Source organism: Dromaius novaehollandiae, chromosome 5 (genome assembly GCF_036370855.1).
Source record: "Dromaius novaehollandiae isolate bDroNov1 chromosome 5, bDroNov1.hap1, whole genome shotgun sequence".
Lineage (NCBI taxonomy): Eukaryota > Metazoa > Chordata > Aves > Casuariiformes > Dromaiidae > Dromaius > Dromaius novaehollandiae.
In genome coordinates, this window is record NC_088102.1 from 73,262,414 (window position 1) to 73,400,016 (window position 137,603).

A 137,603-nucleotide genomic window follows, 5' to 3' on the forward strand; every position below is an offset into this window, starting at 1 on the left:
TTGTTGCTCAGTGCCTGCGAGGCCAGTGCTGGCCGTCTGGCTGGGCATTGCTGTTGGGAGCTCCCTTCTGCCTCAGTGCCTGATGCGGCAGGACTGGGCGCACGCTTGCTCTTGGTGCTTGTGAGGTCACTTGTGTGTCAGCGCCTGCTAGGGCCGCCCTGGCCATGTGCTTGCTCTTTGGGCTCGCAGTGTCTCCTTAGCCTCAGGGCCTGAGAGAGAGCAGCGCTGGGGACAGAGCTGCTGTTTGTGCTTGTGCGGGCACTTGAGCCTCCTTGTGTGCTAGAGCCCGGTTAGGCCCATGGCTCTTGGTTTGGCTTTTGAGCTCAGCTGCGCCCCACTGCCTCATTGGCCAGTGCTGCTCACCTGGCTACTCTCTGTGCTCTTGAGAACATTGGTGTGGCAGAGCCGGAGAGCCAAGTGCTGCTCATGGGGCTGCTCTTTGGGTAGCTGAGGTCACTGGTGCCTCAGTGCCTGATGGGCTGAGCTGAGCTGACTAAGCTCAAAAGCAAAAGCAGCAGCCATAGTCCTTACGCTGGTCTAGCACACCAGGAGACTGGAGTGCCTTCCCAAGCACAAAGAGCAGCTCTGTCTCCAGCAGCGGTCTCTCAGGCGTTGAGGCACAAGAGCCATTAGGAGCCCAAAGAGCAAGCACACGGCCAGGGCTGCCCTAGCAGACACTAGGACACAAGTGCCCTCACACGCACCAAGAGAAACCATGCGCCTAGCCCTGCCTTATTGGCACTGAGGCAGAAGGGAGCTCCCAACTGGAATCCCCAGCCAGATGAGCAGCACTGGCCTAGCAGGCACTGAGGCACAAGTGACCTGACAGCCACCTGAGCAGCACGGGCCTTGCAGGCACTGTGGGAGAGGAGACCTGAATGCCAGAAAGAGCAAACCTATGCTCAGCTCACCATCGTCAGGCACCGAGGCACAAGGGACCTGGCAAGCACAAAGAGAAGCCATGCTCCGCTTGCCAGGCAGCTCTTTTCAGTTTGCCTGAGGTCACTAGTGCCTTATGGCCTAAAAGGCCGGTGCTGCTGCCAGGGCTGCCCATGTGGCTGTGAGGTCACTTGTTGCTCAGTGCCTGCGAGGCCAGTGCTGGCCGTCTGGCTGGGCATTGCTGTTGGGAGCTCCCTTCTGCCTCAGTGCCTGATGCGGCAGGACTGGGCGCACGCTTGCTCTTGGTGCTTGTGAGGTCACTTGTGTGTCAGCGCCTGCTAGGGCAGCCCTGGCCATGTGCTTGCTCTTTGGGCTCGCAGTGTCTCCTTAGCCTCAGGGCCTGAGAGAGAGCAGCGCTGGGGACAGAGCTGCTGTTTGTGCTTGTGCGGGCACTTGAGCCTCCTTGTGTGCTAGAGCCCTGTTAGGCCCATGGCTCTTGGTTTGGCTTTTGAGCTCAGCTGCGCCCCACTGCCTCATTGGCCAGTGCTGCTCACCTGGCTACTCTTTGTGCTCTTGAGAACATTGGTGTGGCAGAGGCGGAGAGCCAAGTGCTGGTCATGGGGCTGCTCTTTGGGTAGCTGAGGTCACTGGTGCCTCAGTGCCTGATGGGCTGAGCTGAGCTGACTAAGCTCAAAAGCAAACACAGCAGCCATAGTCCTTACGCTGGTCTAGCACACCAGGAGACTGGAGTGCCTTCCCAAGCACAAAGAGCAGCTCTGTCTCCAGCAGCGGCCTCTCAGGCCCTGAGGCACAAGAGCCATTAGGAGCCCAAAGAGCAAGCACATGGCCAGGGCTGCCCTAGCAGACACTAGGACACAAGTGCCCTCACACGCACCAAGAGAAACCATGCGCCTAGCCCTGCCTTATCGGCACTGAGGCAGAAGGGAGCTCCCAACTGGAATCCCCAGCCAGATGAGCAGCACTGGCCTAGCAGGCACTGAGGCACAAGTGACCTGACAGCCACCTGAGCAGCACGGGCCTTGCAGGCACTGTGGGAGAGGAGACCTGAATGCCAGAAAGAGCAAACCTCTGCTCGGCTCACCTTCGTCAGGCACCGAGGCACAAGTGACGTCGCAAGCCCAAAGAGAAGCCATGCTCCGCTTGCCAGGCAGCTCTTTTCAGTTTGCCTGAGGTCACTAGTGCCTTATGGCCTAAAAGGCCGGTGCTGCTGCCAGGGCTGCCCATGTGGCTGTGAGGTCACTTGTTGCTCAGTGCCTGCGAGGCCAGTGCTGGCCGTCTGGCTGGGCATTGCTGTTGGGAGCTCCCTTCTGCCTCAGTGCCTGATGCGGCAGGACTGGGCGCACGCTTGCTCTTGGTGCTTGTGAGGTCACTTGTGTGTCAGCGCCTGCTAGGGCAGCCCTGGCCATGTGCTTGCTCTTTGGGCTCGCAGTGTCTCCTTAGCCTCAGGGCCTGAGAGAGAGCAGCGCTGGGGACAGAGCTGCTGTTTGTGCTTGTGCGGGCACTTGAGCCTCCTTGTGTGCTAGAGCCCTGTTAGGCCCATGGCTCTTGGTTTGGCTTTTGAGCTCAGCTGCGCACCACTGCCTCATTGGCCAGTGCTGCTCACCTGGCTACTCTTTGTGCTCTTGAGAACATTGGTGTGGCAGAGGCGGAGAGCCAAGTGCTGGTCCTGGGGCTGCTCTTTGGGTAGGTGAGGTCACTGGTGCCTCAGTGCCTGATGGGCTGAGCTGAGCTGACTAAGCTCAAAAGCAAACACAGCAGCCATAGTCCTTACGCTGGTCTAGCACACCAGGAGACTGGAGTGCCTTCCCAAGCACAAAGAGCAGCTCTGTCTCCAGCAGCGGCCTCTCAGGCGCTGAGGCACAAGAGCCATTAGGAGCCCAAAGAGCAAGCACATGGCCAGGGCTGCCCTAGCAGACACTAGGACACAAGTGCCCTCACACGCACCAAGAGAAACCATGCGCCTAGCCCTGCCTTATCGGCACTGAGGCAGAAGGGAGCTCCCAACTGGAATCCCCAGCCAGATGAGCAGCACTGGCCTAGCAGGCACTGAGGCACAAGTGACCTGACATCCACCTGAGCAGCACGGGCCTTGCAGGCACTGTGGGAGAGGAGACCTGAATGCCAGAAAGAGCAAACCTATGCTCAGCTCACCATCGTCAGGCACCGAGGCACAAGTGACCTGGCAAGCACAAAGAGAAGCCATGCTCCGCTTGCCAGGCAGCTCTTTTCAGTTTGCCTGAGGTCACTAGTGCCTTATGGCCTAAAAGGCCGGTGCTGCTGCCAGGGCTGCCCATGTGGCTGTGAGGTCACTTGTTGCTCAGTGCCTGCGAGGCCAGTGCTGGCCGTCTGGCTGGGCATTGCTGTTGGGAGCTCCCTTCTGCCTCAGTGCCTGATGCGGCAGGACTGGGCGCACGCTTGCTCTTGGTGCTTGTGAGGTCACTTGTGTGTCAGCGCCTGCTAGGGCAGCCCTGGCCATGTGCTTGCTCTTTGGGCTCGCAGTGTCTCCTTAGCCTCAGGGCCTGAGAGAGAGCAGCGCTGGGGACAGAGCTGCTGTTTGTGCTTGTGCGGGCACTTGAGCCTCCTTGTGTGCTAGAGCCCTGTTAGGCCCATGGCTCTTGGTTTGGCTTTTGAGCTCAGCTGCGCCCCACTGCCTCATTGGCCAGTGCTGCTCACCTGGCTACTCTTTGTGCTCTTGAGAACATTGGTGTGGCAGAGCCCGAGAGCCAAGTGCTGGTCCTGGGGCTGCTCTTTGGGTAGGTGAGGTCACTGGTGCCTCAGTGCCTGATGGGCTGAGCTGAGCTGACTAAGCTCAAAAGCAAACACAGCAGCCATAGTCCTTACGCTGGTCTAGCACACCAGGAGACTGGAGTGCCTTCCCAAGCACAAAGAGCAGCTCTGTCTCCAGCAGCGGCCTCTCAGGCCCCGAGGCACAAGAGCCATTAGGAGCCCAAAGAGCAAGCACATGGCCAGGGCTGCCCTAGCAGACACTAGGACACAAGTGCCCTCACACGCACCAAGAGAAACCATGCGCCTAGCCCTGCCTTATCGGCACTGAGGCAGAAGGGAGCTCCCAACTGGAATCCCCAGCCAGATGAGCAGCACTGGCCTAGCAGGCACTGAGGCACAAGTGACCTGACAGCCACCTGAGCAGCACGGGCCTTGCAGGCACTGTGGGAGAGGAGACCTGAATGCCAGAAAGAGCAAACCTATGCTCGGCTCACCTTCGTCAGGCACCGAGGCACAAGGGACCTGGCAAGCACAAAGAGAAGCCATGCTCCGCTTGCCAGGCAGCTCTTTTCAGTTTGCCTGAGGTCACTAGTGCCTTATGGCCTAAAAGGCCGGTGCTGCTGCCAGGGCTGCCCATGTGGCTGTGAGGTCACTTGTTGCTCAGTGCCTGCGAGGCCAGTGCTGGCCGTCTGGCTGGGCATTGCTGTTGGGAGCTCCCTTCTGCCTCAGTGCCTGATGCGGCAGGACTGGGCGCACGCTTGCTCTTGGTGCTTGTGAGGTCACTTGTGTGTCAGCGCCTGCTAGGGCAGCCCTGGCCATGTGCTTGCTCTTTGGGCTCGCAGTGTCTCCTTAGCCTCAGGGCCTGAGAGAGAGCAGCGCTGGGGACAGAGCTGCTGTTTGTGCTTGTGCGGGCACTTGAGCCTCCTTGTGTGCTAGAGCCCGGTTAGGCCCATGGCTCTTGGTTTGGCTTTTGAGCTCAGCTGCGCCCCACTGCCTCATTGGCCAGTGCTGCTCACCTGGCTACTCTTTGTGCTCTTGAGAACATTGGTGTGGCAGAGCCCGAGAGCCAAGTGCTGCTCATGGGGCTGCTCTTTGGGTAGCTGAGGTCACTGGTGCCTCAGTGCCTGATGGGCTGAGCTGAGCTGACTAAGCTCAAAAGCAAACGCAGCAGCCATAGTCCTTACGCTGGTCTAGCACACCAGGAGACTGGAGTGCCTTCCCAAGCACAAAGAGCAGCTCTGTCTCCAGCAGCGGTCTCTCAGGCCCTGAGGCACAAGAGCCATTAGGAGCCCAAAGAGCAAGCACATGGCCAGGGCTGCCCTAGCAGACACTAGGACACAAGTGCCCTCACACGCACCAAGAGAAGCCATGCGCCTAGCCCTGCCTTATCTGCACTGAGGCAGAAGGGAGCTCCCAACTGGAATCCCCAGCCAGATGAGCAGCACTGGCCTAGCAGGCACTGAGGCACAAGTGACCTGACAGCCACCTGAGCAGCACGGGCCTTGCAGGCACTGTGGGAGAGGAGACCTGAATGCCAGAAAGAGCAAACCTATGCTCGGCTCACCATCGTCAGGCACCGAGGCACAAGGGACCTGGCAAGCACAAAGAGAAGCCATGCTCCGCTTGCCAGGCAGCTCTTTTCAGTTTGCCTGAGGTCACTAGTGCCTTATGGCCTAAAAGGCCGGTGCTGCTGCCAGGGCTGCCCATGTGGCTGTGAGGTCACTTGTTGCTCAGTGCCTGCGAGGCCAGTGCTGGCCGTCTGGCTGGGCATTGCTGTTGGGAGCTCCCTTCTGCCTCAGTGCCTGATGCGGCAGGACTGGGCGCACGCTTGCTCTTGGTGCTTGTGAGGTCACTTGTGTGTCAGCGCCTGCTAGGGCAGCCCTGGCCATGTGCTTGCTCTTTGGGCTCGCAGTGTCTCCTTAGCCTCAGGGCCTGAGAGAGAGCAGCGCTGGGGACAGAGCTGCTGTTTGTGCTTGTGCGGGCACTTGAGCCTCCTTGTGTGCTAGAGCCCTGTTAGGCCCATGGCTCTTGGTTTGGCTTTTGAGCTCAGCTGCGCCCCACTGCCTCATTGGCCAGTGCTGCTCACCTGGCTACTCTTTGTGCTCTTGAGAACATTGGTGTGGCAGAGCCGGAGAGCCAAGTGCTGCTCATGGGGCTGCTCTTTGGGTAGGTGAGGTCACTGGTGCCTCAGTGCCTGATGGGCTGAGCTGAGCTGACTAAGCTCAAAAGCAAACGCAGCAGCCATAGTCCTTACGCTGGTCTAGCACACCAGGAGACTGGAGTGCCTTCCCAAGCACAAAGAGCAGCTCTGTCTCCAGCAGCGGCCTCTCAGGCGCTGAGGCACAAGAGCCATTAGGAGCCCAAAGAGCAAGCACATGGCCAGGGCTGCCCTAGCAGACACTAGGACACAAGTGCCCTCACACGCACCAAGAGAAACCATGCGCCTAGCCCTGCCTTATCGGCACTGAGGCAGAAGGGAGCTCCCAACTGGAATCCCCAGCCAGATGAGCAGCACTGGCCTCGCAGGCACTGAGGCACAAGTGACCTGACAGCCACCTGAGCAGCACGGGCCTTGCAGGCACTGTGGGAGAGGAGACCTGAATGCCAGAAAGAGCAAACCTATGCTCAGCTCACCTTCGTCAGGCACCGAGGCACAAGTGACGTCGCAACCCCAAAGAGAAGCCATGCTCCGCTTGCCAGGCAGCTCTTTTCAGTTTGCCTGAGGTCACTAGTGCCTTATGGCCTAAAAGGCCGGTGCTGCTGCCAGGGCTGCCCATGTGGCTGTGAGGTCACTTGTTGCTCAGTGCCTGCGAGGCCAGTGCTGGCCGTCTGGCTGGGCATTGCTGTTGGGAGCTCCCTTCTGCCTCAGTGCCTGATGCGGCAGGACTGGGCGCACGCTTGCTCTTGGTGCTTGTGAGGTCACTTGTGTGTCAGCGCCTGCTAGGGCAGCCCTGGCCATGTGCTTGCTCTTTGGGCTCGCAGTGTCTCCTTAGCCTCAGGGCCTGAGAGAGAGCAGCGCTGGGGACAGAGCTGCTGTTTGTGCTTGTGCGGGCACTTGAGCCTCCTTGTGTGCTAGAGCCCTGTTAGGCCCATGGCTCTTGGTTTGGCTTTTGAGCTCAGCTGCGCCCCACTGCCTCATTGGCCAGTGCTGCTCACCTGGCTACTCTTTGTGCTCTTGAGAACATTGGTGTGGCAGAGCCGGAGAGCCAAGTGCTGGTCATGGGGCTGCTCTTTGGGTAGGTGAGGCCACTGGTGCCTCAGTGCCTGATGGGCTGAGCTGAGCTGACTAAGCTCAAAAGCAAAAGCAGCAGCCATAGTCCTTACGCTGGTCTAGCACACCAGGAGACTGGAGTGCCTTCCCAAGCACAAAGAGCAGCTCTGTCTCCAGCAGCGGCCTCTCAGGCCCCGAGGCACAAGAGCCATTAGGAGCCCAAAGAGCAAGCACATGGCCAGGGCTGCCCTAGCAGACACTAGGACACAAGTGCCCTCACACGCACCAAGAGAAACCATGCGCCTAGCCCTGCCTTATCGGCACTGAGGCAGAAGGGAGCTCCCAACTGGAATCCCCAGCCAGATGAGCAGCACTGGCCTCGCAGGCACTGAGGCACAAGTGACCTGACAGCCACCTGAGCAGCACGGGCCTTGCAGGCACTGTGGGAGAGGAGACCTGAATGCCAGAAAGAGCAAACCTCTGCTCGGCTCAGCTTCGTCAGGCACCGAGGCACAAGTGACCTGGCAAGCACAAAGAGAAGCCATGCTCCGCTTGCCAGGCAGCTCTTTTCAGTTTGCCTGAGGTCACTAGTGCCTTATGGCCTAAAAGGCCGGTGCTGCTGCCAGGGCTGCCCATGTGGCTGTGAGGTCACTTGTTGCTCAGTGCCTGCGAGGCCAGTGCTGGCCGTCTGGCTGGGCATTGCTGTTGGGAGCTCCCTTCTGCCTCAGTGCCTGATGCGGCAGGACTGGGCGCACGCTTGCTCTTGGTGCTTGTGAGGTCACTTGTGTGTCAGCGCCTGCTAGGGCAGCCCTGGCCATGTGCTTGCTCTTTGGGCTCGCAGTGTCTCCTTAGCCTCAGGGCCTGAGAGAGAGCAGCGCTGGGGACAGAGCTGCTGTTTGTGCTTGTGCGGGCACTTGAGCCTCCTTGTGTGCTAGAGCCCTGTTAGGCCCATGGCTCTTGGTTTGGCTTTTGAGCTCAGCTGCGCCCCACTGCCTCATTGGCCAGTGCTGCTCACCTGGCTACTCTCTGTGCTCTTGAGAACATTGGTGTGGCAGAGCCGGAGAGCCAAGTGCTGGTCATGGGGCTGCTCTTTGGGTAGCTGAGGCCACTGGTGCCTCAGTGCCTGATGGGCTGAGCTGAGCTGACTAAGCTCAAAAGCAAAAGCAGCAGCCATAGTCCTTACGCTGGTCTAGCACACCAGGAGACTGGAGTGCCTTCCCAAGCACAAAGAGCAGCTCTGTCTCCAGCAGCGGCCTCTCAGGCGCTGAGGCACAAGAGCCATTAGGAGCCCAAAGAGCAAGCACATGGCCAGGGCTGCCCTAGCAGACACTAGGACACAAGTGCCCTCACACGCACCAAGAGAAACCATGCGCCTAGCCCTGCCTTATCGGCACTGAGGCAGAAGGGAGCTCCCAACTGGAATCCCCAGCCAGATGAGCAGCACTGGCCTCGCAGGCACTGAGGCACAAGTGACCTGACAGCCACCTGAGCAGCACGGGCCTTGCAGGCACTGTGGGAGAGGAGACCTGAATGCCAGAAAGAGCAAACCTCTGCTCGGCTCACCTTCGTCAGGCACCGAGGCACAAGTGACCTGGCAAGCACAAAGAGAAGCCATGCTCCGCTTGCCAGGCAGCTCTTTTCAGTTTGCCTGAGGTCACTAGTGCCTTATGGCCTAAAAGGCCGGTGCTGCTGCCAGGGCTGCCCATGTGGCTGTGAGGTCACTTGTTGCTCAGTGCCTGCGAGGCCAGTGCTGGCCGTCTGGCTGGGCATTGCTGTTGGGAGCTCCCTTCTGCCTCAGTGCCTGATGCGGCAGGACTGGGCGCACGCTTGCTCTTGGTGCTTGTGAGGTCACTTGTGTGTCAGCGCCTGCTAGGGCAGCCCTGGCCATGTGCTTGCTCTTTGGGCTCGCAGTGTCTCCTTAGCCTCAGGGCCTGAGAGAGAGCAGCGCTGGGGACAGAGCTGCTGTTTGTGCTTGTGCGGGCACCACTTTCTCTTGGTGCTTGTGAGGTCACTTGTGTGTCAGCGCCTGCTAGGGCAGCCCTGGCCATGTGCTTGCTCTTTGGGCTCGCAGTGTCTCCTTAGCCTCAGGGCCTGAGAGAGAGCAGCGCTGGGGACAGAGCTGCTGTTTGTGCTTGTGCGGGCACTTGAGCCTCCTTGTGTGCTAGAGCCCTGTTAGGCCCATGGCTCTTGGTTTGGCTTTTGAGCTCAGCTGCGCCCCACTGCCTCATTGGCCAGTGCTGCTCACCTGGCTACTCTTTGTGCTCTTGAGAACATTGGTGTGGCAGAGCCCGAGAGCCAAGTGCTGCTCATGGGGCTGCTCTTTGGGTAGGTGAGGTCACTGGTGCCTCAGTGCCTGATGGGCTGAGCTGAGCTGACTAAGCTCAAAAGCAAAAGCAGCAGCCATAGTCCTTACGCTGGTCTAGCACACCAGGAGACTGGAGTGCCTTCCCAAGCACAAAGAGCAGCTCTGTCTCCAGCAGCGGCCTCTCAGGCGCTGAGGCACAAGAGCCATTAGGAGCCCAAAGAGCAAGCACATGGCCAGGGCTGCCCTAGCAGACACTAGGACACAAGTGCCCTCACACGCACAAAGAGAAGCCATGCGCCTAGCCCTGCCTTATCGGCACTGAGGCAGAAGGGAGCTCCCAACTGGAATCCCCAGCCAGATGAGCAGCACTGGCCTAGCAGGCACTGAGGCACAAGTGACCTGACAGCCACCTGAGCAGCACGGGCCTTGCAGGCACTGTGGGAGAGGAGACCTGAATGCCAGAAAGAGCAAACCTATGCTCGGCTCACCATCGTCAGGCACCGAGGCACAAGTGACGTCGCAAGCACAAAGAGAAGCCATGCTCCGCTTGCCAGGCAGCTCTTTTCAGTTTGCCTGAGGTCACTAGTGCCTTATGGCCTAAAAGGCCGGTGCTGCTGCCAGGGCTGCCCATGTGGCTGTGAGGTCACTTGTTGCTCAGTGCCTGCGAGGCCAGTGCTGGCCGTCTGGCTGGGCATTGCTGTTGGGAGCTCCCTTCTGCCTCAGTGCCTGATGCGGCAGGACTGGGCGCACGCTTGCTCTTGGTGCTTGTGAGGTCACTTGTGTGTCAGCGCCTGCTAGGGCAGCCCTGGCCATGTGCTTGCTCTTTGGGCTCGCAGTGTCTCCTTAGCCTCAGGGCCTGAGAGAGAGCAGCGCTGGGGACAGAGCTGCTGTTTGTGCTTGTGCGGGCACTTGAGCCTCCTTGTGTGCTAGAGCCCTGTTAGGCCCATGGCTCTTGGTTTGGCTTTTGAGCTCAGCTGCGCCCCACTGCCTCATTGGCCAGTGCTGCTCACCTGGCTACTCTTTGTGCTCTTGAGAACATTGGTGTGGCAGAGCCGGAGAGCCGAGTGCTGCTCATGGGGCTGCTCTTTGGGTAGCTGAGGTCACTGGTGCCTCAGTGCCTGATGGGCTGAGCTGAGCTGACTAAGTTCAAAAGCAAAAGCAGCAGCCATAGTCCTTACGCTGGTCTAGCACACCAGGAGACTGGAGTGCCTTCCCAAGCACAAAGAGCAGCTCTGTCTCCAGCAGCGGCCTCTCAGGCGCTGAGGCACAAGAGCCATTAGGAGCCCAAAGAGCAAGCACATGGCCAGGGCTGCCCTAGCAGACACTAGGACACAAGTGCCCTCACACGCACCAAGAGAAGCCATGCGCCTAGCCCTGCCTTATCTGCACTGAGGCAGAAGGGAGCTCCCAACTGGAATCCCCAGCCAGATGAGCAGCACTGGCCTAGCAGGCACTGAGGCACAAGTGACCTGACAGCCACCTGAGCAGCACGGGCCTTGCAGGCACTGTGGGAGAGGAGACCTGAATGCCAGAAAGAGCAAACCTATGCTCGGCTCACCATCGTCAGGCACCGAGGCACAAGTGACGTCGCAAGCACAAAGAGAAGCCATGCTCCGCTTGCCAGGCAGCTCTTTTCAGTTTGCCTGAGGTCACTAGTGCCTTATGGCCTAAAAGGCCGGTGCTGCTGCCAGGGCTGCCCATGTGGCTGTGAGGTCACTTGTTGCTCAGTGCCTGCGAGGCCAGTGCTGGCCGTCTGGCTGGGCATTGCTGTTGGGAGCTCCCTTCTGCCTCAGTGCCTGATGCGGCAGGACTGGGCGCACGCTTGCTCTTGGTGCTTGTGAGGTCACTTGTGTGTCAGCGCCTGCTAGGGCAGCCCTGGCCATGTGCTTGCTCTTTGGGCTCGCAGTGTCTCCTTAGCCTCAGGGCCTGAGAGAGAGCAGCGCTGGGGACAGAGCTGCTGTTTGTGCTTGTGCGGGCACTTGAGCCTCCTTGTGTGCTAGAGCCCTGTTAGGCCCATGGCTCTTGGTTTGGCTTTTGAGCTCAGCTGCGCCCCACTGCCTCATTGGCCAGTGCTGCTCACCTGGCTACTCTTTGTGCTCTTGAGAACATTGGTGTGGCAGAGCCGGAGAGCCGAGTGCTGCTCATGGGGCTGCTCTTTGGGTAGCTGAGGTCACTGGTGCCTCAGTGCCTGATGGGCTGAGCTGAGCTGACTAAGTTCAAAAGCAAACGCAGCAGCCATAGTCCTTACGCTGGTCTAGCACACCAGGAGACTGGAGTGCCTTCCCAAGCACAAAGAGCAGCTCTGTCTCCAGCAGCGGCCTCTCAGGCGCTGAGGCACAAGAGCCATTAGGAGCCCAAAGAGCAAGCACATGGCCAGGGCTGCCCTAGCAGACACTAGGACACAAGTGCCCTCACACGCACCAAGAGAAACCATGCGCCTAGCCCTGCCTTATCGGCACTGAGGCAGAAGGGAGCTCCCAACTGGAATCCCCAGCCAGATGAGCAGCACTGGCCTAGCAGGCACTGAGGCACAAGTGACCTGACAGCCACCTGAGCAGCACGGGCCTTGCAGGCACTGTGGGAGAGGAGACCTGAATGCCAGAAAGAGCAAACCTATGCTCGGCTCACCTTCGTCAGGCACCGAGGCACAAGTGACCTGGCAAGCACAAAGAGAAGCCATGCTCCGCTTGCCAGGCAGCTCTTTTCAGTTTGCCTGAGGTCACTAGTGCCTTATGGCCTAAAAGGCCGGTGCTGCTGCCAGGGCTGCCCATGTGGCTGTGAGGTCACTTGTTGCTCAGTGCCTGCGAGGCCAGTGCTGGCCGTCTGGCTGGGCATTGCTGTTGGGAGCTCCCTTCTGCCTCAGTGCCTGATGCGGCAGGACTGGGCGCACGCTTGCTCTTGGTGCTTGTGAGGTCACTTGTGTGTCAGCGCCTGCTAGGGCAGCCCTGGCCATGTGCTTGCTCTTTGGGCTCGCAGTGTCTCCTTAGCCTCAGGGCCTGAGAGAGAGCAGCGCTGGGGACAGAGCTGCTGTTTGTGCTTGTGCGGGCACTTGAGCCTCCTTGTGTGCTAGAGCCCTGTTAGGCCCATGGCTCTTGGTTTGGCTTTTGAGCTCAGCTGCGCCCCACTGCCTCATTGGCCAGTGCTGCTCACCTGGCTACTCTTTGTGCTCTTGAGAACATTGGTGTGGCAGAGCCCGAGAGCCAAGTGCTGGTCATGGGGCTGCTCTTTGGGTAGCTGAGGTCACTGGTGCCTCAGTGCCTGATGGGCTGAGCTGAGCTGACTAAGCTCAAAAGCAAAAGCAGCAGCCATAGTCCTTACGCTGGTCTAGCACACCAGGAGACTGGAGTGCCTTCCCAAGCACAAAGAGCAGCTCTGTCTCCAGCAGCGGTCTCTCAGGCCCTGAGGCACAAGAGCCATTAGGAGCCCAAAGAGCAAGCACATGGCCAGGGCTGCCCTAGCAGACACTAGGACACAAGTGCCCTCACACGCACCAAGAGAAGCCATGCGCCTAGCCCTGCCTTATCTGCACTGAGGCAGAAGGGAGCTCCCAACTGGAATCCCCAGCCAGATGAGCAGCACTGGCCTAGCAGGCACTGAGGCACAAGTGACCTGACAGCCACCTGAGCAGCACGGGCCTTGCAGGCACTGTGGGAGAGGAGACCTGAATGCCAGAAAGAGCAAACCTATGCTCGGCTCACCATCGTCAGGCACCGAGGCACAAGTGACCTGGCAAGCACAAAGAGAAGCCATGCTCCGCTTGCCAGGCAGCTCTTTTCAGTTTGCCTGAGGTCACTAGTGCCTTATGGCCTAAAAGGCCGGTGCTGCTGCCAGGGCTGCCCATGTGGCTGTGAGGTCACTTGTTGCTCAGTGCCTGCGAGGCCAGTGCTGGCCGTCTGGCTGGGCATTGCTGTTGGGAGCTCCCTTCTGCCTCAGTGCCTGATGCGGCAGGACTGGGCGCACGCTTGCTCTTGGTGCTTGTGAGGTCACTTGTGTGTCAGCGCCTGCTAGGGCAGCCCTGGCCATGTGCTTGCTCTTTGGGCTCGCAGTGCCTCCTTAGCCTCAGGGCCTGAGAGAGAGCAGCGCTGGGGACAGAGCTGCTGTTTGTGCTTGTGCGGGCACTTGAGCCTCCTTGTGTGCTAGAGCCCTGTTAGGCCCATGGCTCTTGGTTTGGCTTTTGAGCTCAGCTGCGCCCCACTGCCTCATTGGCCAGTGCTGCTCACCTGGCTACTCTTTGTGCTCTTGAGAACATTGGTGTGGCAGAGCCGGAGAGCCAAGTGCTGCTCATGGGGCTGCTCTTTGGGTAGGTGAGGTCACTGGTGCCTCAGTGCCTGATGGGCTGAGCTGAGCTGACTAAGCTCAAAAGCAAACGCAGCAGCCATAGTCCTTACGCTGGTCTAGCACACCAGGAGACTGGAGTGCCTTCCCAAGCACAAAGAGCAGCTCTGTCTCCAGCAGCGGCCTCTCAGGCGCTGAGGCACAAGAGCCATTAGGAGCCCAAAGAGCAAGCACATGGCCAGGGCTGCCCTAGCAGACACTAGGACACAAGTGCCCTCACACGCACCAAGAGAAACCATGCGCCTAGCCCTGCCTTATCGGCACTGAGGCAGAAGGGAGCTCCCAACTGGAATCCCCAGCCAGATGAGCAGCACTGGCCTCGCAGGCACTGAGGCACAAGTGACCTGACAGCCACCTGAGCAGCACGGGCCTTGCAGGCACTGTGGGAGAGGAGACCTGAATGCCAGAAAGAGCAAACCTATGCTCAGCTCACCTTCGTCAGGCACCGAGGCACAAGTGACGTCGCAAGCCCAAAGAGAAGCCATGCTCCGCTTGCCAGGCAGCTCTTTTCAGTTTGCCTGAGGTCACTAGTGCCTTATGGCCTAAAAGGCCGGTGCTGCTGCCAGGGCTGCCCATGTGGCTGTGAGGTCACTTGTTGCTCAGTGCCTGCGAGGCCAGTGCTGGCCGTCTGGCTGGGCATTGCTGTTGGGAGCTCCCTTCTGCCTCAGTGCCTGATGCGGCAGGACTGGGCGCACGCTTGCTCTTGGTGCTTGTGAGGTCACTTGTGTGTCAGCGCCTGCTAGGGCAGCCCTGGCCATGTGCTTGCTCTTTGGGCTCGCAGTGTCTCCTTAGCCTCAGGGCCTGAGAGAGAGCAGCGCTGGGGACAGAGCTGCTGTTTGTGCTTGTGCGGGCACTTGAGCCTCCTTGTGTGCTAGAGCCCTGTTAGGCCCATGGCTCTTGGTTTGGCTTTTGAGCTCAGCTGCGCCCCACTGCCTCATTGGCCAGTGCTGCTCACCTGGCTACTCTCTGTGCTCTTGAGAACATTGGTGTGGCAGAGCCGGAGAGCCAAGTGCTGGTCATGGGGCTGCTCTTTGGGTAGCTGAGGCCACTGGTGCCTCAGTGCCTGATGGGCTGAGCTGAGCTGACTAAGCTCAAAAGCAAAAGCAGCAGCCATAGTCCTTACGCTGGTCTAGCACACCAGGAGACTGGAGTGCCTTCCCAAGCACAAAGAGCAGCTCTGTCTCCAGCAGCGGCCTCTCAGGCCCCGAGGCACAAGAGCCATTAGGAGCCCAAAGAGCAAGCACATGGCCAGGGCTGCCCTAGCAGACACTAGGACACAAGTGCCCTCACACGCACCAAGAGAAACCCTGCGCCTAGCCCTGCCTTATCGGCACTGAGGCAGAAGGGAGCTCCCAACTGGAATCCCCAGCCAGATGAGCAGCACTGGCCTCGCAGGCACTGAGGCACAAGTGACCTGACAGCCACCTGAGCAGCACGGGCCTTGCAGGCACTGTGGGAGAGGAGACCTGAATGCCAGAAAGAGCAAACCTATGCTCGGCTCACCTTCGTCAGGCACCGAGGCACAAGTGACCTGGCAAGCACAAAGAGAAGCCATGCTCCGCTTGCCAGGCAGCTCTTTTCAGTTTGCCTGAGGTCACTAGTGCCTTATGGCCTAAAAGGCCGGTGCTGCTGCCAGGGCTGCCCATGTGGCTGTGAGGTCACTTGTTGCTCAGTGCCTGCGAGGCCAGTGCTGGCCGTCGGGCTGGGCATTGCTGTTGGGAGCTCCCTTCTGCCTCAGTGCCTGATGCGGCAGGACTGGGCGCACGCTTGCTCTTGGTGCTTGTGAGGTCACTTGTGTGTCAGCGCCTGCTAGGGCAGCCCTGGCCATGTGCTTGCTCTTTGGGCTCGCAGTGTCTCCTTAGCCTCAGGGCCTGAGAGAGAGCAGCGCTGGGGACAGAGCTGCTGTTTGTGCTTGTGCGGGAACCACTTTCTCTTGGTGCTTGTGAGGTCACTTGTGTGTCAGCGCCTGCTAGGGCAGCCCTGGCCATGTGCTTGCTCTTTGGGCTCGCAGTGTCTCCTTAGCCTCAGGGCCTGAGAGAGAGCAGCGCTGGGGACAGAGCTGCTGTTTGTGCTTGTGCGGGCACTTGAGCCTCCTTGTGTGCTAGAGCCCTGTTAGGCCCATGGCTCTTGGTTTGGCTTTTGAGCTCAGCTGCGCCCCACTGCCTCATTGGCCAGTGCTGCTCACCTGGCTACTCTCTGTGCTCTTGAGAACATTGGTGTGGCAGAGCCGGAGAGCCAAGTGCTGCTCATGGGGCTGCTCTTTGGGTAGCTGAGGCCACTGGTGCCTCAGTGCCTGATGGGCTGAGCTGAGCTGACTAAGCTCAAAAGCAAAAGCAGCAGCCATAGTCCTTACGCTGGTCTAGCACACCAGGAGACTGGAGTGCCTTCCCAAGCACAAAGAGCAGCTCTGTCTCCAGCAGCGGCCTCTCAGGCCCCGAGGCACAAGAGCCATTAGGAGCCCAAAGAGCAAGCACATGGCCAGGGCTGCCCTAGCAGACACTAGGACACAAGTGCCCTCACACGCACCAAGAGAAACCATGCGCCTAGCCCTGCCTTATCGGCACTGAGGCAGAAGGGAGCTCCCAGCTGGAATCCCCAGCCAGATGAGCAGCACTGGCCTCGCAGGCACTGAGGCACAAGTGACCTGACAGCCACCTGAGCAGCACGGGCCTTGCAGGCACTGTGGGAGAGGAGACCTGAATGCCAGAAAGAGCAAACCTATGCTCAGCTCACCTTCGTCAGGCACCGAGGCACAAGGGACCTGGCAAGCACAAAGAGAAGCCATGCTCCGCTTGCCAGGCAGCTCTTTTCAGTTTGCCTGAGGTCACTAGTGCCTTATGGCCTAAAAGGCCGGTGCTGCTGCCAGGGCTGCCCATGTGGCTGTGAGGTCACTTGTTGCTCAGTGCCTGCGAGGCCAGTGCTGGCCGTCTGGCTGGGCATTGCTGTTGGGAGCTCCCTTCTGCCTCAGTGCCTGATGCGGCAGGACTGGGCGCACACTTGCTCTTGGTGCTTGTGAGGTCACTTGTGTGTCAGCGCTTGCTAGGGCAGCCATGGCCATGTGCTTGCTCTTTGGGCTCGCAGTGTCTCCTTAGCCTCAGGGCCTGAGAGAGAGCAGCGCTGGGGACAGAGCTGCTGTTTGTGCTTGTGCGGGCACTTGAGCCTCCTTGTGTGCTAGAGCCCGGTTAGGCCCATGGCTCTTGGTTTGGCTTTTGAGCTCAGCTGCGCCCCACTGCCTCATTGGCCAGTGCTGCTCACCTGGCTACTCTTTGTGCTCTTGAGAACATTGGTGTGGCAGAGCCGGAGAGCCAAGTGCTGCTCATGGGGCTGCTCTTTGGGTAGGTGAGGTCACTGGTGCCTCAGTGCCTGATGGGCTGAGCTGAGCTGACTAAGCTCAAAAGCAAAAGCAGCAGCCATAGTCCTTACGCTGGTCTAGCACACCAGGAGACTGGAGTGCCTTCCCAAGCACAAAGAGCAGCTCTGTCTCCAGCAGCGGCCTCTCAGGCGCTGAGGCACAAGAGCCATTAGGAGCCCAAAGAGCAAGCACATGGCCAGGGCTGCCCTAGCAGACACTAGGACACAAGTGCCCTCACACGCACCAAGAGAAACCATGCGCCTAGCCCTGCCTTATCGGCACTGAGGCAGAAGGGAGCTCCCAACTGGAATCCCCAGCCAGATGAGCAGCACTGGCCTCGCAGGCACTGAGGCACAAGTGACCTGACAGCCACCTGAGCAGCACGGGCCTTGCAGGCACTGTGGGAGAGGAGACCTGAATGCCAGAAAGAGCAAACCTCTGCTCGGCTCAGCTTCGTCAGGCACCGAGGCACAAGTGACCTGGCAAGCACAAAGAGAAGCCATGCTCCGCTTGCCAGGCAGCTCTTTTCAGTTTGCCTGAGGTCACTAGTGCCTTATGGCCTAAAAGGCCGGTGCTGCTGCCAGGGCTGCCCATGTGGCTGTGAGGTCACTTGTTGCTCAGTGCCTGCGAGGCCAGTGCTGGCCGTCTGGCTGGGCATTGCTGTTGGGAGCTCCCTTCTGCCTCAGTGCCTGATGCGGCAGGACTGGGCGCACGCTTGCTCTTGGTGCTTGTGAGGTCACTTGTGTGTCAGCGCCTGCTAGGGCAGCCCTGGCCATGTGCTTGCTCTTTGGGCTCGCAGTGTCTCCTTAGCCTCAGGGCCTGAGAGAGAGCAGCGCTGGGGACAGAGCTGCTGTTTGTGCTTGTGCGGGCACTTGAGCCTCCTTGTGTGCTAGAGCCCTGTTAGGCCCATGGCTCTTGGTTTGGCTTTTGAGCTCAGCTGCGCCCCACTGCCTCATTGGCCAGTGCTGCTCACCTGGCTACTCTCTGTGCTCTTGAGAACATTGGTGTGGCAGAGCCGGAGAGCCAAGTGCTGGTCATGGGGCTGCTCTTTGGGTAGCTGAGGCCACTGGTGCCTCAGTGCCTGATGGGCTGAGCTGAGCTGACTAAGCTCAAAAGCAAAAGCAGCAGCCATAGTCCTTACGCTGGTCTAGCACACCAGGAGACTGGAGTGCCTTCCCAAGCACAAAGAGCAGCTCTGTCTCCAGCAGCGGCCTCTCAGGCCCCGAGGCACAAGAGCCATTAGGAGCCCAAAGAGCAAGCACATGGCCAGGGCTGCCCTAGCAGACACTAGGACACAAGTGCCCTCACACGCACCAAGAGAAACCATGCGCCTAGCCCTGCCTTATCGGCACTGAGGCAGAAGGGAGCTCCCAACTGGAATCCCCAGCCAGATGAGCAGCACTGGCCTCGCAGGCACTGAGGCACAAGTGACCTGACAGCCACCTGAGCAGCACGGGCCTTGCAGGCACTGTGGGAGAGGAGACCTGAATGCCAGAAAGAGCAAACCTATGCTCGGCTCACCTTCGTCAGGCACCGAGGCACAAGTGACCTGGCAAGCACAAAGAGAAGCCATGCTCCGCTTGCCAGGCAGCTCTTTTCAGTTTGCCTGAGGTCACTAGTGCCTTATGGCCTAAAAGGCCGGTGCTGCTGCCAGGGCTGCCCATGTGGCTGTGAGGTCACTTGTTGCTCAGTGCCTGCGAGGCCAGTGCTGGCCGTCTGGCTGGGCATTGCTGTTGGGAGCTCCCTTCTGCCTCAGTGCCTGATGCCGCAGGACTGGGCGCACGCTTGCTCTTGGTGCTTGTGAGGTCACTTGTGTGTCAGCGCCTGCTAGGGCAGCCCTGGCCATGTGCTTGCTCTTTGGGCTCGCAGTGTCTCCTTAGCCTCAGGGCCTGAGAGAGAGCAGCGCTGGGGACAGAGCTGCTGTTTGTGCTTGTGCGGGCACCACTTTCTCTTGGTGCTTGTGAGGTCACTTGTGTGTCAGCGCCTGCTAGGGCAGCCCTGGCCATGTGCTTGCTCTTTGGGCTCGCAGTGTCTCCTTAGCCTCAGGGCCTGAGAGAGAGCAGCGCTGGGGACAGAGCTGCTGTTTGTGCTTGTGCGGGCACTTGAGCCTCCTTGTGTGCTAGAGCCCTGTTAGGCCCATGGCTCTTGGTTTGGCTTTTGAGCTCAGCTGCGCCCCACTGCCTCATTGGCCAGTGCTGCTCACCTGGCTACTCTCTGTGCTCTTGAGAACATTGGTGTGGCAGAGCCGGAGAGCCAAGTGCTGCTCATGGGGCTGCTCTTTGGGTAGCTGAGGCCACTGGTGCCTCAGTGCCTGATGGGCTGAGCTGAGCTGACTAAGCTCAAAAGCAAAAGCAGCAGCCATAGTCCTTACGCTGGTCTAGCACACCAGGAGACTGGAGTGCCTTCCCAAGCACAAAGAGCAGCTCTGTCTCCAGCAGCGGCCTCTCAGGCCCCGAGGCACAAGAGCCATTAGGAGCCCAAAGAGCAAGCACATGGCCAGGGCTGCCCTAGCAGACACTAGGACACAAGTGCCCTCACACGCACCAAGAGAAACCATGCGCCTAGCCCTGCCTTATCGGCACTGAGGCAGAAGGGAGCTCCCAACTGGAATCCCCAGCCAGATGAGCAGCACTGGCCTCGCAGGCACTGAGGCACAAGTGACCTGACAGCCACCTGAGCAGCACGGGCCTTGCAGGCACTGTGGGAGAGGAGACCTGAATGCCAGAAAGAGCAAACCTATGCTCAGCTCACCTTCGTCAGGCACCGAGGCACAAGGGACCTGGCAAGCACAAAGAGAAGCCATGCTCCGCTTGCCAGGCAGCTCTTTTCAGTTTGCCTGAGGTCACTAGTGCCTTATGGCCTAAAAGGCCGGTGCTGCTGCCAGGGCTGCCCATGTGGCTGTGAGGTCACTTGTTGCTCAGTGCCTGCGAGGCCAGTGCTGGCCGTCTGGCTGGGCATTGCTGTTGGGAGCTCCCTTCTGCCTCAGTGCCTGATGCGGCAGGACTGGGCGCACACTTGCTCTTGGTGCTTGTGAGGTCACTTGTGTGTCAGCGCTTGCTAGGGCAGCCATGGCCATGTGCTTGCTCTTTGGGCTCGCAGTGTCTCCTTAGCCTCAGGGCCTGAGAGAGAGCAGCGCTGGGGACAGAGCTGCTGTTTGTGCTTGTGCGGGCACTTGAGCCTCCTTGTGTGCTAGAGCCCTGTTAGGCCCATGGCTCTTGGTTTGGCTTTTGAGCTCAGCTGCGCCCCACTGCCTCATTGGCCAGTGCTGCTCACCTGGCTACTCTTTGTGCTCTTGAGAACATTGGTGTGGCAGAGCCGGAGAGCCAAGTGCTGCTCATGGGGCTGCTCTTTGGGTAGGTGAGGTCACTGGTGCCTCAGTGCCTGATGGGCTGAGCTGAGCTGACTAAGCTCAAAAGCAAAAGCAGCAGCCATAGTCCTTACGCTGGTCTAGCACACCAGGAGACTGGAGTGCCTTCCCAAGCACAAAGAGCAGCTCTGTCTCCAGCAGCGGCCTCTCAGGCGCTGAGGCACAAGAGCCATTAGGAGCCCAAAGAGCAAGCACATGGCCAGGGCTGCCCTAGCAGACACTAGGACACAAGTGCCCTCACACGCACAAAGAGAAGCCATGCGCCTAGCCCTGCCTTATCGGCACTGAGGCAGAAGGGAGCTCCCAACTGGAATCCCCAGCCAGATGAGCAGCACTGGCCTAGCAGGCACTGAGGCACAAGTGACCTGACAGCCACCTGAGCAGCACGGGCCTTGCAGGCACTGTGGGAGAGGAGACCTGAATGCCAGAAAGAGCAAACCTATGCTCGGCTCACCATCGTCAGGCACCGAGGCACAAGTGACGTCGCAAGCACAAAGAGAAGCCATGCTCCGCTTGCCAGGCAGCTCTTTTCAGTTTGCCTGAGGTCACTAGTGCCTTATGGCCTAAAAGGCCGGTGCTGCTGCCAGGGCTGCCCATGTGGCTGTGAGGTCACTTGTTGCTCAGTGCCTGCGAGGCCAGTGCTGGCCGTCTGGCTGGGCATTGCTGTTGGGAGCTCCCTTCTGCCTCAGTGCCTGATGCGGCAGGACTGGGCGCACGCTTGCTCTTGGTGCTTGTGAGGTCACTTGTGTGTCAGCGCCTGCTAGGGCAGCCCTGGCCATGTGCTTGCTCTTTGGGCTCGCAGTGTCTCCTTAGCCTCAGGGCCTGAGAGAGAGCAGCGCTGGGGACAGAGCTGCTGTTTGTGCTTGTGCGGGCACTTGAGCCTCCTTGTGTGCTAGAGCCCTGTTAGGCCCATGGCTCTTGGTTTGGCTTTTGAGCTCAGCTGCGCCCCACTGCCTCATTGGCCAGTGCTGCTCACCTGGCTACTCTTTGTGCTCTTGAGAACATTGGTGTGGCAGAGCCGGAGAGCCAAGTGCTGCTCATGGGGCTGCTCTTTGGGTAGCTGAGGCCACTGGTGCCTCAGTGCCTGATGGGCTGAGCTGAGCTGACTAAGCTCAAAAGCAAAAGCAGCAGCCATAGTCCTTACGCTGGTCTAGCACACCAGGAGACTGGAGTGCCTTCCCAAGCACAAAGAGCAGCTCTGTCTCCAGCAGCGGCCTCTCAGGCGCTGAGGCACAAGAGCCATTAGGAGCCCAAAGAGCAAGCACATGGCCAGGGCTGCCCTAGCAGACACTAGGACACAAGTGCCCTCACACGCACCAAGAGAAACCATGCGCCTAGCCCTGCCTTATCGGCACTGAGGCAGAAGGGAGCTCCCAACTGGAATCCCCAGCGAGATGAGCAGCACTGGCCTCGCAGGCACTGAGGCACAAGTGACCTGACAGCCACCTGAGCAGCACGGGCCTTGCAGGCACTGTGGGAGAGGAGACCTGAATGCCAGAAAGAGCAAACCTATGCTCGGCTCACCTTCGTCAGGCACCGAGGCACAAGTGACCTGGCAAGCACAAAGAGAAGCCATGCTCCGCTTGCCAGGCAGCTCTTTTCAGTTTGCCTGAGGTCACTAGTGCCTTATGGCCTAAAAGGCCGGTGCTGCTGCCAGGGCTGCCCATGTGGCTGTGAGGTCACTTGTTGCTCAGTGCCTGCGAGGCCAGTGCTGGCCGTCTGGCTGGGCATTGCTGTTGGGAGCTCCCTTCTGCCTCAGTGCCTGATGCGGCAGGACTGGGCGCACGCTTGCTCTTGGTGCTTGTGAGGTCACTTGTGTGTCAGCGCCTGCTAGGGCAGCCCTGGCCATGTGCTTGCTCTTTGGGCTCGCAGTGTCTCCTTAGCCTCAGGGCCTGAGAGAGAGCAGCGCTGGGGACAGAGCTGCTGTTTGTGCTTGTGCGGGCACCACTTTCTCTTGGTGCTTGTGAGGTCACTTGTGTGTCAGCGCCTGCTAGGGCAGCCCTGGCCATGTGCTTGCTCTTTGGGCTCGCAGTGTCTCCTTAGCCTCAGGGCCTGAGAGAGAGCAGCGCTGGGGACAGAGCTGCTGTTTGTGCTTGTGCGGGCACTTGAGCCTCCTTGTGTGCTAGAGCCCTGTTAGGCCCATGGCTCTTGGTTTGGCTTTTGAGCTCAGCTGCGCCCCACTGCCTCATTGGCCAGTGCTGCTCACCTGGCTACTCTCTGTGCTCTTGAGAACATTGGTGTGGCAGAGCCGGAGAGCCAAGTGCTGCTCATGGGGCTGCTCTTTGGGTAGCTGAGGCCACTGGTGCCTCAGTGCCTGATGGGCTGAGCTGAGCTGACTAAGCTCAAAAGCAAAAGCAGCAGCCATAGTCCTTACGCTGGTCTAGCACACCAGGAGACTGGAGTGCCTTCCCAAGCACAAAGAGCAGCTCTGTCTCCAGCAGCGGCCTCTCAGGCCCCGAGGCACAAGAGCCATTAGGAGCCCAAAGAGCAAGCACATGGCCAGGGCTGCCCTAGCAGACACTAGGACACAAGTGCCCTCACACGCACCAAGAGAAACCATGCGCCTAGCCCTGCCTTATCGGCACTGAGGCAGAAGGGAGCTCCCAGCTGGAATCCCCAGCCAGATGAGCAGCACTGGCCTCGCAGGCACTGAGGCACAAGTGACCTGACAGCCACCTGAGCAGCACGGGCCTTGCAGGCACTGTGGGAGAGGAGACCTGAATGCCAGAAAGAGCAAACCTATGCTCAGCTCACCTTCGTCAGGCACCGAGGCACAAGGGACCTGGCAAGCACAAAGAGAAGCCATGCTCCGCTTGCCAGGCAGCTCTTTTCAGTTTGCCTGAGGTCACTAGTGCCTTATGGCCTAAAAGGCCGGTGCTGCTGCCAGGGCTGCCCATGTGGCTGTGAGGTCACTTGTTGCTCAGTGCCTGCGAGGCCAGTGCTGGCCGTCTGGCTGGGCATTGCTGTTGGGAGCTCCCTTCTGCCTCAGTGCCTGATGCGGCAGGACTGGGCGCACACTTGCTCTTGGTGCTTGTGAGGTCACTTGTGTGTCAGCGCTTGCTAGGGCAGCCATGGCCATGTGCTTGCTCTTTGGGCTCGCAGTGTCTCCTTAGCCTCAGGGCCTGAGAGAGAGCAGCGCTGGGGACAGAGCTGCTGTTTGTGCTTGTGCGGGCACCACTTTCTCTTGGTGCTTGTGAGGTCACTTGTGTGTCAGCGCCTGCTAGGGCAGCCCTGGCCATGTGCTTGCTCTTTGGGCTCGCAGTGTCTCCTTAGCCTCAGGGCCTGAGAGAGAGCAGCGCTGGGGACAGAGCTGCTGTTTGTGCTTGTGCGGGCACTTGAGCCTCCTTGTGTGCTAGAGCCCTGTTAGGCCCATGGCTCTTGGTTTGGCTTTTGAGCTCAGCTGCGCCCCACTGCCTCATTGGCCAGTGCTGCTCACCTGGCTACTCTCTGTGCTCTTGAGAACATTGGTGTGGCAGAGCCGGAGAGCCAAGTGCTGGTCATGGGGCTGCTCTTTGGGTAGCTGAGGCCACTGGTGCCTCAGTGCCTGATGGGCTGAGCTGAGCTGACTAAGCTCAAAAGCAAAAGCAGCAGCCATAGTCCTTACGCTGGTCTAGCACACCAGGAGACTGGAGTGCCTTCCCAAGCACAAAGAGCAGCTCTGTCTCCAGCAGCGGCCTCTCAGGCCCCGAGGCACAAGAGCCATTAGGAGCCCAAAGAGCAAGCACATGGCCAGGGCTGCCCTAGCAGACACTAGGACACAAGTGCCCTCACACGCACCAAGAGAAACCATGCGCCTAGCCCTGCCTTATCGGCACTGAGGCAGAAGGGAGCTCCCAGCTGGAATCCCCAGCCAGATGAGCAGCACTGGCCTCGCAGGCACTGAGGCACAAGTGACCTGACAGCCACCTGAGCAGCACGGGCCTTGCAGGCACTGTGGGAGAGGAGACCTGAATGCCAGAAAGAGCAAACCTATGCTCAGCTCACCTTCGTCAGGCACCGAGGCACAAGGGACCTGGCAAGCACAAAGAGAAGCCATGCTCCGCTTGCCAGGCAGCTCTTTTCAGTTTGCCTGAGGTCACTAGTGCCTTATGGCCTAAAAGGCCGGTGCTGCTGCCAGGGCTGCCCATGTGGCTGTGAGGTCACTTGTTGCTCAGTGCCTGCGAGGCCAGTGCTGGCCGTCTGGCTGGGCATTGCTGTTGGGAGCTCCCTTCTGCCTCAGTGCCTGATGCGGCAGGACTGGGCGCACACTTGCTCTTGGTGCTTGTGAGGTCACTTGTGTGTCAGCGCTTGCTAGGGCAGCCATGGCCATGTGCTTGCTCTTTGGGCTCGCAGTGTCTCCTTAGCCTCAGGGCCTGAGAGAGAGCAGCGCTGGGGACAGAGCTGCTGTTTGTGCTTGTGCGGGCACTTGAGCCTCCTTGTGTGCTAGAGCCCGGTTAGGCCCATGGCTCTTGGTTTGGCTTTTGAGCTCAGCTGCGCCCCACTGCCTCATTGGCCAGTGCTGCTCACCTGGCTACTCTTTGTGCTCTTGAGAACATTGGTGTGGCAGAGCCGGAGAGCCAAGTGCTGCTCATGGGGCTGCTCTTTGGGTAGGTGAGGTCACTGGTGCCTCAGTGCCTGATGGGCTGAGCTGAGCTGACTAAGCTCAAAAGCAAAAGCAGCAGCCATAGTCCTTACGCTGGTCTAGCACACCAGGAGACTGGAGTGCCTTCCCAAGCACAAAGAGCAGCTCTGTCTCCAGCAGCGGCCTCTCAGGCGCTGAGGCACAAGAGCCATTAGGAGCCCAAAGAGCAAGCACATGGCCAGGGCTGCCCTAGCAGACACTAGGACACAAGTGCCCTCACACGCACGAAGAGAAGCCATGCGCCTAGCCCTGCCTTATCGGCACTGAGGCAGAAGGGAGCTCCCAACTGGAATCCCCAGCCAGATGAGCAGCACTGGCCTAGCAGGCACTGAGGCACAAGTGACCTGACAGCCACCTGAGCAGCACGGGCCTTGCAGGCACTGTGGGAGAGGAGACCTGAATGCCAGAAAGAGCAAACCTATGCTCGGCTCACCATCGTCAGGCACCGAGGCACAAGTGACGTCGCAAGCACAAAGAGAAGCCATGCTCCGCTTGCCAGGCAGCTCTTTTCAGTTTGCCTGAGGTCACTAGTGCCTTATGGCCTAAAAGGCCGGTGCTGCTGCCAGGGCTGCCCATGTGGCTGTGAGGTCACTTGTTGCTCAGTGCCTGCGAGGCCAGTGCTGGCCGTCTGGCTGGGCATTGCTGTTGGGAGCTCCCTTCTGCCTCAGTGCCTGATGCGGCAGGACTGGGCGCACGCTTGCTCTTGGTGCTTGTGAGGTCACTTGTGTGTCAGCGCCTGCTAGGGCAGCCCTGGCCATGTGCTTGCTCTTTGGGCTCGCAGTGTCTCCTTAGCCTCAGGGCCTGAGAGAGAGCAGCGCTGGGGACAGAGCTGCTGTTTGTGCTTGTGCGGGCACTTGAGCCTCCTTGTGTGCTAGAGCCCTGTTAGGCCCATGGCTCTTGGTTTGGCTTTTGAGCTCAGCTGCGCCCCACTGCCTCATTGGCCAGTGCTGCTCACCTGGCTACTCTTTGTGCTCTTGAGAACATTGGTGTGGCAGAGCCGGAGAGCCAAGTGCTGCTCATGGGGCTGCTCTTTGGGTAGCTGAGGTCACTGGTGCCTCAGTGCCTGATGGGCTGAGCTGAGCTGACTAAGTTCAAAAGCAAAAGCAGCAGCCATAGTCCTTACGCTGGTCTAGCACACCAGGAGACTGGAGTGCCTTCCCAAGCACAAAGAGCAGCTCTGTCTCCAGCAGCGGCCTCTCAGGCGCTGAGGCACAAGAGCCATTAGGAGCCCAAAGAGCAAGCACATGGCCAGGGCTGCCCTAGCAGACACTAGGACACAAGTGCCCTCACACGCACCAAGAGAAACCATGCGCCTAGCCCTGCCTTATCGGCACTGAGGCAGAAGGGAGCTCCCAACTGGAATCCCCAGCCAGATGAGCAGCACTGGCCTAGCAGGCACTGAGGCACAAGTGACCTGACAGCCACCTGAGCAGCACGGGCCTTGCAGGCACTGTGGGAGAGGAGACCTGAATGCCAGAAAGAGCAAACCTATGCTCGGCTCACCATCGTCAGGCACCGAGGCACAAGGGACCTGGCAAGCACAAAGAGAAGCCATGCTCCGCTTGCCAGGCAGCTCTTTTCAGTTTGCCTGAGGTCACTAGTGCCTTATGGCCTAAAAGGCCGGTGCTGCTGCCAGGGCTGCCCATGTGGCTGTGAGGTCACTTGTTGCTCAGTGCCTGCGAGGCCAGTGCTGGCCGTCTGGCTGGGCATTGCTGTTGGGAGCTCCCTTCTGCCTCAGTGCCTGATGCCGCAGGACTGGGCGCACGCTTGCTCTTGGTGCTTGTGAGGTCACTTGTGTGTCAGCGCCTGCTAGGGCAGCCCTGGCCATGTGCTTGCTCTTTGGGCTCGCAGTGTCTCCTTAGCCTCAGGGCCTGAGAGAGAGCAGCGCTGGGGACAGAGCTGCTGTTTGTGCTTGTGCGGGCACTTGAGCCTCCTTGTGTGCTAGAGCCCGGTTAGGCCCATGGCTCTTGGTTTGGCTTTTGAGCTCAGCTGCGCCCCACTGCCTCATTGGCCAGTGCTGCTCACCTGGCTACTCTTTGTGCTCTTGAGAACATTGGTGTGGCAGAGCCGGAGAGCCGAGTGCTGCTCATGGGGCTGCTCTTTGGGTAGCTCAGGCCACTGGTGCCTCAGTGCCTGATGGGCTGAGCTGAGCTGACTAAGTTCAAAAGCAAAAGCAGCAGCCATAGTCCTTACGCTGGTCTAGCACACCAGGAGACTGGAGTGCCTTCCCAAGCACAAAGAGCAGCTCTGTCTCCAGCAGCGGCCTCTCAGGCCCCGAGGCACAAGAGCCATTAGGAGCCCAAAGAGCAAGCACATGGCCAGGGCTGCCCTAGCAGACACTAGGACACAAGTGCCCTCACACGCACCAAGAGAAACCATGCGCCTAGCCCTGCCTTATCGGCACTGAGGCAGAAGGGAGCTCCCAACTGGAATCCCCAGCCAGATGAGCAGCACTGGCCTAGCAGGCACTGAGGCACAAGTGACCTGACAGCCACCTGAGCAGCATGGGCCTTGCAGGCACTGTGGGAGAGGAGACCTGAATGCCAGAAAGAGCAAACCTATGCTCAGCTCACCATCGTCAGGCACTGAGGCACAAGTGACCTGGCAAGCACAAAGAGAAGCCATGCTCCGCTTGCCAGGCAGCTCTTTTCAGTTTGCCTGAGGTCACTAGTGCCTTATGGCCTAAAAGGCCGGTGCTGCTGCCAGGGCTGCCCATGTGGCTGTGAGGTCACTTGTTGCTCAGTGCCTGCGAGGCCAGTGCTGGCCGTCTGGCTGGGCATTGCTGTTGGGAGCTCCCTTCTGCCTCAGTGCCTGATGCGGCAGGACTGGGCGCACGCTTGCTCTTGGTGCTTGTGAGGTCACTTGTGTGTCAGCGCCTGCTAGGGCAGCCCTGGCCATGTGCTTGCTCTTTGGGCTCGCAGTGTCTCCTTAGCCTCAGGGCCTGAGAGAGAGCAGCGCTGGGGACAGAGCTGCTGTTTGTGCTTGTGCGGGCACTTGAGCCTCCTTGTGTGCTAGAGCCCTGTTAGGCCCATGGCTCTTGGTTTGGCTTTTGAGCTCAGCTGCGCCCCACTGCCTCATTGGCCAGTGCTGCTCACCTGGCTACTCTTTGTGCTCTTGAGAACATTGGTGTGGCAGAGCCGGAGAGCCAAGTGCTGGTCATGGGGCTGCTCTTTGGGTAGCTGAGGTCACTGGTGCCTCAGTGCCTGATGGGCTGAGCTGAGCTGACTAAGCTCAAAAGCAAACGCAGCAGCCATAGTCCTTACGCTGGTCTAGCACACCAGGAGACTGGAGTGCCTTCCCAAGCACAAAGAGCAGCTCTGTCTCCAGCAGCGGTCTCTCAGGCGCTGAGGCACAAGAGCCATTAGGAGCCCAAAGAGCAAGCACATGGCCAGGGCTGCCCTAGCAGACACTAGGACACAAGTGCCCTCACACGCACCAAGAGAAACCATGCACCTAGCCCTGCCTTATCGGCACTGAGGCAGAAGGGAGCTCCCAACTGGAATCCCCAGCCAGATGAGCAGCACTGGCCTAGCAGGCACTGAGGCACAAGTGACCTGACATCCACCTGAGCAGCACGGGCCTTGCAGGCACTGTGGGAGAGGAGACCTGAATGCCAGAAAGAGCAAACCTATGCTCAGCTCACCATCGTCAGGCACTGAGGCACAAGTGACCTGGCAAGCACAAAGAGAAGCCATGCTCCGCTTGCCAGGCAGCTCTTTTCAGTTTGCCTGAGGTCACTAGTGCCTTATGGCCTAAAAGGCCGGTGCTGCTGCCAGGGCTGCCCATGTGGCTGTGAGGTCACTTGTTGCTCAGTGCCTGCGAGGCCAGTGCTGGCCGTCTGGCTGGGCATTGCTGTTGGGAGCTCCCTTCTGCCTCAGTGCCTGATGCGGCAGGACTGGGCGCACGCTTGCTCTTGGTGCTTGTGAGGTCACTTGTGTGTCAGCGCCTGCTAGGGCCGCCCTGGCCATGTGCTTGCTCTTTGGGCTCGCAGTGTCTCCTTAGCCTCAGGGCCTGAGAGAGAGCAGCGCTGGGGACAGAGCTGCTGTTTGTGCTTGTGCGGGCACTTGAGCCTCCTTGTGTGCTAGAGCCCGGTTAGGCCCATGGCTCTTGGTTTGGCTTTTGAGCTCAGCTGCGCCCCACTGCCTCATTGGCCAGTGCTGCTCACCTGGCTACTCTCTGTGCTCTTGAGAACATTGGTGTGGCAGAGCCGGAGAGCCAAGTGCTGCTCATGGGGCTGCTCTTTGGGTAGCTGAGGTCACTGGTGCCTCAGTGCCTGATGGGCTGAGCTGAGCTGACTAAGCTCAAAAGCAAACGCAGCAGCCATAGTCCTTACGCTGGTCTAGCACACCAGGAGACTGGAGTGCCTTCCCAAGCACAAAGAGCAGCTCTGTCTCCAGCAGCGGTCTCTCAGGCCCTGAGGCACAAGAGCCATTAGGAGCCCAAAGAGCAAGCACATGGCCAGGGCTGCCCTAGCAGACACTAGGACACAAGTGCCCTCACACGCACCAAGAGAAACCATGCGCCTAGCCCTGCCTTATCGGCACTGAGGCAGAAGGGAGCTCCCAACTGGAATCCCCAGCCAGATGAGCAGCACTGGCCTAGCAGGCACTGAGGCACAAGTGACCTGACAGCCACCTGAGCAGCACGGGCCTTGCAGGCACTGTGGGAGAGGAGACCTGAATGCCAGAAAGAGCAAACCTATGCTCGGCTCACCATCGTCAGGCACCGAGGCACAAGTGACCTGGCAAGCACAAAGAGAAGCCATGCTCCGCTTGCCAGGCAGCTCTTTTCAGTTTGCCTGAGGTCACTAGTGCCTTATGGCCTAAAAGGCCGGTGCTGCTGCCAGGGCTGCCCATGTGGCTGTGAGGTCACTTGTTGCTCAGTGCCTGCGAGGCCAGTGCTGGCCGTCTGGCTGGGCATTGCTGTTGGGAGCTCCCTTCTGCCTCAGTGCCTGATGCGGCAGGACTGGGCGCACGCTTGCTCTTGGTGCTTGTGAGGTCACTTGTGTGTCAGCGCCTGCTAGGGCAGCCCTGGCCATGTGCTTGCTCTTTGGGCTCGCAGTGTCTCCTTAGCCTCAGGGCCTGAGAGAGAGCAGCGCTGGGGACAGAGCTGCTGTTTGTGCTTGTGCGGGCACTTGAGCCTCCTTGTGTGCTAGAGCCCGGTTAGGCCCATGGCTCTTGGTTTGGCTTTTGAGCTCAGCTGCGCCCCACTGCCTCATTGGCCAGTGCTGCTCACCTGGCTACTCTCTGTGCTCTTGAGAACATTGGTGTGGCAGAGGCGGAGAGCCAAGTGCTGGTCATGGGGCTGCTCTTTGGGTAGCTGAGGTCACTGGTGCCTCAGTGCCTGATGGGCTGAGCTGAGCTGACTAAGCTCAAAAGCAAACGCAGCAGCCATAGTCCTTACGCTGGTCTAGCACACCAGGAGACTGGAGTGCCTTCCCAAGCACAAAGAGCAGCTCTGTCTCCAGCAGCGGTCTCTCAGGCGTTGAGGCACAAGAGCCATTAGGAGCCCAAAGAGCAAGCACACGGCCAGGGCTGCCCTAGCAGACACTAGGACACAAGTGCCCTCACACGCACCAAGAGAAACCATGCGCCTAGCCCTGCCTTATCGGCACTGAGGCAGAAGGGAGCTCCCAACTGGAATCCCCAGCCAGATGAGCAGCACTGGCCTAGCAGGCACTGAGGCACAAGTGACCTGACAGCCACCTGAGCAGCACGGGCCTTGCAGGCACTGTGGGAGAGGAGACCTGAATGCCAGAAAGAGCAAACCTATGCTCAGCTCACCATCGTCAGGCACCGAGGCACAAGTGACCTGGCAAGCACAAAGAGAAGCCATGCTCCGCTTGCCAGGCAGCTCTTTTCAGTTTGCCTGAGGTCACTAGTGCCTTATGGCCTAAAAGGCCGGTGCTGCTGCCAGGGCTGCCCATGTGGCTGTGAGGTCACTTGTTGCTCAGTGCCTGCGAGGCCAGTGCTGGCCGTCTGGCTGGGCATTGCTGTTGGGAGCTCCCTTCTGCCTCAGTGCCTGATGCGGCAGGACTGGGCGCACGCTTGCTCTTGGTGCTTGTGAGGTCACTTGTGTGTCAGCGCCTGCTAGGGCAGCCCTGGCCATGTGCTTGCTCTTTGGGCTCGCAGTGTCTCCTTAGCCTCAGGGCCTGAGAGAGAGCAGCGCTGGGGACAGAGCTGCTGTTTGTGCTTGTGCGGGCACTTGAGCCTCCTTGTGTGCTAGAGCCCGGTTAGGCCCATGGCTCTTGGTTTGGCTTTTGAGCTCAGCTGCGCCCCACTGCCTCATTGGCCAGTGCTGCTCACCTGGCTACTCTCTGTGCTCTTGAGAACATTGGTGTGGCAGAGCCGGAGAGCCGAGTGCTGGTCATGGGGCTGCTCTTTGGGTAGCTGAGGTCACTGGTGCCTCAGTGCCTGATGGGCTGAGCTGAGCTGACTAAGCTCAAAAGCAAAAGCAGCAGCCATAGTCCTTACGCTGGTCTAGCACACCAGGAGACTGGAGTGCCTTCCCAAGCACAAAGAGCAGCTCTGTCTCCAGCAGCGGCCTCTCAGGCGCTGAGGCACAAGAGCCATTAGGAGCCCAAAGAGCAAGCACACGGCCAGGGCTGCCCTAGCAGACACTAGGACACAAGTGCCCTCACACGCACCAAGAGAAGCCATGCGCCTAGCCCTGCCTTATCGGCACTGAGGCAGAAGGGAGCTCCCAACTGGAATCCCCAGCCAGATGAGCAGCACTGGCCTAGCAGGCACTGAGGCACAAGTGACCTGACATCCACCTGAGCAGCACGGGCCTTGCAGGCACTGTGGGAGAGGAGACCTGAATGCCAGAAAGAGCAAACCTATGCTCAGCTCACCATCGTCAGGCACCGAGGCACAAGTGACCTGGCAAGCACAAAGAGAAGCCATGCTCCGCTTGCCAGGCAGCTCTTTTCAGTTTGCCTGAGGTCACTAGTGCCTTATGGCCTAAAAGGCCGGTGCTGCTGCCAGGGCTGCCCATGTGGCTGTGAGGTCACTTGTTGCTCAGTGCCTGCGAGGCCAGTGCTGGCCGTCTGGCTGGGCATTGCTGTTGGGAGCTCCCTTCTGCCTCAGTGCCTGATGCGGCAGGACTGGGCGCACGCTTGCTCTTGGTGCTTGTGAGGTCACTTGTGTGTCAGCGCCTGCTAGGGCAGCCCTGGCCATGTGCTTGCTCTTTGGGCTCGCAGTGTCTCCTTAGCCTCAGGGCCTGAGAGAGAGCAGCGCTGGGGACAGAGCTGCTGTTTGTGCTTGTGCGGGCACTTGAGCCTCCTTGTGTGCTAGAGCCCTGTTAGGCCCATGGCTCTTGGTTTGGCTTTTGAGCTCAGCTGCGCACCACTGCCTCATTGGCCAGTGCTGCTCACCTGGCTACTCTTTGTGCTCTTGAGAACATTGGTGTGGCAGAGGCGGAGAGCCAAGTGCTGGTCCTGGGGCTGCTCTTTGGGTAGGTGAGGTCACTGGTGCCTCAGTGCCTGATGGGCTGAGCTGAGCTGACTAAGCTCAAAAGCAAACACAGCAGCCATAGTCCTTACGCTGGTCTAGCACACCAGGAGACTGGAGTGCCTTCCCAAGCACAAAGAGCAGCTCTGTCTCCAGCAGCGGCCTCTCAGGCGCTGAGGCACAAGAGCCATTAGGAGCCCAAAGAGCAAGCACATGGCCAGGGCTGCCCTAGCAGACACTAGGACACAAGTGCCCTCACACGCACCAAGAGAAACCATGCGCCTAGCCCTGCCTTATCGGCACTGAGGCAGAAGGGAGCTCCCAACTGGAATCCCCAGCCAGATGAGCAGCACTGGCCTAGCAGGCACTGAGGCACAAGTGACCTGACAGCCACCTGAGCAGCACGGGCCTTGCAGGCACTGTGGGAGAGGAGACCTGAATGCCAGAAAGAGCAAACCTCTGCTCGGCTCACCTTCGTCAGGCACCGAGGCACAAGGGACCTGGCAAGCACAAAGAGAAGCCATGCTCCGCTTGCCAGGCAGCTCTTTTCAGTTTGCCTGAGGTCACTAGTGCCTTATGGCCTAAAAGGCCGGTGCTGCTGCCAGGGCTGCCCATGTGGCTGTGAGGTCACTTGTTGCTCAGTGCCTGCGAGGCCAGTGCTGGCCGTCTGGCTGGGCATTGCTGTTGGGAGCTCCCTTCTGCCTCAGTGCCTGATGCGGCAGGACTGGGCGCACGCTTGCTCTTGGTGCTTGTGAGGTCACTTGTGTGTCAGCGCCTGCTAGGGCAGCCCTGGCCATGTGCTTGCTCTTTGGGCTCGCAGTGTCTCCTTAGCCTCAGGGCCTGAGAGAGAGCAGCGCTGGGGACAGAGCTGCTGTTTGTGCTTGTGCGGGCACTTGAGCCTCCTTGTGTGCTAGAGCCCGGTTAGGCCCATGGCTCTTGGTTTGGCTTTTGAGCTCAGCTGCGCCCCACTGCCTCATTGGCCAGTGCTGCTCACCTGGCTACTCTCTGTGCTCTTGAGAACATTGGTGTGGCAGAGCCGGAGAGCCGAGTGCTGGTCATGGGGCTGCTCTTTGGGTAGCTGAGGTCACTGGTGCCTCAGTGCCTGATGGGCTGAGCTGAGCTGACTAAGCTCAAAAGCAAAAGCAGCAGCCATAGTCCTTACGCTGGTCTAGCACACCAGGAGACTGGAGTGCCTTCCCAAGCACAAAGAGCAGCTCTGTCTCCAGCAGCGGCCTCTCAGGCGCTGAGGCACAAGAGCCATTAGGAGCCCAAAGAGCAAGCACACGGCCAGGGCTGCCCTAGCAGACACTAGGACACAAGTGCCCTCACACGCACCAAGAGAAGCCATGCGCCTAGCCCTGCCTTATCGGCACTGAGGCAGAAGGGAGCTCCCAACTGGAATCCCCAGCCAGATGAGCAGCACTGGCCTAGCAGGCACTGAGGCACAAGTGACCTGACATCCACCTGAGCAGCACGGGCCTTGCAGGCACTGTGGGAGAGGAGACCTGAATGCCAGAAAGAGCAAACCTATGCTCAGCTCACCATCGTCAGGCACCGAGGCACAAGTGACCTGGCAAGCACAAAGAGAAGCCATGCTCCGCTTGCCAGGCAGCTCTTTTCAGTTTGCCTGAGGTCACTAGTGCCTTATGGCCTAAAAGGCCGGTGCTGCTGCCAGGGCTGCCCATGTGGCTGTGAGGTCACTTGTTGCTCAGTGCCTGCGAGGCCAGTGCTGGCCGTCTGGCTGGGCATTGCTGTTGGGAGCTCCCTTCTGCCTCAGTGCCTGATGCGGCAGGACTGGGCGCACGCTTGCTCTTGGTGCTTGTGAGGTCACTTGTGTGTCAGCGCCTGCTAGGGCAGCCCTGGCCATGTGCTTGCTCTTTGGGCTCGCAGTGTCTCCTTAGCCTCAGGGCCTGAGAGAGAGCAGCGCTGGGGACAGAGCTGCTGTTTGTGCTTGTGCGGGCACTTGAGCCTCCTTGTGTGCTAGAGCCCTGTTAGGCCCATGGCTCTTGGTTTGGCTTTTGAGCTCAGCTGCGCCCCACTGCCTCATTGGCCAGTGCTGCTCACCTGGCTACTCTTTGTGCTCTTGAGAACATTGGTGTGGCAGAGGCGGAGAGCCAAGTGCTGGTCCTGGGGCTGCTCTTTGGGTAGGTGAGGTCACTGGTGCCTCAGTGCCTGATGGGCTGAGCTGAGCTGACTAAGCTCAAAAGCAAACGCAGCAGCCATAGTCCTTACGCTGGTCTAGCACACCAGGAGACTGGAGTGCCTTCCCAAGCACAAAGAGCAGCTCTGTCTCCAGCAGCGGCCTCTCAGGCGCTGAGGCACAAGAGCCATTAGGAGCCCAAAGAGCAAGCACATGGCCAGGGCTGCCCTAGCAGACACTAGGACACAAGTGCCCTCACACGCACCAAGAGAAACCATGCGCCTAGCCCTGCCTTATTGGCACTGAGGCAGAAGGGAGCTCCCAACTGGAATCCCCAGCCAGATGAGCAGCACTGGCCTAGCAGGCACTGAGGCACAAGTGACCTGACAGCCACCTGAGCAGCACGGGCCTTGCAGGCACTGTGGGAGAGGAGACCTGAATGCCAGAAAGAGCAAACCTCTGCTCGGCTCACCTTCGTCAGGCACCGAGGCACAAGGGACCTGGCAAGCACAAAGAGAAGCCATGCTCCGCTTGCCAGGCAGCTCTTTTCAGTTTGCCTGAGGTCACTAGTGCCTTATGGCCTAAAAGGCCGGTGCTGCTGCCAGGGCTGCCCATGTGGCTGTGAGGTCACTTGTTGCTCAGTGCCTGCGAGGCCAGTGCTGGCCGTCTGGCTGGGCATTGCTGTTGGGAGCTCCCTTCTGCCTCAGTGCCTGATGCGGCAGGACTGGGCGCACGCTTGCTCTTGGTGCTTGTGAGGTCACTTGTGTGTCAGCGCCTGCTAGGGCAGCCCTGGCCATGTGCTTGCTCTTTGGGCTCGCAGTGTCTCCTTAGCCTCAGGGCCTGAGAGAGAGCAGCGCTGGGGACAGAGCTGCTGTTTGTGCTTGTGCGGGCACTTGAGCCTCCTTGTGTGCTAGAGCCCTGTTAGGCCCATGGCTCTTGGTTTGGCTTTTGAGCTCAGCTGCGCCCCACTGCCTCATTGGCCAGTGCTGCTCACCTGGCTACTCTTTGTGCTCTTGAGAACATTGGTGTGGCAGAGCCGGAGAGCCAAGTGCTGGTCCTGGGGCTGCTCTTTGGGTAGGTGAGGTCACTGGTGCCTCAGTGCCTGATGGGCTGAGCTGAGCTGACTAAGCTCAAAAGCAAACACAGCAGCCATAGTCCTTACGCTGGTCTAGCACACCAGGAGACTGGAGTGCCTTCCCAAGCACAAAGAGCAGCTCTGTCTCCAGCAGCGGCCTCTCAGGCGCTGAGGCACAAGAGCCATTAGGAGCCCAAAGAGCAAGCACATGGCCAGGGCTGCCCTAGCAGACACTAGGACACAAGTGCCCTCACACGCACCAAGAGAAACCATGCGCCTAGCCCTGCCTTATTGGCACTGAGGCAGAAGGGAGCTCCCAACTGGAATCCCCAGCCAGATGAGCAGCACTGGCCTAGCAGGCACTGAGGCACAAGTGACCTGACATCCACCTGAGCAGCACGGGCCTTGCAGGCACTGTGGGAGAGGAGACCTGAATGCCAGAAAGAGCAAACCTATGCTCGGCTCACCTTCGTCAGGCACCGAGGCACAAGGGACCTGGCAAGCACAAAGAGAAGCCATGCTCCGCTTGCCAGGCAGCTCTTTTCAGTTTGCCTGAGGTCACTAGTGCCTTATGGCCTAAAAGGCCGGTGCTGCTGCCAGGGCTGCCCATGTGGCTGTGAGGTCACTTGTTGCTCAGTGCCTGCGAGGCCAGTGCTGGCCGTCTGGCTGGGCATTGCTGTTGGGAGCTCCCTTCTGCCTCAGTGCCTGATGCGGCAGGACTGGGCGCATGCTTGCTCTTGGTGCTTGTGAGGTCACTTGTGTGTCAGCGCCTGCTAGGGCAGCCCTGGCCATGTGCTTGCTCTTTGGGCTCGCAGTGTCTCCTTAGCCTCAGGGCCTGAGAGAGAGCAGCGCTGGGGACAGAGCTGCTGTTTGTGCTTGTGCGGGCACTTGAGCCTCCTTGTGTGCTAGAGCCCTGTTAGGCCCATGGCTCTTGGTTTGGCTTTTGAGCTCAGCTGCGCCCCACTGCCTCATTGGCCAGTGCTGCTCACCTGGCTACTCTTTGTGCTCTTGAGAACATTGGTGTGGCAGAGGCGGAGAGCCAAGTGCTGGTCCTGGGGCTGCTCTTTGGGTAGGTGAGGTCACTGGTGCCTCAGTGCCTGATGGGCTGAGCTGAGCTGACTAAGCTCAAAAGCAAACACAGCAGCCATAGTCCTTACGCTGGTCTAGCACACCAGGAGACTGGAGTGCCTTCCCAAGCACAAAGAGCAGCTCTGTCTCCAGCAGCGGCCTCTCAGGCGCTGAGGCACAAGAGCCATTAGGAGCCCAAAGAGCAAGCACATGGCCAGGGCTGCCCTAGCAGACACTAGGACACAAGTGCCCTCACACGCACCAAGAGAAACCATGCGCCTAGCCCTGCCTTATCGGCACTGAGGCAGAAGGGAGCTCCCAACTGGAATCCCCAGCCAGATGAGCAGCACTGGCCTAGCAGGCACTGAGGCACAAGTGACCTGACATCCACCTGAGCAGCACGGGCCTTGCAGGCACTGTGGGAGAGGAGACCTGAATGCCAGAAAGAGCAAACCTCTGCTCAGCTCACCATCGTCAGGCACCGAGGCACAAGTGACCTGGCAAGCACAAAGAGAAGCCATGCTCCGCTTGCCAGGCAGCTCTTTTCAGTTTGCCTGAGGTCACTAGTGCCTTATGGCCTAAAAGGCCGGTGCTGCTGCCAGGGCTGCCCATGTGGCTGTGAGGTCACTTGTTGCTCAGTGCCTGCGAGGCCAGTGCTGGCCGTCTGGCTGGGCATTGCTGTTGGGAGCTCCCTTCTGCCTCAGTGCCTGATGCGGCAGGACTGGGCGCACGCTTGCTCTTGGTGCTTGTGAGGTCACTTGTGTGTCAGCGCCTGCTAGGGCAGCCCTGGCCATGTGCTTGCTCTTTGGGCTCGCAGTGTCTCCTTAGCCTCAGGGCCTGAGAGAGAGCAGCGCTGGGGACAGAGCTGCTGTTTGTGCTTGTGCGGGCACTTGAGCCTCCTTGTGTGCTAGAGCCCTGTTAGGCCCATGGCTCTTGGTTTGGCTTTTGAGCTCAGCTGCGCCCCACTGCCTCATTGGCCAGTGCTGCTCACCTGGCTACTCTTTGTGCTCTTGAGAACATTGGTGTGGCAGAGGCGGAGAGCCAAGTGCTGGTCCTGGGGCTGCTCTTTGGGTAGGTGAGGTCACTGGTGCCTCAGTGCCTGATGGGCTGAGCTGAGCTGACTAAGCTCAAAAGCAAACACAGCAGCCATAGTCCTTACGCTGGTCTAGCACACCAGGAGACTGGAGTGCCTTCCCAAGCACAAAGAGCAGCTCTGTCTCCAGCAGCGGCCTCTCAGGCCCTGAGGCACAAGAGCCATTAGGAGCCCAAAGAGCAAGCACATGGCCAGGGCTGCCCTAGCAGACACTAGGACACAAGTGCCCTCACACGCACCAAGAGAAACCATGCGCCTAGCCCTGCCTTATTGGCACTGAGGCAGAAGGGAGCTCCCAACTGGAATCCCCAGCCAGATGAGCAGCACTGGCCTAGCAGGCACTGAGGCACAAGTGACCTGACAGCCACCTGAGCAGCACGGGCCTTGCAGGCACTGTGGGAGAGGAGACCTGAATGCCAGAAAGAGCAAACCTATGCTCGGCTCACCTTCGTCAGGCACCGAGGCACAAGGGACCTGGCAAGCACAAAGAGAAGCCATGCTCCGCTTGCCAGGCAGCTCTTTTCAGTTTGCCTGAGGTCACTAGTGCCTTATGGCCTAAAAGGCCGGTGCTGCTGCCAGGGCTGCCCATGTGGCTGTGAGGTCACTTCTTGCTCAGTGCCTGCGAGGCCAGTGCTGGCCGTCTGGCTGGGCATTGCTGTTGGGAGCTCCCTTCTGCCTCAGTGCCTGATGCGGCAGGACTGGGCGCACGCTTGCTCTTGGTGCTTGTGAGGTCACTTGTGTGTCAGCGCCTGCTAGGGCAGCCCTGGCCATGTGCTTGCTCTTTGGGCTCGCAGTGTCTCCTTAGCCTCAGGGCCTGAGAGAGAGCAGCGCTGGGGACAGAGCTGCTGTTTGTGCTTGTGCGGGCACTTGAGCCTCCTTGTGTGCTAGAGCCCGGTTAGGCCCATGGCTCTTGGTTTGGCTTTTGAGCTCAGCTGCGCCCCACTGCCTCATTGGCCAGTGCTGCTCACCTGGCTACTCTTTGTGCTCTTGAGAACATTGGTGTGGCAGAGCCCGAGAGCCAAGTGCTGGTCATGGGGCTGCTCTTTGGGTAGCTGAGGTCACTGGTGCCTCAGTGCCTGATGGGCTGAGCTGAGCTGACTAAGCTCAAAAGCAAAAGCAGCAGCCATAGTCCTTACGCTGGTCTAGCACACCAGGAGACTGGAGTGCCTTCCCAAGCACAAAGAGCAGCTCTGTCTCCAGCAGCGGTCTCTCAGGCCCTGAGGCACAAGAGCCATTAGGAGCCCAAAGAGCAAGCACATGGCCAGGGCTGCCCTAGCAGACACTAGGACACAAGTGCCCTCACACGCACCAAGAGAAGCCATGCGCCTAGCCCTGCCTTATCTGCACTGAGGCAGAAGGGAGCTCCCAACTGGAATCCCCAGCCAGATGAGCAGCACTGGCCTAGCAGGCACTGAGGCACAAGTGACCTGACAGCCACCTGAGCAGCACGGGCCTTGCAGGCACTGTGGGAGAGGAGACCTGAATGCCAGAAAGAGCAAACCTATGCTCGGCTCACCATCGTCAGGCACCGAGGCACAAGTGACCTGGCAAGCACAAAGAGAAGCCATGCTCCGCTTGCCAGGCAGCTCTTTTCAGTTTGCCTGAGGTCACTAGTGCCTTATGGCCTAAAAGGCCGGTGCTGCTGCCAGGGCTGCCCATGTGGCTGTGAGGTCACTTGTTGCTCAGTGCCTGCGAGGCCAGTGCTGGCCGTCTGGCTGGGCATTGCTGTTGGGAGCTCCCTTCTGCCTCAGTGCCTGATGCGGCAGGACTGGGCGCACGCTTGCTCTTGGTGCTTGTGAGGTCACTTGTGTGTCAGCGCCTGCTAGGGCAGCCCTGGCCATGTGCTTGCTCTTTGGGCTCGCAGTGTCTCCTTAGCCTCAGGGCCTGAGAGAGAGCAGCGCTGGGGACAGAGCTGCTGTTTGTGCTTGTGCGGGCACTTGAGCCTCCTTGTGTGCTAGAGCCCTGTTAGGCCCATGGCTCTTGGTTTGGCTTTTGAGCTCAGCTGCGCACCACTGCCTCATTGGCCAGTGCTGCTCACCTGGCTACTCTTTGTGCTCTTGAGAACATTGGTGTGGCAGAGGCGGAGAGCCAAGTGCTGGTCCTGGGGCTGCTCTTTGGGTAGCTGAGGTCACTGGTGCCTCAGTGCCTGATGGGCTGAGCTGAGCTGACTAAGCTCAAAAGCAAACACAGCAGCCATAGTCCTTACGCTGGTCTAGCACACCAGGAGACTGGAGTGCCTTCCCAAGCACAAAGAGCAGCTCTGTCTCCAGCAGCGGCCTCTCAGGCCCTGAGGCACAAGAGCCATTAGGAGCCCAAAGAGCAAGCACATGGCCAGGGCTGCCCTAGCAGACACTAGGACACAAGTGCCCTCACACGCACCAAGAGAAACCATGCGCCTAGCCCTGCCTTATCGGCACTGAGGCAGAAGGGAGCTCCCAACTGGAATCCCCAGCCAGATGAGCAGCACTGGCCTAGCAGGCACTGAGGCACAAGTGACCTGACAGCCACCTGAGCAGCACGGGCCTTGCAGGCACTGTGGGAGAGGAGACCTGAATGCCAGAAAGAGCAAACCTATGCTCAGCTCACCATCGTCAGGCACTGAGGCACAAGGGACCTGGCAAGCACAAAGAGAAGCCATGCTCCGCTTGCCAGGCAGCTCTTTTCAGTTTGCCTGAGGTCACTAGTGCCTTATGGCCTAAAAGGCCGGTGCTGCTGCCAGGGCTGCCCATGTGGCTGTGAGGTCACTTGTTGCTCAGTGCCTGCGAGGCCAGTGCTGGCCGTCTGGCTGGGCATTGCTGTTGGGAGCTCCCTTCTGCCTCAGTGCCTGATGCGGCAGGACTGGGCGCACGCTTGCTCTTGGTGCTTGTGAGGTCACTTGTGTGTCAGCGCCTGCTAGGGCAGCCCTGGCCATGTGCTTGCTCTTTGGGCTCGCAGTGTCTCCTTAGCCTCAGGGCCTGAGAGAGAGCAGCGCTGGGGACAGAGCTGCTGTTTGTGCTTGTGCGGGCACTTGAGCCTCCTTGTGTGCTAGAGCCCGGTTAGGCCCATGGCTCTTGGTTTGGCTTTTGAGCTCAGCTGCGCCCCACTGCCTCATTGGCCAGTGCTGCTCACCTGGCTACTCTTTGTGCTCTTGAGAACATTGGTGTGGCAGAGCCGGAGAGCCGAGTGCTGCTCATGGGGCTGCTCTTTGGGTAGCTGAGGTCACTGGTGCCTCAGTGCCTGATGGGCTGAGCTGAGCTGACTAAGCTCAAAAGCAAAAGCAGCAGCCATAGTCCTTACGCTGGTCTAGCACACCAGGAGACTGGAGTGCCTTCCCAAGCACAAAGAGCAGCTCTGTCTCCAGCAGCGGCCTCTCAGGCCCTGAGGCACAAGAGCCATTAGGAGCCCAAAGAGCAAGCACATGGCCAGGGCTGCCCTAGCAGACACTAGGACACAAGTGCCCTCACACGCACCAAGAGAAACCGTGCGCCTAGCCCTGCCTTATCGGCACTGAGGCAGAAGGGAGCTCCCAACTGGAATCCCCAGCCAGATGAGCAGCACTGGCCTAGCAGGCACTGAGGCACAAGTGACCTGACAGCCACCTGAGCAGCACGGGCCTTGCAGGCACTGTGGGAGAGGAGACCTGAATGCCAGAAAGAGCAAACCTATGCTCAGCTCACCATCGTCAGGCACTGAGGCACAAGGGACCTGGCAAGCACAAAGAGAAGCCATGCTCTGCTTGCCAGGCAGCTCTTTTCAGTTTGCCTGAGGTCACTAGTGCCTTATGGCCTAAAAGGCCGGTGCTGCTGCCAGGGCTGCCCATGTGGCTGTGAGGTCACTTGTTGCTCAGTGCCTGCGAGGCCAGTGCTGGCCGTCTGACTGGGCATTGCTGTTGGGAGCTCCCTTCTGCCTCAGTGCCTGATGCGGCAGGACTGGGCGCACGCTTGCTCTTGGTGCTTGTGAGGTCACTTGTGTGTCAGCGCCTGCTAGGGCCGCCCTGGCCATGTGCTTGCTCTTTGGGCTCGCAGTGTCTCCTTAGCCTCAGGGCCTGAGAGAGAGCAGCGCTGGGGACAGAGCTGCTGTTTGTGCTTGTGCGGGCACTTGAGCCTCCTTGTGTGCTAGAGCCCTGTTAGGCCCATGGCTCTTGGTTTGGCTTTTGAGCTCAGCTGCGCCCCACTGCCTCATTGGCCAGTGCTGCTCACCTGGCTACTCTCTGTGCTCTTGAGAACATTGGTGTGGCAGAGCCGGAGAGCCAAGTGCTGCTCATGGGGCTGCTCCTTGGGTAGCTGAGGTCACTGGTGCCTCAGTGCCTGATGGGCTGAGCTGAGCTGACTAAGCTCAAAAGCAAAAGCAGCAGCCATAGTCCTTACGCTGGTCTAGCACACCAGGAGACTGGAGTGCCTTCCCAAGCACAAAGAGCAGCTCTGTCTCCAGCAGCGGTCTCTCAGGCCCTGAGGCTCAAGAGCCATTAGGAGCCCAAAGAGCAAGCACATGGCCAGGGCTGCCCTAGCAGACACTAGGACACAAGTGCCCTCACACGCACCAAGAGAAACCGTGCGCCTAGCCCTGCCTTATCGGCACTGAGGCAGAAGGGAGCTCCCAACTGGAATCCCCAGCCACATGAGCAGCACTGGCCTAGCAGGCACTGAGGCACAAGTGACCTGACAGCCACCTGAGCAGCACGGGCCTTGCAGGCACTGTGGGAGAGGAGACCTGAATGCCAGAAAGAGCAAACCTATGCTTGGCTCACCATCGTCAGGCACCGAGGCACAAGTGACGTCGCAAGCACAAAGAGAAGCCATGCTCCGCTTGCCAGGCAGCTCTTTTCAGTTTGCCTGAGGTCACTAGTGCCTTATGGCCTAAAAGGCCGGTGCTGCTGCCAGGGCTGCCCATGTGGCTGTGAGGTCACTTGTTGTTCAGTGCCTGCGAGGCCAGTGCTGGCCGTCTGGCTGGGCATTGCTGTTGGGAGCTCCCTTCTGCCTCAGTGCCTGATGCGGCAGGACTGGGCGCACGCTTGCTCTTGGTGCTTGTGAGGTCACTTGTGTGTCAGCGCCTGCTAGGGCAGCCCTGGCCATGTGCTTGCTCTTTGGGCTCGCAGTGTCTCCTTAGCCTCAGGGCCTGAGAGAGAGCAGCGCTGGGGACAGAGCTGCTGTTTGTGCTTGTGCGGGCACTTGAGTCTCCTTGTGTGCTAGAGCCCTGTTAGGCCCATGGCTCTTGGTTTGGCTTTTGAGCTCAGCTGCGCCCCACTGCCTCATTGGCCAGTGCTGCTCACCTGGCTACTCTTTGTGCTCTTGAGAACATTGGTGTGGCAGAGCCGGAGAGCCAAGTGCTGCTCATGGGGCTGCTCTTTGGGTAGCTGAGGTCACTGGTGCCTCAGTGCCTGATGGGCTGAGCTGAGCTGACTAAGCTCAAAAGCAAAAGCAGCAGCCATAGTCCTTACGCTGGTCTAGCACACCAGGAGACTGGAGTGCCTTCCCAAGCACAAAGAGCAGCTCTGTCTCCAGCAGCGGCCTCTCAGGCGCTGAGGCACAAGAGCCATTAGGAGCCCAAAGAGCAAGCACACGGCCAGGGCTGCCCTAGCAGACACTAGGACACAAGTGCCCTCACACGCACCAAGAGAAGCCATGCGCCTAGCACTGCCTTATCGGCACTGAGGCAGAAGGGAGCTCCCAACTGGAATCCCCAGCCAGATGAGCAGCACTGGCCTAGCAGGCACTGAGGCACAAGTGACCTGACAGCCACCTGAGCAGCACGGGCCTTGCAGGCACTGTGGGAGAGGAGACCTGAATGCCAGAAAGAGCAAACCTATGCTCGGCTCACCATCGTCAGGCACCGAGGCACAAGAGACCTGGCAAGCACAAAGAGAAGCCATGCTCCGCTTGCCAGGCAGCTCTTTTCAGTTTGCCTGAGGTCACTAGTGCCTTATGGCCTAAAAGGCCGGTGCTGCTGCCAGGGCTGCCCATGTGGCTGTGAGGTCACTTGTTGCTCAGTGCCTGCGAGGCCAGTGCTGGCCGTCTGGCTGGGCATTGCTGTTGGGAGCTCCCTTCTGCCTCAGTGCCTGATGCGGCAGGACTGGGCGCACGCTTGCTCTTGGTGCTTGTGAGGTCACTTGTGTGTCAGCGCCTGCTAGGGCAGCCCTGGCCATGTGCTTGCTCTTTGGGCTCGCAGTGTCTCCTTAGCCTCAGGGCCTGAGAGAGAGCAGCGCTGGGGACAGAGCTGCTGTTTGTGCTTGTGCGGGCACTTGAGCCTCCTTGTGTGCTAGAGCCCTGTTAGGCCCATGGCTCTTGGTTTGGCTTTTGAGCTCAGCTGCGCCCCACTGCCTCATTGGCCAGTGCTGCTCACCTGGCTACTCTTTGTGCTCTTGAGAACATTGGTGTGGCAGAGCCGGAGAGCCAAGTGCTGCTCATGGGGCTGCTCTTTGGGTAGCTGAGGTCACTGGTGCCTCAGTGCCTGATGGGCTGAGCTGAGCTGACTAAGCTCAAAAGCAAAAGCAGCAGCCATAGTCCTTACGCTGGTCTAGCACACCAGGAGACTGGAGTGCCTTCCCAAGCACAAAGAGCAGCTCTGTCTCCAGCAGCGGTCTCTCAGGCCCTGAGGCACAAGAGCCATTAGGAGCCCAAAGAGCAAGCACATGGCCAGGGCTGCCCTAGCAGACACTAGGACACAAGTGCCCTCACACGCACCAAGAGAAACCATGCGCCTAGCCCTGCCTTATCGGCACTGAGGCAGAAGGGAGCTCCCAACTGGAATCCCCAGCCAGATGAGCAGCACTGGCCTCGCAGGCACTGAGGCACAAGTGACCTGACAGCCACCTGAGCAGCACGGGCCTTGCAGGCACTGTGGGAGAGGAGACCTGAATGCCAGAAAGAGCAAACCTATGCTCAGCTCACCATCGTCAGGCACTGAGGCACAAGGGACCTGGCAAGCACAAAGAGAAGCCATGCTCCGCTTGCCAGGCAGCTCTTTTCAGTTTGCCTGAGGTCACTAGTGCCTTATGGCCTAAAAGGCCGGTGCTGCTGCCAGGGCTGCCCATGTGGCTGTGAGGTCACTTGTTGCTCAGTGCCTGCGAGGCCAGTGCTGGCCGTCTGGCTGGGCATTGCTGTTGGGAGCTCCCTTCTGCCTCAGTGCCTGATGCGGCAGGACTGGGCGCACGCTTGCTCTTGGTGCTTGTGAGGTCACTTGTGTGTCAGCGCCTGCTAGGGCAGCCCTGGCCATGTGCTTGCTCTTTGGGCTCGCAGTGTCTCCTTAGCCTCAGGGCCTGAGAGAGAGCAGCGCTGGGGACAGAGCTGCTGTTTGTGCTTGTGCGGGCACTGGAGTCTCCTTGTGTGCTAGAGCCCTGTTAGGCCCATGGCTCTTGGTTTGGCTTTTGAGCTCAGCTGCGCCCCACTGCCTCATTGGCCAGTGCTGCTCACCTGGCTACTCTTTGTGCTCTTGAGAACATTGGTGTGGCAGAGCCGGAGAGCCAAGTGCTGCTCATGGGGCTGCTCTTTGGGTAGCTGAGGTCACTGGTGCCTCAGTGCCTGATGGGCTGAGCTGAGCTGACTAAGCTCAAAAGCAAAAGCAGCAGCCATAGTCCTTACGCTGGTCTAGCACACCAGGAGACTGGAGTGCCTTCCCAAGCACAAAGAGCAGCTCTGTCTCCAGCAGCGGCCTCTCAGGCCCCGAGGCACAAGAGCCATTAGGAGCCCAAAGAGCAAGCACATGGCCAGGGCTGCCCTAGCAGACACTAGGACACAAGTGCCCTCACACGCACCAAGAGAAACCATGCGCCTAGCCCTGCCTTATCGGCACTGAGGCAGAAGGGAGCTCCCAACTGGAATCCCCAGCCAGATGAGCAGCACTGGCCTCGCAGGCACTGAGGCACAAGTGACCTGACAGCCACCTGAGCAGCACGGGCCTTGCAGGCACTGTGGGAGAGGAGACCTGAATGCCAGAAAGAGCAAACCTATGCTCAGCTCACCATCGTCAGGCACTGAGGCACAAGGGACCTGGCAAGCACAAAGAGAAGCCATGCTCCGCTTGCCAGGCAGCTCTTTTCAGTTTGCCTGAGGTCACTAGTGCCTTATGGCCTAAAAGGCCGGTGCTGCTGCCAGGGCTGCCCATGTGGCTGTGAGGTCACTTGTTGCTCAGTGCCTGCGAGGCCAGTGCTGGCCGTCTGGCTGGGCATTGCTGTTGGGAGCTCCCTTCTGCCTCAGTGCCTGATGCGGCAGGACTGGGCGCACGCTTGCTCTTGGTGCTTGTGAGGTCACTTGTGTGTCAGCGCCTGCTAGGGCCGCCCTGGCCATGTGCTTGCTCTTTGGGCTCGCAGTGTCTCCTTAGCCTCAGGGCCTGAGAGAGAGCAGCGCTGGGGACAGAGCTGCTGTTTGTGCTTGTGCGGGCACTGGAGTCTCCTTGTGTGCTAGAGCCCTGTTAGGCCCATGGCTCTTGGTTTGGCTTTTGAGCTCAGCTGCGCCCCACTGCCTCATTGGCCAGTGCTGCTCACCTGGCTACTCTTTGTGCTCTTGAGAACATTGGTGTGGCAGAGGCGGAGAGCCGAGTGCTGGTCATGGGGCTGCTCTTTGGGTAGCTGAGGCCACTGGTGCCTCAGTGCCTGATGGGCTGAGCTGAGCTGACTAAGCTCAAAAGCAAAAGCAGCAGCCATAGTCCTTACGCTGGTCTAGCACACCAGGAGACTGGAGTGCCTTCCCAAGCACAAAGAGCAGCTCTGTCTCCAGCAGCGGCCTCTCAGGCCCCGAGGCACAAGAGCCATTAGGAGCCCAAAGAGCAAGCACATGGCCAGGGCTGCCCTAGCAGACACTAGGACACAAGTGCCCTCACACGCACCAAGAGAAACCATGCGCCTAGCCCTGCCTTATCGGCACTGAGGCAGAAGGGCGCTCCCAACTGGAATCCCCAGCCAGATGAGCAGCACTGGCCTAGCAGGCACTGAGGCACAAGTGACCTGACAGCCACCTGAGCAGCACGGGCCTTGCAGGCACTGTGGGAGAGGAGACCTGAATGCCAGAAAGAGCAAACCTATGCTCGGCTCACCTTCGTCAGGCACTGAGGCACAAGAGACCTGGCAAGCACAAAGAGAAGCCATGCTCCGCTTGCCAGGCAGCTCTTTTCAGTTTGCCTGAGGTCACTAGTGCCTTATGGCCTAAAAGGCCGGTGCTGCTGCCAGGGCTGCCCATGTGGCTGTGAGGTCACTTGTTGCTCAGTGCCTGCGAGGCCAGTGCTGGCCGTCTGGCTGGGCATTGCTGTTGGGAGCTCCCTTCTGCCTCAGTGCCTGATGCGGCAGGACTGGGCGCACGCTTGCTCTTGGTGCTTGTGAGGTCACTTGTGTGTCAGCGCCTGCTAGGGCCGCCCTGGCCATGTGCTTGCTCTTTGGGCTCGCAGTGTCTCCTTAGCCTCAGGGCCTGAGAGAGAGCAGCGCTGGGGACAGAGCTGCTGTTTGTGCTTGTGCGGGCACTGGAGTCTCCTTGTGTGCTAGAGCCCTGTTAGGCCCATGGCTCTTGGTTTGGCTTTTGAGCTCAGCTGCGCCCCACTGCCTCATTGGCCAGTGCTGCTCACCTGGCTACTCTTTGTGCTCTTGAGAACATTGGTGTGGCAGAGCCGGAGAGCCAAGTGCTGCTCATGGGGCTGCTCTTTGGGCAGCTGAGGTCACTGGTGCCTCAGTGCCTGATGGGCTGAGCTGAGCTGACTAAGCTCAAAAGCAAAAGCAGCAGCCATAGTCCTTACGCTGGTCTAGCACACCAGGAGACTGGAGTGCCTTCCCAAGCACAAAGAGCAGCTCTGTCTCCAGCAGCGGCCTCTCAGGCCCTGAGGCACAAGAGCCATTAGGAGCCCAAAGTGCAAGCACATGGCCAGGGCTGCCCTAGCAGACACTAGGACACAAGTGCCCTCACACGCACCAAGAGAAACCATGCGCCTAGCCCTGCCTTATCGGCACTGAGGCAGAAGGGAGCTCCCAACTGGAATCCCCAGCCAGATGAGCAGCACTGGCCTAGCAGGCACTGAGGCACAAGTGACCTGACAGCCACCTGAGCAGCACGGGCCTTGCAGGCACTGTGGGAGAGGAGACCTGAATGCCAGAAAGAGCAAACCTATGCTCGGCTCACCATCGTCAGGCACTGAGGCACAAGAGACCTGGCAAGCACAAAGAGAAGCCATGCTCCGCTTGCCAGGCAGCTCTTTTCAGTTTGCCTGAGGTCACTAGTGCCTTATGGCCTAAAAGGCCGGTGCTGCTGCCAGGGCTGCCCATGTGGCTGTGAGGTCACTTGTTGCTCAGTGCCTGCGAGGCCAGTGCTGGCCGTCTGGCTGGGCATTGCTGTTGGGAGCTCCCTTCTGCCTCAGTGCCTGATGCGGCAGGACTGGGCGCACGCTTGCTCTTGGTGCTTGTGAGGTCACTTGTGTGTCAGCGCCTGCTAGGGCAGCCCTGGCCATGTGCTTGCTCTTTGGGCTCGCAGTGTCTCCTTAGCCTCAGGGCCTGAGAGAGAGCAGCGCTGGGGACAGAGCTGCTGTTTGTGCTTGTGCGGGCACTGGAGTCTCCTTGTGTGCTAGAGCCCTGTTAGGCCCATGGCTCTTGGTTTGGCTTTTGAGCTCAGCTGCGCCCCACTGCCTCATTGGCCAGTGCTGCTCACCTGGCTACTCTTTGTGCTCTTGAGAACATTGGTGTGGCAGAGCCGGAGAGCCAAGTGCTGCTCATGGGGCTGCTCTTTGGGTAGCTGAGGTCACTGGTGCCTCAGTGCCTGATGGGCTGAGCTGAGCTGACTAAGCTCAAAAGCAAAAGCAGCAGCCATAGTCCTTACGCTGGTCTAGCACACCAGGAGACTGGAGTGCCTTCCCAAGCACAAAGAGCAGCTCTGTCTCCAGCAGCGGCCTCTCAGGCGCTGAGGCACAAGAGCCATTAGGAGCCCAAAGAGCAAGCACATGGCCAGGGCTGCCCTAGCAGACACTAGGACACAAGTGCCCTCACACGCACCAAGAGAAACCATGCGCCTAGCCCTGCCTTATTGGCACTGAGGCAGAAGGGAGCTCCCAACTGGAATCCCCAGCCAGATGAGCAGCACTGGCCTAGCAACACTGAGGCACAAGTGACCTGACAGCCACCTGAGCAGCACGGGCCTTGCAGGCACTGTGCGAGAGGAGACCTGAATGCCAGAAAGAGCAAACCTATGCTCAGCTCACCATCGTCAGGCACTGAGGCACAAGTGACCTGGCAAGCACAAAGAGAAGCCATGCTCCGCTTGCCAGGCAGCTCTTTTCAGTTTGCCTGAGGTCACTAGTGCCTTATGGCCTAAAAGGCCGGTGCTGCTGCCAGGGCTGCCCATGTGGCTGTGAGGTCACTTGTTGCTCAGTGCCTGCGAGGCCAGTGCTGGCCGTCTGGCTGGGCATTGCTGTTGGGAGCTCCCTTCTGCCTCAGTGCCTGATGCGGCAGGACTGGGCGCACGCTTGCTCTTGGTGCTTGTGAGGTCACTTGTGTGTCAGCGCCTGCTAGGGCCGCCCTGGCCATGTGCTTGCTCTTTGGGCTCGCAGTGTCTCCTTAGCCTCAGGGCCTGAGAGAGAGCAGCGCTGGGGACAGAGCTGCTGTTTGTGCTTGTGAGGGCACTTGAGCCTCCTTGTGTGCTAGAGCCCTGTTAGGCCCATGGCTCTTGGTTTGGCTTTTGAGCTCAGCTGCGCCCCACTGCCTCATTGGCCAGTGCTGCTCACCTGGCTACTCTTTGTGCTCTTGAGAACATTGGTGTGGCAGAGGCGGAGAGCCAAGTGCTGCTCATGGGGCTGCTCTTTGGGTAGCTGAGGCCACTGGTGCCTCAGTGCCTGATGGGCTGAGCTGAGCTGACTAAGTTCAAAAGCAAAAGCAGCAGCCATAGTCCTTACACTGGTCTAGCACACCAGGAGACTGGAGTGCCTTCCCAAGCACAAAGAGCAGCTCTGTCTCCAGCAGCGGCCTCTCAGGCGCTGAGGCACAAGAGCCATTAGGAGCCCAAAGAGCAAGCACATGGCCAGGGCTGCCCTAGCAGACACTAGGACACAAGTGCCCTCACACGCACAAAGAGAAGCCATGCGCCTAGCACTGCCTTATCGGCACTGAGGCAGAAGGGAGCTCCCAACTGGAATCCCCAGCCAGATGAGCAGCACTGGCCTAGCAGGCACTGAGGCACAAGTGACCTGACAGCCACCTGAGCAGCACGGGCCTTGCAGGCACTGTGGGAGAGGAGACCTGAATGCCAGAAAGAGCAAACCTCTGCTCGGCTCACCTTCGTCAGGCACCGAGGCACAAGGGACCTGGCAAGCACAAAGAGAAGCCATGCTCCGCTTGCCAGGCAGCTCTTTTCAGTTTGCCTGAGGTCACTAGTGCCTTATGGCCTAAAAGGCCGGTGCTGCTGCCAGGGCTGCCCATGTGGCTGTGAGGTCACTTGTTGCTCAGTGCCTGCGAGGCCAGTGCTGGCCGTCTGGCTGGGCATTGCTGTTGGGAGCTCCCTTCTGCCTCAGTGCCTGATGCGGCAGGACTGGGCGCACGCTTGCTCTTGGTGCTTGTGAGGTCACTTGTGTGTCAGCGCCTGCTAGGGCAGCCCTGGCCATGTGCTTGCTCTTTGGGCTCGCAGTGTCTCCTTAGCCTCAGGGCCTGAGAGAGAGCAGCGCTGGGGACAGAGCTGCTGTTTGTGCTTGTGCGGGCACTGGAGTCTCCTTGTGTGCTAGAGCCCTGTTAGGCCCATGGCTCTTGGTTTGGCTTTTGAGCTCAGCTGCGCCCCACTGCCTCATTGGCCAGTGCTGCTCACCTGGCTACTCTTTGTGCTCTTGAGAACATTGGTGTGGCAGAGGCGGAGAGCCAAGTGCTGCTCATGGGGCTGCTCTTTGGGTAGCTGAGGTCACTGGTGCCTCAGTGCCTGATGGGCTGAGCTGAGCTGACTAAGCTCAAAAGCAAAAGCAGCAGCCATAGTCCTTACGCTGGTCTAGCACACCAGGAGACTGGAGTGCCTTCCCAAGCACAAAGAGCAGCTCTGTCTCCAGCAGCGGCCTCTCAGGCCCTGAGGCACAAGAGCCATTAGGAGCCCAAAGAGCAAGCACATGGCCAGGGCTGCCCTAGCAGACACTAGGACACAAGTGCCCTCACACGCACAAAGAGAAACCGTGCGCCTAGCCCTGCCTTATCGGCACTGAGGCAGAAGGGAGCTCCCAACTGGAATCCCCAGCCAGATGAGCAGCACTGGCCTAGCAGGCACTGAGGCACAAGTGACCTGACAGCCACCTGAGCAGCACGGGCCTTGCAGGCACTGTGGGAGAGGAGACCTGAATGCCAGAAAGAGCAAACCTCTGCTCGGCTCACCTTCGTCAGGCACCGAGGCACAAGGGACCTGGCAAGCACAAAGAGAAGCCATGCTCCGCTTGCCAGGCAGCTCTTTTCAGTTTGCCTGAGGTCACTAGTGCCTTATGGCCTAAAAGGCCGGTGCTGCTGCCAGGGCTGCCCATGTGGCTGTGAGGTCACTTGTTGCTCAGTGCCTGCGAGGCCAGTGCTGGCCGTCTGGCTGGGCATTGCTGTTGGGAGCTCCCTTCTGCCTCAGTGCCTGATGCGGCAGGACTGGGCGCACGCTTGCTCTTGGTGCTTGTGAGGTCACTTGTGTGTCAGCGCCTGCTAGGGCAGCCCTGGCCATGTGCTTGCTCTTTGGGCTCGCAGTGTCTCCTTAGCCTCAGGGCCTGAGAGAGAGCAGCGCTGGGGACAGAGCTGCTGTTTGTGCTTGTGCGGGCACTGGAGTCTCCTTGTGTGCTAGAGCCCTGTTAGGCCCATGGCTCTTGGTTTGGCTTTTGAGCTCAGCTGCGCCCCACTGCCTCATTGGCCAGTGCTGCTCACCTGGCTACTCTTTGTGCTCTTGAGAACATTGGTGTGGCAGAGGCGGAGAGCCAAGTGCTGCTCATGGGGCTGCTCTTTGGGTAGCTGAGGTCACTGGTGCCTCAGTGCCTGATGGGCTGAGCTGAGCTGACTAAGCTCAAAAGCAAAAGCAGCAGCCATAGTCCTTACGCTGGTCTAGCACACCAGGAGACTGGAGTGCCTTCCCAAGCACAAAGAGCAGCTCTGTCTCCAGCAGCGGCCTCTCAGGCCCTGAGGCACAAGAGCCATTAGGAGCCCAAAGAGCAAGCACATGGCCAGGGCTGCCCTAGCAGACACTAGGACACAAGTGCCCTCACACGCACAAAGAGAAACCGTGCGCCTAGCCCTGCCTTATCGGCACTGAGGCAGAAGGGAGCTCCCAACTGGAATCCCCAGCCAGATGAGCAGCACTGGCCTAGCAGGCACTGAGGCACAAGTGACCTGACAGCCACCTGAGCAGCACGGGCCTTACAGGCACTGTGGGAGAGGAGACCTGAATGCCAGAAAGAGCAAACCTATGCTCGGGTCACCATCGTCAGGCACCGAGGCACAAGGGACCTGGCAAGCACAAAGAGAAGCCATGCTCCGCTTGCCAGGCAGCTCTTTTCAGTTTGCCTGAGGTCACTAGTGCCTTATGGCCTAAAAGGCCGGTGCTGCTGCCAGGGCTGCCCATGTGGCTGTGAGGTCACTTGTTGCTCAGTGCCTGCGAGGCCAGTGCTGGCCGTCTGGCTGGGCATTGCTGTTGGGAGCTCCCTTCTGCCTCAGTGCCTGATGCGGCAGGACTGGGCGCACGCTTGCTCTTGGTGCTTGTGAGGTCACTTGTGTGTCAGCGCCTGCTAGGGCAGCCCTGGCCATGTGCTTGCTCTTTGGGCTCGCAGTGTCTCCTTAGCCTCAGGGCCTGAGAGAGAGCAGCGCTGGGGACAGAGCTGCTGTTTGTGCTTGTGCGGGCACTTGAGCCTCCTTGTGTGCTAGAGCCCTGTTAGGCCCATGGCTCTTGGTTTGGCTTTTGAGCTCAGCTGCGCCCCACTGCCTCATTGGCCAGTGCTGCTCACCTGGCTACTCTTTGTGCTCTTGAGAACATTGGTGTGGCAGAGGCGGAGAGCCAAGTGCTGGTCATGGGGCTGCTCTTTGGGTAGCTGAGGTCACTGGTGCCTCAGTGCCTGATGGGCTGAGCTGAGCTGACTAAGCTCAAAAGCAAAAGCAGCAGCCATAGTCCTTACGCTGGTCTAGCACACCAGGAGACTGGAGTGCCTTCCCAAGCACAAAGAGCAGCTCTGTCTCCAGCAGCGGCCTCTCAGGCCCTGAGGCACAAGAGCCATTAGGAGCCCAAAGAGCAAGCACATGGCCAGGGCTGCCCTAGCAGACACTAGGACACAAGTGCCCTCACACGCACAAAGAGAAACCGTGCGCCTAGCCCTGCCTTATCGGCACTGAGGCAGAAGGGAGCTCCCAACTGGAATCCCCAGCCAGATGAGCAGCACTGGCCTAGCAGGCACTGAGGCACAAGTGACCTGACAGCCACCTGAGCAGCACGGGCCTTACAGGCACTGTGGGAGAGGAGACCTGAATGCCAGAAAGAGCAAACCTATGCTCGGGTCACCTTCGTCAGGCACCGAGGCACAAGGGACCTGGCAAGCACAAAGAGAAGCCATGCTCCGCTTGCCAGGCAGCTCTTTTCAGTTTGCCTGAGGTCACTAGTGCCTTATGGCCTAAAAGGCCGGTGCTGCTGCCAGGGCTGCCCATGTGGCTGTGAGGTCACTTGTTGCTCAGTGCCTGCGAGGCCAGTGCTGGCCGTCTGGCTGGGCATTGCTGTTGGGAGCTCCCTTCTGCCTCAGTGCCTGATGCGGCAGGACTGGGCGCACGCTTGCTCTTGGTGCTTGTGAGGTCACTTGTGTGTCAGCGCCTGCTAGGGCAGCCCTGGCCATGTGCTTGCTCTTTGGGCTCGCAGTGTCTCCTTAGCCTCAGGGCCTGAGAGAGAGCAGCGCTGGGGACAGAGCTGCTGTTTGTGCTTGTGAGGGCATCTGAGTCTCCTTGTGTGCTAGAGCCCTGTTAGGCCCATGGCTCTTGGTTTGGCTTTTGAGCTCAGCTGCGCCCCACTGCCTCATTGGCCAGTGCTGCTCACCTGGCTACTCTTTGTGCTCTTGAGAACATTGGTGTGGCAGAGCCGGAGAGCCAAGTGCTGGTCATGGGGCTGCTCTTTGGGCAGCTGAGGTCACTGGTGCCTCAGTGCCTGATGGGCTGAGCTGAGCTGACTAAGCTCAAAAGCAAAAGCAGCAGCCATAGTCCTTACGCTGGTCTAGCACACCAGGAGACTGGAGTGCCTTCCCAAGCACAAAGAGCAGCTCTGTCTCCAGCAGCGGCCTCTCAGGCCCTGAGGCACAAGAGCCATTAGGAGCCCAAAGAGCAAGCACATGGCCAGGGCTGCCCTAGCAGACACTAGGACACAAGTGCCCTCACATGCACAAAGAGAAGCCATGCGCCTAGCCCTGCCTTATCGGCACTGAGGCAGAAGGGAGCTCCCAACTGGAATCCCCAGCCAGATGACCAGCACTGGCCTCGCAGGCACTGAGGCACAAGTGACCTGACAGCCACCTGAGCAGCACGGGCCTTGCAGGCACTGTGGGAGAGGAGACCTGAATGCCAGAAAGAGCAAACCTATGCTCGGCTCACCTTTGTCAGGCACTGAGGCACAAGAGACCTGGCAAGCACAAAGAGAAGCCATGCTCCGCTTGCCAGGCAGCTCTTTTCAGTTTGCCTGAGGTCACTAGTGCCTTATGGCCTAAAAGGCCGGTGCTGCTGCCAGGGCTGCCCATGTGGCTGTGAGGTCACTTGTTGCTCAGTGCCTGCGAGGCCAGTGCTGGCCGTCTGGCTGGGCATTGCTGTTGGGAGCTCCCTTCTGCCTCAGTGCCTGATGCGGCAGGACTGGGCGCACGCTTGCTCTTGGTGCTTGTGAGGTCACTTGTGTGTCAGCGCCTGCTAGGGCAGCCCTGGCCATGTGCTTGCTCTTTGGGCTCGCAGTGTCTCCTTAGCCTCAGGGCCTGAGAGAGACCAGCGCTGGGGACAGAGCTGCTGTTTGTGCTTGTGCGGGCACTTGAGCCTCCTTGTGTGCTAGAGCCCTGTTAGGCCCATGGCTCTTGGTTTGGCTTTTGAGCTCAGCTGCGCCCCACTGCCTCATTGGCCAGTGCTGCTCACCTGGCTACTCTTTGTGCTCTTGAGAACATTGGTGTGGCAGAGGCGGAGAGCCAAGTGCTGGTCATGGGGCTGCTCTTTGGGTAGCTGAGGTCACTGGTGCCTCAGTGCCTGATGGGCTGAGCTGAGCTGACTAAGCTCAAAAGCAAAAGCAGCAGCCATAGTCCTTACGCTGGTCTAGCACACCAGGAGACTGGAGTGCCTTCCCAAGCACAAAGAGCAGCTCTGTCTCCAGCAGCGGCCTCTCAGGCGCTGAGGCACAAGAGCCATTAGGAGCCCAAAGAGCAAGCACATGGCCAGGGCTGCCCTAGCAGACACTAGGACACAAGTGCCCTCACACGCACCAAGAGAAGCCATGCGCCTAGCACTGCCTTATCGGCACTGAGGCAGAAGGGAGCTCCCAACTGGAATCCCCAGCCAGATGAGCAGCACTGGCCTAGCAGGCACTGAGGCACAAGTGACCTGACAGCCACCTGAGCAGCACGGGCCTTGCAGGCACTGTGGGAGAGGAGACCTGAATGCCAGAAAGAGCAAACCTATGCTCAGCTCACCTTCGTCAGGCACCGAGGCACAAGAGACCTGGCAAGCACAAAGAGAAGCCATGCTCCGCTTGCCAGGCAGCTCTTTTCAGTTTGCCTGAGGTCACTAGTGCCTTATGGCCTAAAAGGCCGGTGCTGCTGCCAGGGCTGCCCATGTGGCTGTGAGGTCACTTGTTGCTCAGTGCCTGCGAGGCCAGTGCTGGCCGTCTGGCTGGGCATTGCTGTTGGGAGCTCCCTTCTGCCTCAGTGCCTGATGCGGCAGGACTGGGCGCACGCTTGCTCTTGGTGCTTGTGAGGTCACTTGTGTGTCAGCGCCTGCTAGGGCAGCCCTGGCCATGTGCTTGCTCTTTGGGCTCGCAGTGTCTCCTTAGCCTCAGGGCCTGAGAGAGAGCAGCGCTGGGGACAGAGCTGCTGTTTGTGCTTGTGCGGGCACTTGAGCCTCCTTGTGTGCTAGAGCCCTGTTAGGCCCATAGCTCTTGGTTTGGCTTTTGAGCTCAGCTGCGCCCCACTGCCTCATTGGCCAGTGCTGCTCACCTGGCTACTCTTTGTGCTCTTGAGAACATTGGTGTGGCAGAGCCGGAGAGCCAAGTGCTGCTCATGGGGCTGCTCTTTGGGTAGCTGAGGTCACTGGTGCCTCAGTGCCTGATGGGCTGAGCTGAGCTGACTAAGCTCAAAAGCAAAAGCAGCAGCCATAGTCCTTACGCTGGTCTAGCACACCAGGAGACTGGAGTGCCTTCCCAAGCACAAAGAGCAGCTCTGTCTCCAGCAGCGGCCTCTCAGGCGCTGAGGCACAAGAGCCATTAGGAGCCCAAAGAGCAAGCACATGGCCAGGGCTGCCCTAGCAGACACTAGGACACAAGTGCCCTCACACGCACCAAGAGAAGCCATGCGCCTAGCACTGCCTTATCGGCACTGAGGCAGAAGGGAGCTCCCAACTGGAATCCCCAGCCAGATGAGCAGCACTGGCCTAGCAGGCACTGAGGCACAAGTGACCTGACAGCCACCTGAGCAGCACGGGCCTTGCAGGCACTGTGGGAGAGGAGACCTGAATGCCAGAAAGAGCAAACCTCTGCTCGGCTCACCTTCGTCAGGCACCGAGGCACAAGAGACCTGGCAAGCACAAAGAGAAGCCATGCTCCGCTTGCCAGGCAGCTCTTTTCAGTTTGCCTGAGGTCACTAGTGCCTTATGGCCTAAAAGGCCGGTGCTGCTGCCAGGGCTGCCCATGTGGCTGTGAGGTCACTTGTTGCTCAGTGCCTGTGAGGCCAGTGCTGGCCGTCTGGCTGGGCATTGCTGTTGGGAGCTCCCTTCTGCCTCAGTGCCTGATGCGGCAGGACTGGGCGCACGCTTGCTCTTGGTGCTTGTGAGGTCACTTGTGTGTCAGCGCCTGCTAGGGCAGCCCTGGCCATGTGCTTGCTCTTTGGGCTCGCAGTGTCTCCTTAGCCTCAGGGCCTGAGAGAGAGCAGTGCTGGGGACAGAGCTGCTGTTTGTGCTTGTGCGGGCACTTGAGCCTCCTTGTGTGCTAGAGCCCTGTTAGGCCCATGGCTCTTGGTTTGGCTTTTGAGCTCAGCTGCGCCCCACTGCCTCTTTGGCCAGTGCTGCTCACCTGGCTACTCTTTGTGCTCTTGAGAACATTGGTGTGGCAGAGCCGGAGAGCCGAGTGCTGGTCATGGGGCTGCTCTTTGGGTAGCTGAGGTCACTGCTGCCTCAGTGCCTGATGGGCTGAGCTGAGCTGACTAAGCTCAAAAGCAAAAGCAGCAGCCATAGTCCTTACGCTGGTCTAGCACACCAGGAGACTGGAGTGCCTTCCCAAGCACAAAGAGCAGCTCTGTCTCCAGCAGCGGCCTCTCAGGCGCTGAGGCACAAGAGCCATTAGGAGCCCAAAGAGCAAGCACATGGCCAGGGCTGCCCTAGCAGACACTAGGACACAAGTGCCCTCACACGCACCAAGAGAAGCCATGCGCCTAGCACTGCCTTATCGGCACTGAGGCAGAAGGGAGCTCCCAACTGGAATCCCCAGCCAGATGAGCAGCACTGGCCTAGCAGGCACTGAGGCACAAGTGACCTGACAGCCACCTGAGCAGCACGGGCCTTGCAGGCACTGTGCGAGAGGAGACCTGAATGCCAGAAAGAGCAAACCTATGCTCAGCTCACCTTCGTCAGGCACCGAGGCACAAGAGACCTGGCAAGCACAAAGAGAAGCCATGCTCCGCTTGCCAGGCAGCTCTTTTCAGTTTGCCTGAGGTCACTAGTGCCTTATGGCCTAAAAGGCCGGTGCTGCTGCCAGGGCTGCCCATGTGGCTGTGAGGTCACTTGTTGCTCAGTGCCTGCGAGGCCAGTGCTGGCCGTCTGGCTGGGCATTGCTGTTGGGAGCTCCCTTCTGCCTCAGTGCCTGATGCGGCAGGACTGGGCGCACGCTTGCTCTTGGTGCTTGTGAGGTCACTTGTGTGTCAGCGCCTGCTAGGGCAGCCCTGGCCATGTGCTTGCTCTTTGGGCTCGCAGTGTCTCCTTAGCCTCAGGGCCTGAGAGAGAGCAGCGCTGGGGACAGAGCTGCTGTTTGTGCTTGTGCGGGCACTTGAGCCTCCTTGTGTGCTAGAGCCCTGTTAGGCCCATAGCTCTTGGTTTGGCTTTTGAGCTCAGCTGCGCCCCACTGCCTCATTGGCCAGTGCTGCTCACCTGGCTACTCTTTGTGCTCTTGAGAACATTGGTGTGGCAGAGCCGGAGAGCCAAGTGCTGCTCATGGGGCTGCTCTTTGGGTAGCTGAGGTCACTGGTGCCTCAGTGCCTGATGGGCTGAGCTGAGCTGACTAAGCTCAAAAGCAAAAGCAGCAGCCATAGTCCTTACGCTGGTCTAGCACACCAGGAGACTGGAGTGCCTTCCCAAGCACAAAGAGCAGCTCTGTCTCCAGCAGCGGCCTCTCAGGCCCTGAGGCACAAGAGCCATTAGGAGCCCAAAGAGCAAGCACATGGCCAGGGCTGCCCTAGCAGACACTAGGACACAAGTGCCCTCACACGCACCAAGAGAAGCCATGCGCCTAGCACTGCCTTATCGGCACTGAGGCAGAAGGGAGCTCCCAACTGGAATCCCCAGCCAGATGAGCAGCACTGGCCTAGCAGGCACTGAGGCACAAGTGACCTGACAGCCACCTGAGCAGCACGGGCCTTGCAGGCACTGTGGGAGAGGAGACCTGAATGCCAGAAAGAGCAAACCTCTGCTCGGCTCACCTTCGTCAGGCACCGAGGCACAAGAGACCTGGCAAGCACAAAGAGAAGCCATGCTCCGCTTGCCAGGCAGCTCTTTTCAGTTTGCCTGAGGTCACTAGTGCCTTATGGCCTAAAAGGCCGGTGCTGCTGCCAGGGCTGCCCATGTGGCTGTGAGGTCACTTGTTGCTCAGTGCCTGTGAGGCCAGTGCTGGCCGTCTGGCTGGGCATTGCTGTTGGGAGCTCCCTTCTGCCTCAGTGCCTGATGCGGCAGGACTGGGCGCACGCTTGCTCTTGGTGCTTGTGAGGTCACTTGTGTGTCAGCGCCTGCTAGGGCAGCCCTGGCCATGTGCTTGCTCTTTGGGCTCGCAGTGTCTCCTTAGCCTCAGGGCCTGAGAGAGAGCAGTGCTGGGGACAGAGCTGCTGTTTGTGCTTGTGCGGGCACTTGAGCCTCCTTGTGTGCTAGAGCCCTGTTAGGCCCATGGCTCTTGGTTTGGCTTTTGAGCTCAGCTGCGCCCCACTGCCTCTTTGGCCAGTGCTGCTCACCTGGCTACTCTTTGTGCTCTTGAGAACATTGGTGTGGCAGAGCCGGAGAGCCGAGTGCTGCTCATGGGGCTGCTCTTTGGGTAGCTGAGGTCACTGCTGCCTCAGTGCCTGATGGGCTGAGCTGAGCTGACTAAGCTCAAAAGCAAAAGCAGCAGCCATAGTCCTTACGCTGGTCTAGCACACCAGGAGACTGGAGTGCCTTCCCAAGCACAAAGAGCAGCTCTGTCTCCAGCAGCGGCCTCTCAGGCGCTGAGGCACAAGAGCCATTAGGAGCCCAAAGAGCAAGCACATGGCCAGGGCTGCCCTAGCAGACACTAGGACACAAGTGCCCTCACACGCACCAAGAGAAGCCATGCGCCTAGCACTGCCTTATCGGCACTGAGGCAGAAGGGAGCTCCCAACTGGAATCCCCAGCCAGATGAGCAGCACTGGCCTAGCAGGCACTGAGGCACAAGTGACCTGACAGCCACCTGAGCAGCACGGGCCTTGCAGGCACTGTGGGAGAGGAGACCTGAATGCCAGAAAGAGCAAACCTCTGCTCGGCTCACCTTCGTCAGGCACCGAGGCACAAGGGACCTGGCAAGCACAAAGAGAAGCCATGCTCCGCTTGCCAGGCAGCTCTTTTCAGTTTGCCTGAGGTCACTAGTGCCTTATGGCCTAAAAGGCCGGTGCTGCTGCCAGGGCTGCCCATGTGGCTGTGAGGTCACTTCTTGCTCAGTGCCTGCGAGGCCAGTGCTGGCCGTCTGGCTGGGCATTGCTGTTGGGAGCTCCCTTCTGCCTCAGTGCCTGATGCGGCAGGACTGGGCGCACGCTTGCTCTTGGTGCTTGTGAGGTCACTTGTGTGTCAGCGCCTGCTAGGGCAGCCCTGGCCATGTGCTTGCTCTTTGGGCTCGCAGTGTCTCCTTAGCCTCAGGGCCTGAGAGAGAGCAGCGCTGGGGACAGAGCTGCTGTTTGTGCTTGTGCGGGCACTTGAGCCTCCTTGTGTGCTAGAGCCCTGTTAGGCCCATAGCTCTTGGTTTGGCTTTTGAGCTCAGCTGCGCCCCACTGCCTCATTGGCCAGTGCTGCTCACCTGGCTACTCTTTGTGCTCTTGAGAACATTGGTGTGGCAGAGCCGGAGAGCCAAGTGCTGCTCATGGGGCTGCTCTTTGGGTAGGTGAGGTCACTGGTGCCTCAGTGCCTGATGGGCTGAGCTGAGCTGACTAAGCTCAAAAGCAAAAGCAGCAGCCATAGTCCTTACGCTGGTCTAGCACACCAGGAGACTGGAGTGCCTTCCCAAGCACAAAGAGCAGCTCTGTCTCCAGCAGCGGCCTCTCAGGCGCTGAGGCACAAGAGCCATTAGGAGCCCAAAGAGCAAGCACATGGCCAGGGCTGCCCTAGCAGACACTAGGACACAAGTGCCCTCACACGCACCAAGAGAAGCCATGCGCCTAGCACTGCCTTATCGGCACTGAGGCAGAAGGGAGCTCCCAACTGGAATCCCCAGCCAGATGAGCAGCACTGGCCTAGCAGGCACTGAGGCACAAGTGACCTGACAGCCACCTGAGCAGCACGGGCCTTACAGGCACTGTGAGAGAGGAGACCTGAATGCCAGAAAGAGCAAACCTATGCTCGGGTCACCTTCGTCAGGCACCGAGGCACAAGGGACCTGGCAAGCACAAAGAGAAGCCATGCTCCGCTTGCCAGGCAGCTCTTTTCAGTTTGCCTGAGGTCACTAGTGCCTTATGGCCTAAAAGGCCGGTGCTGCTGCCAGGGCTGCCCATGTGGCTGTGAGGTCACTTGTTGCTCAGTGCCTGCGAGGCCAGTGCTGGCCGTCTGGCTGGGCATTGCTGTTGGGAGCTCCCTTCTGCCTCAGTGCCTGATGCGGCAGGACTGGGCGCACGCTTGCTCTTGGTGCTTGTGAGGTCACTTGTGTGTCAGCGCCTGCTAGGGCAGCCCTGGCCATGTGCTTGCTCTTTGGGCTCGCAGTGTCTCCTTAGCCTCAGGGCCTGAGAGAGAGCAGTGCTGGGGACAGAGCTGCTGTTTGTGCTTGTGCGGGCACTTGAGCCTCCTTGTGTGCTAGAGCCCTGTTAGGCCCATGGCTCTTGGTTTGGCTTTTGAGCTCAGCTGCGCACCACTGCCTCTTTGGCCAGTGCTGCTCACCTGGCTACTCTTTGTGCTCTTGAGAACATTGGTGTGGCAGAGGCGGAGAGCCAAGTGCTGCTCATGGGGCTGCTCTTTGGGTAGCTGAGGCCACTGGTGCCTCAGTGCCTGATGGGCTGAGCTGAGCTGACTAAGCTCAAAAGCAAAAGCAGCAGCCATAGTCCTTATGCTGGTCTAGCACACCAGGAGACTGGAGTGCCTTCCCAAGCATAAAGAGCAGCTCTGTCTCCAGCAGCGGCCTCTCAGGCGCTGAGGCACAAGAGCCATTAGGAGCCCAAAGAGCAAGCACATGGCCAGGGCTGCCCTAGCAGACACTAGGACACAAGTGCCCTCACACGCACAAAGAGAAACCGTGCGCCTAGCCCTGCCTTATCGGCACTGAGGCAGAAGGGAGCTCCCAACTGGAATCCCCAGCCAGATGAGCAGCACTGGCCTAGCAGGCACTGAGGCACAAGTGACCTGACAGCCACCTGAGCAGCACGGGCCTTGCAGGCACTGTGGGAGAGGAGACCTGAATGCCAGAAAGAGCAAACCTATGCTCGGGTCACCTTCGTCAGGCACCGAGGCACAAGGGACCTGGCAAGCACAAAGAGAAGCCATGCTCCGCTTGCCAGGCAGCTCTTTTCAGTTTGCCTGAGGTCACTAGTGCCTTATGGCCTAAAAGGCCGGTGCTGCTGCCAGGGCTGCCCATGTGGCTGTGAGGTCACTTGTTGCTCAGTGCCTGCGAGGCCAGTGCTGGCCGTCTGGCTGGGCATTGCTGTTGGGAGCTCCCTTCTGCCTCAGTGCCTGATGCGGCAGGACTGGGCGCACGCTTGCTCTTGGTGCTTGTGAGGTCACTTGTGTGTCAGCGCCTGCTAGGGCAGCCCTGGCCATGTGCTTGCTCTTTGGGCTCGCAGTGTCTCCTTAGCCTCAGGGCCTGAGAGAGAGCAGCGCTGGGGACAGAGCTGCTGTTTGTGCTTGTGAGGGCATCTGAGTCTCCTTGTGTGCTAGAGCCCTGTTAGGCCCATGGCTCTTGGTTTGGCTTTTGAGCTCAGCTGCGCCCCACTGCCTCATTGGCCAGTGCTGCTCACCTGGCTACTCTTTGTGCTCTTGAGAACATTGGTGTGGCAGAGCCGGAGAGCCAAGTGCTGCTCATGGGGCTGCTCTTTGGGTAGCTGAGGTCACTGGTGCCTCAGTGCCTGATGGGCTGAGCTGAGCTGACTAAGCTCAAAAGCAAAAGCAGCAGCCATAGTCCTTACGCTGGTCTAGCACACCAGGAGACTGGAGTGCCTTCCCAAGCACAAAGAGCAGCTCTGTCTCCAGCAGCGGTCTCTCAGGCGCTGAGGCACAAGAGCCATTAGGAGCCCAAAGAGCAAGCACATGGCCAGGGCTGCCCTAGCAGACACTAGGACACAAGTGCCCTCACACGCACAAAGAGAAGCCATGCGCCTAGCCCTGCCTTATCGGCACTGAGGCAGAAGGGCGCTCCCAACTGGAATCCCCAGCCAGATGAGCAGCACTGGCCTCGCAGGCACTGAGGCACAAGTGACCTGACAGCCACCTGAGCAGCACGGGCCTTGCAGGCACTGTGGGAGAGGAGACCTGAATGCCAGAAAGAGCAAACCTATGCTCAGCTCACCATTGTCAGGCACTGAGGCATAAGTGACCTGGCAAGTACAAAGAGAAGCCATGCTCCGCTTGCCAGGCAGCTCTTTTCAGTTTGCCTGAGGTCACTAGTGCCTTATGGCCTAAAAGGCCGGTGCTGCTGCCAGGGCTGACCATGTGGCTGTGAGGTCACTTGTTGCTCAGTGCCTGCGAGGCCAGTGCTGGCCGTCTGGCTGGGCATTGCTGTTGGGAGCTCCCTTCTGCCTCAGTGCCTGATGCGGCAGGACTGGGCGCACGCTTGCTCTTGGTGCTTGTGAGGTCACTTGTGTGTCAGCGCCTGCTAGGGCAGCCCTGGCCATGTGCTTGCTCTTTGGGCTCGCAGTGTCTCCTTAGCCTCAGGGCCTGAGAGAGAGCAGCGCTGGGGACAGAGCTGCTGTTTGTGCTTGTGCGGGCACTTGAGCCTCCTTGTGTGCTAGAGCCCTGTTAGGCCCATAGCTCTTGGTTTGGCTTTTGAGCTCAGCTGCGCCCCACTGCCTCTTTGGCCAGTGCTGCTCACCTGGCTACTCTTTGTGCTCTTGAGAACATTGGTGTGGCAGAGCCGGAGAGCCAAGTGCTGGTCATGGGGCTGCTCTTTGGGCAGGTGAGGTCACTGGTGCCTCAGTGCCTGATGGGCTGAGCTGAGCTGACTAAGCTCAAAAGCAAAAGCAGCAGCCATAGTCCTTACGCTGGTCTAGCACACCAGGAGACTGGAGTGCCTTCCCAAGCACAAAGAGCAGCTCTGTCTCCAGCAGCGGCCTCTCAGGCCCTGAGGCACAAGAGCCATTAGGAGCCCAAAGAGCAAGCACATGGCCAGGGCTGCCCTAGCAGACACTAGGACACAAGTGCCCTCACACGCACAAAGAGAAGCCATGCGCCTAGCACTGCCTTATCGGCACTGAGGCAGAAGGGAGCTCCCAACTGGAATCCCCAGCCAGATGAGCAGCACTGGCCTAGCAGGCACTGAGGCACAAGTGACCTGACAGCCACCTGAGCAGCACGGGCCTTGCAGGCACTGTGGGAGAGGAGACCTGAATGCCAGAAAGAGCAAACCTCTGCTCGGCTCACCTTCGTCAGGCACCGAGGCACAAGAGACCTGGCAAGCACAAAGAGAAGCCATGCTCCGCTTGCCAGGCAGCTCTTTTCAGTTTGCCTGAGGTCACTAGTGCCTTATGGCCTAAAAGGCCGGTGCTGCTGCCAGGGCTGCCCATGTGGCTGTGAGGTCACTTGTTGCTCAGTGCCTGCGAGGCCAGTGCTGGCCGTCTGGCTGGGCATTGCTGTTGGGAGCTCCCTTCTGCCTCAGTGCCTGATGCGGCAGGACTGGGCGCACGCTTGCTCTTGGTGCTTGTGAGGTCACTTGTGTGTCAGCGCCTGCTAGGGCAGCCCTGGCCATGTGCTTGCTCTTTGGGCTCGCAGTGTCTCCTTAGCCTCAGGGCCTGAGAGAGAGCAGCGCTGGGGACAGAGCTGCTGTTTGTGCTTGTGCGGGCACTTGAGCCTCCTTGTGTGCTAGAGCCCTGTTAGGCCCATAGCTCTTGGTTTGGCTTTTGAGCTCAGCTGCGCCCCACTGCCTCATTGGCCAGTGCTGCTCACCTGGCTACTCTTTGTGCTCTTGAGAACATTGGTGTGGCAGAGCCGGAGAGCCAAGTGCTGCTCATGGGGCTGCTCTTTGGGTAGCTGAGGTCACTGGTGCCTCAGTGCCTGATGGGCTGAGCTGAGCTGACTAAGCTCAAAAGCAAAAGCAGCAGCCATAGTCCTTACGCTGGTCTAGCACACCAGGAGACTGGAGTGCCTTCCCAAGCACAAAGAGCAGCTCTGTCTCCAGCAGCGGCCTCTCAGGCCCTGAGGCACAAGAGCCATTAGGAGCCCAAAGAGCAAGCACATGGCCAGGGCTGCCCTAGCAGACACTAGGACACAAGTGCCCTCACACGCACAAAGAGAAGCCATGCGCCTAGCACTGCCTTATCGGCACTGAGGCAGAAGGGAGCTCCCAACTGGAATCCCCAGCCAGATGAGCAGCACTGGCCTAGCAGGCACTGAGGCACAAGTGACCTGACAGCCACCTGAGCAGCACGGGCCTTGCAGGCACTGTGGGAGAGGAGACCTGAATGCCAGAAAGAGCAAACCTCTGCTCGGCTCACCTTCGTCAGGCACCGAGGCACAAGGGACCTGGCAAGCACAAAGAGAAGCCATGCTCCGCTTGCCAGGCAGCTCTTTTCAGTTTGCCTGAGGTCACTAGTGCCTTATGGCCTAAAAGGCCGGTGCTGCTGCCAGGGCTGCCCATGTGGCTGTGAGGTCACTTGTTGCTCAGTGCCTGCGAGGCCAGTGCTGGCCGTCTGGCTGGGCATTGCTGTTGGGAGCTCCCTTCTGCCTCAGTGCCTGATGCGGCAGGACTGGGCGCACGCTTGCTCTTGGTGCTTGTGAGGTCACTTGTGTGTCAGCGCCTGCTAGGGCAGCCCTGGCCATGTGCTTGCTCTTTGGGCTCGCAGTGTCTCCTTAGCCTCAGGGCCTGAGAGAGAGCAGCGCTGGGGACAGAGCTGCTGTTTGTGCTTGTGCGGGCACTTGAGCCTCCTTGTGTGCTAGAGCCCTGTTAGGCCCATAGCTCTTGGTTTGGCTTTTGAGCTCAGCTGCGCCCCACTGCCTCATTGGCCAGTGCTGCTCACCTGGCTACTCTTTGTGCTCTTGAGAACATTGGTGTGGCAGAGCCGGAGAGCCAAGTGCTGCTCATGGGGCTGCTCTTTGGGTAGCTGAGGTCACTGGTGCCTCAGTGCCTGATGGGCTGAGCTGAGCTGACTAAGCTCAAAAGCAAAAGCAGCAGCCATAGTCCTTACGCTGGTCTAGCACACCAGGAGACTGGAGTGCCTTCCCAAGCACAAAGAGCAGCTCTGTCTCCAGCAGCGGCCTCTCAGGCGCTGAGGCACAAGAGCCATTAGGAGCCCAAAGAGCAAGCACATGGCCAGGGCTGCCCTAGCAGACACTAGGACACAAGTGCCCTCACACGCACCAAGAGAAGCCATGCGCCTAGCCCTGCCTTATCGGCACTGAGGCAGAAGGGAGCTCCCAACTGGAATCCCCAGCCAGATGAGCAGCACTGGCCTAGCAGGCACTGAGGCACAAGTGACCTGACAGCCACCTGAGCAGCACGGGCCTTGCAGGCACTGTGGGAGAGGAGACCTGAATGCCAGAAAGAGCAAACCTCTGCTCGGCTCACCTTTGTCAGGCACCGAGGCACAAGAGACCTGGCAAGCACAAAGAGAAGCCATGCTCCGCTTGCCAGGCAGCTCTTTTCAGTTTGCCTGAGGTCACTAGTGCCTTATGGCCTAAAAGGCCGGTGCTGCTGCCAGGGCTGCCCATGTGGCTGTGAGGTCACTTGTTGCTCAGTGCCTGTGAGGCCAGTGCTGGCCGTCTGGCTGGGCATTGCTGTTGGGAGCTCCCTTCTGCCTCAGTGCCTGATGCGGCAGGACTGGGCGCACGCTTGCTCTTGGTGCTTGTGAGGTCACTTGTGTGTCAGCGCCTGCTAGGGCAGCCCTGGCCATGTGCTTGCTCTTTGGGCTCGCAGTGTCTCCTTAGCCTCAGGGCCTGAGAGAGAGCAGTGTTGGGGACAGAGCTGCTGTTTGTGCTTGTGCGGGCACTTGAGCCTCCTTGTGTGCTAGAGCCCTGTTAGGCCCATGGCTCTTGGTTTGGCTTTTGAGCTCAGCTGCGCACCACTGCCTCTTTGGCCAGTGCTGCTCACCTGGCTACTCTTTGTGCTCTTGAGAACATTGGTGTGGCAGAGCCGGAGAGCCAAGTGCTGGTCCTGGGGCTGCTCTTTGGGTAGCTGAGGCCACTGGTGCCTCAGTGCCTGATGGGCTGAGCTGAGCTGACTAAGCTCAAAAGCAAAAGCAGCAGCCATAGTCCTTATGCTGGTCTAGCACACCAGGAGACTGGAGTGCCTTCCCAAGCATAAAGAGCAGCTCTGTCTCCAGCAGCGGCCTCTCAGGCGCTGAGGCACAAGAGCCATTAGGAGCCCAAAGAGCAAGCACATGGCCAGGGCTGCCCTAGCAGACACTAGGACACAAGTGCCCTCACACGCACAAAGAGAAACCGTGCGCCTAGCCCTGCCTTATCGGCACTGAGGCAGAAGGGAGCTCCCAACTGGAATCCCCAGCCAGATGAGCAGCACTGGCCTAGCAGGCACTGAGGCACAAGTGACCTGACAGCCACCTGAGCAGCACGGGCCTTACAGGCACTGTGGGAGAGGAGACCTGAATGCCAGAAAGAGCAAACCTATGCTCGGGTCACCTTCGTCAGGCACCGAGGCACAAGGGACCTGGCAAGCACAAAGAGAAGCCATGCTCCGCTTGCCAGGCAGCTCTTTTCAGTTTGCCTGAGGTCACTAGTGCCTTATGGCCTAAAAGGCCGGTGCTGCTGCCAGGGCTGCCCATGTGGCTGTGAGGTCACTTGTTGCTCAGTGCCTGCGAGGCCAGTGCTGGCCGTCTGGCTGGGCATTGCTGTTGGGAGCTCCCTTCTGCCTCAGTGCCTGATGCGGCAGGACTGGGCGCACGCTTGCTCTTGGTGCTTGTGAGGTCACTTGTGTGTCAGCGCCTGCTAGGGCAGCCCTGGCCATGTGCTTGCTCTTTGGGCTCGCAGTGTCTCCTTAGCCTCAGGGCCTGAGAGAGAGCAGCGCTGGGGACAGAGCTGCTGTTTGTGCTTGTGCGGGCACTTGAGCCTCCTTGTGTGCTAGAGCCCTGTTAGGCCCATGGCTCTTGGTTTGGCTTTTGAGCTCAGCTGCGCACCACTGCCTCTTTGGCCAGTGCTGCTCACCTGGCTACTCTTTGTGCTCTTGAGAACATTGGTGTGGCAGAGGCGGAGAGCCAAGTGCTGCTCATGGGGCTGCTCTTTGGGTAGCTGAGGCCACTGGTGCCTCAGTGCCTGATGGGCTGAGCTGAGCTGACTAAGCTCAAAAGCAAAAGCAGCAGCCATAGTCCTTATGCTGGTCTAGCACACCAGGAGACTGGAGTGCCTTCCCAAGCATAAAGAGCAGCTCTGTCTCCAGCAGCGGCCTCTCAGGCGCTGAGGCACAAGAGCCATTAGGAGCCCAAAGAGCAAGCACATGGCCAGGGCTGCCCTAGCAGACACTAGGACACAAGTGCCCTCACACGCACCAAGAGAAACCGTGCGCCTAGCCCTGCCTTATCGGCACTGAGGCAGAAGGGAGCTCCCAACTGGAATCCCCAGCCAGATGAGCAGCACTGGCCTAGCAGGCACTGAGGCACAAGTGACCTGACAGCCACCTGAGCAGCACGGGCCTTACAGGCACTGTGGGAGAGGAGACCTGAATGCCAGAAAGAGCAAACCTATGCTCGGGTCACCTTCGTCAGGCACCGAGGCACAAGGGACCTGGCAAGCACAAAGAGAAGCCATGCTCCGCTTGCCAGGCAGCTCTTTTCAGTTTGCCTGAGGTCACTAGTGCCTTATGGCCTAAAAGGCCGGTGCTGCTGCCAGGGCTGCCCATGTGGCTGTGAGGTCACTTGTTGCTCAGTGCCTGCGAGGCCAGTGCTGGCCGTCTGGCTGGGCATTGCTGTTGGGAGCTCCCTTCTGCCTCAGTGCCTGATGCGGCAGGACTGGGCGCACGCTTGCTCTTGGTGCTTGTGAGGTCACTTGTGTGTCAGCGCCTGCTAGGGCAGCCCTGGCCATGTGCTTGCTCTTTGGGCTCGCAGTGTCTCCTTAGCCTCAGGGCCTGAGAGAGAGCAGCGCTGGGGACAGAGCTGCTGTTTGTGCTTGTGAGGGCATCTGAGTCTCCTTGTGTGCTAGAGCCCTGTTAGGCCCATGGCTCTTGGTTTGGCTTTTGAGCTCAGCTGCGCCCCACTGCCTCATTGGCCAGTGCTGCTCACCTGGCTACTCTTTGTGCTCTTGAGAACATTGGTGTGGCAGAGGCGGAGAGCCAAGTGCTGGTCATGGGGCTGCTCTTTGGGTAGGTGAGGTCACTGGTGCCTCAGTGCCTGATGGGCTGAGCTGAGCTGACTAAGCTCAAAAGCAAAAGCAGCAGCCATAGTCCTTACGCTGGTCTAGCACACCAGGAGACTGGAGTGCCTTCCCAAGCACAAAGAGCAGCTCTGTCTCCAGCAGCGGTCTCTCAGGCGCTGAGGCACAAGAGCCATTAGGAGCCCAAAGAGCAAGCACATGGCCAGGGCTGCCCTAGCAGACACTAGGACACAAGTGCCCTCACACGCACCAAGAGAAGCCATGCGCCTAGCACTGCCTTATCGGCACTGAGGCAGAAGGGCGCTCCCAACTGGAATCCCCAGCCAGATGAGCAGCACTGGCCTCGCAGGCACTGAGGCACAAGTGACCTGACAGCCACCTGAGCAGCACGGGCCTTGCAGGCACTGTGGGAGAGGAGACCTGAATGCCAGAAAGAGCAAACCTATGCTCAGCTCACCATTGTCAGGCACTGAGGCACAAGTGACCTGGCAAGTACAAAGAGAAGCCATGCTCCGCTTGCCAGGCAGCTCTTTTCAGTTTGCCTGAGGTCACTAGTGCCTTATGGCCTAAAAGGCCGGTGCTGCTGCCAGGGCTGCCCATGTGGCTGTGAGGTCACTTGTTGCTCAGTGCCTGCGAGGCCAGTGCTGGCCGTCTGACTGGGCATTGCTGTTGGGAGCTCCCTTCTGCCTCAGTGCCTGATGCGGCAGGACTGGGCGCACGCTTGCTCTTGGTGCTTGTGAGGTCACTTGTGTGTCAGCGCCTGCTAGGGCAGCCCTGGCCATGTGCTTGCTCTTTGGGCTCGCAGTGTCTCCTTAGCCTCAGGGCCTGAGAGAGAGCAGCGCTGGGGACAGAGCTGCTGTTTGTGCTTGTGCGGGCACTTGAGCCTCCTTGTGTGCTAGAGCCCTGTTAGGCCCATAGCTCTTGGTTTGGCTTTTGAGCTCAGCTGCGCCCCACTGCCTCATTGGCCAGTGCTGCTCACCTGGCTACTCTTTGTGCTCTTGAGAACATTGGTGTGGCAGAGGCGGAGAGCCAAGTGCTGCTCATGGGGCTGCTCTTTGGGTAGCTGAGGTCACTGGTGCCTCAGTGCCTGATGGGCTGAGCTGAGCTGACTAAGCTCAAAAGCAAAAGCAGCAGCCATAGTCCTTACGCTGGTCTAGCACACCAGGAGACTGGAGTGCCTTCCCAAGCACAAAGAGCAGCTCTGTCTCCAGCAGCGGCCTCTCAGGCGCTGAGGCACAAGAGCCATTAGGAGCCCAAAGAGCAAGCACATGGCCAGGGCTGCCCTAGCAGACACTAGGACACAAGTGCCCTCACACGCACCAAGAGAAGCCATGCGCCTAGCACTGCCTTATCGGCACTGAGGCAGAAGGGAGCTCCCAACTGGAATCCCCAGCCAGATGAGCAGCACTGGCCTAGCAGGCACTGAGGCACAAGTGACCTGACAGCCACCTGAGCAGCACGGGCCTTGCAGGCACTGTGGGAGAGGAGACCTGAATGCCAGAAAGAGCAAACCTATGCTCGGCTCACCTTCGTCAGGCACCGAGGCACAAGTGACGTCGCAAGCACAAAGAGAAGCCATGCTCCGCTTGCCAGGCAGCTCTTTTCAGTTTGCCTGAGGTCACTAGTGCCTTATGGCCTAAAAGGCCGGTGCTGCTGCCAGGGCTGCCCATGTGGCTGTGAGGTCACTTCTTGCTCAGTGCCTGCGAGGCCAGTGCTGGCCGTCTGGCTGGGCATTGCTGTTGGGAGCTCCCTTCTGCCTCAGTGCCTGATGCGGCAGGACTGGGCGCATGCTTGCTCTTGGTGCTTGTGAGGTCACTTGTGTGTCAGCGCCTGCTAGGGCAGCCCTGGCCATGTGCTTGCTCTTTGGGCTCGCAGTGTCTCCTTAGCCTCAGGGCCTGAGAGAGAGCAGCGCTGGGGACAGAGCTGCTGTTTGTGCTTGTGCGGGCACTTGAGCCTCCTTGTGTGCTAGAGCCCTGTTAGGCCCATGGCTCTTGGTTTGGCTTTTGAGCTCAGCTGCGCACCACTGCCTCTTTGGCCAGTGCTGCTCACCTGGCTACTCTTTGTGCTCTTGAGAACATTGGTGTGGCAGAGGCGGAGAGCCAAGTGCTGGTCATGGGGCTGCTCTTTGGGTAGGTGAGGTCACTGGTGCCTCAGTGCCTGATGGGCTGAGCTGAGCTGACTAAGCTCAAAAGCAAAAGCAGCAGCCATAGTCCTTACACTGGTCTAGCACACCAGGAGACTGGAGTGCCTTCCCAAGCACAAAGAGCAGCTCTGTCTCCAGCAGCGGCCTCTCAGGCCCTGAGGCACAAGAGCCATTAGGAGCCCAAAGAGCAAGCACATGGCCAGGGCTGCCCTAGCAGACACTAGGACACAAGTGCCCTCACACGCACAAAGAGAAACCGTGCGCCTAGCCCTGCCTTATCGGCACTGAGGCAGAAGGGAGCTCCCAGCTGGAATCCCCAGCCAGATGAGCAGCACTGGCCTAGCAGGCACTGAGGCACAAGTGACCTGACAGCCACCTGAGCAGCACGGGCCTTACAGGCACTGTGGGAGAGGAGACCTGAATGCCAGAAAGAGCAAACCTATGCTCGGCTCAACTTCGTCAGGCACCGAGGCACAAGGGACCTGGCAAGCACAAAGAGAAGCCATGCTCCGCTTGCCAGGCAGCTCTTTTCAGTTTGCCTGAGGTCACTAGTGCCTTATGGCCTAAAAGGCCGGTGCTGCTGCCAGGGCTGCCCATGTGGCTGTGAGGTCACTTCTTGCTCAGTGCCTGCGAGGCCAGTGCTGGCCGTCTGGCTGGGCATTGCTGTTGGGAGCTCCCTTCTGCCTCAGTGCCTGATGCGGCAGGACTGGGCGCACGCTTGCTCTTGGTGCTTGTGAGGTCACTTGTGTGTCAGCACCTGCTAGGGCAGCCCTGGCCATGTGCTTGCTCTTTGGGCTCGCAGTGTCTCCTTAGCCTCAGGGCCTGAGAGAGAGCAGCGCTGGGGACAGAGCTGCTGTTTGTGCTTGTGCGGGCACTTGAGCCTCCTTGTGTGCTAGAGCCCTGTTAGGCCCATAGCTCTTGGTTTGGCTTTTGAGCTCAGCTGCGCCCCACTGCCTCATTGGCCAGTGCTGCTCACCTGGCTACTCTTTGTGCTCTTGAGAACATTGGTGTGGCAGAGGCGGAGAGCCAAGTGCTGCTCATGGGACTGCTCTTTGGGTAGCTGAGGTCACTGGTGCCTCAGTGCCTGATGGGCTGAGCTGAGCTGACTAAGCTCAAAAGCAAAAGCAGCAGCCATAGTCCTTACGCTGGTCTAGCACACCAGGAGACTGGAGTGCCTTCCCAAGCACAAAGAGCAGCTCTGTCTCCAGCAGCGGCCTCTCAGGCCCTGAGGCACAAGAGCCATTAGGAGCCCAAAGAGCAAGCACATGGCCAGGGCTGCCCTAGCAGACACTAGGACACAAGTGCCCTCACACGCACCAAGAGAAGCCATGCGCCTAGCCCTGCCTTATCGGCACTGAGGCAGAAGGGAGCTCCCAACTGGAATCCCCAGCCAGATGAGCAGCACTGGCCTAGCAGGCACTGAGGCACAAGTGACCTGACAGCCACCTGAGCAGCACGGGCCTTGCAGGCACTGTGGGAGAGGAGACCTGAATGCCAGAAAGAGCAAACCTATGCTCGGGTCACCTTCGTCAGGCACCGAGGCACAAGTGACGTCGCAAGCACAAAGAGAAGCCATGCTCCGCTTGCCAGGCAGCTCTTTTCAGTTTGCCTGAGGTCACTAGTGCCTTATGGCCTAAAAGGCCGGTGCTGCTGCCAGGGCTGCCCATGTGGCTGTGAGGTCACTTGTTGCTCAGTGCCTGCGAGGCCAGTGCTGGCCGTCTGGCTGGGCATTGCTGTTGGGAGCTCCCTTCTGCCTCAGTGCCTGATGCGGCAGGACTGGGCGCACGCTTGCTCTTGGTGCTTGTGAGGTCACTTGTGTGTCAGCGCCTGCTAGGGCAGCCCTGGCCATGTGCTTGCTCTTTGGGCTCGCAGTGTCTCCTTAGCCTCAGGGCCTGAGAGAGAGCAGCGCTGGGGACAGAGCTGCTGTTTGTGCTTGTGAGGGCATCTGAGTCTCCTTGTGTGCTAGAGCCCGGTTAGGCCCATGGCTCTTGGTTTGGCTTTTGAGCTCAGCTGCGCCCCACTGCCTCATTGGCCAGTGCTGCTCACCTGGCTACTCTTTGTGCTCTTGAGAACATTGGTGTGGCAGAGCCCGAGAGCCAAGTGCTGGTCATGGGGCTGCTCTTTGGGCAGCTGAGGTCACTGGTGCCTCAGTGCCTGATGGGCTGAGCTGAGCTGACTAAGCTCAAAAGCAAAAGCAGCAGCCATAGTCCTTACGCTGGTCTAGCACACCAGGAGACTGGAGTGCCTTCCCAAGCACAAAGAGCAGCTCTGTCTCCAGCAGCGGTCTCTCAGGCCCTGAGGCACAAGAGCCATTAGGAGCCCAAAGAGCAAGCACATGGCCAGGGCTGCCCTAGCAGACACTAGGACACAAGTGCCCTCACACGCACCAAGAGAAACCATGCGCCTAGCCCTGCCTTATTGGCACTGAGGCAGAAGGGCGCTCCCAGCTGGAATCCCCAGCCAGATGAGCAGCACTGGCCTCGCAGGCACTGAGGCACAAGTGACCTGACAGCCACCTGAGCAGCACGGGCCTTGCAGGCACTGTGGGAGAGGAGACCTGAATGCCAGAAAGAGCAAACCTATGCTCAGCTCACCATCGTCAGGCACTGAGGCACAAGTGACCTGGCAAGCACAAAGAGAAGCCATGCTCCGCTTGCCAGGCAGCTCTTTTCAGTTTGCCTGAGGTCACTAGTGCCTTATGGCCTAAAAGGCCGGTGCTGCTGCCAGGGCTGCCCATGTGGCTGTGAGGTCACTTGTTGCTCAGTGCCTGCGAGGCCAGTGCTGGCCGTCTGGCTGGGCATTGCTGTTGGGAGCTCCCTTCTGCCTCAGTGCCTGATGCGGCAGGACTGGGCGCACGCTTGCTCTTGGTGCTTGTGAGGTCACTTGTGTGTCAGCGCCTGCTAGGGCAGCCCTGGCCATGTGCTTGCTCTTTGGGCTCGCAGTGTCTCCTTAGCCTCAGGGCCTGAGAGAGAGCAGCGCTGGGGACAGAGCTGCTGTTTGTGCTTGTGCGGGCACTTGAGCCTCCTTGTGTGCTAGAGCCCTGTTAGGCCCATAGCTCTTGGTTTGGCTTTTGAGCTCAGCTGCGCCCCACTGCCTCATTGGCCAGTGCTGCTCACCTGGCTACTCTTTGTGCTCTTGAGAACATTGGTGTGGCAGAGCTGGAGAGCCAAGTGCTGGTCATGGGGCTGCTCTTTGGGTAGCTGAGGTCACTGGTGCCTCAGTGCCTGATGGGCTGAGCTGAGCTGACTAAGCTCAAAAGCAAAAGCAGCAGCCATAGTCCTTACGCTGGTCTAGCACACCAGGAGACTGGAGTGCCTTCCCAAGCACAAAGAGCAGCTCTGTCTCCAGCAGCGGTCTCTCAGGCGCTGAGGCACAAGAGCCATTAGGAGCCCAAAGAGCAAGCACATGGCCAGGGCTGCCCTAGCAGACACTAGGACACAAGTGCCCTCACACGCACCAAGAGAAACCGTGCGCCTAGCCCTGCCTCAGTGCCTCACTGGCCAGTGGCAGGCTCATGGCCGCTGGCTGTGCTTGTGAGGTCACAGCAGCCTGACTGCCTCGGAGGCCACTAGAAGGCTCATGACTGCTGGCTGTGTTTGTAAGGTCACAGCAGCCTGAATACGTCTTAGGCCAGTGGCAGGAGCATGGCTGATGGCTGTGCTTGTGAGGTCTCAGTAGCCTCCGTGCGTCGGAATACAGTGGAAGGCTCATGGGTGCTGGCTGTGCTTGGGCGGTCACAGCAGCCTGATTACCTCTTTGGCAAGTGGCAGGATCATGGCTGCTGGCTGTGTTTTTGAGGTTACAGCCGCCTAAGTGCCTCCTAGGTTAGTGGCAGGCTTCTGGCTGCTGGCTGTGCTGCTGCGGTCACAGCAGCCTCAGTGCTTTGTAGGCCAGTGGAAGACTCACGGCTGCTGACTGTGCTTGTGACATCAGAGCAGCCTGAGTACCTCCGAGGCCAGTGTCAGGCTCCTGGCTGCTGGCTGTGCTTGTGAGGTCACAGCCGCCTCACTGCCTCATACTTTAGTGTCTAGGGCCTCATGCTGGCTGTGCTTGTGAGGTCACAGCAGCCTGAGTGCGTCCTAGGACAGTGGAAGGCTCCTGGCTGTGCTTGTGATGTCACAGCAGCCTGCGTGCATATGATGCCAGTGCCACGCTCCTGTCTTTTGACTGTGCTTGTGAGGTCACAGCAGATTCATTTCCTCATAGCTTCGTGTGTAGTGCCCCCTACTGGCTCTGCTTGGTAGGTCGCAGCAGTCCCTGTGCCTCATCAGTTAGTGTCTATCGACCCCTGCTGGTTGTGCTACAGAGGTCACAGCAGCCTCAGTGTTCCTAGGCCAGTGGCAGGCCCATGGGTGCTGGCTGTGTTTGTGAGCTCTCAGCAGCCTCAGTGCCTCTGAGGCCAGTGGCAAGCTCCTGGTTGCTGGCTGTGCTTGTGAGGTCATAGCAGCCTGAGTGCCTCCGAGGCCAGTGGCAGGCTCCTGGCTGCTGGCTGTGCTTGTGAGGTCAAAGCAGCCTGAGTGCCTCGGAGGCCAGTGGCAGGCTTCTGGCTGCTGGCTGTGCTTGTGAGTTCACAGCAGCCGAAGTGCCTTCAAGCGTAGTGTCTAGCGACCCCTGCTGGCTGTGCTTGTGAGGTCACAGCAGCCTGGGTGCCTCGGAGGCCAGTGGCAGGCTCATGGCTTCTGACTATGCTTGTGACATCAAAGCAGCCTGAGTGCCTCCTAGGCCAGTGTCAGGCTCATGGCTGCTGGCTGTGCTTGTGAGGTCACAGCCTCCTCAGTGCATGTGATGCTAGTGGCAGGCTCCTGGCTGCTAGCTGGGCTTCTGAGGTCACAGCAGCCTCAGTGCCTTATCGGTTAGTGTCTAGTGGCCCCTGCTGGCTGTGCTTGTGAGGTCAAAGCAGCCTCAGTGCCTCATAGGTTAGCGACTAGCGCCCCCTGCTGGCTGTGCTTGTGAGGTCAAAGCAGCCTCAGTGCCTCCTAGGCCATTGGCAGGCTCATGGCTGCTGGCTGTGCTTGTGAGGTCACAGCAGCCTCAGTGCCTCTGAGGCTGTCCCGAGCCAATATCGGGACGGTTTCGTTACGATCCCAAGGATGAGATTAAACACTAAAACCGGTCAAATATCGTACAACCTTTTACCTTTATTTTTCACGAAGTGGGGAGAAAAGGCGTGTGTGTGTGTGTTTGTGGGGGGACGAAGGGGAGGCGAAGGGAAAAAAGGGAACAAGGGTAAGGGGAAAAGATAGAGAAAAGTTGGAAAAGGAGAGAGGAAGCTAGCTACCACCACTCCGAGGCCGATGATGTTCCGCTGACTCCGCTCGAATCACAGCTCAAGCTGGGGGGCCTCCGGCGAGGGACGAGGAGTGAGGGCCGAGAGAGGGAGTGAGAAAGAGGGTGGAAGTTTTCCCACCCCTCCCGTGGTAGTTCAGACCAATAGTAATATTTGGGTCTGGGGTCTCCTGCTCCTTATTGGGTCTCATCACTGTCCCTAGGTAGGCCGTTGACTCTTGCCGTTTCTGCTGACAGGTGTGTCTCCATTCTTAGGTCCAGCCATTAGCTCTCAAGGTCCTGACAAAGAAGGTGATAGCTCCAGCAATTAGCACTCTTTCAGCAGTGCACAGGAATGCAAATTGCTGGTGACGCCCTTATCATTCCGCCTGCAGCAGCTCTGGGCCCTTTCTCACTGTACTAGGGAGTGCGGCCTAAGGCTTCAGCAAATTTAGCCACTCATGCCAAGCAGGTTTTATAGAAGTTCTCGTTCAGTGCAGGCTTGGTGTGTCCCGGGTGGTGGCAGGGAGACCATCTCAGGGGTCGCAGCAGCCCAGTGGTTGTGGCCTGCCTGCACCCCATGCACCAAGAAATATTTAAGGCAACAAATTCATTCATCAGTCCGCCACACCACCCCGTGACTTAAACATTGATTGGTATGTCTCCTTCCTGAAGTCTTCATAGCCTTTGTTCACAGTGGTGATAGGAGATAGAGATCAGAAGGAAGTATAGAAAGTGTAGAACACGTCGCGGGAAGAGTAAAAGGAAGGATATAGGTTCGGGTAAAAGGTGCTTAACAGTGATTAAACAGAGGTGTTGCCCGATGCAAGTTCATGCTTTAACAATTTTAGCAACATTTAACTTCACAGAATAGACATCAAAATTGAGTTAATGAAGGTAAGTGATTGTTACAACAGGTATAACAGCTGGCAGATACGGCATGAATGTCAATATGCAATTTCCTCCTTCAGGAGAAACTGGGAATGGGTTTAAATGATGGGTACTGTGGTTGGCTGTGGCCGATGGATGGCATGGATTTTCTTTATGTCATCGGGTGAGGTGGTAGGAGCAAATTGCATATTTGACACAACATGTCGGATTAATTGAACAAAGCAAGGAATTATACAAGGTAAAAAACATTAAAGCGGCAACTGCACCTAACAAATACAATATTAACTGTTCCACCCATGGTGCCTCTGGTAACCAGGACCACAAATTGCCACTCCAGCCGTTCCAGGTTTGGACGGGGACGTGGGCTATTTTTCTAATATCTTTGGTTAACTGGAAAACTACCTTGCCTACATCATCTATTTCTAAACAACAGTTGGAAATATTTAATTTCCCACACACCCCTCCCTCTTCAGCTAACAGATAGTCTAAAACCATGCGGTGCTGAAGGATTGCCGTGCGCATCTGTTGGGACTGGAGAGTTAAAAGATCTATTGCATCAGCGGTTTTGTTGGTAATAATTTCTAGAGCCACTTTTAGGTTGTAAATTGGTTCTCTCGCTCCCGATATTAGTTCATTAGGATTCCAGGTTGCAGGCCCATAATGTTGAATTATTTGTTCAGGAGGCCACTCATTATTTCCCCATTTTTGCATCCCACCCAAATCTACCTTAATGGATCGCGTCTTACGGGCAACCCTTCTGTCTCCGAGGTTATCATATACCTTTATGCCTAACCGAGGTCCGCCTGTTTCTGGTAAAAGGAAAAACAACGGTCTGATAATCCCTATGTAACAAATTCCCGACCACCCCACGGGTAAAAATTTATATGCTGTGTGTCCACAGATCCAATAATGCCCCTTCTTAGCTCCGATGCCCTGAGCAAATGGCCCGTTTATCCCCGGTGGGAATTGAAAGTAAGTTGTGTCTCTGTCACCCAGAGGGCTGAAAAATGTGGTTGCCCCATCACCTATTCGGCCGGTACAATACCAAGCCCCAGAAGTGTCTTTCCATTCGCAGGTTCGCTTGTAAGGGGGATAATTGGGTCGTTGGTGAGTTACAGTTTCATTTTTGTTTGACCGGTATCCCTCAAGTCCCCAATTGTGCCCCGTTTCATCGAGCCACATCCATAGCTGGAGATTCCTGTCTTTATCGAGTAGCTTACAAGTGAGTGTCTATTGACTTTCCCCCACTTCAATCCCTCCCTCCTGGGTACAATTTAAACAATATTGTCCCATGGCTGGGAACTGAATTGGCCAGGTCCCACCGTCGTTCCACGTGTCATCCGCGGTTTCGCTGTAATTGCTTACGATCTGGTCTGGGGTGAGGGATGTGGACATCCACGGCCAGCTTGATAACCCTATCGGTCCTCTGCAAACCCAGCAGTGGCTTAAATTGAAAGTTTGGCTTACTGCTTTTGCCAGCAACACGAACTCGTTGTTCTCGAAGGGATTAAATGGGTGGGGGGAGTGGTCATTCGTCACCCTCGTGGATGCATCCTTGAATCAGGATGGTCCAGGGCAGTAGGTGCATCTTGGTCAGACCGCCGCCCTTGAAAACAGGAATAAGAACAAACTCGCTCCTTGGGTCAGAAGGAGGGAATAATCCATTTTGTGTGAATCTTGTGGGTTTTCCCACTAGCTCTCCAAGTACATTTATTATTCTATTAACCTCCCAGCTGTTTTGCTCCTGAAAAGGAAGCCATTCCGGGCAGCCTTTGAACACCATATATGAGTCCATGTAGATGTGTACAGGGGAAGTAGCCTGGCCTTTGCATTGGAATACACTCCACACTGCAGCCAGCTCTCCCACCTGTATGGGGACAGTTTTGAGCTCTTGTGCTAGCGCATGATGGGCTAGCACAGGGGAATGCTTGTACCCCTGAGGTAGTCGAGTGAATGTGTATTGCTGTCCCTCCCACGTGAAGGCAAAACGCTCTTGGTCCTCAGGCTGTAAAGGGACCATAAAAAACATGTCTTTGACATCAGTTGTTGCCATCACAGGGTGGGACTGCTCCTGGATAGTCGCTATTAATTCAGCAATGTTTGGCACAGCTGCCATCAATGGGCCTGTATTGTTATTTAATTGCCAATAGTCTACAGTTAGTCTCCACTTCTCATTTGGTTTTCGAACTGGCCATACAGGGGAATTGAAGGGGGACTGTGCTGGGATCACAACTCCCTGTTTTTTCAGGTCCTCCAATACTGGGCTAATTCCCTCTCTCGCTCCCAAAGGTAACGGATAGGGTTTTACATTAGTCAGCCGGGAAGGGGGGAGGGGAGGTGTCGCTTGCAGCGAGCGCACTGCCACACCGAAATCTCCGGTCAGTCTTCTGACCTGAGGAACGCCGAAAGACCACGAATTCCCCTGGGAATCCCGCCACTGTTTCCCCTTCAGGACGTCTATGCCTAAGAGGTTCATTTGAAAAGGCCCCACAGCCACCATGCTGTCCACAGGACTCTCTTCCCCTGGTAACCACAATGTTACCGGGGTCATGGGCACAGTCTGGGTCTTCCCCAGAGCACTTAAAACTATTAGGTGTTTGGAGGGGACCGAGATGCCACACCGTTCCGCCTCACTCCGTGTTAGCGCTGTAATTTGGGCCCCTGTGTCAATTAAAAAAGTTACAGGCCTTCTCTTCGGCCCCACTGCTAGGGTGATTAACAAGTCTCCTTTGTTCTTGCAGGTGAGCTGTCTTATAAACATCCGTCCTCCGCCTCCCCCCTCACCCTGAGGGGGCGGAGGAGCCAGTTTTCCCACCACCCTTTTGTCCTCCTCGAACTCCTCCCCCACGTTTAACGCCGGTCCGGGGGGTGGTTTCGGTCTGGGCGGGGGTCTCTGTCCAGACCACCTCCGTACCAGGAGCTCTAGTTTTTTGGTCGGGAGCCCGTCCATCAAATCTCGGGGCACGCCTTTTTGCAGCCCCAATTGCCATAGTCCCTGCCGGGTCAGGGATCTTTCTTTTCTGGCTAAGTCTGGGCTCCTCCCAGAAAATGCCAGCGGCTTGTTTGCTGGCTCTGCCGCCTGCACGGCCCTAGTTTCTACCCTTTGGTAAATCCAGCTGACTGGCCCGTATTTTCTCTCATAATTAATCAGTTCCTGGGCTATCTCCCCCCAGGTCCACACCTTTTTCCCTAGCCGCCCATGCTCGGGGGTTACCATCCCCTCCAGGGCAGCCGCGATTCTCTCCTCGCGGGGCACATTTTGGATTCTCCCCTGCAATTGAATCCCAATAGGTTTCAGGGAATCAGGAAGTCCCTGTATTAGGGGTGTCATCCGCTCGGGATCTACTGGCAATAACATCGGAGAGCTCAAGTTCGGCTTGAGTTCCCGATCGTACATCATTTGCAGACAAGCTGCCTTTTGTACACTCTCCAGCAATTGATCGACGGAACCTGTTATAGCTAGGGGATCCCCCCCTTTCCAAAGGGTTCAGCCCCCCCGCCCAATACGCGGCCCTCTGAGTCAGGGACCACGGGGCTTGGCGATCGCCGGTTGTGAGGAACACGCCCGGGCCCCAATATCCCTCTGCCTCCTTTTCAGATAGCAGGATCCCGTCCCCCCCCAACAGGGATACCCTCCACACGTATTCGGTTTTGGATACCCTAGCCGTTCTGGCAAAATCCTTTCGCAGCTTGGCCAGTTCGGTAGCTGTGAAAGGGATTTCTTTGGTAACAACCTGGGGGCGGTTGTCGCTGTCATCCTCGTATACATAATCCGTTTTGACTAGTGGGCACATATGGCGGGGGCCGTCTACGGCCTCCTTTAATCTTTTTAGGTCCCTTTGGGGGTAAAATTGGCGTACCCCTTTTTCCTCGAGCAGCACCTCAGTTTTGGTGAGGGTGTCTGCCTCCCTCAGGAGCTGGTTTCTTAGCTCCTCTTTCAGTATCAGATTTTGGTGCTTCCCTTCCTCCAGTGCCCGCTTGGTTTCCCGTAATTGTTCTTGCAGCGGCGTTAGCGGGGGCCGTCTACGGCCTCCTTTAATCTTTTTAGGTCCCTTTGGGGGTAAAATTGGCGTACCCCTTTTTCCTCGAGCAGCACCTCAGTTTTGGTGAGGGTGTCTGCCTCCCTCAGGAGCTGGTTTCTTAGCTCCTCTTTCAGTATCAGATTTTGGTGCTTCCCTTCCTCCAGTGCCCGCTTGGTTTCCCGTAATTGTTCTTGCAGCGGCGTTAGCGCCGCTTGCAGCGCGGCAACCACGGCCCCTGCCTGACAAGGTGCCCGCTGCCTGTCCTCCACCGCAGCTGCTAAGCACGCTCCTAGCACAGCGCAAACAATAGCTTTCCCTTTTCCTCTCTTAACTTTAGCTTCTTTTTGCAAGACCGCTATTCGGTCCACTACACTTTGCAATTGGAACCAATGGTCCCGTGCCCAGTCTCGTCCCGGGGGCGAGGGACGAGAACGGTGTACTTCCAAAAGGTCATATAATTTCTCGATTTCCTCACAAAAATCGCCTGCCTTCTGGGCAGCCATATCCTACAAAGGGGATTTCGTCCCGGGAGGGCCAGACCTTAAAGGAGTCCAGGTTTCCCCTATACGCTCCCGGGAGGCCAAACTGTAAGCTACTACAAAAAATGTCCTACAAAGGGGATTTCGTCCTGAGGGGGTCACACCTTAAAATCCAAGTTTCCCCTATACACCCTCAGGAGGCCAAACCGTGTACTAGTATACTAAAAATCTCACCATTCACTCCTTCCTTACGCTTCGTTCGTCTCCGGCCGCTTCCCTCGCGGGAGAGCGGAACCGCGGATCGGAACTCCGCACTCGCTTCCTACGTCTCGTTCACACACAACCACTCAGCACACCGTAAGGTTGTACGACACTCTCGTCTCAAGGGATCCTGTCCGTGACGCCAATTAGATGTCCCGATCCAATATGGGGAGGGTTTTGTTACGATCCCAAGGATGAGATTAAGACGCTAAGACCGGTCAAATATCGTACAACCTTTGACCTTTATTTTTCACAAAGTGGGGAGAAAAGGCGTGTGTGTGTGTGTCGGGGGGGACGAAGGGGAGGCGAAGGGAAAAAAGGGAACAAGGGTAAGGGGAAAAGATAGAGAAAAGTTGGAAAAGGAGAGAGGAAGCTAGCTACCACCACTCCGAGGCCGATGATGTTCCGCTGACTCCGCTCGAATCACAGCTCAAGCTGGGGGGCCTCCGGTGAGGGACGAGGAGCGAGGGCCGAGAGAGGGAGTGAGAAAGAGGGTGGAAGTTTTCCCACCCCTCCCGTGGTAGTTCAGACCAATAGTAATATTTGGGTTTGGGGTCTCCTGCTCCTTATTGGGTCTCATCACTGTCCCTAGGTAGGCCGTTGACTCTTGCCGTTTCTGCTGACAGGTGTGTCTCCATTCTTAGGTCCAGCCATTAGCTCTCAAGGTCCTGACAAAGAAGGTGATAGCTCCAGCAATTAGCACTCTTTCAGCAGTGCACAGGAATGCAAATTGCTGGTGACACCCTTATCATTCCCGCCTGCAGCAGCTCTGGGCCCTTTCTCACTGTACTAGGGAGTGCGGCCTAAGGCTTCAGCAAATTTAGCCACTCATGCCAAGCAGGTTTTATAGAAGTTCTCATTCAGTGCAGGCTTGGTGTGTCCCGGGTGGTGGCAGGGAGACCATCTCAGGGGTCGCAGCAGCCCAGTGGTTGTGGCCTGCCTGCACCCCATGCACCAAGAAATATATAAGGCAAAAAAATCATTCATCAGTCCGCCACAGAGGCCAGTGGCAGGCTCATGGCTGCAGACTGTGCTTGTGACATCAAAGCAGCCTCAGTGCCTCCTAGGCCAGTGTAAGGCTCATGGCTGCTGGCTGTGCTTGTGAGGTCACAGCAGCGTCGTGTGCCTCCTACGCCAGTGTAAGGCTCCTGGCTGCTGGCTGTGCTTGTGAGGTACAGCTGCCTGAGTGCTTCCTAAGCCAGTGGAAGGCTCATGGCTGCTGGCTGTGTTTGTGAGGTCTCAGCAGCCTTAGTGCCACCGAGGCCAGTGTCTGGCTGCTGGCTGCTGGCTGTGCTTGTGAGGTCACAGCAGCCTGAGTGCCTCACAGGTTTGTGTCTAGCACGCCCTGCTGGCTGTGCTTGTGAGGTCACAGCAGCCTCACTGCCTCCTAGGTTAGTGTCTAGAGACTCCTGTTGGCTGTGCTTCTGAGGTCACAGCAGCCTGCGTGCCTCCTACGCCAGTGGCAGGCTTCTGGCTGCTGGCTGTGCTTGTGCGGTCACAGCAGCCTCAGTGTCTCATAGGATAATGTCTAACGCGCCCTGCTTACTTTGCTTATGAGGTCACAGCAGTCTCAGTGCCTCTCAGGCCAGTGGCAGGCTCATGGTTCCTGGCTGTGCTTGTGAGGTCACAGCAGCCTGAGTGTCTCCTAGGACAGTGGCAGGCTCAAGGGTGTTGGCTGTGTTTGTGAGGCCACAGCAGCCTGAGTGCCTCAAAGGTTAGCGATTATCGCCCTCTGCTGGTTGTGCTTGTGAGGTCACAGCAGCCTCAGTGCCTGCCAGGCCATTGGCAGCCTCATGGTTGCTGGCTGTGCTTGTGAGGTGACAGCAGCCTCAGTGCCTCCTAGGACAGTGGCAGACTAATGGTTGTTGGCTGTGCTTGTGACATCAGAGCAGCCAGAGTGTTCTGAGCCCATTGGCAGGCTGCTGGCTGCTGGCTGAGCATGTGGGGTCACAGCCGCCTCAGTGCCTCCTAGGTTAGTGGCAGGCTCCTGGCTGCTGGCTGTGCTTGTGAGGCCACAGCAGCCTCAGTGCCTCTGAGGCTGTCCCGAGCCAATATCGGGAGGGTTTCGTTACCATTCCAACGACGAGATTAAGACGCTTAATCCGGTCAAATATCGTACAACCTTTTACCTTTATTTTTCACCAAGTGGGGAGAAAAGGCGTGTGTGTGTGTGTTTGTGGGGGGACGAAGGGGAGGCGAAGGGAAAAAAGGGAACAAGGGTAAGGGGAAAAGATAGAGAAAAGTTGGAAAAGGAGAGAGGAAGCTAGCTACCACCACTCCGAAGCCGATGAAGTTCCGCTGACTCCGCTCGAATCACAGCTCAAGCTGGGGGGCCTCCGGCGAGGGACGAGGAGCGAGGGCCGAGAGAGGGAGTGAGAAAGAGGGTGGAAGTTTTCCCACCCCTCCCGTGGTAGTTCAGACCAATAGTAATATTTGGGTCTGGGGTCTCCTGCTCCTTATTGGGTCTCATCACTGTCCCTAGGTAGGCCGTTGACTCTTGCCGTTTCTGCTGACAGGTGTGTCTCCATTCTTAGGTCCAGCCATTAGCTCTCAAGGTCCTGACAAAGAAGGCGATAACTCCAGCAATTAGCACTCTTTCAGCAGTGCACAGGAATGCAAATTGCTGGTGACACCCTTATCATTCCCGCCTGCAGCAGCTCTGGGCCCTTTCTCACTGTACTAGGGAGTGCGGCCTAAGGCTTCAGCAAATTTAGCCACTCATGCCAAGCAGGTTTTATAGAAGTTCTCGTTCAGTGCAGGCTTGGTGTGTCCCGGGTGGTGGCAGGGAGACCATCTCAGGGGTCGCAGCAGCCCAGTGGTTGTGGCCTGCCTGCACCCCATGCACCAAGAAATATATAAGGCAAAAAAATCATTCATCAGTCCGCCACAGAGGCCAGTGGCAGACTCCTGGCTGCTGGCTGTGCTTGTGAGGTCACAGCAGCCTGAGTGCCTCCGAGGCCAGTGGAAGGCTCATGGCTGCTGACTGTGCTTATGACATCAAAGCAGCCTGAGTGCCTCCTAGACCAGTGGCAGGCTCCTGGCTGCTGGCTGTGCTTGTGAGGTCACAGCAGCATCAGTGCCTTGTATGCTTATGTCTAGCACCCCCTGCTGGCTGTGTTTGTGAGGTCACAGCAGCCTGTGTGCCTCCTACGCCAGTGGCAGGCTCATGGCTGCTGGCTGTGATTGTGATGTCACAGCAGCCTTAGTGCTTAAAAGTTAGTCTACAGCGCCCCCTACTGGCTGTGCTTGTGAGGTCAAAGCAGCGTCAGTGCCTCGGAGGCCAGTGGAAGGCTCCTGGCTGCTGCCTGTGCTTGTGAGGTCACAGCAGCCTGAGTGTCTCCTAGGACAGTGGCAGGCTCATGGGTGTTGGCTGTGTTTGTGAGGCCACAGCAGCCTGAGTGCCTCATAGGTTAGCGACTAGCGCCCTCTGCTGGTTGTGTTTGTGAGGTCAAACACCCTCAGTGCCTCCAAGGGCAGTGGAAGGCTCATGGCTGCTGGCTGATCTTGTGAGGTCACAACAGCCTCAGTGCCTCATTGGTTAGTGTCTAGCACCCCCTGCTGGCTGTGCTTGTGAGGTCACAGCAGCCTCCGTGCCTCCTAGGTTAGTGTCTAGAGAATCCTGCTGGCTGTGTTTGTGAGGTCACAGCAGCCTCACTGTCTCATAGCTTAGTGTTTAGCGCCCCATGCTGGCTGTTCTTGTGAGGTTACAGCAGCCTCAGTGCCTCTCAGGACAGAGGCAGGCTCCTGGCTGCTGGTTGTGCTTGTGAGGTCACAGCAGCCTCAGTGCCTCCTACACCAGTGGCAGTCTCATGGTTGCTGGCTGTGCTTGTGAGGTCACAGCAGACTCAGTGCCTCAGCGGTTAGTGTCTATGACCCCTGCTGGCTGTGCTTGTCAGGTCACAGCAGACTGCATGCCTCCTACGCTAGTGGCAGGCTTCTGGCTGCTGGCTGTGCTTGTGCGGTCACAGCCGCCTCAGTGACTCATAGGTTAATGTCTAGCGCCCCCTGCTGGCTGTGCTTGTGAGGTCACAGCAGCCTCAGTGCCTTCGAGTTTAGTGTCTATGACCCCTGCTGGCTGTGCTTGTGAGGTCACAGCAGCCTGGGTGCCTCGGAGGCCAGTGGCAGGCTCATGGCTTCTGACTATGCTTGTGACATCAAAGCAGCCTGAGTGCCTCCTAGGCCAGTGTCAGGCTCATGGCTGCTGGCTGTGCTTGTGAGGTCACAGCAGCCTCAGTGCATCTGATGCCAGTGGCAGGCTCCTGGCTGCTGGCTGGGCTTGTGAGGTCACAGCAGCCTCAGTGCCTTATAGGTTAGTGTCTAGTGCCCCCTGCTGGCTGTGCTTGTGAGGTCAAAGCAGCCTCAGTGCCTCATAGGTTAGCGACTAGTGCCCCCTGCTGGCTGTGCTTGTGAGGTCAAAGCAGCCTCAGTGCCTCCTAGGCCATTGGCACGCTCATGGCTGCTGGCTGTGCTTGTGAGGTCACAGCAGCCTCAGTGCCTCTGAGGCTGTCCCGAGCCAATATCGGGAGGGTTTCGTTACGATCCCAACGACGAGATTAAGACGCTTAATCCGGTCAAAAATCGTACAACCTTTTACCTTTATTTTTCACGAAGTGGGGAGAGAAGGCGTGTGTGTGTGTGGGGGGGGGGGGGACGAAGGGGAGGTGAAGGGAAAAAAGGGAACAAGGGTAAGGGGAAAAGATAGAGAAAAGTTGGAAAAGGAGAGAGGAAGCTAGCTACCACCACTCCGAGGCCGATGATGTTCCGCTGACTCCGCTCGAATCACAGCTCAAGCTGGGGGGCCTCCGGCGAGGGACGAGGAGCGAGGGCCGAGAGAGGGAGTGAGAAAGAGGGTGGAAGTTTTCCCACCCCTCCCGTGGTAGTTCAGACCAATAGTAATATTTGGGTCTGGGGTCTCCTGCTCCTTATTGGGTCTCATCACTGTCCCTAGGTAGGCCGTTGACTCTTGCCGTTTCTGCTGACAGGTGTGTCTCCATTCTTAGGTCCAGCCATTAGCTCTCAAGGTCCTGACAAAGAAGGTGATAACTCCAGCAATTAGCACTCTTTCAGCAGTGCACAGGAATGCAAATTGCTGGTGACGCCCTTATCATTCCCGCCTGCAGCAGCTCTGGGCCCTTTCTCACTGTACTAGGGAGTGCGGCCTAAGGCTTCAGCAAATTTAGCCACTCATGCCAAGCAGGTTTTATAGAAGTTCTCGTTCAGTGCAGGCTTGGTGTGTCCCGGGTGGTCGCAGGGAGACCATCTCAGGGGTCGCAGCAGCCCAGTGGTTGTGGCCTGCCTGCACCCCATGCACCAAGAAATATTTAAGGCAAAAAAATCATTCATCAGTCCGCCACAGAGGCCAGTGGCAGACTCCTGGCTGCTGGCTGTGCTTGTGAGGTCACAGCAGCCTGAGTGCTTCCTAGGCCAGTGGCAGGCTCCTGGCTGCTGGCTGTGCTTGTGAGGTCACAGCAGCCTGAGTGCCCCCGAGGCCAGTGGAAGGCTCATGGCTGCTGACTGTGCTTATGACATCAAAGCAGCCTGAGTGCCTCCTAGACCAGTGGCAGGCTCCTGGCTGCTGGCTGTGCTTGTGAGGTCACAGCAGCCTCAATGCCTCCTACACCAGTGGCAGGCTCATGGCTGCTGGCTGTGCTTGTGAGGTCACAGCAGCCTCAGTGCCTCATCGTTTAGTGTCTAGCACCCCCTGCTGGCTGTGCTTGTCAGGTCACAGCAGACTGCATGCCTCCTACGCTAGTGGCAGGCTTCTGGCTGCTGGCTGTGCTTGTGCGGTCACAGCCGCCTCAGTGACTCATAGGTTAATGTCTAGCGCCCCCTGCTGGCTGTGTTTGTGAGGTCACAGCAGCCCCACTGTCTCATAGCTTAGTGTTTAGCCCCCCATGCTGGCTGTTCTTGCGAGGTCACAGCAGCCTCAGTGCCTTCTAGGCCAGTGTAAGGCTCCTGGCTGCTGGCTGTGCTTGTGAGGTCACAACAGCATCAGTGCCTCATCGTTTAGTGTCTAGCGCCCCCTGCTGGTTGTGCTACAGAGGTCACAGCAGCCTCAGTGCTTCCTAGGCCAGTGGCAGGCTCATGGCTGCTGGCTGTGTTTGTGAGGTCACAGCAGCCTCAGTGCCTTCGAGGTTAGTGTATAGCGACCCCTGCTGGCTGTGGTTGTGAGGTCACAGCAGCCTCAGTGCCTCCTAGGCCAGTGTCAGGCTCATGGCTGCTGGCTGTGCTTGTCAGGTCACAGCAGCCTCAGTGCATCTGATGCCAGTGGCAGGCTCATGGCTGCTGGCTGTGCTTGTGAGGTCACAGCAGCCTCAGTGCCTCATAGGTTAGCGACTACTGCCCCCTCCTGGCTGTGCTTGTGAGGTCAAAGCAGCCTCAGTGCCTCATAGGTTAGCGACTAGTGCCCCCTGCTGGCTGTGCTTGTGAGGTCAAAGCAGCCTCAGTGATTCCTAGGCCATTGGCACGCTCATGGCTGCTGGCTGTGCTTGTGAGGTCACAGCAGCCTCAGTGCCTCTGAGGCTGTCCCGAGCCAATATCGGGAGGGTTTCGTTACGATCCCAACGACAAGATTAAGACGCTTAATCCGGTCAAAAATCGTACAACCTTTTACCTTTATATTTCACAAAGTGGGGAAGAAAAGGCGTGTGTGTGTGTGGGGGGGGGACGATGGGGAGGCGAAGGGAAAAAAGGGAACAAGGGTAAGGGGAAAAGATAGAGAAAAGTTGGAAAAGGAGAGAGGAAGCTAGCTACCACCACTCCGAGGCCGATGAAGTTCCGCTGACTCCGCTCGAATCACAGCTCAAGCTGGGGGGCCTCCGGCGAGGGACGAGGAGCGAGGGCCGAGAGAGGGAGTGAGAAAGAGGGTGGAAGTTTTCCCACCCCTCCCGTGGTAGTTCAGACCAATAGTAATATTTGGGTCTGGGGTCTCCTGCTCCTTATTGGGTCTCATCACTGTCCCTAGGTAGGCCGTTGACTCTTGCCGTTTCTGCTGACAGGTGTGTCTCCATTCTTAGGTCCAGCCATTAGCTCTCAAGGTCCTGACAAAGAAGGTGATAGCTCCAGCAATTAGCACTCTTTCAGCAGTGCACAGGAATGCAAATTGCTGGTGACGCCCTTATCATTCCCGCCTGCAGCAGCTCTGGGCCCTTTCTCACTGTACTAGGGAGTGCGGCCTAAGGCTTCAGCAAATTTAGCCACTCATGCCAAGCAGGTTTTACAGAAGTTCTCGTTCAGTGCAGGCTTGGTGTGTCCCGGGTGGTCGCAGGGAGACCATCTCAGGGGTCGCAGCAGCCCAGTGGTTGTGGCCTGCCTGCACCCCATGCACCAAGAAATATTTAAGGCAAAAAAATCATTCATCAGTCCGCCACAGAGGCCAGTGGCAGACTCCTGGCTGCTGGCTGTGCTTGTGAGGTCACAGCAGCCTGAGTGCTTCCTAGGCCACTGACAGGCTCCTGGCTGCTGGCTGTGCTTGTGAGGTCACAGCAGCCTGAGTGCCTCCGAGGCCAGTGGAAGGCTCATGGCTGCTGACTGTGCTTATGACATCAAAGCAGCCTGAGTGCCTCCTAGACCAGTGGCAGGCTCCTGGCTGCTGGCTGTGCTTGTGAGGTCACAGCAGCATCAGTGCCTTGTATGCTTATGTCTAGCACCCCCTGCTGGCTGTGTTTGTGAGGTCACAGCAGCCTGCGTGCCTCCTACGCCAGTGGCAGGCTCATGCCTGCTGGCTGTGATTGTGATGTCACAGCAGCCTTAGTGCTTAAAAGTTAGTCTACAGCGCCCCATACTGGCTGTGCTTGTGAGGTCAAAGCAGCGTCAGTGCCTCGGAGGCCAGTGGCAGGCTCCTGGCTGCTGCCTGTGCTTGTGAGGTCACAGCAGCCTGAGTGTCTCCTAGGACAGTGGCAGGCTCATGGGTGTTGGCTGTGTTTGTGAGGCCACAGCAGCCTGAGTGCCTCATAGGTTAGCGACTAGCGCCCTCTGCTGGTTGTGTTTGTGAGGTCAAACACCCTCAGTGCCTCCAAGGGCAGTGGAAGGCTCATGGCTGCTGGCTGATCTTGTGAGGTCACAACAGCCTCAGTGCCTCTCAGGACAGTGGCAGGCTCCTGGCTGCTGGTTGTGCTTGTGAGGTCACAGCAGCCTCAATGCCTCCTACACCAGTGGCAGTCTCATGGTTGCTGGCTGTGCTTGTGAGGTCACAGCAGACTCAGTGCCTCAGCGGTTAGTGTCTAGCGCCCCCTGCTGGCTGTGCTTGTCAGGTCACAGCAGACTGCATGCCTCCTACGCTAGTGGCAGGCTTCTGGCTGCTGGCTGTGCTTGTGCGGTCACAGCCGCCTCAGTGACTCATAGGTTAATGTCTAGCGCCCCCTGCTGGCTGTGCTTGTGAGGTCACAGCAGCCTCAGTGCCTTCGAGTTTAGTGTCTATGACCCCTGCTGGCTGTGCTTGTGAGGTCACAGCAGCCTGGGTGCCTCGGAGGCCAGTGGCAGGCTCATGGCTTCTGACTATGCTTGTGACATCAAAGCAGCCTGAGTGCCTCCTAGGCCAGTGTCAGGCTCATGGCTGCTGGCTGTGCTTGTGAGGTCACAGCAGCCTCAGTGCATCTGATGCCAGTGGCAGGCTCCTGGCTGCTGGCTGTGCTTGTGAGGTCACAGCAGCCTCAGTGCCTTATAGGTTAGTGTCTAGTGGCCCCTGCTGGCTGTGCTTGTGAGGTCAAAGCAGCCTCAGTGCCTCATAGGTTAGCGACTAGTGCCCCCTGCTGGCTGTGCTTGTGAGGTCAAAGCAGCCTCAGTGCCTCCTAGGCCATTGGCACGCTCATGGCTGCTGGCTGTGCTTGTGAGGTCACAGCAGCCTCAGTGCCTCTGAGGCTGTCCCGATCCTCTATGGGGAGGGTTTGGTTACGATCCCAACGACGAGATTAAGACGCTTAATCCGGTCAAAAATCGTACAACCTTTTACCTTTATTTTTCACAAAGTGGGGAAGGAAAGGCGTGTGTGTGTGGGGGGGGGGGGGATGAAGGGGAGGCGAAGGGAAAAAAGGGAACAAGGGTAAGGGGAAAAGATAGAGAAAAGTTGGAAAAGGAGAGAGGAAGCTAGCTACCACCACTCCGAGGCCGATGAAGTTCCGCTGACTCCGCTCGAATCACAGCTCAAGCTGGGGGGCCTCCGGCGAGGGACGAGGAGCGAGGGCCGAGAGAGGGAGTGAGAAAGAGGGTGGAAGTTTTCCCACCCCTCCCGTGGTAGTTCAGACCAATAGTAATATTTGGGTCTGGGGTCTCCTGCTCCTTATTGGGTCTCATCACTGTCCCTAGGTAGGCCGTTGACTCTTGCCGTTTCTGCTGACAGGTGTGTCTCCATTCTTAGGTCCAGCCATTAGCTCTCAAGGTCCTGACAAAGAAGGTGATAGCTCCAGCAATTAGCACTCTTTCAGCAGTGCACAGGAATGCAAATTGCTGGTGACGCCCTTATCATTCCCGCCTGCAGCAGCTCTGGGCCCTTTCTCACTGTACTAGGGAGTGCGGCCTAAGGCTTCAGCAAATTTAGCCACTCATGCCAAGCAGGTTTTATAGAAGTTCTCGTTCAGTGCAGGCTTGGTGTGTCCCGGGTGGTCGCAGGGAGACCATCTCAGGGGTCGCAGCAGCCCAGTGGTTGTGGCCTGCCTGCACCCCATGCACCAAGAAATATTTAAGGCAAAAAAATCATTCATCAGTCCGCCACAGAGGCCAGTGGCAGACTCCAGGCTGCTGGCTGTGCTTGTGAGGTCACAGCAGCCTGAGTGCTTCCTAGGCCAGTGGCAGGCTCCTGGCTGCTGGCTGTGCTTGTGAGGTCACAGCAGCCTGAGTGCCCCCGAGGCCAGTGGAAGGCTCATGGCTGCTGACTGTGCTTATGATATCAAAGCAGCCTGAGTGCCTCCTAGACCAGTGGCAGGCTCCTGGCTGCTGGCTGTGCTTGTGAGGTCACAGCAGCCTCAATGCCTCCTACACCAGTGGCAGGCTCATGGCTGCTGGCTGTGCTTGTGAGGTCACAGCAGACTCAGTGCCTCAGCGGTTAGTGTCTAGCACCCCCTGCTGGCTGTGCTTGTCAGGTCACAGCAGACTGCATGGCTCCTACGCTAGTGGCAGGCTTCTGGCTGCTGGCTGTGCTTGTGCGGTCACAGCCGCCTCAGTGACTCATAGGTTAATGTCTAGCGCCCCCTGCTGGCTGTGTTTGTGAGGTCACAGCAGCCTCACTGTCTCATAGCTTAGTGTTTAGCCCCCCATGCTGGCTGTTCTTGCGAGGTCACAGCAGCCTCAGTGCCTTCTAGGCCAGTGTAAGGCTCCTGGCTGCTGGCTGTGCTTGTGAGGTCACAACAGCATCAGTGCCTCATCGTTTATTGTCTAGCGCCCCCTGCTGGTTGTGCTACAGAGGTCACAGCAGCCTCAGTGCTTCCTAGGCCAGTGGCAGGCTCATGGCTGCTGGCTGTGTTTGTGAGGTCACAGCAGCCTCAGTGCCTCTGAGGCCAGTGGCAGGCTCCTGGCTGCTGGCTGTGCTTGTGAGTTCACAGCAGACGCAGTGCCTCAGCGGTTAGTGTCTAGCACCCCTTGCTGGCTGTGCTTGTCAGGTCACAGCAGCCTCAGTGCCTCCTAGGTTAGTGTCTAGAGATTCCTGCTGGCTGTGCTTTTGAGGTCACAGCAGCCTACATGCCTCCTACGCTAGTGGCAGGCTTCTGGCTGCTGGCTGTGCTTGTGAGGTCACAGCAGCCTCAGTGACTCATAGGTTAATGTCTAGCGCCCCCTGCTGGCTGTGCTTGTGAGGTCACAGCAGCCTCAGTGCCTCCGAGGCCAGTGTCAGGCTCATGGCTGCTGGCTGTGCTTGTGAGGTCACAGCAGCCTCAGTGCCTTCGAGGTTAGTGTCTAGCGACCCCTGCTGGCTGTGGTTGTGAGGTCACAGCAGCCTCAGTGCCTCCTAGGCCAGTGGCAGGCACCTGGCTGCTGGCTGTGCTTGTGAGGTCACAGCAGCCTCAGTGCATCTGATGCCAGTGGCAGGCTCATGGCTGCTGGCTGTGCTTGTGAGGTCACAGCAGCCTCAGTGCCTCATAGGTTAGCGACTAGTGCCCCCTGCTGGCTGTGCTTGTGAGGTCACAGCAGCCTCAGTGCCTCTGAGGCTGTCCCGAGCCAATATCGGGAGGGTTTCGTTACGATCCCAACGACAAGATTAAGACGCTTAATCCGGTCAAATATCGTACAACCTTTTACCTTTATTTTTCACAAAGTGGGGAAGAAAAGGCGTGTGTGTGTGTGTCGGGGGGGACGAAGGGGAGGCGAAGGGAAAAAAGGGAACAAGGGTAAGGGGAAAAGATAGAGAAAAGTTGGAAAAGGAGAGAGGAAGCTAGCTACCACCACTCCGAGGCCGATGAAGTTCCGCTGACTCCGCTCGAATCACAGCTCAAGCTGGGGGGCCTCCGGCGAGGGACGAGGAGCGAGGGCCGAGAGAGGGAGTGAGAAAGAGGGTGGAAGTTTTCCCACCCCTCCCGTGGTAGTTCAGACCAATAGTAATATTTGGGTCTGGGGTCTCCTGCTCCTTATTGGGTCTCATCACTGTCCCTAGGTAGGCCGTTGACTCTTGCCGTTTCTGCTGATAGGTGTGTCTCCATTCTTAGGTCCAGCCATTAGCTCTCAAGGTCCTGACAAAGAAGGTGATAACTCCAGCAATTAGCACTCTTTCAGCAGTGCACAGGAATGCAAATTGCTGGTGACGCCCTTATCATTCCCGCCTGCAGCAGCTCTGGGCCCTTTCTCACTGTACTAGGGAGTGCGGCCTAAGGCTTCAGCAAATTTAGCCACTCATGCCAAGCAGGTTTTACAGAAGTTCTCGTTCAGTGCAGGCTTGGTGTGTCCTGGGTGGTCGCAGGGAGACCATCTCAGGGGTCGCAGCAGCCCAGTGGTTGTGGCCTGCCTGCACCCCATGCACCAAGAAATATTTAAGGCAAAAAAATCATTCATCAGTCCACCACAGAGGCCAGTGGCAGACTCCTGGCTGCTGGCTGTGCTTGTGAGGTCACAGCAGCCTGAGTACTTCCTAGGCCAGTGGCAGGCTCCTGGCTGCTGGCTGTGCTTGTGAGGTCACAGCAGCCTGAGTGCCTCTGAGGCCAGTGGAAGGCTCATGGCTGCTGACTGTGCTTATGACATCAAAGCAGCCTGAGTGCCTCCTAGACCAGTGGCAGGCTCCTGGCTGCTGGCTGTGCTTGTGAGGTCACAGCAGCATCAGTGCCTTGTATGCTTATGTCTAGCACCCCCTGCTGGCTGTGTTTGTGAGGTCACAGCAGCCTGCGTGCCTCCTACGCCAGTGGCAGGCTCATGCCTGCTGGCTGTGATTGTGATGTCACAGCAGCCTTAGTGCTTAAAAGTTAGTCTACAGCGCCCCCTACTGGCTGTGCTTGTGAGGTCAAAGCAGCGTCAGTGCCTCGGAGGCCAGTGGCAGGCTCCTGGCTGCTGCCTGTGCTTGTGAGGTCACAGCAGCCTGAGTGTCTCCTAGGACAGTGGCAGGCTCATGGGTGTTGGCTGTGTTTGTGAGGCCACAGCAGCCTGAGTGCCTCATAGGTTAGCGACTAGCGCCCTCTGCTGGTTGTGTTTGTGAGGTCAAACACCCTCAGTGCCTCCAAGGGCAGTGGAAGGCTCATGGCTGCTGGCTGATCTTGTGAGGTCACAACAGCCTCAGTGCCTCATCGGTTAGTGTCTAGCACCCCCTGCTGGCTGTGCTTGTGAGGTCACAGCAGCCTCTGTGCCTCCTAGGTTAGTGTCTAGCACCCCCTGCTGGCTGTGTTTGTGAGGTCACAGCAGCCTCACTGTCTCATAGCTTAGTGTTTAGCGCCCCATGCTGGCTGTTCTTGTGAGGTTACAGCAGCCTCAGTGCCTCTCAGGACAGTGGCAGGCTCCTGGCTGCTGGTTGTGCTTGTGAGGTCACAGCAGCCTCAGTGCCTCCTACACCAGTGGCAGTCTCATGGTTGCTGGCTGTGCTTGTGAGGTCACAGCAGACTCAGTGCCTCAGCGGTTAGTGTCTAGCGCCCCCTGCTGGCTGTGCTTGTCAGGTCACAGCAGACTGCATGCCTCCTACGCTAGTGGCAGGCTTCTGGCTGCTGGCTGTGCTTGTGCGGTCACAGCCGCCTCAGTGACTCATAGGTTAATGTCTAGCGCCCCCTGCTGGCTGTGCTTGTGAGGTCACAGCAGCCTCAGTGCATTCGAGTTTAGTGTCTATGACCCCTGCTGGCTGTGCTTGTGAGGTCACAGCAGCCTGGGTGCCTCGGAGGCCAGTGGCAGGCTCATGGCTTCTGACTATGCTTGTGACATCAAAGCAGCCTGAGTGCCTCCTAGGCCAGTGTCAGGCTCATGGCTGCTGGCTGTGCTTGTGAGGTCACAGCAGCCTCAGTGCATCTGATGCCAGTGGCAGGCTCCTGGCTGCTGGCTGTGCTTGTGAGGTCACAGCAGCCTCAGTGCCTTATAGGTTAGTGTCTAGTGCCCCCTGCTGGCTGTGCTTGTGAGGTCAAAGCAGCCTCAGTGCCTCATAGGTTAGCGACTAGTGCCCCCTGCTGGCTGTGCTTGTGAGGTCAAAGCAGCCTCAGTGCCTCCTAGGCCATTGGCAGGCTCCTGTCTGCTGGCTGTGCTTGTGAGGTCACAGCAGCCTCAGTGCCTCTGAGGCTGTCCCGAGCCAATATCGGGAGGGTTTCGTTACGATCCCAACGACGAGATTAAGACGCTTAATCCGGTCAAAAATCGTACAACCTTTTACCTTTGTTTTTCACAAAGTGGGGAAGAAACGGCGTGTGTGTGTGTGTGGGGGGGGACGAAGGGGAGGCGAAGGGAAAAAAGGGAACAAGGGTAAGGGGAAAAGATAGAGAAAAGTTGGAAAAGGAGAGAGGAAGCTAGCTACCACCACTCCGCGGCCGATGATGTTCCGCTGACTCCGCTCGAATCACAGCTCAAGCTGGGGTGCCTCCGGCGAGGGACGAGGAGCGAGGGCCGAGAGAGGGAGTGAGAAAGAGGGTGGAAGTTTTCCCACCCCTCCCGTGGTAGTTCAGACCAATAGTAATATTTGGGTCTGGGGTCTCCTGCTCCTTATTGGGTCTCATCACTGTCCCTAGGTAGGCCGTTGACTCTTGCCGTTTCTGCTGATAGGTGTGTCTCCATTCTTAGGTCCAGCCATTAGCTCTCAAGGTCCTGACAAAGAAGGTGATAACTCCAGCAATTAGCACTCTTTCAGCAGTGCACAGGAATGCAAATTGCTGGTGACGCCCTTATCATTCCCGCCTGCAGCAGCTCTGGGCCCTTTCTCACTGTACTAGGGAGTGCGGCCTAAGGCTTCAGCAAATTTAGCCACTCATGCCAAGCAGGTTTTATAGAAGTTCTCGTTCAGTGCAGGCTTGGTGTGTCCCGGGTGGTCGCAGGGAGACCATCTCAGGGGTCGCAGCAGCCCAGTGGTTGTGGCCTGCCTGCACCCCATGCACCAAGAAATATTTAAGACAAAAAAATCATTCATCAGTCCGCCACAGAGGCCAGTGGCAGACTCCAGGCTGCTGGCTGTGCTTGTGAGGTCACAGCAGCCTGAGTGCTTCCTAGGCCAGTGGCAGGCTCCTGGCTGCTGGCTGTGCTTGTGAGGTCACAGCAGCCTGAGTGTCCCCGAGGCCAGTGGAAGGCTCATGGCTGCTGACTGTGCTTATGACATCAAAGCAGCCTGAGTGCCTCCTAGACCAGTGGCAGGCTCCTGGCTGCTGGCTGTGCTTGTGAGGTCACAGCAGCCTCAATGCCTCCTACACCAGTGGCAGGCTCATGGCTGCTGGCTGTGCTTGTGAGGTCACAGCAGCCTCAGTGCCTCATCGTTTAGTGTCTAGCACCCCCTGCTGGCTGTGCTTGTCAGGTCACAGCAGACTGCATGCCTCCTACGCTAGTGGCAGGCTTCTGGCTGCTGGCTGTGCTTGTGCGGTCACAGCCACCTCAGTGACTCATAGGTTAATGTCTAGCGCCCCCTGCTGGCTGTGTTTGTGAGGTCACAGCAGCCTCACTGTCTCATAGCTTAGTGTTTAGCCCCCCATGCTGGCTGTTCTTGCGAGGTCACAGCAGCCTCAGTGCCTTCTAGGCCAGTGTAAGGCTCCTGGCTGCTGGCTGTGCTTGTGAGGTCACAACAGCATCAGTGCCTCATCGTTTAGTGTCTAGCGCCCCCTGCTGGTTGTGCTACAGAGGTCACAGCAGCCTCAGTGCTTCCTAGGCCAGTGGCAGGCTCATGGCTGCTGGCTGTGTTTGTGAGGTCACAGCAGCCTCAGTGCCTCTGAGGCCAGTGGCAGGCTCCTGGCTGCTGGCTGTGCTTGTGAGTTCACAGCAGACGCAGTGCCTCAGCGGTTAGTGTCTAGCACCCCCTGCTGGCTGTGCTTGTGAGGTCACAGCAGCCTCAGTGCCTCAGCGGTTAGTGTCTAGAGATTCCTGCTGGCTGTGCTTTTGAGGTCACAGCAGCCTACATGCCTCCTACGCTAGTGTCAGGCTTCTGGCTGCTGGCTGTGCTTGTGAGGTCACAGCAGCCTCAGTGACTCATAGGTTAATGTCTAGCGCCCCCTGCTGGCTGTGCTTGTGAGGTCACAGCAGCCTCCGTGCCTCCGAGGCCAGTGTCAGGCTCATGGCTGCTGGCTGAGCTTGTGAGGTCGCAGCAGCCTCAGTGCCTTCGAGGTTAGTGTCTAGCGACCCCTGCTGGCTGTGGTTGTGAGGTCACAGCAGCCTCAGTGCCTCCTAGGCCAGTGTCAGGCTCATGGCTGCTGGCTGGGCTTGTGAGGTCACAGCAGCCTCAGTGCATCTGATGCCAGTGGCAGGCTCATGGCTGCTGGCTGTGCTTGTGAGGTCACAGCAGCCTCAGTGCCTCATAGGTTAGCGACTACTGCCCCCTGCTGGCTGTGCTTGTAAGGTCAAAGCAGCCTCAGTGCCTCATAGGTTAGCGACTAGTGCCCCCTGCTGGCTGTGCTTGTGAGGTCACAGCAGCCTCAGTGCCCCTGAGGCTGTCCCGAGCCAATATCGGGAGGGTTTCGTTACGATCCCAACGACAAGATTAAGACGCTTAATCCGGTCAAATATCGTGCAATCTTTTACCTTTATTTTTCACAAAGTGGGGAAGAAAAGGCGTGTGTGTGTGTGGGGGGGGGGACGAAGGGGAGGCGAAGGGAAAAAAGGGAACAAGGGTAAGGGGAAAAGATAGAGAAAAGTTGGAAAAGGAGAGAGGAAGCTAGCTACCACCACTCCGAGGTCGATGAAGTTCCGCTGACTCCGCTCGAATCACAGCTCAAGCTGGGGGGCCTCCGGCGAGGGACGAGGAGCGAGGGCCGAGAGAGGGAGTGAGAAAGAGGGTGGAAGTTTTCCCACCCCTCCCGTGGTAGTTCAGACCAATAGTAATATTTGTGTCTGGGGTCTTCTGCTCCTTATTGGGTCTCATCACTGTCCCTAGGTAGGCCGTTGACTCTTGCCGTTTCTGCTGATAGGTGTGTCTCCATTCTTAGGTCCAGCCATTAGCTCTCAAGGTCCTGACAAAGAAGGTGATAACTCCAGCAATTAGCACTCTTTCAGCAGTGCACAGGAATGCAAATTGCTGGTGACGCCCTTATCATTCCCGCCTGCAGCAGCTCTGGGCCCTTTCTCACTGTACTAGGGAGTGCGGCCTAAGGCTTCAGCAAATTTAGCCACTCATGCCAAGCAGGTTTTATAGAAGTTCTCGTTCAGTGCAGGCTTGGTGTGTCCCGGGTGGTGGCAGGGAGACCATCTCAGGGGTCGCAGCAGCCCAGTGGTTGTGGCCTGCCTGCACCCCATGCACCAAGAAATATTTAAGGCAAAAAAATCATTCATCAGTCCACCACAGAGGCCAGTGGCAGACTCCTGGCTGCTGGCTGTGCTTGTGAGGTCACAGCAGCCTGAGTGCTTCCTAGGCCACTGACAGGCTCCTGGCTGCTGGCTGTGCTTGTGAGGTCACAGCAGCCTGAGTGCCTCCGAGGCCAGTGGAAGGCTCATGGCTGCTGACTGTGCTTATGACATCAAAGCAGCCTGAGTGCCTCCTAGACCAGTGGCAGGCTCCTGGCTGCTGGCTGTGCTTGTGAGGTCACAGCAGCATCAGTGCCTTGTATGCTTATGTCTAGCACCCCCTGCTGGCTGTGTTTGTGAGGTCACAGCAGCCTGCGTGCCTCCTATGCCAGTGGCAGGCTCATGGCTGCTGGCTGTGATTGTGATGTCACAGCAGCCTTAGTGCTTAAAAGTTAGTCTACAGCGCCCCCTACTGGCTGTGCTTGTGAGGTCAAAGCAGCGTCAGTGCCTCGGAGGCCAGTGGCAGGCTCCTGGCTGCTGCCTGTGCTTGTGAGGTCACAGCAGCCTGAGTGTCTCCTAGGACAGTGGCAGGCTCATGGGTGCTGGCTGTGTTTGTGAGGCCACAGCAGCCTGAGTGCCTCATAGGTTAGCGACTAGCGCCCTCTGCTGGTTGTGTTTGTGAGGTCAAACACCCTCAGTGCCTCCAAGGGCAGTGGAAGGCTCATGGCTGCTGGCTGATCTTGTGAGGTCACAACAGCCTCAGTGCCTCATCGGTTAGTGTCTAGCACCCCCTGCTGGCTGTGCTTGTGAGGTCACAGCAGCCTCCGTGCCTCCTAGGTTAGTGTCTAGAGAATCCTGCTGGCTGTGTTTGTGAGGTCACAGCAGCCTCACTGTCTCATAGCTTAGTGTTTAGCGCCCCATGCTGGCTGTTCTTGTGAGGTTACAGCAGCCTCAGTGCCTCTCAGGACAGTGGCAGGCTCCTGGCTGCTGGTTGTGCTTGTGAGGTCACAGCAGCCTCAGTGCCTCCTACACCAGTGGCAGTCTCATGGTTGCTGGCTGTGCTTGTGAGGTCACAGCAGACTCAGTGCCTCAGCGGTTAGTGTCTAGCGTCCCCTGCTGGCTGTGCTTGTCAGGTCACAGCAGACTGCATGCCTCCTACGCTAGTGGCAGGCTTCTGGCTCCTGGCTGTGCTTGTGCGGTCACAGCCGCCTCAGTGACTTCGAGGTTAATGTCTAGCGCCCCCTGCTGGCTGTGCTTGTGAGGTCACAGCAGCCTCAGTGCCTCGTAGGCCAGTGGCAGGCTCATGGTTGCTGGCTGTGCTTCTGAGGTCACAGCAGCCTCAGTGCCTTCGAGTTTAGTGTCTATGACCCCTGCTGGCTGTGCTTGTGAGGTCACAGCAGCCTGGGTGCCTCGGAGGCCAGTGACAGGCTCATGGCTTCTGACTATGCTTGTGACATCAAAGCAGCCTGAGTGCCTCCTAGGCCAGTGTCAGGCTCATGGCTGCTGGCTGTGCTTGTGAGGTCACAGCAGCCTCAGTGCATCTGATGCCAGTGGCAGGCTCCTGGCTGCTGGCTGTGCTTGTGAGGTCACAGCAGCCTCAGTGCCTTATAGGTTAGTGTCTAGTGCCCCCTGCTGGCTGTGCTTGTGAGGTCAAAGCAGCCTCAGTGCCTCATAGGTTAGCGACTAGTGCCCCCTGCTGGCTGTGCTTGTGAGGTCAAAGCAGCCTCAGTGCCTCCTAGGCCATTGGCAGGCTCCTGTCTGCTGGCTGTGCTTGTGAGGTCACAGCAGCCTCAGTGCCTCTGAGGCTGTCCCGAGCCAATATCGGGAGGGTTTCGTTACGATCCCAACGACGAGATTAAGACGCTTAATCCGGTCAAAAATCGTACAACCTTTTACCCTTATTTTTCACAAAGTGGGGAAGAAAAGGCGTGTGTGTGTGTGGGGAGGGGGACGAAGGGGAGGCGAAGGGAAAAAAGGGAACAAGGGTAAGGGGAAAAGATAGAGAAAAGTTGGAAAAGGAGAGAGGAAGCTAGCTACCACCACTCCGAGGCCGATGATGTTCCGCTGACTCCGCTCGAATCACAGCTCAAGCTGGGGGGCCTCCGGCGAGGGACGAGGAGCGAGGGCCGAGAGAGGGAGTGAGAAAGAGGGTGGAAGTTTTCCCACCCCTCCCGTGGTAGTTCAGACCAATAGTAATATTTGGGTCTGGGGTCTCCTGCTCCTTATTGGGTCTCATCACTGTCCCTAGGTAGGCCGTTGACTCTTGCCGTTTCTGCTGATAGGTGTGTCTCCATTCTTAGGTCCAGCCATTAGCTCTCAAGGTCCTGACAAAGAAGGTGATAACTCCAGCAATTAGCACTCTTTCAGCAGTGCACAGGAATGCAAATTGCTGGTGACGCCCTTATCATTCCCGCCTGCAGCAGCTCTGGGCCCTTTCTCACTGTACTAGGGAGTGCGGCCTAAGGCTTCAGCAAATTTAGCCACTCATGCCAAGCAGGTTTTATAGAAGTTCTCGTTCAGTGCAGGCTTGGTGTGTCCCGGGTGGTGGCAGGGAGACCATCTCAGGGGTCGCAGCAGCCCAGTGGTTGTGGCCTGCCTGCACCCCATGCACCAAGAAATATTTAAGGCAAAAAAATCATTCATCAGTCCACCACAGAGGCCAGTGGCAGACTCCTGGCTGCTGGCTGTGCTTGTGAGGTCACAGCAGCCTGAGTGCTTCCTAGGCCAGTGGCAGGCTCCTGGCTGCTGGCTGTGCTTGTGAGGTCACAGCAGCCTGAGTGCCCCCGAGGCCAGTGGAAGGCTCATGGCTGCTGACTGTGCTTATGACATCAAAGCAGCCTGAGTGCCTCCTAGACCAGTGGCAGGCTCCTGGCTGCTGGCTGTGCTTGTGAGGTCACAGCAGCCTCAATGCCTCCTACACCAGTGGCAGGCTCATGGCTGCTGGCTGTGCTTGTGAGGTCACAGCAGACTCAGTGCCTCAGCGGTTAGTGTCTAGCACCCCCTGCTGGCTGTGCTTGTCAGGTCACAGCAGACTGCATGGCTCCTACGCTAGTGGCAGGCTTCTGGCTGCTGGCTGTGCTTGTGCGGTCACAGCCGCCTCAGTGACTCATAGGTTAATGTCTAGCGCCCCCTGCTGGCTGTGTTTGTGAGGTCACAGCAGCCTCACTGTCTCATAGCTTAGTGTTTAGCCCCCCATGCTGGCTGTTCTTGCGAGGTCACAGCAGCCTCAGTGCCTTCTAGGCCAGTGTAAGGCTCCTGGCTGCTGGCTGTGCTTGTGAGGTCACAACAGCATCAGTGCCTCATCGTTTAGTGTCTAGCGCCCCCTGCTGGTTGTGCTACAGAGGTCACAGCAGCCTCAGTGCTTCCTAGGCCAGTGGCAGGCTCATGGCTGCTGGCTGTGTTTGTGAGGTCACAGCAGCCTCAGTGCCTCTGAGGCCAGTGGCAGGCTCCTGGCTGCTGGCTGTGCTTGTGAGTTCACAGCAGACGCAGTGCCTCAGCGGTTAGTGTCTAGCACCCCCTGCTGGCTGTGCTTGTCAGGTCACAACAGCATCAGTGCCTCATCGTTTAGTGTCTAGCGCCCCCTGCTGGTTGTGCTACAGAGGTCACAGCAGCCTCAGTGCTTCCTAGGCCAGTGGCAGGCTCATGGCTGCTGGCTGTGTTTGTGAGGTCACAGCAGCCTCAGTGCCTCTGAGGCCAGTGGCAGGCTCCTGGCTGCTGGCTGTGCTTGTGAGTTCACAGCAGACGCAGTGCCTCAGCGGTTAGTGTCTAGCACCCCCTGCTGGCTGTGCTTGTCAGGTCACAGCAGCCTCAGTGCCTCAGCGGTTAGTGTCTAGAGATTCCTGCTGGCTGTGCTTTTGAGGTCACAGCAGCCTGCATGCCTCCTACGCTAGTAGCAGGCTTCTGGCTGCTGGCTGTGCTTGTGAGGTCACAGCAGCCTCAGTGACTCATAGGTTAATGTCTAGCGCCCCCTGCTGGCTGTGCTTGTGAGCTCACAGCAGCCTCAGTGCCTCCGAGGCCAGTGTCAGGCTCATGGCTGCTGGCTGTGCTTGTGAGGTCGCAGCAGCCTCAGTGCCTTCGAGGTTAGTGTCTAGCGACCCCTGCTGGCTGTGGTTGTGAGGTCACAGCAGCCTCAGTGCATCTGATGCCAGTGGCAGGCTCATGGCTGCTGGCTGTGCTTGTGAGGTCACAGCAGCCTCAGTGCCTCATAGGTTAGCGACTACTGCCCCCTGCTGGCTGTGCTTGTAAGGTCAAAGCAGCCTCAGTGCCTCATAGGTTAGCGACTAGTGCCCCCTGCTGGCTGTGCTTGTGAGGTCAAAGCAGCCTCAGTGCCTCCTAGGCCATTGGCAGGCTCCTGTCTGCTGGCTGTGCTTGTGAGGTCACAGCAGCCTCAATGCCTCCTACACCAGTGGCAGGCTCATGGCTGCTGGCTGTGCTTGTGAGGTCACAGCAGACTCAGTGCCTCAGCGGTTAGTGTCTAGCACCCCCTGCTGGCTGTGCTTGTCAGGTCACAGCAGACTGCATGGCTCCTACGCTAGTGGCAGGCTTCTGGCTGCTGGCTGTGCTTGTGCGGTCACAGCCGCCTCAGTGACTCATAGGTTAATGTCTAGCGCCCCCTGCTGGCTGTGTTTGTGAGGTCACAGCAGCCTCACTGTCTCATAGCTTAGTGTTTAGCCCCCCATGCTGGCTGTTCTTGCGAGGTCACAGCAGCCTCAGTGCCTTCTAGGCCAGTGTAAGGCTCCTGGCTGCTGGCTGTGCTTGTGAGGTCACAACAGCATCAGTGCCTCATCGTTTAGTGTCTAGCGCCCCCTGCTGGTTGTGCTACAGAGGTCACAGCAGCCTCAGTGCTTCCTAGGCCAGTGGCAGGCTCATGGCTGCTGGCTGTGTTTGTGAGGTCACAGCAGCCTCAGTGCCTCTGAGGCCAGTGGCAGGCTCCTGGCTGCTGGCTGTGCTTGTGAGTTCACAGCAGACGCAGTGCCTCAGCGGTTAGTGTCTAGCACCCCCTGCTGGCTGTGCTTGTGAGGTCACAACAGCATCAGTGCCTCATCGTTTAGTGTCTAGCGCCCCCTGCTGGTTGTGCTACAGAGGTCACAGCAGCCTCAGTGCCTCTGAGGCCAGTGGCAGGCTCCTGGCTGCTGGCTGTGCAAGTGAGTTCACAGCAGATGCAGTGCCTCAGCGGTTAGTGTCTAGCACCCCCTGCTGGCTGTGCTTGTCAGGTCACAGCAGCCTCAGTGCCTCAGCGGTTAGTGTCTAGAGATTCCTGCTGGCTGTGCTTTTGAGGTCACAGCAGCCTGCATGCCTCCTACGCTAGTAGCAGGCTTCTGGCTGCTGGCTGTGCTTGTGAGGTCACAGCAGCCTCAGTGACTCATAGGTTAATGTCTAGCGCCCCCTGCTGGCTGTGCTTGTGAGCTCACAGCAGCCTCAGTGCCTCCGAGGCCAGTGTCAGGCTCATGGCTGCTGGCTGTGCTTGTGAGGTCGCAGCAGCCTCAGTGCCTTCGAGGTTAGTGTCTAGCGACCCCTGCTGGCTGTGGTTGTGAGGTCACAGCAGCCTCAGTGCATCTGATGCCAGTGGCAGGCTCATGGCTGCTGGCTGTGCTTGTGAGGTCACAGCAGCCTCAGTGCCTCATAGGTTAGCGACTACTGCCCCCTGCTGGCTGTGCTTGTAAGGTCAAAGCAGCCTCAGTGCCTCATAGGTTAGCGACTAGTGCCCCCTGCTGGCTGTGCTTGTGAGGTCACAGCAGCCTCAGTGCCTCTGAGGCTGTCCCGAGCCAATATCGGGAGGGTTTCGTTACGATCCCAACGACAAGATTAAGACGCTTAATCCGGTCAAATATCGTGCAATCTTTTACCTTTATTTTTCACAAAGTGGGGAAGAAAAGGCGTGTGTGTGTGTGTGGGGGGGGACGAAGGGGAGGCGAAGGGAAAAAAGGGAACAAGGGTAAGGGGAAAAGATAGAGAAAAGTTGGAAAAGGAGAGAGGAAGCTAGCTACCACCACTCCGAGGCCGATGATGTTCCGCTGACTCCACTCGAATCACAGCTCAAGCTGGGGGGCCTCCGGCGAGGGACGAGGAGCGAGGGCCGAGAGAGGGAGTGAGAAAGAGGGTGGAAGTTTTCCCACCCCTCCCGTGGTAGTTCAGACCAATAGTAATATTTGGGTCTGGGGTCTCCTGCTCCTTATTGGGTCTCATCACTGTCCCTAGGTAGGCCGTTGACTCTTGCCGTTTCTGCTGATAGGTGTGTCTCCATTCTTAGGTCCAGCCATTAGCTCTCAAGGTCCTGACAAAGAAGGTGATAACTCCAGCAATTAGCACTCTTTCAGCAGTGCACAGGAATGCAAATTGCTGGTGACGCCCTTATCATTCCCGCCTGCAGCAGCTCTGGGCCCTTTCTCACTGTACTAGGGAGTGCGGCCTAAGGCTTCAGCAAATTTAGCCACTCATGCCAAGCAGGTTTTATAGAAGTTCTCGTTCAGTGCAGGCTTGGTGTGTCCCGGGTGGTCGCAGGGAGACCATCTCAGGGGTCGCAGCAGCCCAGTGGTTGTGGCCTGCCTGCACCCCATGCACCAAGAAATATTTAAGGCAAAAAAATCATTCATCAGTCCACCACAGAGGCCAGTGGCAGACTCCTGGCTGCTGGCTGTGCTTGTGAGGTCACAGCAGCCTGAGTGCTTCCTAGGCCAGTGGAAGGCTCATGGCTGCTGACTGTGCTTATGACATCAAAGCAGCCTGAGTGCCTCCTAGACCAGTGGCAGGCTCCTGGCTGCTGGCTGTGCTTGTGAGGTCACAGCAGCCTCAATGCCTCCTACACCAGTGGCAGGCTCATGGCTGCTGGCTGTGCTTGTGAGGTCACAGCAGACTCAGTGCCTCAGCGGTTAGTGTCTAGCACCCCCTGCTGGCTGTGCTTGTCAGGTCACAGCAGACTGCATGGCTCCTACGCTAGTGGCAGGCTTCTGGCTGCTGGCTGTGCTTGTGCGGTCACAGCCGCCTCAGTGACTCATAGGTTAATGTCTAGCGCCCCCTGCTGGCTGTGTTTGTGAGGTCACAGCAGCCTCACTGTCTCATAGCTTAGTGTTTAGCCCCCCATGCTGGCTGTTCTTGCGAGGTCACAGCAGCCTCAGTGCCTTCTAGGCCAGTGTAAGGCTCCTGGCTGCTGGCTGTGCTTGTGAGGTCACAACAGCATCAGTGCCTCATCGTTTAGTGTCTAGCACCCCCTGCTGGTTGTGCTACAGAGGTCACAGCAGCCTCAGTGCTTCCTAGGCCAGTGGCAGGCTCATGGCTGCTGGCTGTGTTTGTGAGGTCACAGCAGCCTCAGTGCCTCTGAGGCCAGTGGCAGGCTCCTGGCTGCTGGCTGTGCTTGTGAGTTCACAGCAGACGCAGTGCCTCAGCGGTTAGTGTCTAGCACCCCCTGCTGGCTGTGCTTGTGAGGTCACAACAGCATCAGTGCCTCATCGTTTAGTGTCTAGCGCCCCCTGCTGGTTGTGCTACAGAGGTCACAGCAGCCTCAGTGCCTCTGAGGCCAGTGGCAGGCTCCTGGCTGCTGGCTGTGCTTGTGAGTTCACAGCAGACGCAGTGCCTCAGCGGTTAGTGTCTAGCACCCCCTGCTGGCTGTGCTTGTCAGGTCACAGCAGCCTCAGTGCCTCAGCGGTTAGTGTCTAGAGATTCCTGCTGGCTGTGCTTTTGAGGTCACAGCAGCCTGCATGCCTCCTACGCTAGTGGCAGGCTTCTGGCTGCTGGCTGTGCTTGTGAGGTCACAGCAGCCTCAGTGACTCATAGGTTAATGTCTAGCGCCCCCTGCTGGCTGTGCTTGTGAGCTCACAGCAGCCTCAGTGCCTCCGAGGCCAGTGTCAGGCTCATGGCTGCTGGCTGTGCTTGTGAGGTCGCAGCAGCCTCAGTGCCTTCGAGGTTAGTGTCTAGCGACCCCTGCTGCCTGTGTTTGTGAGGTCACAGCAGCCTCAGTGCATCTGATGCCAGTGGCAGGCTCATGGCTGCTGGCTGTGCTTGTGAGGTCACAGCAGCCTCAGTGCCTCATAGGTTAGCGACTAGTGCCCCCTGCTGGCTGTGCTTGTAAGGTCAAAGCAGCCTCAGTGCCTCATAGGTTAGCGACTAGTGCCCCCTGCTGGCTGTGCTTGTGAGGTCACAGCAGCCTCAGTGCCTCTGAGGCTGTCCCGAGCCAATATCGGGAGGGTTTCGTTACGATCCCAACGACAAGATTAAGACGCTTAACCCGGTCAAATATCGTGCAATCTTTTACCTTTATTTTTCACAAAGTGGGGAAGAAAAGGCGTGTGTGTGTGGGGGGGGGGGGACGAAGGGGAGGCGAAGGGAAAAAAGGGAACAAGGGTAAGGGGAAAAGATAGAGAAAAGTTGGAAAAGGAGAGAGGAAGCTAGCTACCACCACTCCGAGGCCGATGAAGTTCCGCTGACTCCGCTCGAATCACAGCTCAAGCTGGGGGGCCTCCGGCGAGGGACGAGGAGCGAGGGCCGAGAGAGGGAGTGAGAAAGAGGGTGGAAGTTTTCCCACCCCTCCCGTGGTAGTTCAGACCAATAGTAATATTTGTGTCTGGGGTCTTCTGCTCCTTATTGGGTCTCATCACTGTCCCTAGGTAGGCCGTTGACTCTTGCCGTTTCTGCTGATAGGTGTGTCTCCATTCTTAGGTCCAGCCATTAGCTCTCAAGGTCCTGACAAAGAAGGTGATAACTCCAGCAATTAGCACTCTTTCAGCAGTGCACAGGAATGCAAATTGCTGGTGACGCCCTTATCATTCCCGCCTGCAGCAGCTCTGGGCCCTTTCTCACTGTACTAGGGAGTGCGGCCTAAGGCTTCAGCAAATTTAGCCACTCATGCCAAGCAGGTTTTATAGAAGTTCTCGTTCAGTGCAGGCTTGGTGTGTCCCGGGTGGTGGCAGGGAGACCATCTCAGGGGTCGCAGCAGCCCAGTGGTTGTGGCCTGCCTGCACCCCATGCACCAAGAAATATTTAAGGCAAAAAAATCATTCATCAGTCCACCACAGAGGCCAGTGGCAGACTCCTGGCTGCTGGCTGTGCTTGTGAGGTCACAGCAGCCTGAGTGCTTCCTAGGCCACTGACAGGCTCCTGGCTGCTGGCTGTGCTTGTGAGGTCACAGCAGCCTGAGTGCCTCCGAGGCCAGTGGAAGGCTCATGGCTGCTGACTGTGCTTATGACATCAAAGCAGCCTGAGTGCCTCCTAGACCAGTGGCAGGCTCCTGGCTGCTGGCTGTGCTTGTGAGGTCACAGCAGCATCAGTGCCTTGTATGCTTATGTCTAGCACCCCCTGCTGGCTGTGTTTGTGAGGTCACAGCAGCCTGCGTGCCTCCTATGCCAGTGGCAGGCTCATGGCTGCTGGCTGTGATTGTGATGTCACAGCAGCCTTAGTGCTTAAAAGTTAGTCTACAGCGCCCCCTACTGGCTGTGCTTGTGAGGTCAAAGCAGCGTCAGTGCCTCGGAGGCCAGTGGCAGGCTCCTGGCTGCTGCCTGTGCTTGTGAGGTCACAGCAGCCTGAGTGTCTCCTAGGACAGTGGCAGGCTCATGGGTGCTGGCTGTGTTTGTGAGGCCACAGCAGCCTGAGTGCCTCATAGGTTAGCGACTAGCGCCCTCTGCTGGTTGTGTTTGTGAGGTCAAACACCCTCAGTGCCTCCAAGGGCAGTGGAAGGCTCATGGCTGCTGGCTGATCTTGTGAGGTCACAACAGCCTCAGTGCCTCATCGGTTAGTGTCTAGCACCCCCTGCTGGCTGTGCTTGTGAGGTCACAGCAGCCTCCGTGCCTCCTAGGTTAGTGTCTAGAGAATCCTGCTGGCTGTGTTTGTGAGGTCACAGCAGCCTCACTGTCTCATAGCTTAGTGTTTAGCGCCCCATGCTGGCTGTTCTTGTGAGGTTACAGCAGCCTCAGTGCCTCTCAGGACAGTGGCAGGCTCCTGGCTGCTGGTTGTGCTTGTGAGGTCACAGCAGCCTCAGTGCCTCCTACACCAGTGGCAGTCTCATGGTTGCTGGCTGTGCTTGTGAGGTCACAGCAGACTCAGTGCCTCAGCGGTTAGTGTCTAGCGTCCCCTGCTGGCTGTGCTTGTCAGGTCACAGCAGACTGCATGCCTCCTACGCTAGTGGCAGGCTTCTGGCTCCTGGCTGTGCTTGTGCGGTCACAGCCGCCTCAGTGACTTCGAGGTTAATGTCTAGCGCCCCCTGCTGGCTGTGCTTGTGAGGTCACAGCAGCCTCAGTGCCTCGTAGGCCAGTGGCAGGCTCATGGTTGCTGGCTGTGCTTCTGAGGTCACAGCAGCCTCAGTGCCTTCGAGTTTAGTGTCTATGACCCCTGCTGGCTGTGCTTGTGAGGTCACAGCAGCCTGGGTGCCTCGGAGGCCAGTGACAGGCTCATGGCTTCTGACTATGCTTGTGACATCAAAGCAGCCTGAGTGCCTCCTAGGCCAGTGTCAGGCTCATGGCTGCTGGCTGTGCTTGTGAGGTCACAGCAGCCTCAGTGCATCTGATGCCAGTGGCAGGCTCCTGGCTGCTGGCTGTGCTTGTGAGGTCACAGCAGCCTCAGTGCCTTATAGGTTAGTGTCTAGTGCCCCCTGCTGGCTGTGCTTGTGAGGTCAAAGCAGCCTCAGTGCCTCATAGGTTAGCGACTAGTGCCCCCTGCTGGCTGTGCTTGTGAGGTCAAAGCAGCCTCAGTGCCTCCTAGGCCATTGGCAGGCTCCTGTCTGCTGGCTGTGCTTGTGAGGTCACAGCAGCCTCAGTGCCTCTGAGGCTGTCCCGAGCCAATATCGGGAGGGTTTCGTTACGATCCCAACGACGAGATTAAGACGCTTAATCCGGTCAAAAATCGTACAACCTTTTACCCTTATTTTTCACAAAGTGGGGAAGAAAAGGCGTGTGTGTGTGTGGGGAGGGGGACGAAGGGGAGGCGAAGGGAAAAAAGGGAACAAGGGTAAGGGGAAAAGATAGAGAAAAGTTGGAAAAGGAGAGAGGAAGCTAGCTACCACCACTCCGAGGCCGATGATGTTCCGCTGACTCCGCTCGAATCACAGCTCAAGCTGGGGGGCCTCCGGCGAGGGACGAGGAGCGAGGGCCGAGAGAGGGAGTGAGAAAGAGGGTGGAAGTTTTCCCACCCCTCCCGTGGTAGTTCAGACCAATAGTAATATTTGGGTCTGGGGTCTCCTGCTCCTTATTGGGTCTCATCACTGTCCCTAGGTAGGCCGTTGACTCTTGCCGTTTCTGCTGATAGGTGTGTCTCCATTCTTAGGTCCAGCCATTAGCTCTCAAGGTCCTGACAAAGAAGGTGATAACTCCAGCAATTAGCACTCTTTCAGCAGTGCACAGGAATGCAAATTGCTGGTGACGCCCTTATCATTCCCGCCTGCAGCAGCTCTGGGCCCTTTCTCACTGTACTAGGGAGTGCGGCCTAAGGCTTCAGCAAATTTAGCCACTCATGCCAAGCAGGTTTTATAGAAGTTCTCGTTCAGTGCAGGCTTGGTGTGTCCCGGGTGGTGGCAGGGAGACCATCTCAGGGGTCGCAGCAGCCCAGTGGTTGTGGCCTGCCTGCACCCCATGCACCAAGAAATATTTAAGGCAAAAAAATCATTCATCAGTCCACCACAGAGGCCAGTGGCAGACTCCTGGCTGCTGGCTGTGCTTGTGAGGTCACAGCAGCCTGAGTGCTTCCTAGGCCAGTGGCAGGCTCCTGGCTGCTGGCTGTGCTTGTGAGGTCACAGCAGCCTGAGTGCCCCCGAGGCCAGTGGAAGGCTCATGGCTGCTGACTGTGCTTATGACATCAAAGCAGCCTGAGTGCCTCCTAGACCAGTGGCAGGCTCCTGGCTGCTGGCTGTGCTTGTGAGGTCACAGCAGCCTCAATGCCTCCTACACCAGTGGCAGGCTCATGGCTGCTGGCTGTGCTTGTGAGGTCACAGCAGACTCAGTGCCTCAGCGGTTAGTGTCTAGCACCCCCTGCTGGCTGTGCTTGTCAGGTCACAGCAGACTGCATGGCTCCTACGCTAGTGGCAGGCTTCTGGCTGCTGGCTGTGCTTGTGCGGTCACAGCCGCCTCAGTGACTCATAGGTTAATGTCTAGCGCCCCCTGCTGGCTGTGTTTGTGAGGTCACAGCAGCCTCACTGTCTCATAGCTTAGTGTTTAGCCCCCCATGCTGGCTGTTCTTGCGAGGTCACAGCAGCCTCAGTGCCTTCTAGGCCAGTGTAAGGCTCCTGGCTGCTGGCTGTGCTTGTGAGGTCACAACAGCATCAGTGCCTCATCGTTTAGTGTCTAGCGCCCCCTGCTGGTTGTGCTACAGAGGTCACAGCAGCCTCAGTGCTTCCTAGGCCAGTGGCAGGCTCATGGCTGCTGGCTGTGTTTGTGAGGTCACAGCAGCCTCAGTGCCTCTGAGGCCAGTGGCAGGCTCCTGGCTGCTGGCTGTGCTTGTGAGTTCACAGCAGACGCAGTGCCTCAGCGGTTAGTGTCTAGCACCCCCTGCTGGCTGTGCTTGTCAGGTCACAACAGCATCAGTGCCTCATCGTTTAGTGTCTAGCGCCCCCTGCTGGTTGTGCTACAGAGGTCACAGCAGCCTCAGTGCTTCCTAGGCCAGTGGCAGGCTCATGGCTGCTGGCTGTGTTTGTGAGGTCACAGCAGCCTCAGTGCCTCTGAGGCCAGTGGCAGGCTCCTGGCTGCTGGCTGTGCTTGTGAGTTCACAGCAGACGCAGTGCCTCAGCGGTTAGTGTCTAGCACCCCCTGCTGGCTGTGCTTGTCAGGTCACAGCAGCCTCAGTGCCTCAGCGGTTAGTGTCTAGAGATTCCTGCTGGCTGTGCTTTTGAGGTCACAGCAGCCTGCATGCCTCCTACGCTAGTAGCAGGCTTCTGGCTGCTGGCTGTGCTTGTGAGGTCACAGCAGCCTCAGTGACTCATAGGTTAATGTCTAGCGCCCCCTGCTGGCTGTGCTTGTGAGCTCACAGCAGCCTCAGTGCCTCCGAGGCCAGTGTCAGGCTCATGGCTGCTGGCTGTGCTTGTGAGGTCGCAGCAGCCTCAGTGCCTTCGAGGTTAGTGTCTAGCGACCCCTGCTGGCTGTGGTTGTGAGGTCACAGCAGCCTCAGTGCATCTGATGCCAGTGGCAGGCTCATGGCTGCTGGCTGTGCTTGTGAGGTCACAGCAGCCTCAGTGCCTCATAGGTTAGCGACTACTGCCCCCTGCTGGCTGTGCTTGTAAGGTCAAAGCAGCCTCAGTGCCTCATAGGTTAGCGACTAGTGCCCCCTGCTGGCTGTGCTTGTGAGGTCAAAGCAGCCTCAGTGCCTCCTAGGCCATTGGCAGGCTCCTGTCTGCTGGCTGTGCTTGTGAGGTCACAGCAGCCTCAATGCCTCCTACACCAGTGGCAGGCTCATGGCTGCTGGCTGTGCTTGTGAGGTCACAGCAGACTCAGTGCCTCAGCGGTTAGTGTCTAGCACCCCCTGCTGGCTGTGCTTGTCAGGTCACAGCAGACTGCATGGCTCCTACGCTAGTGGCAGGCTTCTGGCTGCTGGCTGTGCTTGTGCGGTCACAGCCGCCTCAGTGACTCATAGGTTAATGTCTAGCGCCCCCTGCTGGCTGTGTTTGTGAGGTCACAGCAGCCTCACTGTCTCATAGCTTAGTGTTTAGCCCCCCATGCTGGCTGTTCTTGCGAGGTCACAGCAGCCTCAGTGCCTTCTAGGCCAGTGTAAGGCTCCTGGCTGCTGGCTGTGCTTGTGAGGTCACAACAGCATCAGTGCCTCATCGTTTAGTGTCTAGCGCCCCCTGCTGGTTGTGCTACAGAGGTCACAGCAGCCTCAGTGCTTCCTAGGCCAGTGGCAGGCTCATGGCTGCTGGCTGTGTTTGTGAGGTCACAGCAGCCTCAGTGCCTCTGAGGCCAGTGGCAGGCTCCTGGCTGCTGGCTGTGCTTGTGAGTTCACAGCAGACGCAGTGCCTCAGCGGTTAGTGTCTAGCACCCCCTGCTGGCTGTGCTTGTGAGGTCACAACAGCATCAGTGCCTCATCGTTTAGTGTCTAGCGCCCCCTGCTGGTTGTGCTACAGAGGTCACAGCAGCCTCAGTGCCTCTGAGGCCAGTGGCAGGCTCCTGGCTGCTGGCTGTGCAAGTGAGTTCACAGCAGACGCAGTGCCTCAGCGGTTAGTGTCTAGCACCCCCTGCTGGCTGTGCTTGTCAGGTCACAGCAGCCTCAGTGCCTCAGCGGTTAGTGTCTAGAGATTCCTGCTGGCTGTGCTTTTGAGGTCACAGCAGCCTGCATGCCTCCTACGCTAGTAGCAGGCTTCTGGCTGCTGGCTGTGCTTGTGAGGTCACAGCAGCCTCAGTGACTCATAGGTTAATGTCTAGCGCCCCCTGCTGGCTGTGCTTGTGAGCTCACAGCAGCCTCAGTGCCTCCGAGGCCAGTGTCAGGCTCATGGCTGCTGGCTGTGCTTGTGAGGTCGCAGCAGCCTCAGTGCCTTCGAGGTTAGTGTCTAGCGACCCCTGCTGGCTGTGGTTGTGAGGTCACAGCAGCCTCAGTGCATCTGATGCCAGTGGCAGGCTCATGGCTGCTGGCTGTGCTTGTGAGGTCACAGCAGCCTCAGTGCCTCATAGGTTAGCGACTACTGCCCCCTGCTGGCTGTGCTTGTAAGGTCAAAGCAGCCTCAGTGCCTCATAGGTTAGCGACTAGTGCCCCCTGCTGGCTGTGCTTGTGAGGTCACAGCAGCCTCAGTGCCTCTGAGGCTGTCCCGAGCCAATATCGGGAGGGTTTCGTTACGATCCCAACGACAAGATTAAGACGCTTAATCCGGTCAAATATCGTGCAATCTTTTACCTTTATTTTTCACAAAGTGGGGAAGAAAAGGCGTGTGTGTGTGTGGGGGGGGGGACGAAGGGGAGGCGAAGGGAAAAAAGGGAACAAGGGTAAGGGGAAAAGATAGAGAAAAGTTGGAAAAGGAGAGAGGAAGCTAGCTACCACCACTCCGAGGCCGATGATGTTCCGCTGACTCCACTCGAATCACAGCTCAAGCTGGGGGGCCTCCGGCGAGGGACGAGGAGCGAGGGCCGAGAGAGGGAGTGAGAAAGAGGGTGGAAGTTTTCCCACCCCTCCCGTGGTAGTTCAGACCAATAGTAATATTTGGGTCTGGGGTCTCCTGCTCCTTATTGGGTCTCATCACTGTCCCTAGGTAGGCCGTTGACTCTTGCCGTTTCTGCTGATAGGTGTGTCTCCATTCTTAGGTCCAGCCATTAGCTCTCAAGGTCCTGACAAAGAAGGTGATAACTCCAGCAATTAGCACTCTTTCAGCAGTGCACAGGAATGCAAATTGCTGGTGACGCCCTTATCATTCCCGCCTGCAGCAGCTCTGGGCCCTTTCTCACTGTACTAGGGAGTGCGGCCTAAGGCTTCAGCAAATTTAGCCACTCATGCCAAGCAGGTTTTATAGAAGTTCTCGTTCAGTGCAGGCTTGGTGTGTCCCGGGTGGTCGCAGGGAGACCATCTCAGGGGTCGCAGCAGCCCAGTGGTTGTGGCCTGCCTGCACCCCATGCACCAAGAAATATTTAAGGCAAAAAAATCATTCATCAGTCCACCACAGAGGCCAGTGGCAGACTCCTGGCTGCTGGCTGTGCTTGTGAGGTCACAGCAGCCTGAGTGCTTCCTAGGCCACTGACAGGCTCCTGGCTGCTGGCTGTGCTTGTGAGGTCACAGCAGCCTGAGTGCCTCCGAGGCCAGTGGAAGGCTCATGGCTGCTGACTGTGCTTATGACATCAAAGCAGCCTGAGTGCCTCCTAGACCAGTGGCAGGCTCCTGGCTGCTGGCTGTGCTTGTGAGGTCACAGCAGCCTCAATGCCTCCTACACCAGTGGCAGGCTCATGGCTGCTGGCTGTGCTTGTGAGGTCACAGCAGACTCAGTGCCTCAGCGGTTAGTGTCTAGCACCCCCTGCTGGCTGTGCTTGTCAGGTCACAGCAGACTGCATGGCTCCTACGCTAGTGGCAGGCTTCTGGCTGCTGGCTGTGCTTGTGCGGTCACAGCCGCCTCAGTGACTCATAGGTTAATGTCTAGCGCCCCCTGCTGGCTGTGTTTGTGAGGTCACAGCAGCCTCACTGTCTCATAGCTTAGTGTTTAGCCCCCCATGCTGGCTGTTCTTGCGAGGTCACAGCAGCCTCAGTGCCTTCTAGGCCAGTGTAAGGCTCCTGGCTGCTGGCTGTGCTTGTGAGGTCACAACAGCATCAGTGCCTCATCGTTTAGTGTCTAGCGCCCCCTGCTGGTTGTGCTACAGAGGTCACAGCAGCCTCAGTGCTTCCTAGGCCAGTGGCAGGCTCATGGCTGCTGGCTGTGTTTGTGAGGTCACAGCAGCCTCAGTGCCTCTGAGGCCAGTGGCAGGCTCCTGGCTGCTGGCTGTGCTTGTGAGTTCACAGCAGACGCAGTGCCTCAGCGGTTAGTGTCTAGCACCCCCTGCTGGCTGTGCTTGTGAGGTCACAACAGCATCAGTGCCTCATCGTTTAGTGTCTAGCGCCCCCTGCTGGTTGTGCTACAGAGGTCACAGCAGCCTCAGTGCCTCTGAGGCCAGTGGCAGGCTCCTGGCTGCTGGCTGTGCTTGTGAGTTCACAGCAGACGCAGTGCCTCAGCGGTTAGTGTCTAGCACCCCCTGCTGGCTGTGCTTGTCAGGTCACAGCAGCCTCAGTGCCTCAGCGGTTAGTGTCTAGAGATTCCTGCTGGCTGTGCTTTTGAGGTCACAGCAGCCTGCATGCCTCCTACGCTAGTGGCAGGCTCCTGGCTGCTGGCTGTGCTTGTGAGGTCACAGCAGCCTCAGTGACTCATAGGTTAATGTCTAGCGCCCCCTGCTGGCTGTGCTTGTGAGCTCACAGCAGCCTCAGTGCCTCCGAGGCCAGTGTCAGGCTCATGGCTGCTGGCTGTGCTTGTGAGGTCGCAGCAGCCTCAGTGCCTTCGAGGTTAGTGTCTAGCGACCCCTGCTGCCTGTGTTTGTGAGGTCACAGCAGCCTCAGTGCATCTGATGCCAGTGGCAGGCTCATGGCTGCTGGCTGTGCTTGTGAGGTCACAGCAGCCTCAGTGCCTCATAGGTTAGCGACTAGTGCCCCCTGCTGGCTGTGCTTGTAAGGTCAAAGCAGCCTCAGTGCCTCATAGGTTAGCGACTAGTGCCCCCTGCTGGCTGTGCTTGTGAGGTCACAGCAGCCTCAGTGCCTCTGAGGCTGTCCCGAGCCAATATCGGGAGGGTTTCGTTACCATCCCAACGACAAGATTAAGACGCTTAATCCGGTCAAATATCGTGCAATCTTTTACCTTTATTTTTCACAAAGTGGGGAAGAAAAGGCGTGTGTGTGTGTGTGGGGGGGGACGAAGGGGAGGCGAAGGGAAAAAAGGGAACAAGGGTAAGGGGAAAAGATAGAGAAAAGTTGGAAAAGGAGAGAGGAAGCTAGCTACCACCACTCCGAGGCCGATGAAGTTCCGCTGACTCCGCTCGAATCACAGCTCAAGCTGGGGGGCCTCCGGCGAGGGACGAGGAGCGAGGGCCGAGAGAGGGAGTGAGAAAGAGGGTGGAAGTTTTCCCACCCCTCCCGTGGTAGTTCAGACCAATAGTAATATTTGGGTCTGGGGTCTTCTGCTCCTTATTGGGTCTCATCACTGTCCCTAGGTAGGCCGTTGACTCTTGCCGTTTCTGCTGATAGGTGTGTCTCCATTCTTAGGTCCAGCCATTAGCTCTCAAGGTCCTGACAAAGAAGGTGATAACTCCAGCAATTAGCACTCTTTCAGCAGTGCACAGGAATGCAAGTTGCTGGTGACGCCCTTATCATTCCCGCCTGCAGCAGCTCTGGGCCCTTTCTCACTGTACTAGGGAGTGCGGCCTAAGGCTTCAGCAAATTTAGCTACTCATGCCAAGCAGGTTTTATAGAAGTTCTCGTTCAGTGCAGGCTTGGTGTGTCCCGGGTGGTGGCAGGGAGACCATCTCAGGGGTCGCAGCAGCCCAGTGGTTGTGGCCTGCCTGCACCCCATGCACCAAGAAATATTTAAGGCAAAAAAATCATTCATCAGTCCACCACAGAGGCCAGTGGCAGACTCCTGGCTGCTGGCTGTGCTTGTGAGGTCACAGCAGCCTGAGTGCTTCCTAGGCCAGTGGCAGGCTCCTGGCTGCTGGCTGTGCTTGTGAGGTCACAGCAGCCTGAGTGCCTCCGAGGCCAGTGGAAGGCTCATGGCTGCTGACTGTGCTTATGACATCAAAGCAGCCTCAGTGCCTCCTAGACCAGTGGCAGGCTCCTGGCTGCTGGCTGTGCTTGTGAGGTCACAGCAGCATCAGTGCCTTGTATGCTTATGTCTAGCACCCCCTGCTGGCTGTGTTTGTGAGGTCACAGCAGCCTGCGTGCCTCCTATGCCAGTGGCAGGCTCATGGCTGCTGGCTGTGATTGTGATGTCACAGCAGCCTTAGTGCTTAAAAGTTAGTCTACAGCGCCCCCTACTGGCTGTGCTTGTGAGGTCAAAGCAGCGTCAGTGCCTCGGAGGCCAGTGGCAGGCTCCTGGCTGCTGCCTGTGCTTGTGAGGTCACAGCAGCCTGAGTGTCTCCTAGGCAGTGGCAGGCTCATGGGTGCTGGCTGTGTTTGTGAGGCCACAGCAGCCTGAGTGCCTCATAGGTTAGCGACTAGCGCCCTCTGCTGGTTGTGTTTGTGAGGTCAAACACCCTCAGTGCCCCCAAGGGCAGTGGAAGGCTCATGGCTGCTGGCTGATCTTGTGAGGTCACAACAGCCTCAGTGCCTCATCGGTTAGTGTCTAGCACCCCCTGCTGGCCTGTGCTTGTGAGGTCACAGCAGCCTCCGTGCCTCCTAGGTTAGTGTCTAGAGAATCCTGCTGGCTGTGTTTGTGAGGTCACAGCAGCCTCACTGTCTCATAGCTTAGTGTTTAGCGCCCCATGCTGGCTGTTCTTGTGAGGTTACAGCAGCCTCAGTGCCTCTCAGGACAGTGGCAGGCTCCTGGCAGTTGGTTGTGCTTGTGAGGTCACAGCAGCCTCAGTGCCTCCTACACCAGTGGCAGTCTCATGGTTGCTGGCTGTGCTTGTGAGGTCACAGCAGACTCAGTGCCTCAGCGGTTAGTGTCTAGCGTCCCCTGCTGGCTGTGCTTGTCAGGTCACAGCAGCCTCAGTGCCTCGTAGGCCAGTGGCAGGCTCATGGTTGCTGGCTGTGCTTGTGAGGTCACAGCAGCCTCAGTGCCTTCGAGTTTAGTGTCTATGACCCCTGCTGGCTGTGCTTGTGAGGTCACAGCAGCCTGGGTGCCTCGGAGGCCAGTGGCAGGCTCATGGCTTCTGACTATGCTTGTGACATCAAAGCAGCCTGAGTGCCTCCTAGGCCAGTGTCAGGCTCCTGGCTGCTGGCTGTGCTTCTGAGGTCACAGCAGCCTCAGTGCCTTATAGGTTAGTGTCTAGTGCCCCCTGCTGGCTGTGCTTTTGAGGTCACATGAGCCTCAGTGCCTCATAGGTTAGCGACTAGTGCCCCCTGCTGGCTGTGCTTGTGAGGTCAAAGCAGCCTCAGTGCCTCCTAGGCCATTGGCACGCTCATGGCTGCTGGCTGTGCTTGTGAGGTCACAGCAGCCTCAGTGCCTCTGAGGCTGTCCCGAGCCAATATCGGGAGGGTTTCGTTACGGTCCCAACGATGAGATTAAGACGCTTAATCCGGTCAAAAATCATACAACCTTTTACCTTTATTTTTCACAAAGTGGGGAAGAAAAGGCGTGTGTGTGTGTGTTGGGGGGGCGAAGGGGAGGCGAAGGGAAAAAAGGGAACAAGGGTAAGGGGAAAAGATAGAGAAAAGTTGGAAAAGGAGAGAGGCAGCTAGCTACCACCACTCCGAGGCCGATGATGTTCCGCTGACTCCGCTCGAATCACAGCTCAAGCTGGGGGGCCTCCGGCGAGGGACGAGGAGCGAGGGCCGAGAGAGGGAGTGAGAAAGAGGGTGGAAGTTTTCCCACCCCTCACGTGGTAGTTCAGACCAATAGTAATATTTGGGTCTGGGGTCTCCTGCTCCTTATTGGGTCTCATCACTGTCCCTAGGTAGGCCGTTGACTCTTGCCGTTTCTGCTGACAGGTGTGTCTCCATTCTTAGGTCCAGCCATTAGCTCTCAAGGTCCTGACAAAGAAGGTGATAACTCCAGCAATTAGCACTCTTTCAGCAGTGCACAGGAATGCAAATTGCTGGTGACGCCCTTATCATTCCCGCCTGCAGCAGCTCTGGGCCCTTTCTCACTGTACTAGGGAGTGCGGCCTAAGGCTTCAGCAAATTTAGCCACTCATGCCAAGCAGGTTTTATAGAAGTTCTCGTTCAGTGCAGGCTTGGTGTGTCCCGGGTGGTCGCAGGGAGACCATCTCAGGGGTCGCAGCAGCCCAGTGGTTGTGGCCTGCCTGCACCCCATGCACCAAGAAATATTTAAGGCAAAAAAATCATTCATCAGTCCACCACAGAGGCCAGTGGCAGACTCCTGGCTGCTGGCTGTGCTTGTGAGGTCACAGCAGCCTGAGTGCTTCCTAGGCCAGTGGCAGGCTCCTGGCTGCTGGCTGTGCTTGTGAGGTCACAGCAGCCTGAGTGCCCCCGAGGCCAGTGGAAGGCTCATGGCTGCTGACTGTGCTTATGACATCAAAGCAGCCTGAGTGCCTCCTAGACCAGTGGCAGGCTCCTGGCTGCTGGCTGTGCTTGTGAGGTCACAGCAGCCTCAATGCCTCCTACACCAGTGGCAGGCTCATGGCTGCTGTCTGTGCTTGTGCGGTCACAGCCGCCTCAGTGACTCATAGGTTAATGTCTAGCGCCCCCTGCTGGCTGTGTTTGTGAGGTCACAGCAGCCTCACTGTCTCATAGCTTAGTGTTTAGCCCCCCATGCTGGCTGTTCTTGCGAGGTCACAGCAGCCTCAGTGCCTTCTCGGCCAGTGTAAGGCTCCTGGCTTCTGGCTGTGCTTGTGAGGTCACAACAGCATCAGTGCCTCATCGTTTAGTGTCTAGCGCCCCCTGCTGGTTGTGCTACAGAGGTCACAGCAGCCTCAGTGCTTCCTAGGCCAGTGGCAGGCTCATGGCTGCTGGCTGTGCTTGTGAGGTCACAGCAGCCTCAGTGCCTCTGAGGCCAGTGGCAGGCTCCTGGCTGCTGGCTGTGCTTGTGAGTTCACAGCAGACTCAGTGCCTCAGCGGTTAGTGTCTAGCACCCCCTGCTGGCTGTGCTTGTGAGGTCACAGCAGCCTCAGTGCCTCCTAGGTTAGTGTCTAGAGATTCCTGCTGGCTGTGCTTTTGAGGTCACAGCAGCCTGCATGCCTCCTACGCTACTGGCGGGCTTCTGGCTGCTGGCTGTGCTTGTGAGGTCACAGCAGCCTCAGTGACTCATAGGTTAATGTCTAGCGCCCCCTGCTGGCTGTGCTTGTGAGGTCACAGCAGCCTCAGTGCCTCCGAGGCCAGTGTCAGGCTCATGGTTGCTGGCTGTGCTTGTGAGGTCACAGCAGCCTGAGTGCCTCCGAGGCCAGTGGAAGGCTCATGGCTGCTGACTGTGCTGATGACATCAAAGCAGCCTGAGTGCCTCCTAGGCCAGTGGCAGGCTCATGGCTGCTGGCTGTGCTTGTGCGGTCACAGCAGCATCAGTGACTCATAGGTTAATGTCTAGCGCCCCCTGCTGGCTGTGTTTGTGAGGTCACAGCAACCTGCGTGCCTCCTACACCAGTGGCAGGCTCATGGCTGCTGGCTGTGATTGTGATGTCACAGCAGCCTTAGTGCTTATAAGTTAGTCTACAGCGCCCCCTACTGGCTGTGCTTGTGAGGTCAAAGCAGCGTCCGTGACTCCGAGGCCAGTGGCTGGCTCCTGGCTGCTGCCTGTGCTTGTGAGGTCACAGCAGCCTGAGTGTCTCCTAGGACAGTGGCAGGCTCATGGGTGTTGGCTGTGCTTGTGAGGTCAAAAAGCCTCAGTGCCTCCAAGGGCAGTGGAAGGCTCATGGCTGCTGGCTGTGCTTGTGAGGTCACAGCAGCCTCAGTGCCTCATCGGTTAGTGTCTAGCACCCCCTGCTGGCTGTGCTTGTGAGGTCACAGCATCCTCCGTGCCTCCTAGGTTAGTGTCTAGAGAATCCTGCTGGCTGTGTTTGTGAGGTCACAGCAGCCTCACAGCTTAGTGTTTAGCGCCCCATGCTGGCTGTTCTTGTGAGGTCACAGCAGCCTCATTGCCTCTTAGGCCAGTGGCAGGCTCATGGCTCTTGGCTGTTGTTGCGAGGTTACAGCAGCCTTAGTGCCTTCTAGGCCAGTGTAAGGCTCCTGGCTGCTGGCTGTGCTTGTGAGGTCACAACAGCCTCAGTGCCTCATCGTTTGGTGTCTAGCGCCCCCTGCGGGTTGTGCTACAGAGGTCACAGCAGCCTCAGTGCTTCCTAGGCCAGTGGCAGGCTCCTGGCTGCTGGCTGTGCTTGTGAGGTCACAGCAGCCTCAGTGCTTCATCGTTTAGTGTCTAGCACCCCCTGCTGGCTGTGTTTGTGAGGTCACAGTAGCCTCAGTGCCTCTGAGGCCAGTGGCAGGCTCCTGGCTACTGCTTGTGCTTGTGAGGTCACAGCAGCCTCAATGCCTCCTACACCAGTGGCAGGCTCATGGCTGCTGGCTGTGCTTGTGAGGTCACAGCAGACTCAGTGCCTCAGCGGTTAGTGTCTAGCACCCCCTGCTGGCTGTGCTTGTGTGGTCACAGCTGCCTTAGTGCCTCCTACACTAGTGTCAGGCTCCTGGCTGCTGGCTGTGCTTGTGAGGTCACAGCAGCCTCAGTGCTTCCTAGGCAGTCGCAGGCTCATGGCTGCTGGCTGTGCTTGTGAGGTTGCAGCAGACTCAGTGCCTCTGAGGCCACTGGCATGCTGCTGGCTGCTGGCTGTGCTTTGGAGGTTGCAGCAGCCTGAGTGCCTCCTAGGCCAGTGGCAGACTAATGGTTGCTGGCTGTGCTTGTGACATCAGAGCAGCCAGAGTGCCTCTGAGCCCCTTGGCAGGCTCCTGGCTGCTGGCTGAGCATGTTGGGTCACAGCCGCCTCAGTGCCTCTGAGCCCACTGGCAGGCTCATGGCTGCTAGCTTTGTTTGTGAAGTTACAGCAGCCTCAGTGCCTTGGAGGCCAGTGGCAGGCTCATGGCTGCTGGCTGTGCCTGGGCGGTCACAGCAGCCTGAGTGCCTCGGAGGGCGGTGGAAGGCTCATGGCTGCTGAGTGTTCTTGTGATATCAAAGCAGCTTGAGTGCTTCCTTCATCAGTGTAAGGCTCATGGCTGCCGCCTGTGCTTGTGAGGTCACAGCAGCCTGACTGCTTCCTAGGCAGTGGCAGGATCCTGGCTGCTGGCTGTGCTTGTGAGGTCACCGCAGCCTCAGAGCCTGACAGGCCATTGTCAGGCTCCTGGCTGCTGGCTGTGCTTGTGAGGTCAGAGCCGCCTCAGTGCCTCTCAGGACAGTGGCAGGCTCATGGCTGCTGGCTGTGCTTGTGAGGTCACAGGAGCCTCAGTGCCTCCTATACCAGTGGCAGGCTCCTGGCTGCTGGTAGTGCTTGTGAGGTCACAGCTGACTCATCGCCTCCTAGGCCAGTAGGCAGGCTGCTGGCTGTTGGCTGTGCTTGTGAGGTCACAGCAGCCTGAGCGCCTCCGAGGCCAGTGGAAGGCTCATGGCTGCTGGCTGTGCATGGGAGGTCACAGCAGTCTCTCTGCCTCACAGGTTAGTGTCCAGCGCCTCCTGCTGTCTGTGCCTGTGAGGACACAGCAGCCTCAGTGTCTCGTAGGTTCGTGTGTCACGCCCCCTGCTGGCTGCGCTTGTGAAGTCACAGCATCCTAAGTGCCTCCTAGGCCAGTGGCAGGCTCATGGCTGCTGGCTATGCTTGTGAGGTCACAGCAGCCTTAGTCCCTCCTCGGCCAGTGGCATGCTCCTGTCTGCTGGCTTTGCTTGTCAGGTCACAGCAGCCTGAATGCCTCGTAGGCCAGTGTTAGACTCCAGGCTGCTGGCTGTGCCTGTGAGGTCACAACAGCCAGAGAGCCTCTGAGGCCAGTGGCAGGCTCTTGGCTGCTGGCTGTGCTTGTAAGGTCACAGCAGCCTGAGTGCAGCTTAGGCACGTGGCAGGCTCCTGTCTGCTGGCTGTGCTTGTGAGGACACAGCAGCCGCCGTGCCTCGGGGGCCATTGGCAGGCTCATGGCTGCTGACTGTGCTTGTGAGGTCACAGCCGCCTTAGTGCCTCGGAGGCCATTGGCAGGCTCCTGGCTCCTCGTTGTGTTTGTGAGGTCACAGCAGCCTCAGTGCTTCATGAATTAGTGGCAGGTTCCTGGCTGCTGGCTGTGCTTGTGAGGTCACAGCAGCCTGAGTGCCTCCGAGGGCAGTGGTAGTCTCATGGCTGCTCTCTGTGCTTGTGACATCACAGCAGCCTGCATGCCTCCTAGTTATGTCTACAGCATTCCCTGCTGGTTCTGCTTGTGAGGTAACAGCAGCCTCAGTGCCTCTGAGGCCAGTGGCAAGCTCATGGCTGCTGGCTGTGCTTGTGAGTTCACAGCAGCCTGAGGGCTTCTAAGGCCATTTGCAGGCTCATGGCTGCTGGCTGTGCTTGTGAGGTCACAGCAGACTCAGTGCCTCAGCGGTTAGTGTCTAGCACCCCCTGCTGGCTGTGCTTGTGTGGTCACAGCTGCCTTAGTGCCTCCTACACTAGTGTCAGGCTCCTGGCTGCTGGCTGTGCTTGTGAGGTCACAGCAGCCTCAGTGCTTCCTAGGCAGTCGCAGGCTCATGGCTGCTGGCTGTGCTTGTGAGGTTGCAGCAGACTCAGTGCCTCTGAGGCCACTGGCATGCTGCTGGCTGCTGGCTGTGCTTTGGAGGTTACAGCAGCCTGAGTGCCTCCTAGGCCAGTGGCAGACTAATGGTTGCTGGCTGTGCTTGTGACATCAGAGCAGCCAGAGTGCCTCTGAGCCCCTTGGCAGGCTCCTGGCTGCTGGCTGAGCATGTTGGGTCACAGCCGCCTCAGTGCCTCTGAGCCCACTGGCAGGCTCATGGCTGCTAGCTTTGTTTGTGAAGTTACAGCAGCCTCAGTGCCTTGGAGGCCAGTGGCAGGCTCATGGCTGCTGGCTGTGCCTGGGCGGTCACAGCAGCCTGAGTGCCTCGGAGGGCGGTGGAAGGCTCATGGCTGCTGAGTGTTCTTGTGATATCAAAGCAGCTTGAGTGCTTCCTTCATCAGTGTAAGGCTCATGGCTGCCGCCTGTGCTTGTGAGGTCACAGCAGCCTGACTGCTTCCTAGGCAGTGGCAGGATCCTGGCTGCTGGCTGTGCTTGTGAGGTCACAGCAGCCTCAGAGCCTGACAGGCCATTGTCAGGCTCCTGGCTGCTGGCTGTGCTTGTGAGGTCAGAGCCGCCTCAGTGCCTCTCAGGACAGTGGCAGGCTCATGGCTGCTGGCTGTGCTTGTGAGGTCACAGGAGCCTCAGTGCCTCCTATACCAGTGGCAGGCTCCTGGCTGCTGGTAGTGCTTGTGAGGTCACAGCTGACTCATCGCCTCCTAGGCCAGTAGGCAGGCTGCTGGCTGCTGGCTGTGCTTGTGAGGTCACAGCAGCCTGAGCGCCTCCGAGGCCAGTGGAAGGCTCATGGCCGCTGGCTGTGCATGGGAGGTCACAGCAGTCTCTCTGCCTCACAGGTTAGTGTCCAGCGCCTCCTGCTGTCTGTGCCTGTGAGGACACAGCAGCCTCAGTGTCTCGTAGGTTCGTGTGTCACGCCCCCTGCTGGCTGCGCTTGTGAAGTCACAGCATCCTAAGTGCCTCCTAGGCCAGTGGCAGGCTCATGGCTGCTGGCTATGCTTGTGAGGTCACAGCAGCCTTAGTCCCTCCTCGGCCAGTGGCATGCTCCTGTCTGCTGGCTTTGCTTGTCAGGTCACAGCAGCCTGAATGCCTCGTAGGCCAGTGTTAGACTCCAGGCTGCTGGCTGTGCCTGTGAGGTCACAACAGCCAGAGAGCCTCTGAGGCCAGTGGCAGGCTCTTGGCTGCTGGCTGTGCTTGTAAGGTCACAGCAGCCTGAGTGCAGCTTAGGCACGTGGCAGGCTCCTGTCTGCTGGCTGTGCTTGTGAGGACACAGCAGCCGCCGTGCCTCGGGGGCCATTGGCAGGCTCATGGCTGCTGACTGTGCTTGTGAGGTCACAGCCGCCTTAGTGCCTCGGAGGCCATTGGCAGGCTCCTGGCTCCTCGTTGTGTTTGTGAGGTCACAGCAGCCTCAGTGCTTCATGAATTAGTGGCAGGTTCCTGGCTGCTGGCTGTGCTTGTGAGGTCACAGCAGCCTGAGTGCCTCCGAGGCCAGTGGTAGTCTCATGGCTGCTCTCTGTGCTTGTGACATCACAGCAGCCTGCATGCCTCCTAGTTATGTCTACAGCATTCCCTGCTGGTTCTGCTTGTGAGGTAACAGCAGCCTCAGTGCCTCTGAGGCCAGTGGCAAGCTCATGGCTGCTGGCTGTGCTTGTGAGTTCACAGCAGCCTGAGGGCTTCTAAGGCCATTTGCAGGCTCATGGCTGCTGGCTGTGCTTGGGAGGTCACAACAGCTTCAGAGCCTCATAGGTTAGTGTCAGGCTCATGGCTGCTGGCTGTGCTTGTGAGGCCACAGTAGCCTAAGTGCCTCCTAGTCCAGTGGCATTCTCTTGGCTGCTGGCTGTGCTTGTGAGGTCACAGCAGCCTGAGTGCCTCTGAATCCAGTGACATGCTCCTGGCTGCTGGCTGTGCTTGTGAGGTCACAGCAGCCTGAGTGCCTCCGAGGCCAGTGGCAGGCTCCTGGCTGCTCTCTGTGCTTGTGACATCACAGCAGCCTTGGTGCCTCTGAGGCCAGTGGCAGGCTCCTGGCTGCTGGCTGTACTTGTGAGGTCACAGCAGCCTCAGTCACTCCAAGGCCAGTGTCAGGCTCATGGCTGCTGGCTGTGCTTGTGAGGTCACAGCAGCCTCAGTGCCTCTGAGGCTGTCCCGAGCCAATATCGGGAGGGTTTCGTTACAATCCCAACGACAAGATTAAGACGCTTAACCCGGTCAAATATCGTACAACCTTTTACCTTTATTTTTCACAAAGTGGTGAAGAAAAGGCGTGTGTGTGTGGGGGGGGGGACGAAGGGGAGGCGAAGGGAAAAAAGGGAACAAGGGTAAGGGGAAAAGATAGAGAAAAGTTGGAAAAGGAGAGAGGAAGCTAGCTACCACCACTCCGAGGCCGATGAAGTTCCGCTGACTCCGCTCGAATCACAGCTCAAGCTGGGGGGCCTCCGGCGAGGAACGAGGAGCGAGGGCCGAGAGAGGGAGTGAGAAAGAGGGTGGAAGTTTTCCCACCCCTCACGTGGTAGTTCAGACCAATAGTAATATTTGGGTCTGGGGTCTCCTGCTCCTTATTGGGTCTCATCACTGTCCCTAGGTAGGCCGTTGACTCTTGCCGTTTCTGCTGATAGGTGTGTCTCCATTCTTAGGTCCAGCCATTAGCTCTCAAGGTCCTGACAAAGAAGGTGATAACTCCAGCAATTAGCACTCTTTCAGCAGTGCACAGGAATGCAAATTGCTGGTGACGCCCTTATCATTCCCGCCTGCAGCAGCTCTGGGCTCTTTCTCACTGTACTAGGGAGTGCAGCCTAAGGCTTCAGCAAATTTAGCCACTCATGCCAAGCAGGTTTTATAGAAGTTCTCGTTCAGTGCAGGCTTGGTGTGTCCCGGGTGGTCGCAGGGAGACCATCTCAGGGGTCGCAGCAGCCCAGTGGTTGTGGCCTGCCTGCACCCCATGCACCAAGAAATATTTAAGGCAAAAAAATCATTCATCAGTCCGCCACAGAGGCCAGTGGCAGACTCCTGGCTGCTGGCTGTGCTTGTGAGGTCACAGCAGCCTGAGTGCTTCCTAGGCCAGTGGCAGGCTCCTGGCTGCTGGCTGTGCTTGTGAGGTCACAGCAGCCTGAGTGCCTCCGAGGCCAGTGGAAGGCTCATGGCTGCTGACTGTGCTTATGACATCAAAGCAGCCTGAGTGCCTCCTAGACCAGTGGCAGGCTCCTGGCTGCTGGCTGTGCTTGTGAGGTCACAGCAGCATCAGTGCCTTGTATGCTTATGTCTAGCACCCCCTGCTGGCTGTGTTTGTGAGGTCACAGCAGCCTGCGTGCCTCCTACGCCAGTGGCAGGCTCATGGCTGCTGGCTGTGATTGTGATGTCACAGCAGCCTTAGTGCTTAAAAGTTAGTCTACAGCGCCCCCTACTGGCTGTGCTTGTGAGGTCAAAGCAGCGTCAGTGCCTCGGAGGCCAGTGGCAGGCTCCTGGCTGCTGCCTGTGCTTGTGAGGTCACAGCAGCCTGAGTGTCTCCTAGGACAGTGGCAGGCTCCTGGCTGCTGGCTGTGTTTGTGAGGCCACAGCAGCCTGAGTGCCTCATAGGTTAGCGACTAGCGCCCTCTGCTGGTTGTGTTTGTGAGGTCAAACACCCTCAGTGCCTCCAAGGGCAGTGGAAGGCTCATGGCTGCTGGCTGATCTTGTGAGGTCACAACAGCCTCCGTGCCTCCTAGGTTAGTGTCTAGAGAATCCTGCTGGCTGTGTTTGTGAGGTCACAGCAGCCTCACTGTCTCATAGCTTAGTGTTTAGCGCCCCATGCTGGCTGTTCTTGTGAGGTTACAGCAGCCTCAGTGCCTCTCAGGACAGTGGCAGGCTCCTGGCTGCTGGCTGTGCTTGTGAGGTCACAGCAGCCTCAGTGCCTCCTACACCAGTGGCAGTCTCATGGTTGCTGGCTGTGCTTGTGAGGTCACAGCAGACTCAGTGCCTCAGCGGTTAGTGTCTAGCGTCCCCTGCTGGCTGTGCTTGTCAGGTCACAGCAGACTGCATGCCTCCTACGCTAGTGGCAGGCTTCTGGCTCCTGACTGTGCTTTTGCGGTCACAGCCGCCTCAGTGATTCGAGGTTAATGTCTAGCGCCCCCTGCTGGCTGTGCTTGTCAGGTCACAGCAGCCTCACTGCCTCGTAGGCCAGTGTCAGGCTCATGGTTGCTGGCTGTGCTTGTGAGGTCACAGCAGCCTCAGTGCCTTCGAGTTTAGTGTCTATGACCCATGCTGGCTGTGCTTGTGAGGTCAGAGCAGCCTGGGTGCCTCGGAGGCCAGTGGCAGGCTCATGGCTTCTGACTATGCTTGTGACATCAAAGCAGCCTGAGTGCCTCCTAGGCCAGTGTCAGGCTCATGGCTGCTGGCTGTGCTTCTGAGGTCACAGCAGCCTCAGTGCATCTGATGCCAGTGGCAGGCTCCTGGCTGCTGGCTGTGCTTGTGAGGTCACAGCAGCCTCAGTGCCTCATAGGTTAGCGACTAGCGCCCCCTGCTGGCTGTGCTTGTGAGGTCAAAGCAGCCTCAGTGCCTCCTAGGCCATTGGCACGCTCATGGCTGCTGGCTGTGCTTGTGAGGTCACAGCAGCCTCAGTGCCTCTGAGGCTGTCCCGAGCCAATATCAGGAGGGTTTCGTTACGATCCCAACGACGAGATTAAGACGCTTAATCCGGTCAAATATCGTACAACCTTTTACCTTTATTTTTCACAAAGTGGGGAAGAAAAGGCGTGTGTGTGTGTGTGGGGGGGGACGAAGGGGAGGCGAAGGGAAAAAAGGGAACAAGGGTAAGGGGAAAAGATAGAGAAAAGTTGGAAAAGGAGAGAGGAAGCTAGCTACCACCACTCCGAGGCCGATGATGTTCCGCTGATTCCGCTCGAATCACAGCTCAAGCTGGGGGGCCTCCGGCGAGGGACGAGGAGCGAGGGCCGAGAGAGGGAGTGAGAAAGAGGGTGGAAGTTTTCCCACCCCTCCCGTGGTAGTTCAGACCAATAGTAATATTTGGGTCTGGGGTCTCCTGCTCCTTATTGGGTCTCATCACTGTCCCTAGGTAGGCCGTTGACTCTTGCCGTTTCTGCTGACAGGTGTGTCTCCATTCTTAGGTCCAGCCATTAGCTCTCAAGGTCCTGACAAAGAAGGTGATAACTCCAGCAATTAGCACTCTTTCAGCAGTGCACAGGAATGCAAATTGCTGGTGACGCCCTTATCATTCCCGCCTGCAGCAGCTCTGGGCCCTTTCTCACTGTACTAGGGAGTGCGGCCTAAGGCTTCAGCAAATTTAGCCACTCATGCCAAGCAGGTTTTATAGAAGTTCTCGTTCAGTGCAGGCTTGGTGTGTCCCGGGTGGTCGCAGGGAGACCATCTCAGGGGTCGCAGCAGCCCAGTGGTTGTGGCCTGCCTGCACCCCATGCACCAAGAAATGTTTAAGGCAAAAAAATCATTCATCAGTCCGCCACAGAGGCCAGTGGCAGACTCCTGGCTGCTGGCTGTGCTTGTGAGGTCACAGCAGCCTGAGTGCCCCCGAGGCCAGTGGAAGGCTCATGGCTGCTGACTGTGCTTATGACATCAAAGCAGCCTGAGTGCCTCCTAGACCAGTGGCAGGCTCCTGGCTGCTGGCTGTGCTTGTGAGGTCACAGCAGCCTCAATGCCTCCTACACCAGTGGCAGGCTCATGGCTGCTGGCTGTGCTTGTGAGGTCACAGCAGACTCAGTGCCTCAGCGGTTAGTGTCTAGCACCCCCTGCTGGCTGTTCTTGTCAGGTCACAGCAGACTGCATGCCTCCTACGCTAGTGGCAGGCTTCTGGCTGCTGGCTGTGCTTGTGCGGTCACAGCCGCCTCAGTGACTCATAGGTTAATGTCTAGCGCCCCCTGCTGGCTGTGTTTGTGAGGTCACAGTAGCCTCACTGTCTCATAGCTTAGTGTTTAGCCCCCCATGCTGGCTGTTCTTGCGAGGTCACAGCAGCCTCAGTGCCTTCTAGGCCAGTGTAAGGCTCCTGGCTGCTGGCTGTGCTTGTGAGGTCACAACAGCATCAGTGCCTCATCGTTTAGTGTCTAGCGCCCCCTGCTGGTTGTGCTACAGAGGTCACAGCAGCCTCAGTGCTTCCTAGGCCAGTGGCAGGCTCCTGGCTGCTGGCTGTGTTTGTGAGGTTACAGCAGCCTCAGTGCCTCTGAGGCCAGTGGCAGGCTCCTGGATGCTGGCTGTGCTTGTCAGGTCACAGCAGCCTCAGTGCCTCCTAGGTTAGTGTCTAGAGATTCCTGCTGGCTGTGCTTTTGAGGTCACAGCAGCCTGCATGCCTCCTACGCTAGTGGCAGGCTTCTGGCTGCTGGCTGTGCTTGTGAGGTCACAGCAGCCTCAGTGACTCATAGGTTAATGTCTAGCGCCCCCTGCTGGCTGTGCTTGTGAGGTCACAGCAGCCTCAGTGCCTCCGAGGCCAGTGTCAGGCTCATGGCTGCTGGCTGTGCTTGTGAGGTCACAGCAGCCTGAGTGCCTCCGAGGCCAGTGGAAGGCTCATGGCTGCTGACTGTGCTGATGACATCAAAGCAGCCTGAGTGCCTCCTAGACCAGTGGCAGGCTCCTGGCTGCTGGCTGTGCTTGTGCGGTCACAGCAGCATCAGTGACTCATAGGTTAATGTCTAGCGCTCCCTGCTGGCTGTGTTTGTGAGGTCACAGCAACCTGCGTGCCTCCTACACCAGTGGCAGCCTCATGGCTGCTGGCTGTGATTGTGATGTCACAGCAGCCTTAGTGCTTAAAAGTTAGTCTACAGCGCCCCCTACTGGCTGTGCTTGTGAGGTCAAAGCAGCGTCAGTGACTCCGAGGCCAGTGGCTGGCTCCTGGCTGCTGCCTGTGCTTGTGAGGTCACAGCAGCCTTAGTGTCTCCTAGGACAGTGGCAGGCTCATGGGTGTTGGCTGTGTTTGTGAGGCCACAGCAGCCTGAGTACCTCATAGGTTAGCGACTAGCGCCCCCTGCTGGTTGTGCTTGTGAGGTCAAACAGCCTCAGTGCCTCCAAGGGCAGTGGAAGGCTCATGGCTGCTGGCTGTGCTTTTGAGGTCACAACAGCCTCAGTGCCTCATCGGTTAGTGTCTAGCACCCCCTGCTGGCTGTGCTTGTGAGGTCACAGCATCCTCCGTGCCTCCTAGGTTAGTGTCTAGAGAATCCTGCTGGCTGTGTTTGTGAGGTCACAGCAGCCTCACAGCTTAGTGTTTAGCGCCCCATGCTGGCTGTGCTTGTGAGGTCACAGCAGCCTCAGTGCCTCTTAGGCCAGTGGCAGGCTCATGGCTCTTGGCTGTTGTTGCGAGGTCACAGCAGCCTTAGTGCCTTCTAGGCCAGTGTAAGGCTCCTGGCTGCTGGCTGTGCTTGTGAGGTCACAACAGCCTCAGTGCCTCATCGTTTGGTGTCTAGCGCCCCCTGCGGGCTGTGCTACAGAGGTCACAGCAGCCTCAGTGCTTCCTAGGCCAGTGGCAGGCTCCTGGCTGCTTGCTGTGTTTGTGAGGTCACAGTAGCCTCAGTGCCTCTGAGGCCAGTGGCAGGCTCCTGGCTACTGCTTGTGCTTGTGAGGTCACAGCAGCCTCAATGCCTCCTACACCAGTGGCAGGCTCATGGCTGCTGGCTGTGCTTGTGAGGTCACAGCAGACTCAGTGCCTCATAGTTTAGTGTCCAGCGTCCCCTGCTGGCTGTGCTTGTGAGGTCACAGCAGCCTGAGTGCCTCCGAGGGCAGTGGTAGTCTCATGGCTGCTCTCTGTGCTTGTGACATCACAGCAGCCTGCATGCCTCCTAGTTATGTCTACAGCATTCCCTGCTGGTTCTGCTTGTGAGGTAACAGCAGCCTCAGTGCCTCTGAGGCCAGTGGCAAGCTCATGGCTGCTGGCTGTGCTTGTGAGTTCACAGCAGCCTGAGGGCTTCTAAGGCCATTTGCAGGCTCATGGCTGCTGGCTGTGCTTGTGAGGTCACAGCAGCCTCAATGCCTCCTACACCAGTGGCAGGCTCATGGCTGCTGGCTGTGCTTGTGAGGTCACAGCAGACTCAGTGCCTCAGCGGTTAGTGTCTAGCACCCCCTGCTGGCTGTTCTTGTCAGGTCACAGCAGACTGCATGCCTCCTACGCTAGTGGCAGGCTTCTGGCTGCTGGCTGTGCTTGTGCGGTCACAGCCGCCTCAGTGACTCATAGGTTAATGTCTAGCGCCCCCTGCTGGCTGTGTTTGTGAGGTCACAGTAGCCTCACTGTCTCATAGCTTAGTGTTTAGCCCCCCATGCTGGCTGTTCTTGCGAGGTCACAGCAGCCTCAGTGCCTTCTAGGCCAGTGTAAGGCTCCTGGCTGCTGGCTGTGCTTGTGAGGTCACAACAGCATCAGTGCCTCATCGTTTAGTGTCTAGCGCCCCCTGCTGGTTGTGCTACAGAGGTCACAGCAGCCTCAGTGCTTCCTAGGCCAGTGGCAGGCTCCTGGCTGCTGGCTGTGTTTGTGAGGTTACAGCAGCCTCAGTGCCTTCTAGGCCAGTGGCAGGCTCCTGGCTGCTGGCTGTGCTTGTCAGGTCACAGCAGCCTCAGTGCCTCCTAGGTTAGTGTCTAGAGATTCCTGCTGGCTGTGCTTTTGAGGTCACAGCAGCCTGCATGCCTCCTACGCTAGTGGCAGGCTTCTGGCTGCTGGCTGTGCTTGTGAGGTCACAGCAGCCTCAGTGACTCATAGGTTAATGTCTAGCGCCCCCTGCTGGCTGTGCTTGTGAGGTCACAGCAGCCTCAGTGCCTCCGAGGCCAGTGTCAGGCTCATGGCTGCTGGCTGTGCTTGTGAGGTCACAGCAGCCTGAGTGCCTCCGAGGCCAGTGGAAGGCTCATGGCTGCTGACTGTGCTGATGACATCAAAGCAGCCTGAGTGCCTCCTAGGCCAGTGGCTGGCTCCTGGGTGCTGGCTGTGCTTGTGAGGTCACAGCCGCCTCAGTGCCTCCTAGGCCAGTGGCAGGCTCATGGCTGCTGGCTGTGCTTGTGAGGTCACAGCAGCCTGAGTGCCTCGGAGGGCGGTGGAAGGCTCATGGCTGCTGAGTGTTCTTGTGATATCAAAGCAGCTTGAGTGCTTCCTTCATCAGTGTAAGGCTCATGGCTGCCGCCTGTGCTTGTGAGGTCACAGCAGCCTGACTGCTTCCTAGGCAGTGGCAGGATCCTGGCTGCTGGCTGTGCTTGTGAGGTCACCGCAGCCTCAGAGCCTGACAGGCCATTGTCAGGCTCCTGGCTGCTGGCTGTGCTTGTGAGGTCAGAGCCGCCTCAGTGCCTCTCAGGACAGTGGCAGGCTCATGGCTGCTGGCTGTGCTTGTGAGGTCACAGGAGCCTCAGTGCCTCCTATACCAGTGGCAGGCTCCTGGCTGCTGGTAGTGCTTGTGAGGTCACAGCTGACTCATCGCCTCCTAGGCCAGTAGGCAGGCTGCTGGCTGCTGGCTGTGCTTGTGAGGTCACAGCAGCCTGAGTGCCTCCGAGGCCAGTGGAAGGCTCATGGCCGCTGGCTGTGCATGGGAGGTCACAGCAGTCTCACTGCCTCACAGGTTAGTGTCCAGCGACCCCTGCTGTCTGTGCCTGTGAGGACACAGCAGCCTCAGTGTCTCGTAGGTTCGTGTGTCACGCCCCCTGCTGGCTGCGCTTGTGAAGTCACAGCATCCTAAGTGCCTCCTAGGCCAGTGGCAGGCTCATGGCTGCTGGCTATGCTTGTGAGGTCACAGCAGCCTTAGTCCCTCCTCGGCCAGTGGCATGCTCCTGTCTGCTGGCTTTGCTTCTCAGGTCACAGCAGCCTGAATGCCTCGTAGACCAGTGTTAGGCTCCAGGCTGCTGGCTGTGCCTGTGAGGTCACAACAGCCAGAGAGCCTCTGAGGCCAGTGGCAGGCTCTTGGCTGCTGGCTGTGCTTGTAAGGTCACAGCAGCCTGAGTGCAGCTTAGGCACGTGGCAGGCTCCTGTCTGCTGGCTGTGCTTGTGAGGACACAGCAGCCTCCATGCCTCGGTGGCCATTGGCAGGCTCATGGCTGCTGACTGTGCTTGTGAGGTCACAGCCGCCTTAGTGCCTCGGAGGCCATTGGCAGGCTCCTGGCTCCTCGTTGTGTTTGTGAGGTCACAGCAGCCTCAGTGCTTCATGAATTAGTGGCAGGTTCCTGGCTGCTGGCTGTGCTTGTGAGGTCACAGCAGCCTGAGTGCCTCCGAGGGCAGTGGTAGTCTCATGGCTGCTCTCTGTGCTTGTGACATCACAGCAGCCTGCATGCCTCCTAGTTATGTCTACAGCATTCCCTGCTGGTTCTGCTTGTGAGGTAACAGCAGCCTCAGTGCCTCTGAGGCCAGTGGCAAGCTCATGGCTGCTGGCTGTGCTTGTGAGTTCACAGCAGCCTGAGGGCTTCTAAGGCCATTTGCAGGCTCCTGGCTGCTGGCTGTGCTTGGGAGGTCACAACAGCTTCAGAGCCTCATAGGTTAGTGTCAGGCTCATGGCTGCTGGCTGTGCTTGTGAGGCCACAGTAGCCTAAGTGCCTCCTAGTCCAGTGGCATTCTCTTGGCTGCTGGCTGTGCTTGTGAGGTCACAGCAGCCTGAGTGCCTCTGAATCCAGTGACATGCTCCTGGCTGCTGGCTGTGCTTGTGAGGTCACAGCAGCCTGAGTGCCTCCGAGGCCAGTGGCAGGCTCCTGGCTGCTCTCTGTGCTTGTGACATCACAGCAGCCTTGGTGCCTCTGAGGCCAGTGACAGGCTCCTGGCTGCTGGCTCTACTTGTGAGGTCACAGCAGCCTCAGTCACTCCAAGGCCAGTGTCAGGCTCATGGCTGCTGGCTGTGCTTGTGAGGTCACAGCAGCCTCAGTGCCTCCCAGGTCAGTGGCAGGTTCATGGCTGCTTGCTGTGCTTGTGACGTCACAGCAGCCTGAGTGCCTCCTAAGTTAGTCTACAGCGCCCCCTGCTGTCTGTACTTGTGAGGTCACAGCATCCTCAGTGCCTCCTAGGCCAGTGGCAGGCTCCAGGCTGCTGGCTGAGCTTGTGAGGTCATAGCAGCCTCAATGTCTCAGAGGTTTGTGGCAGGCTCATGGCTGCTGGCTGCTCTTGTGAGGTCACAGCAGCCTCAGTGCCTCCTAGGCCAGTGTCAGGCTCATGGTCACTGTCTGTGCTTATGTCGTCACAGCAGCCTCAGTGCCCCATAGGTTAGTCTACAGGGCTCCCTGCTGGCTGTGCTTGTGAGGTCACAGCAGCTTGAGAGCCTCTGAGGCCAGTGGCAAGTTCATGGCTGCTGCCTGTGCTTCTGAGGTCACAGCAGCCTAATAGCCTGACAGGCCAGTGTCAGGCTGCTGGCTGCTGGCTGTGCTTGTGAGGTCACAGCAGCTTGACAGCCTCTGAGGCCAGGGGCAAGCTCGTGGCTGCTGGCGGTGCTTGGGAGGTCACAGCAGCCGCAGAGCTTCACAGGCCAGTGCCAGGCTCCTGGCTCCTGGCTGTGCTTGTGAGGTCACAGCAGCCTGAGTGCCTCCTAGGCCAGTGGCAGGCTCCTGGCTGCTGGCTGTGCTTGTGAGGTCACAGCAGCCTGAGTGCTTCCTAGGCCAGTGGCAGGCTCCTGGCTGCTGGCTGTGCTTGTGAGGTCACAGCAGCTTGACAGCCTCTGATGCCAGGGGCAAGCTCATGGTTGCTGGCGGTGCTTGGGAGGTCACAGCAGCCTCAGAGCTTCACAGGCCAGTGCCAGGCTCCTGGCTCCTGGCTGTGCTTGTGAAGTCACACCAGCCTCAGAGCCTCCTAGGCCAGTGGCAGTCTCCTGGCTGCTGGCTGTGCCTGTGAGGTCACAGCAGCCTCAGTGCCTCCTAGACCAGTGGCAGGCTCCTGGCTGCTGGTTGTGGTTGTGAGGTCAAAGCAGACTCAGTGCCTCCTACGCCCGTGGCAGGCTCCCGGCTGCTGGCTGTACTTGTTGGGTCATAGCAGCCTGAGTGCCTCCTAGGCCAGTGATAGGCTCTTGGCTGCTGGCTGTGCTTTGGAGGTCACAGCAGCCTGTGTAGGGAACGGCGATCGGAAGATCTCGCGATGGCACGGAAAGAGGAAGGAAGAGGAAGGATATGACGTAGAGATAGCAGTATGCTTGTAGGTATATAAGCGAATACATGCGTACAATAAACGCCATTTGTAGCATCCTCATATTGGTGTCAGTGCTCATTCCCCGGAGGCAGGGGGAGCCTTCGTGCCGTCTCAGGCGAACGGGAGATTGTCGCATCAGAAGGCGACAAGTGGTGACCCCGACGTGATAGCCGAGACGGCGGACCGCAGGCGGTCGAGAGGATCCGGATCATGGACGCGGTACTTAAGGTTGTACGCGTGGGTGCCCGGGAATGGGTGCTCTCTATGAGAGCGGACGCAGTTGTGAACTGCGCCGGGCGGCTCCTGAAAGATGGAGCGATAGTTAGACCAGGGGACATTTTTTCCCCTTCTAACTGGGAGAAGTGCACTCGAGCACTTGCTCAGAGAGCTATGGCCACTAAGAAGGCCGCAGAGCTTAAGACGTGGGGAGACATAACGATCATTTTAGAAAGGACTAGGGAGGAGCTTGAGACCTGGCAGGCTGCCCGCGCGGCGCTGCACATGTCCGCGGAAATGGCGACACAGACAGCAGCAAACGCAGAGGAGCGAACGGAGGCGATAGAGGGAGAGACGATAGTAGGGGATGAAGTGAGAACGGAGAGTGTGGAAACAGACATAAAGGAGGAGGCGGTTTATCAAGAACCAGAGCGGGGAGAGGGGGAGGCAGAAACTCCAGAGGCTTACCCAATAATGCCCTCTTCTCCGCCACCGCCGCGGTATCCGTGGAAAGAGATGAGGGCGATGGAAGGGGGAGAACCAGGAGACCTTTGTGGAGACCGAGATATGAAAAAGCCAGTGGCGGGTAGAGGAAAAGAAAGCAAGGTGAAAGTGGAGGAGGCAGAAGAAAAGGAAAGACCGCTTATAGTGGATGATCCCCGAGACTGGCTACCGGGGGCCATGATTTGGGTGCAGTGGGAGGACGAAAGAAGAGAAGAAGCAGGGGAAAGACCAGAAGCAGGGGAAAGACCGAGGGTGCCGCACCCGGGAAAAGATGGCGCTGGCCGAGAGAGGAGTGGGCGTCGACCAGCATTGCGGAAGGAGGAGACTGAAGACTCAGGAGCAGTAACTAGAGTGGAGTTCCCCCGCCGCAGTCAGAGGCGAAGGAAAAAAAAAAAAAAAAAAAAAAAAGGAGGAAAGTCACAAGAGATATGGAGCAGATGTTTATGCTGCTTACAGCTCTGGAAGAAGAAACAGCTAAACAAAGAGGGCTATTAGAGGCAACAGCTAAACAAAGAGGGCTATCAGAGGCAGCAGCTAAACAAAGAGGGCTATCAGAGACAGCAGGTTCCGCCCAAGCGGGAGGGGGAAAAGAAATTCCCCTAACGGACTGGAAGCTGATAGCGACGGAATGTGCCCTGAGTGGCCTCAAGTTTCGTGCGCCAATAGGGGCCTTCCCAGTACGAGTTGCCCCGGGGGGGGGGGAGCAGTGGAATGGATGCCCCTCGACCCAAAGACGGTACAACAGCTATTGAAAGCAGTGCAAGAACAGGGCCTGCGACACCCGGTGACACAGACGTTGCTGGACGCGGCGCACGCGGGAGGCCTAATACCGTGGGATTGTCGCGCCCTCGCGCGACTGGTTTTATCGCCCACGATGGTCCTTATGTGGAAAGAAGCGTGGACCTCACACTTGCAGCAGGCGTTGATGGCCGCGCAGGCAGACCCGCAGAACCCACTGGGCCAATCCACCCTAACGCGGTTAAGAGGAAATGATGCGGCCATGGCTACACCCCAGCAGCAGGCAGCGGGCCTGAGACCTCGGGAGATACTGGTGGCAACAGAAGCATCTTGAAAGGCCTTTGATGATATTGGGCCACTGGTGCAGCAGGCAGAGCCATGGACGACTGTGAAGCAGAGAGTGGGAGAGCCGTTTGACAAGTTTTGTGACAGGCTACAGGCAACAGTAGAACTTGCATCTTTACCAGACGCTGCAAAAGGAGCGGTGATGTTGGAATGTATCAAACAGCAGGGCAACGAGTTGACAAAAGAAATCCTAAGAACAGCGCCTAAGGGAGCAAGTCTAGGGCAGACGATCAAGTACGTATTAGAACACCGGGACAAGACCACAGCCCTACAGATTGCTGCGGCAGTTATGGCAATGCCGGAGGTTAGAGCTAGAGGAGGTCCAAAAGGAGGCCCATGCTTTGGCTGCGGGCGAATGGGCCATTTGAGAGCACAGTGCACGAATAAGTGAAGTTACGCGCGCCCAACAGGGGGTATGGGGAGCCTTACATGCTGGGCCTGTGGAAAACCAGGACACAGAGCACGAGATTGTCGGCG